The sequence below is a fragment of the Danio aesculapii genome, chromosome 21 (assembly GCF_903798145.1).
Source record: "Danio aesculapii chromosome 21, fDanAes4.1, whole genome shotgun sequence".
In the NCBI taxonomy this organism is placed as follows: Eukaryota; Metazoa; Chordata; class Actinopteri; order Cypriniformes; family Danionidae; genus Danio; species Danio aesculapii.
This window is the reverse complement of record NC_079455.1, coordinates 12,251,265-12,386,400: the sequence shown is the minus strand read 5'-3', so window position 1 is coordinate 12,386,400 and position 135,136 is coordinate 12,251,265. Positions and strand designations below refer to the sequence as shown.

At 37.3% G+C, this 135,136-nt stretch overlaps 3 protein-coding genes and 1 long non-coding RNA gene across 4 annotated transcripts; 3 read left to right on the top strand and 1 right to left on the bottom strand.

The window, feature by feature from the left end:
* Positions 1 to 11,370: 11,370 nt before the first annotated feature.
* vtnb (vitronectin b) lies at positions 11,371 to 24,564 on the top strand. The gene is made up of 9 exons (XM_056447139.1): positions 11,371 to 11,488; positions 11,587 to 11,706; positions 16,023 to 16,244; positions 16,328 to 16,467; positions 19,748 to 19,904; positions 20,404 to 20,550; positions 21,871 to 22,099; positions 23,148 to 23,305; positions 24,148 to 24,564. The coding sequence occupies exons 1-9, from the start codon at positions 11,434 to 11,436 to the stop codon at positions 24,267 to 24,269; spliced, it is 1,350 nt and encodes a 449-aa protein (XP_056303114.1). The 5' UTR covers positions 11,371 to 11,433; the 3' UTR covers positions 24,270 to 24,564.
* Positions 24,565 to 56,708: 32,144 nt separating this feature from the next.
* Positions 56,709 to 77,478, top strand: aldh3a2b (aldehyde dehydrogenase 3 family, member A2b). The gene is made up of 11 exons (XM_056446063.1): positions 56,709 to 56,818; positions 58,234 to 58,396; positions 60,314 to 60,545; positions 63,030 to 63,115; positions 65,682 to 65,890; positions 65,972 to 66,089; positions 69,104 to 69,245; positions 69,597 to 69,763; positions 71,751 to 71,850; positions 73,613 to 73,851; positions 74,293 to 77,478. Exons 2-11 carry the CDS (start codon positions 58,235 to 58,237, stop codon positions 74,308 to 74,310), a joined length of 1,473 nt encoding a protein of 490 aa, XP_056302038.1. The 5' UTR covers positions 56,709 to 56,818; position 58,234; the 3' UTR covers positions 74,311 to 77,478.
* A 1,918-nt stretch (positions 77,479 to 79,396) lies between these two features.
* On the top strand, positions 79,397 to 95,296 carry traf4b (tnf receptor-associated factor 4b). The gene is made up of 7 exons (XM_056447017.1): positions 79,397 to 79,713; positions 84,336 to 84,387; positions 85,566 to 85,670; positions 87,902 to 88,063; positions 91,949 to 92,110; positions 92,927 to 93,082; positions 94,451 to 95,296. The coding sequence occupies exons 1-7, from the start codon at positions 79,571 to 79,573 to the stop codon at positions 95,105 to 95,107; spliced, it is 1,437 nt and encodes a 478-aa protein (XP_056302992.1). The 5' UTR covers positions 79,397 to 79,570; the 3' UTR covers positions 95,108 to 95,296.
* Positions 95,297 to 112,118: 16,822 nt separating this feature from the next.
* LOC130215194 (uncharacterized) lies at positions 112,119 to 119,475 on the bottom strand. Its single transcript, XR_008835677.1, has 4 exons — positions 119,329 to 119,475; positions 114,924 to 114,995; positions 112,513 to 112,578; positions 112,119 to 112,426 (listed from the first exon to the last, which is right to left on the bottom strand). It is a non-coding gene; the product is annotated as an uncharacterized LOC130215194 (long non-coding RNA).
* Positions 119,476 to 135,136: the final 15,661 nt, after the last annotated feature.

Sequence of the window (135,136 nt, the reverse complement as noted above, 5' to 3'; positions counted from 1 at the left end):
ACTGGTGGGGTGAAAGACTGCACTTAGAACAAAGGTCCTCAGTACACTGGAGAATGTCTTGGATCAGGAAAGTGATTTCCAAAAAAACTTTTTTTCCAGTTGATATATAAAATTAAAACATTTTAATAATTAAACATAAAATATATTTAAAATAATGTGCGCTACCAAAATAAACATTTTACATTTTGATTTCACATAGCCTTTAAAAAACCCTAGCAATAGCTGGGGTGTGGGAGACAGTGGAATGGGACTCTAGTCTGGTAGATTCTTACCAGTTCCTAAGTTCCTAGCTGAGCTGGAAGCCAGAGGAAGATTGGGCAGTGACTGGCCATCACTGTTGACCCATCAACTGGAGGATGTTAAGGTTTAGGGTTGAAACATCTGAGGAAAATTGGACACCACCTTCCCCTGGCATAAAGCTACAAGACAGTCACAAGACAATGACTGTTGATTTAAGCATTCAGATGTATTTAATTAATAAGGAGAACTTTTTAGATTAGATTAGATTTAACTTTATTGTCATTACACATGTACAAGTACAAGGCAACGAAATGCAGTACTTGAATATAAGCTAAAACTTGAACTTAAGCTATAAATATACTTAAGCTATAAATATATATATAAAAGCTATAAGCTATAAACTTGAACTTAAATATAAGCTAAAGACCTAAAAATGAATGATTGCTTGCCTTCAATTATGAAAATCCAACTTATTCCCTCTAGCAGCACCAACTGTCTAAAGTTATGTTAATCCTAATAAACCTTTAAAGGGATTAATGACAATTAACTCATTATTTACTCTCCCTTGTGTGTAATCATTATGTCAAACTCACTGTGTTTTTGACACATTCCCTGAATCTTCTTGAGTTTTAGTGCAAAAGTGTATAAAAAATTATGATGTCAACAACATTCATACCAGTGATACAATATTTGACCATAGTTCCTTGATGCCTTTTTAACATATTTTGATGATGCCAAAATGCATTCAAGTTGACCACACCACATCATTTTGGCAGCAATGCCACCTATTGGTCAAAAGTGATAATTCATTCACTTAAATTACTAGTGATTGTATTTGTGATTTTCATATATTTAAAAATCTAAATCATAAGACTAAAATCATCCTGATATTTCTTCATCCTGAAGTATCTGTAGTGCTTGGCCCAAAAAAATTGCTGCTGTAGCTTAATCGTTATTATAATTTTTTTAGTAAACTCAAGAAGAATTAAGTTTCATAAACTAACCTGATAACATGAGGTTACGTCACAAAGTCTATTTTGGGTGTTGTTTTTTAAAAGGTTCCAGTTTCAAATGACACCTTTATAAAGTGTACTCTGATAAACTGTCATTTGTGTGATCAACTGTTATATATCATGTATGATCTGAACATGAACGCAGCAAAAATAATTACACATTTTACAACTAGAGAACTTTCAATCTCCATTTAAATGTTTGGAACTTTTACAAAATCTAATCAACATAAAAATATAATTAAATCCGTAACTAAGTCAATCACAACCAAGAGACCTATAACATTTTTATCTTCAGAAAGTATGTTTCTTTCTGTATTGATATTGCAATGCAAACATACTGAAAGTCCAAAGCATTTACCAATCTAAAGAGTTAATCTTCAGCTAATTCACTCATATATTCAGCTAATTCACTCATATTTCATCTTTTAGAAATATTTTTATACCCTTTCAAAGAAAATTTTATTTTGTATTTTCAGGTCTTGTATGTATTCGGGAAATAATCATATCAAAAAGTCTGTTCTTACAGCTCTCCCAGGGTTTTCTGATTAAAGGTACATGACTAATCAACTGGACTGTAATTTGACACTGGCTTATAGATTAAGACGAGACAATACTTTAATAACAAACTTCCTTGTTCCTGAATTTGGACTTTTACCTCTTTTTCTATGTCCCACTTTTGGATATTGACCTCAATAAAAAACAAAGTCCATTCATTTTACATTATCATCTAATTTCCATAATTATTATCCAGAATTATAATAAAGTCTGGCAGGACATCAAGTTACAGGAAATATCATGGAACAAAAGTGATACGACTTATCTAAGATACTTCAGCAAAAATTGTTAATAATTGATAATTACGTACTAAAATGTATAGCAACCTAATCAAAATTATGAAAGAAAATCGAAATTGATTGCTCAGCGCATATATAAATTAGGGTTGTGAAGCAATAAAAAAAAAATCTAATAATTAGATTTAATCACACATTAATATTGGCTGAGAAATTGTACCCCCAAAATGCTCACACTAAACAGTACAGAAAGAAATACTGAGCATTATATCCAGCACTTTATTTGGCTAACATTATATTTGATTTTACAATGTTAAAGCAGCTGTGCACGCTTAAATAAAGAAGGTACGCAGAGAAATAAAAAGGAATAAAAGCACAATAGGGGTGGTCTGCCACTGAATATGTCAATAAAAGAACTTTTTACATTTTAACAATGTTTGTTCTGCATGTAAAAAGTATTTCTGTATCTTGCTTTCTGACTGGCTGCAGGTCATTGCTGATTTGTTTTTCAGTCAGAACACTTTAACACAGATGATTTTGAATTGCCAACAGCCTGCTGATACTCCCACTGCTGAGAGTAAGCTGTCCCTGTGTCCCCCACCTGGCCACAAGCCTTTTGAGAACCTACCCAAGCTCCTTTTTAACACCTTTCTTCATCCCATCTAGTGCATCTGCACTTTCACACCGGTTCCATCTGTACCACTGGTCTCCCTCAGCTAGCTCCACCTGCTGGTGCAGTTTCATCACTGCTTTTGGGTCATACAGTATGTATCACTCATCACTCCACCTTTATCCTTCGACCCATTGGCTCCACCATGGTGTCATGCTCCCGTATTTCTGCTGTGGCCTAATTTCCCACCAGTTCCTCTGAGCTCCCTCTGTCCTGGTCAGTCATCAACCCGCCTCCCTCTGGCTTCTTGTTAAACTCCTCCATCCTCTCAGCTCCACCTTGGTCCTTTGTTGCTCCAGATCAATGGTAGTCTTCTAGATCTCTGTCTCAGTCACCTGAGGCTTCAGCTTTACACCTCTGCTTTAGGGACTATTCACATATTGTGCCTAAAACAGCATGGAAAAGACAAGGCACCTTGCTTCCTTCATCAGATTCAACACACTTGATGACTTGCATTCCCGTGGCATCTGGTCATTGCTGGGCAACTATCAACCCCACTCTCTGAGGATCCACACTTGACAAACCAGTGATAGCTCTGAAACAAGTTTTATTTATGAAGAAAAGTGAAAAGCACTGCAGTGTTGGGTTGCTCTGTGTTTGTCTGAGGTAATTACAGAGATGTTTATATTCCATACAAAGTGTGAAGCTGATTTGTTGGTTCTTGTCACCTGACTCATGGTGCGCTAATGACATTAAAATAAGTAAGATGTTTTTTTAACGTGCTGCAGTCTAGACATGCCTGTAAAACATAAGAGCATCACATCACATGTGAACTGAAAGAGCGTCACTCCGTATTTACAAGTGCAAGCCACACGTTGCCATTTGAAATAGTGAATGCCCCTTAATCTCCACAGCCATCGCATCCATCTCCATTGACCAGTCTTCCGATGTCTACACTCCCATCTCCACCATGGCTCTTCCTGTCATCGAGTTCATTGCCACCCATCTAACTGGATTCTGAGTGCATGCCCACGTGCTCGAACTCCTCCCTGGCCTCTCCCAACACTTTCACTTCCCGTAAAGTGAGTTCGCATCTGCATTGAGGGGAAAGTAATGTCACACTTCCTTTGTGTCCTTGTTTCCCTTGCATTTAGTTTATCCTAGTTTTCCTTTGATCTGTTTACTGGTGATACCCACATAGCAAAATATCTCTGGCCCAGCTCTGGCCCACACAATCAGCTTTTGCTTGACCCACATGCCGCAGTGAATTACGGTACATGACTGGACCAAGTCTGGCTTCCAGAAAAGGGCCAAACATGGACCATATATGGGCCAAGTCTCAGCCAAGTTAATAACCCATTACTGGGCCTGAACTGGGCCAGAAATGTTGATGTGTCACAACTGCAATGAAATTGATAAATCCATGAAGCACTGCTCTTTAGGCGTGCTATAGGCATGCTTTTTCTCAAAGTGATCTGATTGGTAGACTTTTTTTCTTTATTTAAAAATATTACAATTTTATTTTAAATGTGGGTCAAGATAGGACAAACATACATGGCCCACATATCAATTATTAACATCTGGGCCAAATACTACATTTGACATCTGGCCCAAGTATCGTGTACCACCTTAAAGACGGTGCCTCCTCTGCCAAAACAGGGCTATGTTTGGCCCACATGGTGTATGCCAGTGCCAACTGAATGCCTGCTGTGCCAGATTTATGCCAAATCTGGGCCATAATTCTTTGCTACCTGGATAGTTTCATCATATTTACCTGTTGACATTTAGATAAATTTTAACCTGTGTATTTTAGTTATTCTAGTAAACCTCCAGCAGGTGTTTTCAGATAGAGCAAAATTAGACAAAATAAAAAAATCGATTTTAAGATTGAATGCATATTAATCGGTCAATAATGACATTGTGATAATAGTTTTCTGATAATGACAGCTGATTAGGTAGCTTTTCAGAATCAGAAAGAATCAATGAATTATCACATGATTAAACAAAAGCACATGGAACACAGGACAGGGGGAAACACAGTTGAATGGTTGTATTTATGTCATAAGTGTTAAAGACGAGGGAGGCAGGGAGGCATAGAGCAGTAGTCGATGACTCCAGTGGACCAAATGAGGGAGACGCTGGAACCAAGGTTCCAGAGGGTCAAGGGGGAGCAGGTGGTTGACCTGACCTGAGTGGAGGCATGGATCCGAAAGACCTACAGTAGGTGAGGCCAAAGCGACAGAGAACTAAGGTGGAGCTGGAGGGGAGGATAACAAATTGCAATTGCAATTATTAATTGTTATTAATTATGTGTATTGCATTATGGGACATTGATCTCTGCTTTATTGACTTTTGATGTTGAAAATTCAACTCTACAGTTTAACAGTGACTTTAATTGACATTTTAGTAGTTTAGTAGTATATAATGTATTATAAATAATATGTAGTAAGTCTTAAAATATCATAAAATGTACTGGCAGTTTATTACATGATTTTTGTCTCGTAATTTGTAACACCAATCCAAACAATATATCACGTTAAACTATTACATTTTTAAATAAAGTCAACTTTTCAAGGTTAAAAGTTGTTGGAAGAAAGACCAAGGTCCAATAATGCAATTCAAAAGCATAAATAGGCTTCAGGCTCCCCCGGACAAAAACCAGCAGACTGAGGAACCGCCTCTTCCCCAGAGCTGTCTCCCTTTTGAACTCTGCCCCTTACTGACTCTTTTGCCCCATCAATTACACCCACCACACTCCTCTAACTTTTACTCCTCACAATCACTGCACTATTTAACATTTGCACATTTAAAGTTTGCATATATTCATTGCACTGATTCATTTATTTGAACTGTACATACCCACTGCACATGGACATGTGTAATTATGTTTATCTGTCTGCACACTTCTGATTATTAATAGCATCCTGTACATATATTAATTTATTGTAAATCTGTTCATAGCTTATACATGTCACGGATTGGCCAGGCTCTTCCACCAGTATCACGCAACGAGCATCCTCATAGCGAGTACCTCCTGGTAGTCACTATTATCTTATCTCGTATCTTGAACTTACATGATCTCTGTTTCCTTTTAGTCTGTTCAGTGTTCCCGGTGTCCTGTCAGAGTTGTGTGTGTTGTCAGTCTGTCTTCCCCGCAAGCCCTCTGGTGTGTGCATTCGGTCTTCCTCAGTGTCTGTCATCCATCCTGCCCCGAAGAAGGATTATTAGCTCAACCAAACTTCATTCACATCCCCATTGTTATCCTTTTGTGCTCCACTGCTGTAATAAACATCTTTCATCATATACTCTCCTTGTCCGTCTGCTTCCATAACAGAAGACCGGACCACAACATTCAACTCCAGCATGAGCACTCCCGATCCCATTCAGGAGTTGGTGGACTCGCTGAAGAGAGTTCTATTACCATCTGCTCCACTTCCCGATGCACCACCAGCACCGAGCGCTTCTTCACCGTCCACCCACTCATCCAGTCCCATGGCTCGACCAGCGCCCTACTCTGGCGGGGCGGAGGAGTGCAATGGCTTCCTATTACAATGTTCTCTGGTATTCACAATGCAACCGGATTTATATCCCACAGATCGGTCCAAAATTGCATTCATCATCTCCCTTCTCTCTGGGTCGGCTCTCCGGTGGGCTGAGACCATCTGGCAGCAAGCTGGCCCGTAACAAATTCCATTTATACATTTACCAAGTATTTCAAGGAGGTCTTTGGTCGTGCAGATGGAAAAGTAGCAGCCGGAGAACAACTATACCACCTCAAACAGGGAGCCATCTCCACACAGAATTATGCTCTGCGGTTTCGCACTCTGGCTGCTGCTAGTGGATGGAATGAGCGATCTCTCCTAACAACTTACCGGCTCGGATTGGAGCCCAATCTGAGGTTACAGCTGGCAGCCCTCGACGATACCATGGGGTTGGAAAAATTAATCCAACAATCTCTTCGATGTTCTGATCGTATGAAGGTCTACCAGCATGACCTACCACCAGTATCTCAAGCACTCCTTCGTCCGCCAGAGCCAGTCGTCCCTCCAGAACCAAAACCAATGATCGTCGAATCTGGTAGACTCACGATCACTGAGCGACAGAGGAGGCTGACCCGGGGTCTGTGTATGTACTGTGGTGCCGAAGGACATGTCAGGCTGGACTGTCCCATTCGTCCAATATGTTCCTTGGTGAGTGTGTTTAGTTCTACCGTTGAAAAAATGCACCCTCTCACCACCAATGTTCAGTTAACTGCCCATTCTGTCTCTATTTCAGTCACTGCCCTTATCGACTCCGGGTCAGCTGGAAATTTCATCTCGCACGCCCTCTGTCGCCACCTCCAGCTCCACACCGAAGCCTCGACGCACGTCTACTAGATTCAACCTATAACCAATGATATCCATTCCCAGGCACGTATCCATCGTAAATGTGAACCCGTCAATCTCCAAGTGGGTCTACTTCACAAAGAAGAGATTCAATTTCTGGTTCTGGAGGGAGCATCAATGGACATCATCCTAGGGCGCCTGTGGCTGGTGAAGCACGATCCCATCCTCTCTTGGGGCACAGGAGAAATCAAAAGATGGGGTGAAGAATGCATATCCAGCTGTTTTCCTGACCTACCCTTGCAGATTCAAAGACCCCTATCAGTCTATGTCACGTCTGTCGAAAGTCCAATCGAGAAACGATCCATCCAGATCCTGAAGATCTACTGCTCATACGAGGACGTATTTTGCACCAAGAGAGCTTCCCAGCTACCTCCACATCGGCCATGAGACTGCGCCATAGACCTGCTTCCAGATGCTCCTATGCCCAGAGGTAGGATCTACCTGTTGTCCCTTCCAGAAACTATGACCATGGAGGAGTACATTCAGGAGGCTCTGAGTCAGGGGTATATTCGCCAGTCCACGTCACCCGCTGCCTCAAGCTTCTTCTTCGTGGCCATGAAGGATGGAGGGCTGCGGCCATGTATAGATTATCGAGTGTTGAACAAAGGAACAGTCAAATTCAGGTATCCCCTTCCTCTCGTCCCTACAGCCCTGGAACAACTTCGAGCCGCCAAGATATTCACCAAGTTGGACCTCCGCAGCGCATACAACCTGGTAAGAATACTTGAGGGGGACGAATGGAAGACGGCGTTTGTGACCCCTACTGGGCACTACGAATACCTGGTCATGCCCTATGGTCTGGTCAACGCCCCCTCCGTATTCCAAAACTTCATCCACGAAGTCCTCCGGGAGTTCCTCCATATCTCCATCATAGTCTACATTGATGATATCCTGATTTACTTCCGGAGTGAAGCCGAACATCGCCACCACGTTGCGGCGGTCCTACAAACCGTAAGGAAACACAAATTGTACCTAAAGGCTGAGAAGTGCTCATTTCACTTACCATCCGTTCAGTGCCTCGGGTACATCATTGATCAAAAAGGGGTTCGCATGGACGAGGGGAAGGTCACTTCCGTCATCTCCTGGCCAGAACCCAAAACCATTAAAGAACTCCAACGATTCCTAGGATTTGCCAACTTCTATCAACGTTTCATCCACAACTACAGTCTCATCACAGCTCCGCTTACCAACCTCCTAAAGAATCACCCCAAGATGCTATCCTGGCCTCCCGAAGCTGCCGCAGCCTTCCAAACACTCAAGGAATCCTTTACTCAAGCTCCACTCCTGACTCACCCCAATCCCGACTTACTTTTCGTGGTCGAGGTGGATGCATCGACCACCGGAGTGGGAGCCATCTTGTCCCAGTTCCATGGTACTCCTTCACTACTCCATCCATGTGCCTATTTCTCCCGGAAGCTCAGCCCGGCGGAAAAGAACTATGACATCAGGAACCGAGAACTTCTAGCTATCAAGCTCGCCTTGGAGGAGTGGCGACACTGGTTGGAGGGAGCTAAACATCCATTCCAGGTGATTACAGATCACAAAAACTTACAGTATCTCAAAGATGCTAAAAGACCCTGTCCTCGGCAGGCCCGGTGGTCCTTATTCTTCTCCAGATTTCAGTTTTCCATATCATATCGACCAGGATCCAAAAACATCCGAGCAGACGCACTTTCCAGAATCCATGATCAGCAGGAAATCATTGAGACCCCGGCCAAGATCCTTCCAGATCAGATCACTGTCTGTCCCATCACATGGTCCGCTCCTACAGTCGTCGCCACTCCAGAATCCAGAACTCCGCCGGGCTGTCCCCCCAATCGACGCTTCATCCCTGAAAATCAACGGGTAGATCTCATTCATTCCAGCCATACATCTCTGGGCACAGGGCATCCCGGGGCCAACAACACCCTCTCGCTGCTATCCCAACGCTTTTGGTGGCCGAATATGGCAAGGGATGTGAGGAGATACATCCAAGGCTGTAGAGAATGCGCTATGTCAAAGAGTCCTCGCCATCTACCTGCAGGTAAACTCCATCCCTTGCCCATCCCGAACCGCCCCTGGTCACACCTAGGAGTTGACTTCATGACAGATCTCCCATCATCTGAAGGTAATACCTGCATTCTAGTCATTGTAGATCGATTCTCAAAATTCTGTCGTCTGATTCCTTTGAAGGGTCTGCTCACAGCCCTAGAGACCGCCTAAACCTATTCAACCATGTCTTTCGATGTTTTGGGTTACCTGAAGATATAGTCTCGGACCGAGGACCCCAATTCATCTCCAGACTATGGAAAGCCTTCTTCAGACTCCTAGGTGTGACCGTCAGCCTCTCGTCTGGCTATCACCCACAGACCAACGGCCAGACAGAGAGGAAAATTCAAGAAGTGGGGCGGTTCCTCAGGACCTTCTGTCACGGTCATCAAAACTCCTGGAGCCAGTTTCTGGGCTGGGCGGAATACGCCCAGAATTCCCTGCGGCAACCTACCACAAAACTTATGCCATTCCAGTGCATGCTGGGATTCCAACCTCCACTCTTTCCCTGGGATGGCGAACCTTCTAATGTCCCCGCAGTGGATTACTGGTTCCGGGAGAGCGAGAAGATCTGGGACGATGCTCATCACCATCTCCAGAGGGCAGTTCGCCGAGCCAAGGAGGTGTCCGACAAGAGGAGGATTCCAGGTCCTATCTATAATCCGGGGCAGAAAGTCTGGCTCTCCACCAGAGACATCCGCTTGCGACTGCCCTCCCGAAAACTTAGTCCCAGATTTGTTGGTCCCTTCACCATCCTGGAACAGGTGAACCCAGTTACTTATAAGTCACAGTTACCACCACAATACAGAATCCACCCCACATTCCACGTGTCACTCCTAAAACCCTTTCACGACCCTCTGATTCCCTCCACAGAGCCTGGCCACGAAGAGGAACCCCCTCACCCACTGATGTCGGAAGAAGGGTCCATCTATAAGGTCAAGGACATTCTACGGTCCCGACGTCGTGGTGGTCATCTGGAATACCTTGTTGACTGGGAGGGATATGGTCCGGAGGAGAGGTCTTGGGTCCCCAGATCAGATATATTAGATCCAGCTCTTATGGAGAAGTTCCACTCCAATCACCCCGAGTTCCCAGCACCTCGTGGACGTGGTAGACCACCACGGCGTCGGAGGTTTAGGCCCTCAGGAGCAGGCCCTGGGGAGGGGGGTAATGTCACGGATTGGCCAGGCTCTTCCACCAGTATCACGCAACGAGCATCCTCACCTGAGTACTAATCATGCACAGCTGCACCCAATCACTTCAACACACTATATAAGCCTCACCTCACTCATTGTCCGGTCTCGTTCCGACGAAGCGGACTCATAGCGAGTACCTCCTGGTAGTCACTATTATCTTATCTCGTATCTTGAACTTACATGATCTCTGTTTCCTTTTAGTCTGTCCAGTGTTCCCGGTGTCCTGTCAGAGTTGTGTGTGTCGTCAGTCTGTCTTCCCCGCAAGCCCACTGGTGTGTGCATTCGGTCTTCCTCAGTGTCTGTCATCCATCCTGCCCCGAAGAAGGATTATTAGCTCAACCAAACCTCATTCACATCCCCATTGTTATCCTTTTGTGCTCCACTGCTGTAATAAACATCTTTCATCATATACTCTCCTTGTTTGTCCGTCTGCTTCCATAACAATACACCTGTATATAATGTTCATCGTACATCCATCTGTAAATATTTCCATAGTTTTTCTATAACTGCACTTTATAGCTTATACCTGTAACCTGCACTTGCTGCTATTGCACTGCTGGTTAGACCGAAACTGCATTTCGTTGCCTTGTACTTGTACATGTGTAATGACAATAAAGTTTAATCTAATCTAAATAAATGGGGGGGAAACATTAATCACAAAAATACTTATAATTTACAGATATTTTTTTACGTGTGGAAAGTGGACAGGCACTAATGAAGATATGATAAAGGACAAAATTAGGAACCTTGTTAACAGCAGGATACATTAAAATGTTCATATTATTAAAAGACTCTTTGGAAGGACTAAACATCAGCCATTTTATATGAGCTGAGCTGCTCAGTCAAATCAATATTAAACAGTTCAATAGTAGTTCAGTACTTTATTTATACATTTCAAGCTGTACACAGTGTCACTTATGTTAGCCATACTGATTATTCAGGCCTTTTTGGTTACATCTTTGTTAAATTCTCTTAACTAAAGATCAACATGCTGGCCTAACAGGACAACTTCTCTAGTGACCATTGATGTTTTTCAGGCTAAACAAACAGAGAGACGGGTGACTTTTGGAACCATCGATCGGCACAGATGTCTGACCTGTTCTCTGTCGCTCCATCACACTGCTATTTCTAGAACAAATCAGGCACTCGCTGCTCACTGCGCTGTTAAACATGAAACTGACGATTTTATTGTCACTATTTTTGGCAACTTGTTTTGCTGCAGAGGGTAAGCTCATCACTAATTGCTTCATTATTAAGCAAACGATACTTGGTTATTGAGCTGCACATTAATATTTTATACATTATATTGCATTTTTCTAACAGAAACATGCGAGGGACGCTGCCGTAGTGGTTTTGATCCTACAAAGAAATGCCAGTGTGATCGAATGTGCAAATATTATGGAAGCTGCTGTGAGGATTTTGACACCACTTGTCGGACAAAAAGTAAGAGCCGAATGAATATTTAATCATTGACTATATTTAAGTATCTGATACTATTTGTTAATAATGCAAACAGATTTATAAGACATTTTTGGAAGAAGACCATTCAAGTTGCAATTAACATTTTATTTATTTTAAATGTATATTGTCAAATTTTGTGATTTTTGTTTTCTTAAAAGACATTACTAAAGTCTTCGGTGGCACATGATACTTCAGAAGTTATTATAATATGTTGATTAGGTGCTCAAAAAATATTTCTTATTGTTATCAATGCTAAAAACAGTTGCTTCTATTAAAAATCATCATAACTCTTTTCCTGAATTAATATTTGATGGATAAAAATGTTTTAAAACTAAAACTGTTATTCACAAAGGACACATTAAATATTTCTGTTCTGTAAAAACAAATTAACACTTGACTGTAGCTTGTAAATTACATTACAAACACATGCTAGTAGTTCTTTCTGTTATTTTTCCAAATGTATCACTATGTATTATTTCTCACACAATATTTAGCAAAAAATAACTAAAACCTTTGCTGAAAGTAAAAGTTTCAATGCCAAAAGCTGTTGAATCATAGATCAAGGTCTCTTTATGCGTCTTAAATATGTAAATAAACAAAATACTTGTGAATCATGAGCTGCAAATTCTTTTACAGTGTGAAGTCGCAACAATTATCAAAATATTTAATTAAAACTTTTAATTAAAAATTAACATTTTTCTTAAAGTACAAAAACATGCCAGCACTAAACCTTTAAATATTAGCATTCTATTATTATAATGTGGTATAAATATTAAATTAAGCTTGATAAAATATTCTATAAATAGACGTTTTAGCTTGCTACACATATAAGTTTGCCACTGATGGACAGATTTGACTGGAAAGTGTTAAACAGTACTGGTGCTCTGAAAGCTTTGCTCTGTTTGTGTAAACAGCTTGAACTGTCTGGCACAAAAACACTGTTTCATCATCCAGTGTTGTGATTTTAGGGCGGGGCTTTCTATTTTGTCTGACCAATGGCAGAAGTGGGCAGTTCATATCAAGAGGTTCATATCAACTATGGAAAATATTAGCTTTGTGGACCTTTAAAAACCTTAAAAACAGTACAGTATGTATCCATTATAATCCAATAGTGTACTGTAAAATATACAAAATGTAACCTTCTTGCAGAATGTATTTTTAGTTAATGATATTCATTAATGAAAATGACATCTTTTTGTTTTGTTAAAGCTAATTCCAATGTATATGTCTGAAAATATTATATTTTCTCACTTTATGTCAAGTTTTTTATTAGAATCTTATTATAATGCTCATAATAGGACATATTAACATTTAATATTCACATACACAATGCATTCAAAAGAGAAAAAAAGAAATAGAAACACTCCAAACAATTAGGAAATTATGACAGTATTCATTACCAATTTGCCATTCATGAAAAGCAGACATTTATATCTTGATTGTAAACAATGCAGAATAAAAAGATTGCGCTGTTTTCTGCACAAACCACATGTCTCTTATCTCTGTGTCTCGCTGATATAAATTTATTTCTAACCTTTGATAAATGTTTACAACTTGTAAAATAGATTGTTGTGGAGAAGAAAAATATAGAGAGTGGGTCAAAGATGAGTCTTATGTACAGTACATGAACAACATAATAAATCCAATATACAATAACTAAAAATGTCTACTTTAATGTTAAAAAAAACTTTTGTGGAAATAAAATGTACAACTATGCATTCAATTTTGTTTCATCATTATTCAGTATAACAGATATATTTATGTAAAATTAAATAATTAATCTGACATGCACTTATTAAAATATATAAACGATAAATTATGTCTCAGCTGGGATCTAATCTGCTCTTCATCAGTCTTTTTCATGGTTCACTGACTAGTTTCTTAGCCAACCCTTTTAGGGGACTTGAATGAGTTGGGATGAGCAATTTCAGTGCCCTTCATCTGGATAACCTGCAGTTGGAGGATTTCAGTGACTTTAAAACAGCTAGTAGTTAAATAGATTTTTTTAGATAGTTAAGGAAATACCATTTCTCATGCCTCGTCCAGGGGTATGGGGGAAACATAATATGAATGACCACACACGTTTCACAATAATAACAACAAATGATTTCAGTTGAATAATGATCTTGTTTTATAATTATCAGTTGGAGTGCTCACAGAACTCATTACAAGGCACTCCAGAACTCCAATGCAACACCCGCTACAGCTATTCACAATCTAATATGGTGAAACAGTCTAGAAGCACACTAAACAGTTAAACAAGATTTGCAATGTGAGAGAGTGACTGGAGGTTTTATAAAGTATATAGTGAGTGCAATAAGTGTGAATGATCTTCAGCTGTGTGTGTGTGTGTGTGTGTGTGTGTGTGTGTGTGTGTGTGTGTGTGTGTGTGCGTGTGTGTGTGTGTGTGTGTGTGTGTGTGCGTGCGTGTGCGTGTGTGTGCGTGTGTGTGCGTGTGTGTGTGTGTGTGTGTGTGTGTGTGTGTGTGTGTGTGTGTGTGTGTGTTTGAGTGTGTGCGCGTCAGTCCAGATTGTTAACAGCTGTAGGTCTTGATTGGGGCAAAACATCATGGTAGTTGTAGTCCAGGTGAATAGCAGCTACTGTATATTGTACAGATGGCTGGAGTAGTAGTATGTAATGAGTTTTGTGGGCACTCCAACTGATAATCATAACAGATCTCTTAAAGGAAAATAGGCTCTTTTTACAGCTACATTAGAGTTAAATAATTGAGTTTTGCTATTTTTTTTATTTATTCAGCTTATCCAAGATCTGGCATGAATACTTGTATAATATACTGTATAACATGGGAAGATTTGAAAGTGTTCTCTAATTTTGTTTAGTGCTCTTTATTAAATATCTTATTCAAGTTTTTTTTCAGAAGGTGCTTCAGAATATTTCAGAAGGTGCTTCAGTACAACGAACATTGAAATGGGATATGTGTGTGACTCATTTGTCTTACTGTGATAATTGTGACCTACTTTGAGTGTGTGGGGAGAACCTTTGCATTTTCATTTAAAGGCACAGGTCCAAAACCGCTGCAATTCCCTCTGACCCGAAAACTGACATTTTCAATAACAAATGATTTGATGGGTATTTTGACCTGAAACTTCACAGACACATTCTGGAGACACAAAAGACTTGTTTTACATCTTGTAAAATGGCCAACATTGAAACCCTTTAAATGGAACAAAGCAGCGACCACACAATTTTGGAAATTGTAGGTTGTTGATCTTCATTTGCAAGCATTTAATTTACAAGACCATTACAAATATGGTCAGTAAGGACCCTTTGATTCTAGGGGTATTTTATGGGGTAATAAATGAGCATATACAACCAATTCTGGTGATTTTTTTTTTGAGCTTACCTGTCCAAGGGCACGTACTTACTTAATTATTTAATTAATTGAACCAGTGCCGTGTATGGCACATTTAACTGCATTTAAATGCAGCTTCTGTAATGTAGTTTGTTGACCAAATGCAGGTGGCGTGGTGGCGCAGTGGGTAGCACGATCACCTCACAGCAAGAAGGTCACTGGTTCGAGCCTCGCTTGGTCAGTTGGCATTTCTGTGTGGAGTTTGCATGTTCTCCTCGTGTTTGCATGGGTTTCCTCTGGGTTTCCCCCACAAGTCCAAACACATGTGGTATATGTGAATTGGGCAGTCCTTAATTTGTGAATCGTGAGGTCCTGGAACAGATCGGGGTAACAGATCTGGCATGCTACGCGAGGATGTAGAGGTGTCACGCACGAAAGTGGAGAGCGAGGAGGGAGGAGGGGGGAGATAGCGGGGCGCTGGATAACGGAGGGGTGTCGCGGACGTAAGTAAAGAGCCGGGGCGGAGGTTGGTTGTCGCGGATGAAATTGTAGAGGGTTGGGGAGTCGCGGAAACAAAGTGAAAGTGAACAGCGGATGGGGGAGGAGGGCGTTGGAGGAGGGGGATCGGTAAAATGAGGTGCCGGATCAGATTTCAGAGGTGCCGGATCCGGAGTGTTCCGGCACAAATTAAGCCTTGAAATTGGGTAAGCTAAAATTGTTGTGTATGTGTGTGAATGGATGTTTCCTAGTGTTGGGTTGCAGCTGGAAGGGCATCCGTTGCATAAAACATATGCTGGATAAGTTGGTGGTTCATTCCGCTGTGGCGACCCCAGATTAATAAAAGGACTAAGCCGAAAAGAAAATGAATGAACGAATAAATGACCAAATGCAAATGTTTATTCACTTTCTAATACTTTACTAAATAACAGAGAGTACATCATTGTGAAAAAAATTAACTCACTGAATGTTTTTATTCGTGCCCCAGTTGCTCGCGGTGACATGTTTGACTTGCCTGAAGTGAATGTGACCACTTCAGTGATGCCGACAGAAGAAACCAATGTGACGGTCACCACAGCTCTCCCTCCCACCACAACAGCCCCTCATGTGTCTCCTACAGCTCCCCCAGACCCGGACGCCGTCACCTGCAGCAGACGCACCTTCGACGCCTTCATGCAGCTAAAGAACGGCTCAATCTATGCCTTCAGAGGTTAGTTTTGAGGAGGAATGTAATCTTTATGGCCTTTTTAGCTGCAGTCTAACCACACCAGCCACTCTTGATTTGTGTTTCAGGCGATTATTTTTTTGAGTTAGATGACAGGTCGGTCATGCCAGGGTATCCAAAACTCATCAAGGATGTCTGGGGCATCAATGGTCCCATTGATGCTGCTTTCACACGCATCAACTGCCAGGGAAAAACATACATATTCAAGGTCTGTTTAAAATGATGTGCCCCATAATTCTCACTGAGAAGAAAATATTGGGTTCCACAGAAATTGATTTCTGTTGGGACAATATAAAGGAATCAAGTTAGCTTATTCATTTTTGCAAATTTAAATGGAAGATAAAACAATTAATTTGGCCCCAAAAAACTCTCAAATACTGTTATATCAGCTCATTTTAAATAAGTAGTTTGAACAAAGAGCAAGCGTCAATTTTTTATGTGTTTGACAAGGAAATAAGCTATTTTATTTTTGTTGGTGGTCAACCAATCACAACAGACTGGGCCATGATCTGACCAAACAGAGCAGAGTGGACTCCCAGGATATATTTACATGATAACAATCAAGCAAATAACAGAAACGTTTTTTTTTTTTTTTTTGTCGACGGCACAGCACTTATGTGAATGTGTAGTTTGCAGAGTATGTAAGATGTGGAAGTAAATCCACACATTGCTTATGAAGGCTTAGTAAACACTACCAGGTACTCTGCCATTGTCGTGTATGCTTTAGAGCTGCACAATTAATCGAAAAAAGATCGCAATCTTGATTCGACCCACTAGACAATCTTGATCTAACATTTCTACGATTCTGCCAATCATATTTTCAAGTTCAGGAGAGAAGCAAAGGCGGCTGCACGAGTCTTTTCATTGTTTCACACACATTGCTCAGCGACATGGACACCTCCAAATGATGTTAAAAGAGTTACATACTGTATTTATAAGGTGTAATTCACCTAAAAACATCAATTTTGTCTTCATATAATGCTTTATTCGCAGCCGGGAAATCACACATGATGTGAGCTGCTGACCGTGAGCTCTTACCACAGAGAGGGCCCCAATAATTTCCAGCTGCAGGCCCGCAGAACCACACACATTTTAAGCTGCGGTCACACTTGACTTTTCTTCCCATAGACTACCATTCATACGCTTGCAAATGTGTCAGACCGGAAACGCGGGGTCATGCGTCAAGTTTCGCAGGTTGCTGCGGTGCAAAGTTCAAGCTTGGTGAACTCTAACCTGCGAAATCGCATCACTTGACTGCATGAGACCAACCGAGGATCAAAACACGACCTCTCTGGACAGAAACTTAAAACATGGAGCAATCGCTTGCTTTTTTTATTGTCTAATCATCTTGTTTAATCTCGCCCCTTTTTGCAGCGCTGCATGACAGAATTTCGCACGCACAAAGCCCAGTGTGACCGTAGCTTTAGGCACACACAATCTAGCACACACAATCTAGGCAAACCATATATGGTTACGGCGGATGTTAATGTTATTAACATCTTCTTGGACATCGTCATCGATATATTTTGATATGTGGTTAATAAATATTGAACACAATAAACAATAGTGTTTACTTTATTTCACAAATATTACGATCGAGATGGGCGAATGGGGGAACGTTGTTTCTGATCGCCATTCAATTATAATAGACTGAACAGTTTTCTATCAGTCATCATAGATGATCAGTCATTATTGTCTGACAGAGTCAATATAGCACATACTCGTATGCTAGCCTTGCTGAAAGATCTAAATTAGACAGGTTTCATTAAAGCAATATATTGTTTTTAAACCAAAATTTAGCAATAGAAACAAATTAACTATTAATAATTAATTAAAAAATAATAATAATAATACATGATAATAATAATAATAATATATATATGTATATATAAAAACAGCTGTGACAGTTTAGTAAAATATAGTAGCTTATAATCAGATAATCAGTTAAGATTATCAGTTTAGAACTATATTATATATTGTTTAAATGATTAACTATAGTAATTCATTTCAATGTGACACATTATTGTTTCTTTTTTGTATTTTACAACAAAGTTATTTTAACCAAGTATGATAATATTAAGATCCAGAATTAGTTTATTACACTTGATCCAACAATTAGACAGTCTGTTATGTTTTCTTTGTGTATATTGACACATGAATAAAGTCATAGGTGTCTTAAAACCAATTATTTTTATTTACTTAATTTGAGTTCAGAAACTGCAGAGATGTTAAAATGATCGTTACGATACAATCATAATGCCTGAAATGGGAAATCATATTTGTGAAATTCAATAGGTGGGAGTTAGTTACCATATATGGTTTGCCTAAATCATGTGTGCTAGATTGTGTGTGCCTGAAACGTGTGTGGTTCTGTGGTTCTGCAGCTGGATATATCTTTGGAGGGCTGGCGCGCGTGAACATAACCTGCATAGGCTGAGTAACAGGTAATAAAGTTGTAAATAATATTCAATTTGTGGCACAGAGTGATCGTTTGAGAGCCACCAGCGAAGTATGAAGCAGTGAAAATGAAACCGAAAGCGTGCCCATCATTTAAATGATCATATCGCATTTTAGAGTTATGATTGCGACAAGCATTTGATATTTTTTCTTTCATAGCGAATACAGAGTTGTGCATGAAAATAAATGTTTACAGTGTCAGTATAACTACTCTAGCCTATATAATGTTTATGTTACCAGTAATTAAAATGGTCTAATAGTGTTGTTAATGACAGATTGCAAGCATAGGCCTATATCTCAAACATAATTCAACATCAGAATTATTATAAGTAGAATAGAATTATTTATAGAAACCAGTAGACCTAAACATAATATCATTATGGTTGTTTTACCATATGTTTGAGGAAAAAACAATAATAACTGCCGACTCATTTTAATCTTTATGTTACATCTACAGAATCGTGAGAAAATCGTGATCTTTATTTTAAGCAAAAAAATCGCGATTATCATTTTAGCCAGAATCGTGCAGCTCTAGTATGTTTGTTCGCATTTGACTTTGAAAGTGAAAGTGAGCCTTGTCAAGTACGGTTTTATCCATGCTCAGTATTGGTTCTCACCATCCAACTGCATACACACATTTCAATTACAATTTCAATCACATTACAATTCATGAGACTGAGCACCTCAGTGTTATGTGTTGATGCACCCCTAGGCTATTGACGTCAACCTTTGATGCTCTGTTTACCACCAAAATAAGACACTAAAATATTATAATATAAGAAAATTTTATTCATCTGAAAGCTTCAATTCCAAATGACAAACTTACACTGAATCTTGTATCCCTGCAATGTATTTAAACTGCCTTGATTTCAAATGACATCAAATAGACATCAAACGCACAGTCCTGTTATCGATTGTTGATTTCTTTTTTTTTGCCACCAATGTTAAATGTAATTTCGACATCAAGATGCATGCTGAGATGCTGTACAGTAAAACAAAGTTCGAGTATTTCACTGCATGCTGTATCACAGGGCAACAAGTACTGGCGTTTTGATGGTGATGTCTTGGATGAAGATTATCCAAGAGACATAGCTGTGGGCTTCGAGAAGATTCCCGATGATGTTGATGCTGCATTTGCAATCCCAGCTCCAAGCCATCATGGGAGAGAAAAGGTGTATTTCTTTAAAGGTACATGACAGAAAATGAAAAGGGAAGATATTTTAAGGTCAAAGCTTGGAAATGAGTCAGCATTTTAATTAAAGGCTGACTCATCTAGTTTTTATTGAAATGTTTGAAATAAGATCAGTTAAAATTGTTCACTTTGTTTTGTCATAATCTGTATAGTGCGGGTAATTTTTCATCAAATTATTTAAATGTTACATCTATCCGCAGATTCACTCACTTCAGTTAGTGCTGTATGCACTGTATATATCAATGTTTGAGAGGTCTAGCATGAACAGTCACTAAAGTTATTGATTTTAAGTTTGAAAAGATTATCATCATAAAACAAAATATTTAAGAATCAAAAACATTTGTTGGACACAGAACTTATTATTTTTTTTTATATTCCAGGCATATTGGGTTATGGCATCTAATGGGTTAATCTACAAATCATCACAACAGGTCCAAATGATGGCTTTCCATCGAACTGATGTATTGTCAACATTTATTATTTTTTTATCCACAGGTGACCAGTACTACCAATATGAGTTCAAACATCAGCCATCCCATGAAGAATGTGACCGCATGACCAAGTCCTCACCATCTGTGGCCTTCACACGTTACACAGATCTGTACTGTGACTTTGACATATTTGATCTGCTCTTTCAAGGTGGTAAGTTATTAGTTATTAATTTCCAAGACCAAGGAATAAAAAAAAACTAAAACTAAATAAAATAAAATAAAATAAAATAAATGGTAAAATGTTGTCGGTTCACCAGTGTTTGGTGTGATTAATTACACTAGCTGGTTACTGTATTTAAATTACTTTGCTCCTGAAAAAAGTGAAGGATTACTTTTCATTTTTAGGTCACTTAATTACAGTTACTTACGATATAATAGCTTCAAATACTGTACTTAAATTCAACAGTTCTATATAAATCATCAATTAATAAATCATATCAATTCAGAGAATCAGAGTAATTTAGTAATTTATCAGAGTAATTATTTTGCAGAACAATTATTTTTGTCAACTGAAGAAGAATATTTTACATTTATCAAGGCAATTGCATATGCTTATCAAAATTAATTGAGAAATAAGTTCATGACCGTATAAGCTATAGATTCAGAGCAAATGTATTGTGTGTTTGTGTATACAGTATATCTGACAATTGCACATGCTTAAAAAAATAATAGAATAGAACATTTATGTCAATATGTGGTATACATAAAATATGTTGTTAATTTGAAATGTTTTGATATGTTGTTGAGAATTTAAGTCTTAACATTAAAAGGTCCTGTTTAATCCTGACTGAAAGAATATAAAAAATATTTCTATTATCTACAGTGTTTAGCATATATGAGTACACCCCTCACAAATCTATCTTTTAAATTCATATTTTTTATAGGAAGCTGTACAATATTATATTTGTGCATATACATTAGATTAGTCAGTAAGCCAATTCTGGAGCTTATCTAACAAAATAACTTACGATAATGGTCCAAAAACTAGTACAGCCAAATGTTTATGTTAAAGAAAAATCTTAAATACAAATAAAAAAAAAAAGAGGAAAAATCAAGAGAATCAAAAAATACTGAAAAATTTAGCTGAAATGTTTTAGGTTGTGATTTTTTTTGCAATATTTTGCTTGAATTTTGTTGTATTATCTTTCAATTTCTAAATATGTTTGGTGACTAAAATATAATTTTAATAAATATATCTGTTTGAAAAATCTGTTTTGTTTAAATGCACCAAAATACATAGTCTATATTCACTGAGAAATGGATAAAAATATTCATTTTCAAAATGGGGTGCACTCAATTGTGCCGAGCACTGTATGCTTTATCATTTAACGCATTTTTGTATTAAGAATGAAATGAAATAACTTATTGTGTAAGTAACTTTTCAGACAAGAAATTTAAATACAAATTTAATTATGTAATTTGGTATTAATTACTTTTGTAAGTTACCCAACACTGCTGATCACTCATGCAGCTCAAGGGCATCACAAAGGGCCACGCTTCATTTCCAAAGACTGGATTGGCATCAAACCCCCTGTGGATGCTGCAATGGTGGGTCGACTGTATGTAAACTCTGGCCCGTCATCATCTCCATCCACCAGCCTGAGCAGAGGGCAAAGCACACGGAGGAGGCTTAGAGGTAGCAAAGCCAGGGTGAGTCGATCGCTCTTCTGGGAAGACTTCGGACTGGACTATGAGGAAAGGTTTGTTAAAGAGGGCATTTATTTGATTTTATAATATTTTCTGAGATCCACTTATAATGTAGGAAAAACAATTGCATCAAAAACATCACAATTTTGTAAAGTACAGTGTCCATCTGTCCATCCAATAAATTTTTCTTCAACTTAGTCACTTTATTCATCAGGGGTCACCACAGCAAAATGAACCGCCAACTTATCCAACATATGCTTTATACAGCGGATGCCTTTCTAGCTGCAACCCAGTACTGGGAAACACCCATACACTATCATTCACACAAACTCATACACTACGGCCAATTTAGTTTATTCAATTTACCTAACACGTCTTTGGACTGTGGGGGAAACCGGAGCACCTGGAGGAAACCCACGCCAACACAGGGAGAACATGCAAACTCCACACAGGAATGCCAACTGGCCGAGCTGGGACTCGAACCAGTAACCTTCGTGCTGTGAGGCAACAGTGTTAAACACTGAGCCACCTGCATTATATTATTCATTCATTCATTTTCTTTTCGGCTTAGTCCCTTTATTAAATACTATTTCATGTCGCCACAGTGGAATGAACCGCCAACTTATCCAGCACATGTTTTACGCAGCGGATGCCCTTCCAGCTGCCACTCATCTCTGGGAAACTTACACACTCATACACTACGGACAATTTAGCCTACCCAATTCTCCTGTACCACATATCTTTGGACTGTGGGGGAACCGGAGCACCCGGAGGAAACCCACGCGAACACAGGGAGAACATGCAAACTCCACACAGAAACGCCAACTGACCCAGCCGAGGCTCGAACCAGCAAACTTCTTGCTGTGAGGCTTCTTGCTACTGCGCCACTGCGTCGTCCTATATTATATTATATTATATTATATTATATTATATTATATTATATTATATTATATTATATTATATTATATTATATTATATTATATTATATTATATAACCTCCTACTGTATGTGTCTAAAAATCTAGAAATAATTCTCAATTCATGGACCCTTTGTGTATTAAATTCATGGACCTTTAAGTGTATTGCAATAATTGTATTATAGGTATTTTGGAACAGAGAAACAGGGTAAAAAACAGAAAAAAGGCCGTGGAAGACGTCCATCTTTATTTGACATGAGCTATGACCCGATGGATTACGTCGATGTGGAAGTTGTTCAAGAGAAGGCCACACCTGTGCAGAATGTCTACTTCTTCAAGAAAGGTACCAGAGATAATCATCAATTCATTCTGTTAGAGTCAATCTTTATAATATAAACATATTTCTACTAGTTTCCCTTTAAAGTGGACTGTAATAGTGGTTTAAACTGCAGATTTGGTGAAAGTATTAGCTTTGCATCTTAAATTTGCATCAAACTATTACCTCACTAATACATCAGCTGAGGTGCTGAAAAAAAAAAACTTAAAATAACGGCTGTTAAATGACTAAAATTTACTGTAAAATAATGGACATTAAATTACAGAAATTTCCTTAAATGAAAATTTCTGGTAAATTTCTGCAATTTAATGTCTGTTTTTTTATGGTAAATTTCTGTAATGTAACATCTGTTATTTTCACTAAATTACTGTCATTTAATGTCTCTTATTTTATGATAAATTTCTGTAATTTAACATTTGTTATTTTATGGTAAATTTCTGTCATTTAACATCTGCAATATTACGGTAAATTTCTGTAATTTAACGTTTGTATTTTTATGGTAAATTACTGTAATTTAAAGGTTGTTGTTTTGCGGTAAATATTTGTAATTTAACGTTTGTTATTTTACGCAAAATTTCTGTCATTTAACGTCTGTTTACAGTAAATTTCTGTAATTTATTGTCTGTGATTTTACTGTAAATTTCTGTCATTTAACATCTGTTATTTTACAGTAAATTTCTGTAATTTATCGTCTGTTATTTTACGGTAAATTTCTGTAATTTAACATTTGTTATTTTACTCTTTTTTTCTGGCACCCCAGTGAAATTACAGATTTTTTTACAGTGCATATCAACCCCTAAATATTCTATATTTTTCTGTATTTGAATTCTGTAGTATTTCTCTTCTAGATAAATACTACAGAGTGGACCTTCAGACCAAACGGATTGACCGAGTAACTCCTCCTTACCCAAGATCCATTGGCAAATACTGGTTGGGATGTAAAGAAAAGGACTTGTCAGAAAAAAGATGAAAAAAAAAACAGAATTTCTATATTTCAGCTGAAAATATAGGTTTGAACAGCATTGTCGGATTAGAAGTTATTCATGAGCCATTAATCATGTCTGTCAGCATTGTAGTTACTAGAAAATATTATACTGAAGAATTTCTGATCTTTACAGTAGTAGCAGACAGTTTTTTTGGCATGCATTAGGATAAAGATTCTCATAACCAATATATATTTTTCAATATACAGTATTTTGATCTTGAACAAATTTTTGATCTGTTGTATTAAAATGCTAAATAATAGTAAACTATGTCTTGTGCAAGCAATGTTGTCTTATTTATTTGTAGCCTGTATTTGTAGAAGTGTTTTTAGTAAACACTTCTAAGATCATATAGCTGACAGTTACACAAGTTGGAGGATATTTATTTATTGATTCATTAGATTATAATCATTTGTAATCCAACTACATCATTTAGCAGTTGTCGGTAAGAAATATCATGTGATAATAATTCAATAATGCAAAATGATAATTATTAGGGTGATATATTTATTTCGCAGGACCAACTTTATAATTTTCCTGATATATATATCTCTTGTTGAACATTTTTACTATATAATGGCAAATGTTAATACACTACCTGACAAAAGTCGTCGATCCCAGCTGTAAGAGCAACAAAAAATAACTTGACTTCTAGTTGATCATTTGGAAAAGTGGCAGAAGGTTGATTTTAATGACCATCTGTTGAACTGCATCCCAATCATCACAAATACTACAGAAGACCTATTGGAACCCACATGGACCCAAGATCCTCACAGAAGTCAGTCAAGTTTGGTGAAGGAAAAATTATGGATTAGGGTTACACTTAATATGGGGGCATGCGAGAGATCTGCAGAGTCGATGGCAACATCAACAGCCTGAGGTATCAAGACATTTGTGCTGCCCATTACATTACAAACCACAGGAGAGGGTAAATGCTTCAGCCGGATATCGCTCCTTCTCATACTTCAGCCTCCACATCAAAGTTCCTGAAAGCAAAGAAAGTTGAGGTGCTCCAGGATTGGCCAGCCCAGTCACCAGACATGAACATTATTGGATGGAGATGGAGGAGGCACTGAAGATGAATCCAAAGAATCTTGATGAACTCTTTGCCATTCCAGATGACTATTAATAAGTTATTTGAGTCGTTGCAGAGATGTATGGATGCATATGGATGCAGTCGTCCAAGCTCATGGGAGTCATAATATTAATTCTTTTTCTATTGCACCATGACATTATATTCTATACTGTACATTATTTCTGTTAAGTGACAAGATGTTTGTCTAAGCAAAGTCAGACCTTACTATCCTAAAACTTCATTCATTTTCTTTTCCTTTTAGTCCCATCAGGGGTCGCCACAGCAGAATGAGCCGCCTTATTAAAAATTTAGGCATGATCATATTTTATTTTGGTAAACTAAGCGTAATCTAGAGAACTTTGCCTTTCATATAAGCCAATTCTGATGCCAAATGATCAACTAGAAGTCAAGTTAATATTTGTTGTTTCTAAAACTTAGACGTCAAGACTTTTGTCAGGTAGTGTATATAATCTAATCGCTGCGAATTACAGGGGAGAGTAATTGTAATTGATGCTCACACTAATGAGAAGAAATTATTGAAAAAAGACATTATTTTTGTTCTATGTTGCCACAAAAGTATTCTCATAGCTTAATAATATTCTCCACCACTGAAGACACATTTGGACTATGTTTTTTGGTACTTTGCTGGACTTTGAACCTTGCTGTCTATGGAGGATGAGGGAGCTCTCAGATTTCATCCATAATATATGAAGTTGTGTTTCAAAGATAAACAAAGCTCTTGAGGAGTTTGGAACAGCATGAGGGAGAATAGTAATTATTGACAGAAATGTCATTTTGGATAAATTTAAATACGCTACCTGTGTAGGGGAACGTGTACCAGATATCTATCATCACTATTATCATCACCATTTTATTGGCCCTTTCTTGTTAAGCAGGTAAGAATGATTGTTCTCTATGTAGAATCTCCATTCTTGTCAAGGGAACAAGGGTTATGTAATAGTGGTTTCCAGCTCAAAAACTGTCAAATAGCCACCTAAACACACACAAAACCACTTAACATATGTATGCTTTAATATGATCAGTATTTTGCTTATTTATTTGAACTGCTACAATTTATGTATCACATATAGCTATAGCTACAATCCCCAAGCAGCAACAAACACACACTAGCACAGCATAACAAATCACATCTATGATAGCTGAAACTTGACCATCAAACTTTACATTTTAGCTACAGATAAACCTTATTCATTATGAAATCAAATGAGAGATACATTTTGTACAGTTTGTACTTTGTGCTTTATTATTTAATAGGATTACCTTGTTGTTTGCTGTTTTGTTCAGTAGGCTACAGTAATATTTAACAAATGCGGCTTTGGGGACAGTGGCGACCTCTAGTGCCATTGAGGAGTGAATCTCCATGAGCAAAAGAAAATACTACTTGCACAACAAGCAAACGTCTAAAGTGTTGGAATTGGACTGAGTTGAAAACTCTCAGCATCAGTCAGTTCGAGGAAAATGTACAGTTTTTTGAGCATGCAAACTAATGCAGGTTGGAAAAACAAAATTGAAAGTGAGCAGCATTAGTGCTGCGTTCCTTTTTAATTTTTGTTGTATAAATAGACTTTCTTGCAATGTTAATTTTAAAAATGTCTATTGGACATTTAAAAAAAAGGCATTATGGAGAAGTATTTCTCCAATTTTCTCAATTAACATAAAGATGTGTTTTCTTAAATATTTACAAATAGTGAGAAATCGCTTGGAGACATTACTTCATAATAGAGACCCAAGACACAACATTACCTTAGGCTACAATCATAAAAATCCACCGTTTAAGGAAGATGCTTATGGTTGGTGTATATTAATTTCACAACTGAGGACACACAAATTCTTATTTAAAATGTTATTTTTTCCACTGCATATGTTGTTTTGGTTGTGTCATATTCAACTTCCGATTCTTACATATTAACTTGAACCAGATATGTCTAAATACTCTGAAAGGTTTTACAATAAAAAGTCTTAAATGCTCTTTATCAGGTCTTTATTTTAGGATTGTGAACAAGAGCAGCGTTCTTAGTTCCTCTTTTGCTCTAGATGGCGCTGCTCATCCACTTCATAAAAAAACGCTCAAAAACAAACAAATCTATAAGCTTATCAAATCTTTTCAAAGCTGCTATTGACTATTTTCTACATTCATTATAACTAATTATTTTTAATTTGTATATTTTATAAAAAGCGAGGGTCTTGAAAAAGCTAAGACATATTGATAGCCCCATCTCAAATATTGAATATTGACAATAGTTTTTTTGTCATTTTCATAACAATTATTCTCATGATGTGATTAAAATAAAAAATTATACTGTAGATATTCCTAAGTAGCTTAATGACATTTGTCAAAAATGAGAGTGCTTGCAATTAGCTTAATTTTTTTTAACCTGTTTTCCATCGCTGATGAAGCTGTATCTGGTATGTCCAGCATCTGCCGCCAATAGCACATTCAGAGCCAGACTGGCGCAGTAGGTAGTGCTGTCGCCTCACAGCAAGAAGGTCGCTGGTTCGAGCCTCTGAGTCAGCTGGGTCAGTTGGCGTTTCTGTGTGGAGTTTGCATGTTCTCCTTGCGTTCGCGTGGGTTTCCTCCAGGTGCTCCGGTTTCCCCCACAGGCCAAAGACATGTGGTACAGGTTAATTGGGTAGGCTAAATTGTCTGTAGTGTATGTGTGTGTGAATAATTGTGTATGTTTTTCCCAGTGGTGGGTTGCAGCTGGAAGGGTATCCGCTGCATAAAACAAATGCTGGATGAGTTGGCGGTTCATTCCGCTGTGGCGACCTCAGATTAATAAAGGGACTAAGCCAAAAAGAAAATGAATGAATGAATGAACAATGGTGGACATTTCTTCACTCACCAAGAAATCTTGGTGCACTGCAGGAGCACAAATCCACATACAGTACTGACACTGCATATCTGCTGGTTTTAGAAGCTGTGGCCAAAAGAACCTGCTTCACTTCAACTGAAAAAAGTCCACTGCTTTTGCGAGTCATCTCGCAATTTTATCACTTTAAGTCATGAAAGAAGTCAAGACTGACATCCATAGTCTCCACAAAACACTCACAATTTAGGTTTTGCATTTAACCAATACAACTGATCACACAGTAGTGAACACACACAAACACACACTTAGACAACAAGTCTGATTTTATAACCACTAGGCCATGAAAGCATGAACGCTCTCAGAATACTTTTAGTTAACTAGTGTTTTTCTAGTGAATATACTACAAATGTACTGCAAGTGTCCTCTTATAGTGTACATTTAGTTAACTAGCTGCTAATGTTTTAATGCATGTGTACTTAGCACATTTCTGTCAATAGGGATAGTTTTGTTATTGAAGAGAAAGTGCGCAATTTGTAGCAGCCATTTTGAAAAAGCTAAAGTTACTATTGAGCATATTTTCTTTCACAGAAATAGTATATTTATAGTATATCTGATAATTTATTTGTAATGTGCTTGTAACAGAACACAGTAAACTTTAATGACTAATTAAGCATGTAATGATCTCTCACTATACCTAAAGTATAGTAAGTATACTTTAATTTGTTCCAATTTAGCACATAAACGCATTTTATAGAAACAAAATTATTTCACCAAATATGACATCCGTTTGAAGCCATTTTGGAAATCCTGCTGCTTATTGTAGGTCTATGTTCAACTACATTAAAGTTGTAAACAGAGTAAATGTAGGTAGGAAACTTGAATACTCACATAAATCTTTACTTAAAGAAACAACACTAGGGAATGTAAATGTTATACCAAGCTATTTTGGTGACAGCAAACAATCGGCTGCATCATGAGTTGATGTGGACAGAAGCATGTGGATAGATCAGCCAGCACACTCAAAAGATCTTCGTGACATATCTTTGTATTCAATCTTCAAGATTTTAAATATACTGTAAGTGCACATTCAATACATTTAAGTGCACTTTTTTCCACAAGGGCACAATCCCAAGTTTCAAGTATGCTCAAGCAAATGACATAGTCTAATAAAAGCTAACTCATTTTTATTAGAGGGTGGTTCTAAAATGGGTAAAGTCTCAGATATAATGAGAGATGCTGATAGCAGCATGACATATCATGCTTAACAAAGTTCCTTAGTAATATAACTGATGTTAACTATATCAGACCTGCCTGCTAGTTATCATGTTACTTACATTATGATTTGACAGGACAGTTCTCTTGCAAGGACAAAGAGATAATGTTACTTTTTCCAGCTAAAGTTGACACAATTTGTGTTCACAAAGTATACATTAAAATAGTTTTTCCACAGTCAGGTTTATTATAGCCATAATTTTGTCACCAATATTTTTTAAAAATCAATCAGGTTTATATCAGGACTCTAGGCTGCCATTTCATTATTTTAATATTTTCATCTTCAAGGAAGTGCTTTATCCGTTTTGCAGTGTAAACAAGTCAAATTTTCTGTTACTATTGCTGCCATCTTGTAAAGTCAGTGAAAACTGGAAAGTTTGGCTGCCAGTTAAACATGGTTTCTCATATTAAGAAAAATACCACAAAGTGTAGATTAACACTTTTATTTACCAAATTAACATCTGGGAGGATCTCAAAGTGTTCTCTAATTCAAATCAGTTCCAGACCTTTTTGCACCATCTTTAAATATTAATATATCCTCAAATATGACTTTAAATATGACTTTACAGCGCAGCCCCTAAAATACTTATTAATATTTCAGATTCATACAAGTAGAGATTTGCATTCTCATTCATTCATTTTTTTCTTTTTGGCTTTGTCCCTTTCTTAATCTGGGGTTGCCACAGCGGAATGAACCGCCAACTTATGCAGCATACGTTTTACGCAGCGGATGTCCTTCCAGCTGCAACCCATCACTGGGAAACGCCCATACACTCATTCACACACATATGGCCAATTTAGCTTACCCAATTCACCTATAGGCTATAGCGCATGTCTTTGGACTTGTGGGGGAAACCGGAGCACCTGGAGGAAACCCATGCGAACACAAAGAGAACATGCAAACTCCACACAGAAATAACAACTGACCCAGTCGAGGGTCTAACCAGCGACCTTGTTGCTATGAGGTAATCGTGCTACCCACTGCATCACCATGACATTCTAACTTGTATTCTATGAATGTCAAATTACTTTTGTAAATCTAAATAGATGTGGAACTGTTAAAAAATTCCTATTAGTTATTTGTGTCAATGTCTACAGTCAACATAGTGAAAGACAAGAATGGTGGTGGTTCAATAATTTTAGGACAACTTTTGATTAAGGTTTTTGATCCAGTTCAAATGTTTACTACTCTACTCAGTGTTTGAGTGCATAAATGCCTGGTATGTGGGAATGTGTACGTTTGCATTCATACAGCTTCTCTCCAATGGCTCTTCTGTGTTTTTCTGCTTCAGGTCACAGTTTTGTCACAACAGTGCTAATGACGTGTCCTCGCAGCTGCACTTCTCTTCTGCTCCGCTCCACAAACACCTGAGACCGCTGCTCTGTTTGATCGGGAAACATCTACCATTTATTCTGTCAGTTTAAGCGGAAATATTTCAAGGCGTTCGGCCAGTTTTCATCCTTTAGAGGTATACTGCTACTGGGGAGAATTTCTGATATTCAGCCAAAATTGTGCAACAGAGACCCACCTGAAAGAGAAGGAGAGATGAAAGATTATACACACACACACACACATCCTGAAGAACAGCTGCTGAAGAGCGACTATGGCAAGCCTTTTAACATTTCATCTATACAATAGACTTGTATCTATTATATTATCCATTTTTGAGATGTATCCTTTACTAGTACTTACAGATAATCTGCAGGTGTTTATTCCTTGTTTGCTAGTATATATATTTTAAAAGATACTACTATTTTATTATCAAGTGCATATTCTGTAGGCATTAGAGCTTAATTACGACAAATAAGATCTTTATTAGTGTAACCCGGGGAGCAACACTGACAACAGGGTGAGGATCTGTATGCAGGTGTTTATTGATAGGATGGTCAAACAAGCAGTGGTCAAGACAGAAACAAACAGATGTATATGGGCAATCCAGAGTCGTAGTCGTAATAACAGGCAAATGGTCACAAGGCAGGTGGCATACAGGGATAATCAAACTAAACAAAGCAAAGGCTTAAAACACAGAAGGCAAGGAAAAGGTATTGCAGTGTCACTAAGACAGTAGACAAGACTCAGCAACATTTTTGTTTGTGTTAGTGCTGCTTATGGAGTGCAGTAATCAGTCCAAAAACAGCATCAGCTGTGAGAGTGTAATCAGCCAGAATCAGGAACCGGTTGTGTGTGTTTGGTGCATTACTGGGAATTGTAGTCCATAACATGGCGGATTTGTAGTTCATGTGAAAGTAAGTGTGTTTACCAGCGTTCTCAGGTAGTAGATCGCTGGTGATCGTGACAGAGCCCCTCCTCTAAAAAGCGGATTCCAGACACTCCTAACACAGTTCAGGCGGGAGGTGGATCAGAGGCGGAACAGTAGGAGGGATGGAGGGCCAGGACCATGCAGCTGAGGTGTACCTGGAGTGTGAAGTTGTTCTTTCAACCTCAGAGGGTCAGGAGGCTTAGGTTCAAAGAGCACTGGTAGTTCATATTTCATATAACCCCAGTGTTTCAGGAGGCTTTGGTTCAAGGAGCACTGGCAGTTCATCAAACCCCAGTGGATGAGGAGGCCTAGCATCAGGAGACACTGGCAGTATTTTAAACCCCAGTGGATGAGGAGGCCTGGGATCAGGAGACACTGGCAGTATTTTAAACCCCAGTGGGTCAGGAGGCTAGGGTTCAGGGAGCATTGAGAAGTCACATGGCTCTAGCAGCTCAGGGAAGTCACACGGCTCTGGCAGCCATTCGTGGAACTGAGGTGGCGACTCTGGCCATTCGTGGAACTCAGGTGGCGGCTCTAGCCATTCATGGGACTCAGGTGGCAGCTCTGGCCATTCGTAGGACTCAAGGGGATCTGGCGCCCCCCATTTGAGGAGTTCAAGGGGATCTGATGTCTGCCATTCAAGGACTTCAAAGGACTCTGGTGCCTGCCATTCGAGGGATTCAAGAGGATCTGGTGCCCGCCATTCAGGAAGCTCAGGCGGTGGCCATTCGGGAAGCTTAGGCGGCAGCGACCACTCAGGAAGCTCAGGCAGTGGCGGCAGTGGCTCTGGCAGCAGAGGCGGTTCTGGCAGTTCTGGTGGCGGCAGCTCTGACAGCACTGGCTCTGGCAGCGGCAGCTCTGACAGTACTGGCAGTAGTGTCTCTGGCAGCGGCGGCGGCTCTGGCAGCTCTGATAGCACTGGCGGTGGTGGTAGCCATAGAGCTAAAAGATCTGTCTCCCATTGTGCTCAATCGAGTACGAGGTGGTACAAGGGAGGAGTTGGCTGATCTAAGAGTATGAGAAGGGGTGTAAATATGGAGAAGTTCGGTGAGATATTGAGCTACAAGATTATGAAGTGCCTTGAAAGTGAGAAGTAATATTTTGAAATTTATATGAAACTTTACTGGAAGCCAGTGAAGCTGATAAAAGGAGTGGTGTGACATGTTCGTGAGATGGAGTCCTAGAGATGACACGAGCTGCATGGTTCTGAACCAGTTAGAGTTTACGGAGAAGTTTGGAAGAAAGCCCAAAAGAAGTGCATTACAGTCAAGATGTGAAGTAACTAATGCATGGATAAGAATTGCTGTGTTATTGGTTGTGAGAAAAGGGTGGAGACGAGTGATATTACGCAGGTGGAAATACAGTATGCAGTACGCGTAATATTATTTATGTGACCTTCAAATAAGAGTGTACTATCCAAGATGACACTCAAACTCTTTACCTGCACAGAGAGAAGTATTGTGATATTATATCAATATCTATTGTAAAAATATCAGCTTTATCCAAAACACTTTGTGCCGATGAGAAGGGCTTCAGTTTTGTCAAGTATTTTTTTCAAGTATTTTTGAAACAAATGTCAAATTGGTCTGTAGTTGGCCAAAGTGGAAGAATCAGCTCCAGGTTTTTTTCAATACTGTGGTGTCAATAAGCATACAGTCTGGCAACTGTGTGTTGTTAGCAATGTCCATTTCGAGGGAGCTTTTACCTTGCTGTAGACATATCAATAACACCTCTGGAACCATTGTGGCGGAATCTGTAACCCGGGGAGTGACACTGACAACAGGGTGAGGATCCTTATGCAGGTGTTTATTGATAGGATGGTCAAACAAGCAGTGGTCAAGAGAGGAACAAACAGATGTATATGGGCAATCCAGAGTCGTAGTCGTAATAACAGATGGTCACAAGGCAGGCGGCATACAGGGATAATCAAACTAAACAAAGCAAAGCAAAGCAAAGCAAAGCAAAGCAAAGGCTCAAAACACAGAAGGCAAGGAAAAGGCGGTGTAGTGTCACTAAAACAGTAGACAAGACTCAGCAACATTGTTTGTGTTAGTGCTGCTTATAGGCCCGTTTCCACTGAGTGGTACGGTACGGTTCGGTTTGGTTTGGTAAGCTTTTATGGCCGTTTCCACTGTCAAAAAGCGTACCGAACCGAACCGTACCGTACCACTTTTTCGGTTTCTTGCTAGCCCTCGCGCGCGTCTAACATTATATCTGAAATAACAAACTTCATGAGCTGATGATAATAACCTGCGCTTGATTATCGACGTGCTTTTGAAACCTGATCCTGTCAGACACTGACAAACGCGAGAGTGAAGCGCGGAAAAAACAAAGGAGAAGCCGGAAAAAAAGGAGCACATTATTTTTTTTAGCAAACGCGAACAAAATGCCATGTATAACTAACTTATTATCTTCACATTTCGGACTAATATGAACGGGAATGACGGAATTACTCTCTAACAGAGGCTACATGTGCTGCTGAAGATTACAGACACATATAAGAGGTTTTCACAGACTGTAGGCTATAATTTGTGTTGATTTTAAACCTAAATACGGGCAAAATGTCTGCTATATATAGTTCTTCTGTAGTTGGTAAAATATCGGAGACTGTAATGGGCTGTTTGTGTTTATATATGTTCATTTATTAAGTTATTTAATATAATTACAGACGTTACAGTAGGCTGTTTCGATCATTGATCTGCAGTTATAATCAACTCATGTTCATTGAAAAGTAAGTAATAAACATTTCTACACAAGTATTTATGTGTGTAAAGCATCTGTGTTGTGAGAAGAGCTTTTCATATGATATGTAAGTGACCCGTACAGCTTAATTTACATTTACATTTAGTCATTTAGCAGACGCTTTTATCCAAAGCGACTTACAAATGAGGACAAGGAAGCAATTCACACAACTATAAGAGCAGCAGTGAACAAGTGCTATAGACAAGTTTCAGGTGTGTAAAGTCTAAGAAGCAAAGCATTAGTAAAAATTTTTATTTATTTTTTTTTTTTTTGGAGAGTGAGAGAGAGAGAGAGAGAGAGAGAGAGAGAGAGAGAGAGAGAGAGAGAGAGGGCACAGTTAGTGGTATAGCCAGAGAGGCGGTTGCAGATTAGGAAGGAAAGTGGAGACTAAACAGTTGCGTTTTTAGTCGTTTCTTGAAGACAGCAAGTGACTCTGCTGTTCTGATGTAGTTAGGGAGTTCATTCCACCAACTGGGCAGATTGAATGTGAGAGTTTGGGAAAGTGATTTCTTCCCTCTCTGGGATGGAACAACGAGGCGACGTTCATTCACAGAACGCAAGTTTCTGGAGGGCACATATATCTGCAGAAGTGAGAGCAGATATGAAGGAGCCAAGCTATAGGTCACTTTGTAAGCAAACATCAGAGCTTTGAATTTGATGCGGGCAGCAACTGGCAGCCAGTGCAAACGGGTGAGTAGCGGAGTGACATGTGCTCTTTTGGGTTCATCAAAGACCACTCGTGCTGCTGCGTTCTGAAGCAGCTGAAGAGGTTTGATAGAACTAGCTGGTAGCCCGGCTAGCAGAGAGTAACAATAGTCCAGTTTGGAGAGAACAAGAGCTTGAACAATGAGTTGAGCTGTATGTTCAGATAGGAAGGGTCGGACCTTTCTGATGTTGTAGAGTGCGAATCTGCAAGATCGAGCAGTTCTAGAAATGTGGTCAGAGAAGTTCAGTTGGTCATCAATTGTTACTCCAAGGCTTTTTACCATTTTGGATGCAGTGATGGTTGCTCCGTCCATCTGGATTGAAAAGTTATGGTGAAGAGTCGGGTTGGCAGAAACGTCAAGCATTTCCGTTTTCGTGAGGTTGAGCTGGAGATGATGATCTTTCATCCAGTGTGAAATGTCTGACAGGCAGGCTGAAATGCGAGCTGGAACCGAGGGATCGTCAGGGTGAAAAGAGAGGTATAGCTGGGTGTCATCAGCATAGCAGTGGTAGGAAAAACCATGTTTCTGGATGACTGTTCCTAAAGATGCCGTGTAGATCGAGAAGAGAAGTGGCCCAAGAACAGAGCCCTGAGGTACCCCAGTGTTTAGATGCTGTAGGTTGGACACTTCTCCCCTCCACGACACCCTGAATGACCTGTCCGAGAGGTAGGAACTGAACCATTGAATAACAGTGCCTGCGACGCCCAGTGACTCAAGCGTAGATAGCAGGATCTGGTGGTTTACAGTGTCAAAAGCAGCTGATAAATCCAGCAAGATGAGGACAGATGATTTAGAGTCTGCTTTAGCCAGTCTGAGATCCTCCACGACCGAGAGCAGGGCAGTCTCAGTTGAGTGGCCTTTCTTAAAGCCAGATTGCTTGTTGTCCATGAGGTTGTTTTGAGTAAGAAAGTCTAGGACTTGATTGAACACTACTTTCTCCAAAATCTTGGCCATGAATGGAAGCAGGGATACCGGTCGGTAGTTTTCAAGTAGCGTTTGATCCAGGTTGGGTTTCTTTAGCAGTGGGGTTACCCTAGCCTGCTTAAATGAAGTAGGGAATAGACCAGAGTCAAGAGATGTGTTAATTATGTGAGTCAGTGTTGGTATGACTGCAGGAGAAATAGCTTGCAAGATATGAGAGGGAATGGGATCAAGCGGACAGGTGGTTGCATGGCTTGATAGCACGAGATTGGACACCTCAGACTCAGAGAGCTGGGAAAAAGAGGTGAGTGTGTGTGGTGTTGGTGGTGTATCTTGCGTGTTTGTTGTAGGTGCAGCAAATTGAGCACTGATTTTTGCAGTTTTGGTGCTCAAGAATGTAGCAAAGTCATCAGTAGTGAGTGTGGAGGATGCTGGTAAAGGAGGAGGATAGAGGAGGGAGGAAAATGTTTTAAAAAGTAAGCGAGGATTGGTGGCACTGTTGACTTTCTGACGGAAGTATGTCTGCTTTGCAGAAGTAACCTCAGTCGAGAAAGAAGAGAGAAGAGTTTGGTATGTTATGAGCTGTTCAGGATTTTTAGTTTTTCGCCAAATTCTCTCAGCAGCCCGAAGTTTTGAGCGATGCTCACGGAGAACATCAGAGAGCCAGGGTGCAGGAGGACTGGCCCGGGTTGGTCTGGATGTAATAGGGCATAGTCTGTCTAGGCATGATGTTAGCGTGGAGCAGAGTGTATCAGTGGCACTGTTCGTATCAAGTGCAGAGAGTTTGCAAGATGGAGGAAGAGAGTTAGAAACAATGGTGGATAGTCTAGTGGGTGAGAGAGAGCGTAGGTTTCTGCGAAAGGCAACTAGAGTTGGAGTGTGTGGCGGCTCAGGAGTAATGTGGATGTTGAGAGAGAGAAGGAAATGATCCGATGTTTGTAGTGGAGTTACTAGTGTTTGATCAGCGAGGCAATGTTGAGTGTAAATAAGGTCTAGTTGATTACCTGATTTGTGAGTAGCAGAAGTAGGTGCTCTTTTGAGGTTGAAAGATGCAAGCAGAGTCTGGAAGTCAGCAGCTTGAGGTCTTTCAATGTGGATGTTGAAGTCACCTAGCACCAACAAGGGAGTGTCATAATCAGAAAAAGATGAGAGAAGAACATCCAGTTCATCTAAGAAGTGACCTAATGTACCCGGTGGGCGGTAGATGACAACCACATTTATGCGGAAGCGGTGGATAATGGTGACTGCATGGAATTCAAAAGAGCTGATTTTTGGCAGGGACTGTCTCTGAGTGAATTTCCATTCTTTGGAAATCAGTAGTCCAGTCCCACCCCCTCTCCCTGTCTGACGAGGAGTGTGGGAAAGAGAGAAATTAGTAGAAAGAGCTGCATGTGTAGCAGTGTCCTCCGGTCTCAACCAGGTTTCAGTTAGAGCCATGAGGCTAAAGTCAGAATGAGTGGCTATGGAGGTAATAAAATCTGCTTTGTTACCAGCAGATTGACAATTCCAGAGGCCCACAGAGAGAGAGAGTTGTGAAATAGAGGATACATGAATTGATCGAAGGTTGTGAGGGTTGCGCCTGCAGCGTACCTCCCGTGCTCTGCGAGTATTAGTAACAACAGGAATTAGTAAACACATAATAAAGTGCAAGGAAAACAATAATGAGTGCAGAGATAAAGTAAAATAATAAAGTAAGAAGTACTCAAGTGCTTTGTCGGTGTCTTTGCTCGGTGGAGTCGCGCAGGTAGAGTCGATGGTCTTTACTCTCGTTGGTCTTCACACGAGGCGGGCTTCACACGAGGCTGCCGCGACCGCTGCCGTGGTGAGACTAGTCGCTTACATACACCCCCGAGCGCTTTGCTGATTGAGTTCAGCTGGACACGCCTCCGAGAGTAAAAACACCCGAGATTGCAGCGGCGGGGGCGCGAAAAACCTCCGGTTCGGCACACAAGCTCTTACAGTAAACAAAGGAAGCAGTGGCTAAAGCTTGCTAGTACTAAACACAGATAGCTGAAAACAATTTTAAATGTCAACAACCAATACACAACCAGCTGAAACAAGTCTAAGTGTTCTCGAACCAAACACAGCAACTGAAAAACAGGTCTAAATGTACTTACTCGGTGTTGCTCTCGATGCTAAAGTGCTTCTCCTGCTAGCTAAACCTAATGTGTTCTAATATATAGTGTTTACCTGGCGTTTGGACACGCCTCCAAGTTAAAAAACACCCGAGATTGCAACGGCGGGGGCGCGAAAAACCTCCGGTTCGGCACACAAGCTCTTACAGTAAACAAAGGAAACAGTGGCTAAAGCTTGCTAGTACTAAACACAGATAGCTGAAAACAATTTTAAATGTCAACAACCAATACACAACCAGTTGAAACAAGTCTAAGTGTTCTCGAACCAAACACAGCAACTGAAAAACAGGTCTAAATGTACTTACTATGTGTTGCTCTCGATGCTAAAGTGCTTCTCCTGCTAGCTAAACCTAATGTGTTCAAATATATAGTGTTTACCTGGCGTTTGGACACGCCTCCAAGTTAAAAAACACCCGAGATTGCAGCGGCGGGGGCGCGAAAAACCTCCGGTTCGGCACACAAGCTCTTACAGTAAACAAAGGAAACAGTGGCTAAAGCTTGCTAGTACTAAACACAGATAGCTGAAAACAATTTTAAATGTCAACAACCAATACACAACCAGCTGAAACAAGTCTAAGTGTTCTCGAACCAAACACAGCAACTGAAAAACAGGTCTAAATGTACTTACTCGGTGTTGCTCTCGATGCTAAAGTGCTTCTCCTGTAGACATTTCCTTGAGCGAGAATGACGTCGACTGAAACTTTCTGTCATACACCACGCCCACCAAAAGGGTACCCTTGTTAGTGGAAACGCAAGCCTGATAAAGGTGACCCGTACCAAACCGAACCGTACCGTACCGTACCAGTCAGTGGAAACGAGCCATATGGTGTGCAGTAATCAGTCCAAAAACAGCATCAGCTGTGAGAGTGTAATCAGCCAGAATCAGGAACCGGTTGTGTTTGTGTGATGCATTACTGGGATCGTAGTCCAACATGGTGGATTTGTAGTTCATGTGAAAGTATGCGTGTTTACCAGCGATCTTAGGTAGTAGATCACTGGTGATCATTACAATTAGATACCAATACTCATTCATTGAAATAATTGGAACCTTTCCTTTTTATTAGATAAATTAGACAATTGAATATTAAATAGATTTAATATTAAATAGTACTTATTTCAGTAAAAGACTATTCTGTTGTTAATAACACATTTAAAATTGCTGCCTTCTTTGTAAATCTGTCTTTAAGATATATATATATATATATATATATATATATATATATATATATATATATATATATATATATGTGTGTGTGTGTGTGTGTGTGTGTGTGTGTGTGTGTGTGTCTGTTCTTGAATGGCCCAGCCAGAGCCCTCACTCTCAATTCAGCATCTCTGAAGAGACCTAAAAATGGCTGTCCACCAACATTTACCATCCAGCTGTCATGATTTACTCTACTATAGAAATGCCAAAACGCTTGAGTTATCAAAAACATACATGTATTTATTTACAAAATGTACTTTAAAACTGTTAGGGAAGCAGACGGACAAACAAGGTGAGTAAATGATGATTGAGGTTTATTATCACAGCGGAGCAGAAAGGTATAGTTATTGAAGTAAATGGAGTTCGGTAGAGCTGATAATCCTCCTTTGGAGTAGGGTGGATGACAGACACTGAGGATGACCGTATGCACACACCAGAGGGCTTGCGGGGAAGACAGATTGACGATACACACAACTCTGACAGGACACCGGACAGACTATAAGGAAACAAAGATCAGGTAAGTACAAGAGATGAGTCAAGTGGATAGTGACTACCAGAAGGTATTCACTATGAGTCCGCTTCGTTAGAACGAGACCGGACAATGTGAGAAGTGAGGTGTGTGCTTATATAGTGAGTTGGAGTGATTGGGTGCAGTTGTGTGTGATTAGTACTCAGATGATGATGCTTGTTGCGTGATACTGGTGGAAGAGCCTGGCCAATCCGTGACAAAAACACTCTGGAACATGGAATACAATCACAGGAACAATGGAGAACACTTAAAAACCACGACAATTCAATACCAGACCAGGAACGAACTTAACACAGGGAAATACACTCACACTGAATACAAACGGGGTATGACACAGGAGGAACTAATGAACATTAACACATGGCGGGATAACAGAGCAAATGCATCACATGATAAAAACATGGAGCACAGAAACATGGGGAAGATCACATAACATAAACATGGTAACTACATGAACACACCAAAACACTGGACACGGGACACCAACCAAACCAGGATCACCAAATGCAGATATGAAAATCTTGTTGCATCTTTCCCAAAAAGATCAAAAGGGTGCTGCTATTAAATACTGAGCAAAGGGTCTGGATACTTAGGACCATGTGATATTTCAGTTTTTCTTTTTTTAATAAATCTGCAAAAATGTCAACAATTCAGTGTTTTTTTTCTGTCAATATGTGGTGCTGTGTGTACATTAATAAAGAACTTAAATGATTTTAGCAAATGGCTCCAATGACTGCAATTATACATATAGAGATTAGTAACTTTAAAAGTACTAGTAAGCATTCATTAAATACTAGTATTTAGTAGAAACTGGAATTTATGATAACATTAACAATATTGTAATATTATTATAAAATACTTTAAATAAGCACTAGAATCTATTAAATATGTGCTAGTGTTCAACAGCTTGTAACGCCACGCCAGCAGAGGGAGCCCTCGCCCGACTACTGACTCAGCTCCGCTCCCTCTGCGGCTACTTCCTGTTTGTGCTGTATTTCAATGAGTGCTCAGGCCATGCTTCTTTGCGAAGCATTGCCAGTTTACCTGCCTTACCAAGCGTTATTCCAAGTGACTTTCATGACTGCTATCCTGTGTATGACCCTGCCTGCCTTGATCACGTACGTTCTCTGTCTTTGCCCTTTTGATCTGTTTTGGACTGATTGTTGTGTTACTGAACTGCCTGCTCTTATACTTCGTCGCCTGGATTTGCCCCTGTGTTTGTTGTTTGGATTGGATTGCTTATGTGTTGCCGACTCTCTGCTTGTTCACTCGTTGATGTCTCTGCCTAACCCCTTAAATAAACTTCTGCACATGGATTCTAACACCGCCTCAGCCTCCATGTTACAGAATACTTCGCCCACCATGAATCCAGCGGAAGTTTCAAGATTGCAATCTACAATTGCATACCAAGGTAAAGTGATAAAGGGCTATAGAGAACAGTGGATGCAAATGCAGTCGATCAATGAACATTTAACACATTATATCCGGGCACTTCCTCCTACCATGCCGAAGACGGTAAGATTAGCTCTTCCTGATAAATTTGATGGCACTGCTGAACAATGTAAAGGTTTTCTACGTCAAGTTAAGGTTTATATGGAACACCAGGATGAAATGTTTGATTCAGAGGAGATAAAATGTGCTTTTTTGATGACATTGTTGACTGGAAGAGCAATTGACTGGGCCGCAGCAGTGTGGAATTCTGATGCACAAATAAAAACTTCGTTGGAGTATTTCATTACACAGATCCGTGAAGTGTTTGAATATCCAGATGGAGGAAAATGACTGTCTACCCAATTGATTAACCTTAAGCAAGGAAACAGATCGGCTGCTGATTATGCGATCGAGTTCAGAACTATAGCTGCTCAAAGTGGATGGAATGATGTGGCATTGAAAGCTATGTTTCAACGCAGTCTGGATGTGGATCTTCAAACTGAGCTGGCCTGTAAAGGTGAGGAATTGTCTTTTCATGAATTTGTTAAGTTAACCATTAGATTAGACAACCTCATGAGACAGTCACCTCGACGTAAAAATGATACAACAGCCCAGAAAACTTGCATTCCAGCCCAAGCTAATATTGAACACTTTGCTGTGTTAAGTAACAACGTTCACGTTACCAGTCACCATTCAAGCTGATGATGTCTGTGTTGAGTCTACAGCAATGATTGATTCGGGAGCTGCACAGAATATTATCAGTAAGCAAATCATTGATAAATATAAGATTCCCGTTCAAGCTTGCACTCCACCCATAAGAATCAAGTCAATAGATGATGCACTTATAGGAAATGGCATTACCCATCAAACACAAACTCTCACTCTCAAGACTGGAACTCTGCACCAAGAATCTATTTCCTTCTACGTTGTTGATACTCCCAAGTATGAAATAGTTCTGGGATATCCATGGCTTCATATCCATAATCCAGAACTGTCATGGCATTCTGGAGAATTAACTCGCAGGTCTACATTCTGTTTAGAAAGATGTATCCAGGCAAAACCACAACCATGTATGACGACCAGCAAAGAGAGCCCTGAGAACCAAAAAACAGTAGTTATTCCAAGGTGTTACCAAGATCTATCAGAAGTGTTCAGTAAAACTAAGGCAACTCAACTTCCCCCACATCGCCCCTGGGACTGTGCTATCGATTTACTGCCTAATGCCATTCCACCAAAGAGTCGTGTATACCCTCTCTCTCTCACAGAAAGCCAAGCCATGGATGAATATATCGATGAAGCTCTGGATTCAGGTTTAATTCGTCCATCCACATCCCCAACTGCAGCAGGATTTTTCTTTGTTGAGAAGGATGGAGGGCTGCGACCATGCATTGATTATAGAGGTTTGAATAATGTTACAGTGAAATTTCGTTACCCACTCCCGTTAGTCCCCTCTGCACTAGAACAGTTACGTGAAGCCACCATTTACACCAAGCTTGATTTACGAAGTTCATACAATTTGATCAGAATTCGTGAGGGAGACGAATGGAAAACTGCATTTGTCACCACTAGGGGGCACTATGAATATCAGGCAATGGCCTATGGACTGGCAAATGCTCCCGCAGTGTTTCAATCATTCATCAATGAGATATTCAAGGACCTGATCAATAAGTATGTGCTTGCCTATATTGATGACATTCTCATATACTCCAAGAACGAAGCAGATCATGTGAACCATGTGAGGACTGTGCTTTCAAGATTACTAGAAAACCAACTTTGTCAAAGCAGAAAAATGTGAGTTTAATGTCAACCAAACCTAATTTCTAGGCTACCACATTAGTCATGATGGAGTGCGAATGGATGAACTCAAGGTCCAAGCAGTCACGGAATGGCCAGTACCCAGTACAGTCAAGGAACTTCAGCGATTCCTGGGGTTCGCGAACTTTTATAGGAGGTTCATTCATAACTACAGTTCAGTTGCATCACCCATGACATCTTTACTGAAAGGCAAACCCCAGAAGTTAAAGTGGACAGATGAAGCTAACCAGGCATTCATAGCATTAAAGGAGAGATTCACCACAGCGCCCATCTTGAAACATCCATACTCTAACTCCTTATTCATTGTGGAGGTTGATGCCTCAGATCTGGGCATAGGAGCAGTATTATCACAAAGGCATGGAACACCAGGCAAACTACACCCATGTGCGTTCTTTTCCAGAAAACTGACCTCTGCGGAACGCAACTATGATGTGGGTAATAAGGAATTACTCTCAATGAAGGAGGCTATTTCAGAATGGCGACACTGGCTAGAGGGAGCCAAGCATCCCTTCCAAGTCATTACAGATCATAAAAATCTTGATTTATATTAAGAGTGCAAAACGGTTAAACCCCAGACAAGCACGATGGGCCCTGTTCTTTACAAGATTCCAGTTCACGGTTACATATCGACCAGGAAGTAAAAATGGTAAAGCAGATGCTCTCTCCCGCCGTTATGACTCTCCCACAGACAACAACAATTCTAACGACTCCATACTCCCTCCTACTGTTGTCATTGCTCCAGTATCATGGGATATCATAGAAGAAATTCAACGTGAGCAGCAAAATGAAATCTCACCCCCACAGTGCCCACCCAACAAACACTATGTACCAACGAACTTACGACAGAGGGTCATGCAATGGGTCCATACGTCCATTTGTGCAGGTCATCCAGGCATTTCTCGAACAATTCGTCAAGTCATGCCAAGTCTGTGCCCAGTCGAAAATGCCCAAGGAATTGCCATCAAGCCACTACCCATCCCACAACGACCCTGGTCACATCTATCCATTGATTTCATCACAGACTTGCCTTCATCTAATAATTTTACCACTATCCTGGTCATCATCGATCGCTTCTCAAAGGCATGTCGTCTAGTCCCCTTACCAAGTTTACCCACAGCCATGAAAACCGCTCAAGCCTTGTTTCAACATGTATTTAGGGTCTATGGATTACCAGAAGACATTGTCAGTGATCGGGGCACACAATTTACCTCACAGGTCTGGAGAGCCTTCTGCCAGCAACTGGACATTAATGTGAGTCTCACGTCTGGATATCATCCCCAAGCTAATGGCCAAGTGGAACGGCTTAACCAAGAAATAGGCAGATACCTCAGGACATACTGTAGTAGAGAGCAACATCGCTGGTCTGAGTTTCTCCCATGGGCTGAGTACGCACAAAACTCATTAACACACTCATCGACAGGACTTACCCCCCTTCCAGTGCGTATTAGGATTTCAGCCGCCATTATTTCCGTGGTCTGGGGAGCCCTCTGCAGTTCCAGCAGTCGATGAATGGATTCGGCATAGTGAGAGGGTGTGGGACACTGCCCATGTCAGGCTCCAGCGGGCTGTACGAACACAGGAGTTCCAAGCCAATCGCTGACGTCGTCCACACCCTCCCTACCAACCAGGACAGCGGGTCTGGCTCTCTACAAGGGACATCAAGTTACGGCTACCCAGCAGAAAGCTCAGTCCCAGGTACGTGGGTCCTTTCAAAATCATAAGGCAAATCAATGAAGTGACCTACCAGTTGGAGCTTCCTGTTAATTATCGTATTTCTCCTTCATTCCATGTATCCCTGCTCAAACCGGTCCACCCGGAGGCTGACCCCAGCCAGGAGGCCCCAGAACCACCCCCGCCACTGGACATTGACGGAAATCCGGCGTACAGGGTAAACGTGTTACTGGACTCAAGGAGAAGAGGGGGTCAGCTCCAATATCTGGTGGACTGGGAAGGATACGGACCTGAGGAGAGATCTTGGGTTGCTGCCAAGGACATTCTCGACCCTTCCCTCATCGAGGAGTTTCATCGAGCCAGGCCCGACCGACCAGCTCCCAGACCGCGGGGGCGCCCACGTCGAGCTCCAGGAGTCGCTCCTGGAGGGGGGGGGGGGGTTCTGTAACGCCACGCCAGCAGAGGGAGCCCTCGCCCGACTACTGACTCAGCTCCGCTCCCTCTGCGGCTACTTCCTGTTTGTGCTGTATTTCAATGAGTGCTCAGGCCATGCTTCTTTGCGAAGTATTGCCAGTTTACCTGCCTTACCAAGCGTTATTCCAAGTGACTTTCATGACTGCTATCCTGTGTATGACCCTGCCTGCCTTGATCACGTACGTTCTCTGTCTTTGCCCTTTTGATCTGTTTTGGACTGATTGTTGTGTTACTGAACTGCCTGCTCTTATACTTCGTTGCCTGGATTTGCCCGTGTTTGTTGTTTGGATTGGATTGCTTATGTGTTGCCGACTCTCTGCTTGTTCACTCGTTGATGTCTCTGCCTAACCCCTTAAATAAACTTCTGCACATGGATTCTAACACCGCCTCAGCCTCCATGTTACACAGCTAAGAGTAAGTAATAAGTACTATCTAATAAACAGAGAAATAGCTATAGCGCATAAGTATGTAATAAATAAAAACTAGTGTATATTTAATAAATAGGATTATCTAATAAATATATATAAGTAGCTAATTGTAACGTGAAGTGGGATGCTGACAACAGGGGTGCGGATCCAAACACAGGTTTATTTAGCAGAAAATGGTCAGATGTATCCAGAGTCGAAGTCAAAAAAACAGGCAGATGGTCAAAAGGCAGGCAGTAGACAGGGTAAAACAAACAAAACAAAGCAAGGTTCAAACACAGCAGGCAAGGCAAGGAAACAGCGTTGTAACGTTCACAGTTCAGTATAACAAGACTCAGCAATGAGAGTGTCAAAGTGAGCTGTATATATGTGTGTGGAATCAGTCCATGAGCAGCATCAGCTGTGTGAGTGTAATCAATGGAGATTTGGAGCAGGTGTGTGTGTGATGCATGACTGGATCTTCTAGTCTATATACCAGCAGATTTGTTGTGATTTGTCATCTGCATGCACTCAAAAAATGATTTGTTGGACTTGCATAAAAAAAGAGTGTCAAGTGGTTCCACGTAACTGTGTTGAGTAGTTTCTACAAGTAACAATATAGTTGGATGAACTAAAGAAATCCAGGTAAAGCTTACAAAATATTTCTTAGTACATACAACCCATTTTGATGTGTCATTATTGCATTTTGTGCAACTGGCTTTAAGAATTTGAAACAGTCTTACTTTAAAAAAATAAATACATGGAATGTTAAAATACTGCTAAACTCCATTTCTGATCTTTACAATCAATAGGAAGAGTAACATTCAAACTGCCCTCTATTTCTGTAAACATCCACAAACAGTTCAAATAACAGTTTAAAAAAATTTCAAAACAACATTTTGGTCAATAGTGCACAATGTGCTACTTCCTTCAAATATTGTAAGAAAAATTTATAAAAGCAAATTTACAAAACAAAATTTGTAAGAACAAATTTTTAAGACACGAAATGCTACAATATTCAATTGCTGATATTTCAAAATATTTCAGCTATTGTTAAAGTATACAACTGGTCTCTATTTATGAAAACCATTGTTCTTTTACGATGTGCAGCTGCAAGTAATATATTTTACTTGGAAAAAGAAAAGGAAAGTTTAAGACAAGCAGCATGTCACAAACTGCTACATAGCTCAATTTTTGATATCTCAAATCGTTCGAGCCATTAGTAAAGAAAAGAATAAAACTGACAATCTAATTCTTTGTAAATAACCAAACAATTTTAACCATTTAATGTTTCAAAACTCTTTAAACATTTAAAATTGTGGCGCCATTGACAAAGAGAACATTAAAACTGGCCCCTAATTTTAAAACCAGAAATAATTTAAATGTCACAAAAAAAAGCTTCTTCCTCTCTTTCTTTCATTTGTCTAGAATGATGTACTCATTCAGCCAACAAGTTTGTTCTTGAGAACTTGTATTTTGTGTGACAGTTTATGCACATCAAATCCCTGCAACACTTTCTGGAAAAACTCAAAAGTGTATTTCAGGTCTGAAGGTTAACTGAGATTCAAGCTGTATATGACTCTCAAAAAAAGGGCACAAGCCTTTGTGACATCGCCAAAGTTCTGAAACACCTTTACTCCCTCAACAATCAGTCCAACATCAGAATCATGTGTCGAGCATGTGAACACTATGGTCAATCAGGTGCTTGAGAATCTGCTCAACTGTGCTCAAAATTTCCCCAGAAAAACGCTAGCTTCATCACAAAATTTAAATTTCAGTACTGACTGGTACCGAATTCTGTACTTTTGACAACCCCAAGTTAAATATATTTGTGAATTGATATTCCTTGACTATATTATGTGAATTTATGTGGTGGCATTTTAAATTTTCAGGCCCTGCCTGAGAACATTTACTGTATACTCCTTCATGAGGTTTTCATGGTCTTCATTAAGACACACAGAATATGCTCTGAGAATGCAAGCTCTCCAAGTTGAGATGGCATCATTCTGTAGAAGAGACATTAGGTATAGACAATGAAAAAAACACTATACTAAAGTGTAAAGCATCATAAATACAGATAACAAACCTCGTCGATGGTAGCCATCAGTTTCCAAATTTTACGTCCTGCAATTCCTCCTTTTCTATGGTAGATGCTGGCCAGGGCTTTGCCTGTAGCAAGGATGAACACAAAAATATTTTAACAGAGGGCTGTTCCAAGCCAAAAATATACACACATTGTTGAGAACCCTGCAAATCCAGACCTTATCTATTAATGATTAAGCAAGGACATTTAAAGGACTATAGTTATCCTGACATGCGTCCACGACTTTACACATTACACAAAGTGTGTGCAGTATACGTTACCTTATGGAGTCACTCTCTTGGCATTGCATATTGGGGACGCATAAAACCCTGTTATGCATGATTCTTTCCAACCCTATCATATTCACGAGTCCTGCCATTAATCCGCAGGTCAGGTAATCAAAATACTTGCTATACTTGATGTTTAACTATGGGTGGGTTGCAGGTAGATATGATTAATAGCCATAAATACGCAACGCATAGGCCTTCTCTTATTTAAAAAAAAATCACGCGACCACCATCTCACAATGTTCAATAATAAATAATCTTATTTTTTATTAAAACAAAAGTGATTTAGCACTGGCAAGCCAACTGCAGAGAAACAAGCAACCATCGTGGCAACTGCAGTCATCACTTTTTGCCAAGTTCAGCTCTTCTTTTTTGCACTTGATTATTATGTGTTTAATTAAAAAAAATCAATAATGATTAAGCCTACAAGAGTGTATTCTGTGTGTGTGCACGTCTTTTATCACTGAAGCCGCTCTTCCAAAACCGAAAGTTTCTTCGTCTGTCTGGCAATATTTCGGCTTTTAATCGAATGAACAGTTAATTTAGATGAGCCAATATTCGAAAACTGCAGTAAAATAACTGCGATGTGCGGCCACATATTGAATCTGAGGTCTGATCTCATCTTTCTCTCTCTCGCTGTCATCCAGACATCGATACGTAGACGCCACACAAGTCAAGTCACAAAACTGAGGCTGGTACCAGCTGACAAGTAGAATAGCTGAAGCCTTTGTGAAATCTATCAAAATACAGCACTGAAATTAACAGGCATAAATGTCTTTGAGCCAAAAAGTCTATCTGTAGGACATCTGTATAAACACAATCAGAGCCAATATAGAAGTTGTGTCGCCTAATAATTATATTCATTCTAATAAAATGAAAACCAAAATGAACAATTCATTGCATTTTTTATTTGATAAAAAATATACGGAAAAAAAATCAAAGGGTGGCTAGTTTGTATTAATGTGTTTTAATATGAATAAAAATATGCTTAGCCTATTTAGGCTTAATGTTTATATACGCCGTCAATAGGCAAGCCATTCAAAAAATATTATTTTACTGTGTACTGGGTTATAATGTATATTTTACAATAAAAACTTAATGTAACATGTCTCGCTGACATTTGAAACATGCAATTCATAACACACCAGAGGGCCTATAGTCTATGCAGTGTGTAAACTTACAGGGTTGGTCAGTCTTACTGCGCACCACGTTATTGAACTCCAATATCTTTGAGGGAGATTATGTTACCCGATAGCCTATATTAACTTGAAAGGTTTTAAAAATAAAAGGCATTTTAAAAAAGGAACAACCAAGCGGCAACCTCCTGCTCTCCTTCAGGAAGCCAATACGGAAGTAACTAAAACTGCAATTCATCAACTCGCCTTGGGGGGCTGGCTCCAGGAAGTCCAGGTCATTTTGATGCAATGGGAAATTGGCCATTTTTACAGCTGTTAAAAACATGCTTACAGCCTGGTACAAAAGATGGCTTTGGTGCATATAGCCTTGATTAACCTTCATGACAACTGTGAGTGGGGTGAATTGTTTTATAACTCTACCGTTTCATTTGTATTGAGTTATATTAAGTCTGCATAATTAAGGGCGTGGCCACTTGAGTGACAGCTAGGTCTCGCTGCTCGCTGTCTCGTCACCATGAACTCGGCATATACATCGCATTTTTGTGTTGGTTAATGTTTCTTTACACAGTCAATTGCCTTTTGGGATTATTTCCTACAATTATCAGGTGATATGGCTTGCTGTGTGCACTTAATTGTGCTCACAAACCATTCACATGGCCTCCGTTTCCCTGGTTAGTGGAATTATATACTTATATACCATCTCTATAAATGTATTTGTTTTATTTAGGATCGTTCATAATTTATAATGTTCTTTAGAGCTGCAATGCCCTTCAGAATCTGACAGATTGATTAGCTGTAGGCTATAAAACAGTTATATGAAGCGTTGTCACACAGTGTTATGCCTGGATTTCATCAATAGTCTTGCATTTACTAACACAGACTATAATTGAAGTGTTTGGACGTATTTCGCGTTTTGCTCCTGTTGAAAAACGTCATAAGAACAATGCTTAGTGGCTCAATGTATTACAACAGTGTTTTTAAAAGTCTAAACACTTTATTAATATAGAGCAGTGCTTCCCAACCCTTTTCCTGAAGGCACACCAACAGTACATATTTTGGATGTCTCCCTTACCTGACTAATTAACTTCAGGTTTTGGAGTCTCTTCTTATGTTCTAATTAGGTGTTTCAGGTGTGTTTGATTAGGGAGACATTGAAAATGTGTACTGTTGGGGTGCCTTCAGGAACAGGGTAGGGAAACACTGATATAGTGTACTGACATGTGGTCAGAACACAAACGAGTCGCAGGTAATAAAGTATTGAGCGTTTCTCCCAAAGTAAAGTCTGTCTGCCAGGTCCAAGTTAAATGCCAGCAGGTGTCTGTAGCTCCGCTCACTCTTAAGGTGCGGTCACACTTGACTTTTCCTCCCATAGACTTCCATTCATTCGCACGCGAATGCGTCAGACCGGAAACGCGGGGTCATACGTTAAATTTCGCAGGTTGCTGCGGTGCAAAGTTCAAGCTTGGTGAACTCTAACCTGCGAAATCGCATCACTTGACTGCATGAGACCAATCGAGGATCAAAACAGGACCTCTCTGGACAGAAATTTAAAGCATGGAGCAATCGCTCGCTTTTTTAAATGTCTAATCATCTTGTTTAATCCCGCCCCTTTTCGCAGCGCCGCACGACAGAATTTCGCACACACAAAGCCCGGTGTGACCGTAGCTTTAGCCTCTTTGCCCTTGATTGGTATCCCGCCGTGGGTGCGATGACGCGTGAACAAAATGGCGACGATTGGCCGCACCTACTTGTAGCGCCATTTGCACTCTTCAGAAACCTATGGGTGACGTCACGGATACTACGTCCATATATTTTACAGTCTATGGGAACAACACGCTAATCGCCAAAAAATAAAACTGGCCCCGTGGAGTTCAGCACCTGTCATGCCAGTATATGCTGTGTAGTGTGTATAGTGCCCTGTCAACTGCCGCTGGTGAGAGAAAGAGAGAGCGCGCGTAAGAGCTCAAAGCCGACACATAACCAAAAGCAAGATCATATTGCTATAAATATTCCATTAACAATACTTATCGAAATATTTATACATTTACATTAAATGTTCATTAAAATTGTGTGATCTGTATAGGCTGTCTGATCTTTACAGAAGCTGTAAACTGACACGCGCGCGGTGACCGCAGATGTTCAGCTCTGATGAGCTTTTATATGTAGTCTTTAGTTTTTTTTACATATTGTTCCATCACTTAAAATTTCTTTTATGTTTTATTTATAGTTTATAAATAAAATGAGTGCTAGATTATTTAGCTGTGATCATTATGCAAGGATCATATTTCATATTTGATTTATTTAGGCTATTAATACAGGCTATTAATACAGGCTAATTAATACATTAAGACATTGAAGTCAGGTAGGACAAAAAATCCCATCCATGTAGTGAATTACTGTTGAGTAGTATTGGTGCGTGGTATCAGCCTTTCATGTCTGATACGGGTACGAGTATTTTAACCAAGTATCGACCCGATACTGGTATCGGTATCGCCGTGCATCCCTAGAAAATGAATACCGCAACCATAATGTCTATGCACTAATCTATAGCGTTTCAATAACTGTGATCTAGTCGTGACTGTTATTTTGCAGTCTTTGCACTGCCACATGCTTTCCTTGAGAAACACGAGTCAGTATATACTCCGAAATACACTGATAACAAATTAACATAACTCTGTGACCAGTCACATCACTTTTCCTGTCGATATTTAACAGTAAAGAGTTATAAAATACTTATACCTGACAAAGCCACCATCTTCTCAATGTGCTTCGCACGTTCGTCTGCAGCTACGGTATCTGCAAATATCCAAACTTAAGAGGGTTTTGCATTTTACTCTACAATTTTAAGTTGGCCAGTCAAACCCTTATTAAGTTAAGCCTACAGTACTACATTTTTGTAGAAATAACATAGTTAACTTGTGTTAATTTAATTACTATTATGTTTTATGTAATGTGAACAAGGATGGGTAAAACGAACAATAAGGAAAGTTCTTTTTTTTTTAGTGTTGGCTAGATCGCTGGTGACTGTGACACTAATAATGATTAAGTAAAAGTATTTAATATTATGTACTAGTATTAAAAATAAGTACTATCTGGCTCCGGATGCAGCTAGTATACAGATAACATTGGAGATGAAAGTGACTTACTAGTTATACCAAGATAAAAGCATGAATTAACATTAGATGGTTTGCTGACAGAAACACGCTAAAGTGCACATTGTGTCATTTTAAACCTGATCTTGTATGTCTGTCTTTTGAATTTTCACCTTTTTCCCTTATGTTTCCATATGGTTTCTAACAACAGGCTTCTAAAACAATGTAAGGAGTGATTGACAATTAGCCAGTCACTGTAACATGCAGTTCACTTTCTGCTAAAAACCTTGAGTACTTAAGTTAATTTAAAGACACAAAAGAGATCCTAGCAAGAAAGATAATCAGTCATATTTTATCTCTCTATGAAAAACGAATTATTTGCAAACCAAATTATTTAAAATCACCCAAAACTGAAAATTCAGTCATTTACTCTCCCTTCACTTGCTCCAAACCTGTTTGAGTTTCTTTGTTCTTTTGAACACAAAAGATGAAGAAAGTTGAAAACTGGTAACCACTGACTTCCATAGTATTTGTTTTTTATTATTATGGAAGTCAGTGGTTACAGGTTTTCAGCTTTCTATTCAAATGCATATCTTCATTGGTGTTCAACAGAATTAAGAAACTCCTAAAAGTTTGAAATCACTTTATGGTGAGTAAATTTTCCATTTTTGGATGAAATGTCTCTTTAGTATGATCATCCCATTCTTCTGCAATGTAGGATTATGCCAGTATCATACAGAGCCCAAAATTAACACGCATCAAGAATCAAATGGCACTGGTGAATATATGAAACCGCTTTACTTACCATTTAGCTGGTAACCTTTTAATCAAATAACGGTGGTAAAAAAAAAAAAATAATAATTTCTGTGATTATCAAATTGCAGAGATTGCTTGGTATATGTAATCTGAAGCAGTTTTCATACTTCAAGCAGCTAAGGATAACAATGTTTTCTGTTTGCTAAAAGGGCTCAGTTTGCAGTAAATCATCCACATAAGCTCCATATCTTTGTGCTGTGAGTTTGAGTTGCTCATTACAGGTATGTACCTTTGAAAATGTAATGCGAGTCAGATTTCCAAAGTTTGTAATCAGAGTGATTTAAAAGCCTGACGTCAACAATAAAGAAAGAAAAGCATTTCAAATGGTAAATCTTCTTGCCTTTCTCTGGTCCTGGTATCAACTTTTATGACAATTTACTGATTAACCTCCTATATTTTATAATACAACAATAATAATATTTAAATGAATAAATTAATTTGAGTAATTTAATTATGGGCAGCATGGTGGCTCAGTGGTCAGCACTGTCGCCTCAAAGCAAGGTCGCTGGTTTGAGTCCCGGCTGGGCCCGTTGGCATTTCTGTGTGGAGTTTGCATGTTCTCCCCGTGTTGGCTTCCTCCGGGTGCTCTGGTTTCCCCCAGTTCAAAAGGCATGCCCTATAGGTGAATGGAATAAGCTCAATAGTGTAGGAGTTTGAATGTGTATCGGTTGCTGCTGGAAGGGCATTCGCAGTGTAAAATAGACGCCGGAAGAATTGGTGGTTCAGGTCGCTGTGGCGACCCCTAATAAATAAGGGACTAAGCTGAAGGAAAAATGAATGAATAACCTCATTGATTATTTCTGCCATTTTTCCTTTTCATTTGAGGGGTTACATGTTCTCATTTCAGTTTGCTACTCTGAATAATGTTTATAAAGCATTGCATTCTATGTGTACAGTTACTGTATAATATTTATTACTGTATGGCCTAATATTTAAAATGTCATGCTAAAGTTGTAAACATTAACATGACAGAAAACATGGAAAGTTACATGTATGAACAGTTCAGCACAGAATCACTTGTGGGAGAAAAAAAAAACACAGCATTCACCATATGTTGGTAACAATTGAGGTAATCATACATACAAAAACTACCAATTTAGAAAATGAATTGACAAAAAGGAAACACAGCATTGAACAAAGGGAGGCGTCAAAAGGCAGTGAGAGTCCAGACAGCAGCTGAAGTCTCAGTAGGCAGAAAGCAACACTGCCCATTGTCACAGCCACACAAAGACAGACAAAGGGGATAAGCTCCTTTCATCAATTTATTCAAAACAACGTGGAAAGTGCAGTAGGATAAGCAGGCAGGTGAAATTCTTAGTGGGAGAGCAGACATGTAACCAGTTCACAATGTAAACAAGGATCTTTATGCAATCACTAGAGTATAAAGTCACTTCCCTGGATCACAGCTTGTCCATTCACAGGTTTAGGAAAAAGGTCTTTTGGAGAAGAGAAACATCCACGGAAGAAGGAGAGCCAGGGAGAAGGTAAAGTGAACCATCTAACATCGATTCCAACCACTGACTGACTGGAATCGAGGAGGCTTTATAGGGGACTTGATTACGGGTGCAAGTGTGTCTGATCAGAACTCAGGTGTGAGTGCTCAGGCGTGATGAGAGGTGGCAGGAGAAAGGGAGCAATGATTGGAGCTGAGAGAACGTAATGGTGAGGAAGACTGGTGATTGGAGCAGCAGAAATGAGCCGGGGATGACACCCATCTTCAGTGTAAATAAATATTATAGCTGCTCAGTCACAACATATACATTACTAGGATGATGAAGATGAAACAAGTGTGGACATTTCAGCAAGACAATGATCTCAAACACAGCCAAGGAAACTCTCAGTTGGTTTCATTAAAGAAAATAAAGCTGCCAGAATGGCCCAGCCAATAGCCTGATCTGAATCCAATAGAAATACAGTAAAGATCAGAGTTTACACAGAATCATCAAGAAAAAAATAAACCTAAGCAACTGATATGTCTCCATTAAAAGAAGTGTCTTGAAGATTTAATTGCCAATAAAAATGTTTTCAAAGCATTACATTTTAGTAGTTCAGTACCTTGTGTCATTACATTATTATTACAACAACTTTTATGTTTTATTTGCATATCTGGATTGTGGGGATTGTACCATAATCTGGGTCACTTTCATGTCAACAGCCCCTTTAGAAATATTTTACCATGTAAAAATCATGAGGTGTTCAATAGGCCTACTTATTTTACCCACTGTATAGAGGGATTACCAACCTACGTCGCACATGACGCCACACGGGTCCCCGGTTGCAAAAAAAAGTCTGGTTGCAATAGCAAACATGTCGTGTTGTGCGGTAGGATGCTAAATTTGAAAGAAACTCAAACCACACAGCTTTTAATGCCAGCCGCAGACATCTTTGGCTAAAAGGGAGCTGAATGGAGTGAGGACCTAATTAAAAATGCTCGACTCTGCGGTTCTCATTTCAAATCAAGTAAGTTCACGATATGTTGAATCACACACATTACTCATTTTTTGATAGCAGCAATGATTTCAGCAAAAACAGTTAAATATGGTTAATTAAACTGCGGACACTGAATGCTAAGAATTAAATGTAAACATGTAAGTTCACATACTCTGCCGTACAGGTGCAGTTCACTGTCAGAATGCTGTTGTTTTGCTTGTTGCAGGCCTTGTACAGCTCCGTCTTCTTTCCTTTGGCTAAGCAGAACCTCGGTTTTTAGCACTACAAAGTTTTGAATCTGGTAATCATGGAACATTATTTCTTGCACATGACTACACAGAACAAAATTGTTGGCATCCAAAGACTTGTAGGCCTTTAAGTTCTCTCTTGTAAAATCACTTGGAGTTTCAATGAGATAGTTGTATATTTCGGGCTGGATGCTTGGCCATTTCTTCTTATCCAATATCCATTGGGAGGGTACTATCGCAATTGGACCTGCCAGACGAACGCCGCTCACTTTAACTATAATTTTGCAGAATAACTGTGCTTATCACTGAGTGACAAGCTGTTGTAATACGCTGAAAGCATTATGCAAATAATATGTATTAATAATATGTAAATAATATGACAACAACAAACTCTGTACCGCATCGGATGTCATTCCCTCACCGTAAATGCTAGCGCTCCCAGTTTTTTCTGCAACCTCGATGCGTGCATACATAAGTCTTTAAAATATGTTACATTTTCTGTTGGGTCTGATTGTGTAATATATTTCATGACAAATAATGTAGATAATAAGATGTGATATAAAAAGACAGCAATAGATAAATACACACACACACACACACACACACACACACACATATATATATATATATATATATATATATATATATATATATATATATATATATACACCTAGGGCCCCCAAATCAGTAACTCTGCCCCTGTGCTAGCCTATGCAGCGTGGCCTGTTGTAAAATCCACTGTCAGAGTGTGTCTGTTGTACTGAATCCACAGCCTGCGGGCTGGATTTGTGAGTACAGCCCCGCCCAGGAGACAAACCCCGCCTCCTCCGCTTGCGTAGCTACTGTTAACGGAACAGAGTTGTTTAATGTTTACCATCGTCAGCTTGACTGAAGTATCAGATCTGATAGCTTCGTCTGAGCGCCACACTATTAAAGAGAGACAGACGTAGAAGCACTGCGAAATAACATAAGGTAACGAACTGAAATGTCTTGCTTTTGTTGTTACTGTCGAAAGCGTATTGATGTATTTCGTATTATTAGGCTCCGATAGCATCTTCATCATGCAACGGCGTAGGGACGTTAGTCTTATTTTTCTCCTGCTATTACTTCTGTTATAAACTTGTAATTACAACTGCGAGAGGCAATGATACGCTAAGAATCCTAAGTATACGTATCTTTTTCTGGAGTGTTGAATGAAACACTATGAACCGCATATACACGGCTAATAAGGCTATGATTTGATTTTGTTTCTGCATGACTCTGAGTCTCAGAGTCCGCTGTGTGTTGCATAACTTCTGCCTTGCACTGCCAATCTGAAATTAAGGTTGTCACATGACTACACTTGTTCTTTACTTTTTAAAACAATTATATTATGTATTTCTATTATTCTGCCACAGTATTACTACAATATTAGCAGTACAAATAAATACGAACAATTCATTATTATTTATTTTTGTATTATAATAGACTATTGAATTTGCACAATCTTAGTGTAAACACTACTAAATAGTGAAATCATGTAATTAATTAGATAAACAATTGCATTTTGTACTATATGATTAACTAAAATATTTATAAATAATAACTATTGAATAACCATTATAACCAATTAACTTAATAATAGTTATTATAACGTAATAAATTTTATTATTATGATTTTTACAATTAAATTTAGAAAAAAAATATAATTTATTGTTGTATAATTTATAAATTAATTCACTGTAAAAAATTACACCCTTATAACAGGAAATAAACTGGGAACTAAGGGAAGATTGTTTCCACTACGGGATAACAATTATAAAGATAAAAGCATGTTTTTATCCAAAATGTTTACTTTCGTTCTTGCAATTATGAGTCTATGTTTTGCGGTTCTTTATTCTCAGAATTATTATTTTGTATGTCATAATTTTGATGCACAGTCATTGTAAAAACACAGAACGGTGTAATATAAACACAGAATTGTGTAATATAAACTCAGAATAGTGAAGGAAAAATGTCAGAACTGTGAAATAAAAAGTCAGTTACTTAAAAAAAAATACATTTTATTGCATAAACAGCTTCTATAAATATGACTAGAAGTTACATAAATTAATAAAATTAATTCAGGGATCATTTAATTTAGAAACGTTTTAAAAACTTTAGACAGCAATATGCTTATGAGGTTTTAGGTAATGACTCATGTCATGAGCTGTCATCTGATTTTTAATATTATGCAACAGTTTGGAAAAATAAGTTTGTTCCATCTTTCATTTTCAAGGAGCTCAAATGTCAATTCACAACAGATCTTATGCTAGGCTCTCACTCATAATATATGAGTGTGAAGTTTACCTACAGTAAATATGACAGAAGTATCCTCAGAGTGAATCAATGACTTCCTCTTTTCACAGGATGTCTCGAGAGCAGAAAGCAGTGGAACGTGCCAGAAAGGCCTTCTTCACTGGCCGGAGCAAATCTCTGGAGTACCGCATTACACAGCTGAAAAACCTGCAGCGTTTTATGCAAGAACGACAGAAGGAAATTGCAGAGGCCCTCAAAAAAGATCTCAAACGGGTTGGTGATTCATCCACTTTACTTTCCATTTACTTTTTTGTGACATAGACAAATTATATTTTTATAACACAACAATAAAAACAACATTTACAAGAATCAATTAATTGAATAAAATAAATTATTATTTAGACTATTATTATAGCAGTAGTCTATTAAATTGAAGTGTTCTTTTAATTTATGACTACCTTTTTGAGTGCTTTGGAGTTACTTTCTTTTTTTGAGGAATTCTTATTTTACAACTCTCTTAGAGTTAAACAGTTGATTTTTACCATTTTTGAATCCATTCAGCCAAAGGTCTGGCAGAACACGTTTAGCTTATCTTAGCATAAATCATTGAATCAGATTAGACCATTAGCATCTCACTCAAAAATTTAAAAATGTAAAAAAAAAGAGTTTTTATAAATTTCCTACTTAAAGTTTGACTCTTTGTAGTTTCATCATATACTAAGACTGTCAGGAGAAAAAAGGATGCTATCTTATATGGCTACGAACTATACTTCCCTTCTGGTGTAATAAATATTTTATTAACTAATTTCAGGATGAACATATATACAGATCATTGACAAGGCTAATTCATCATTGACAATCATATAATTATTCAATCATCTGTAGAACAAACTTCTATAAATAAGCACTTCCTACCCCATTATCTATTTTGATCTTCAATATCCCTCTTCCAGCCCATCTCAGCACTTTCAAATTAATTTATTTAATCTCCTGATAATGGGAATAACACTAGATAGAGTGTCCTTCCATACTCGGAGCATATTACACAAAAAGCTCGCCAAATGTACCTAAACATATGTCAATTATCTGTGCGAACTCATGCTTTAAATAGTAACATTATGAAAACTCTTTTTTGAAATGCTAATGGTCTAATCCAATTCAATTGTGTAAGCTAAGCTAAGCTAAAAGTGCTCCCACCAGACTCTGAGATCAACTGAATTGGAATCAAAATGTTCAAATTGACCATTTTAACTAGAGAGGGTTGAAAAATTTGCCTATTTTCAAAGAAAGTGCCCCTCGTAGGAGTTATAGCTGCAGGTAATGGAGATCTAAAGTAGATAGAAGAGTGCAGGAGCACAGCTGATCTCTTTATTTGGGCTTTCCTGTCAGCCGTGGATGAAGTACACAAATCAAGCTCTTGAGTAAAAGTATTGATACCCTAATGAAATATTACGACAGTAAAAATATTATGATTTTTTTTTTTCGTTTTTGATTGAGTCAACATACAAAGTTCTTAATTTTTGATGTACTTAAAGAGTGGAAAGTGGAGTGTTCCTTTAAAGGGATAGTTCACCCAGAAATGAAAACTTCCTCTTTGTTTACTCATACTCAAGTGGTTGTACATTTTTATGATTTTCTTTCTCTCTGTTGAACACAAAACAAGACATTCTGAAGAATGATGGAAAATAGCAGCCATTGTAGGAACAAAAGTACTATGGGAGCCATTGGCTGTTTTTTCCAACATTCTTTAGCATGTCTTCCTTTATGCTCAACAGAAGAAAGAAACTCAAACGGGTTTGGAGCAAGTGGAGGATTCAGTTAAATTCAAGTTTATAATGTATAGCACTTTTAACAATAATTATTGTTCCAAAGCAGCTTCATAAAAGATGTGCGTTATTACATCAGTCAGTCAGAAAAGGTGTGAGTAGGGTGGACAGTATAATGAATATTTTCAATATGGTGAATTTGACTCTATTTCTATTTTTCCTTAATTTTGATGTGTGAATAGTAATGGTAATGTCTTTAATACTAAAAATAAAATTACTAATTAAAATGTTTAGATTTCACCTCATTGTAAGTGGGTCCTCTGAACATACAAGCATAGACTTGTGCTTGCCTATATGCATAAATCCTGTTTTTCTCTCTATTTGCTGACATGTATTGATCTGTGCTTTGTATATTTGGTGACAGAGTGAGTTTGGGACTTCTTTATATGAGACCCTGGGTGTGGAGAGTGAGATTAATCTGGCTTTGAAAAAGCTGAAAGAATGGGCTGCTCCTCGACCTGTGAACAAGAGCATAATGACCATCTCAGACCAGGTCTACATCCAGCCTGAGCCTCTGGGAGTGGTGCTGGTTATTGGGGCCTGGAATTACCCCTGGGCAGTCACCGTCGGGCCCCTCGTAGGAGCCATAGCTGCAGGTAACGTAGATCTAATGAAGATAGATGAGTGCAAGAGCACAGCTAAAGAAACTAAACTAAAGAACACCCAAAAAAAATATATATTTTTTTGATTGTTCAAACTACTTATTTAAAATAAGCTGAATCAACACAATTCTTGAGATTTCATTGGGACAACTTAATTTTTTTATGCTCGATCAACATAAATTTGTTAAAAGTGTCAATTTGTGTTGGGACAACATGAATGAATTGTGTGGAACCCTGCATTTTTTACAGTGAATGTTGGAAAAAACAGCCATTGACTTCCATAGTAGTTTACTTTGTGCTATATTGTATATGCCAGTGGCTGCTTTTTTCCAACATTCTTCAGAATATCTTAATTTGTGTTCAACAGAAGAAGAAAAAATCATAAAAGTTTGGAACCACTTGAGGATATGGTGATGAAAATTGTCCTTTTTGGGTGAACTATCCCTTTAAGCGCCTACAACTGAATGCTACTAATGCAGAATTTAAAGATTAATTATTGTAAATTAAATTCATATTTAAATCATGACCATCAAATTATTGTGAACTAAATCTGCAGTGAAATGTTGATCTTTTTACACCAATTAATGAAATGCTTATATCGGGACGTGTTCATACTGGTGTAGTACTATCTGTAAAAATTAAATGGTCTTCCTTTGTGTAGAGAAGAAAAAAAAAACTCAAACAAGTTTAGAACAAGTGGAGGGAGAGTAAATGATGTAAGAAGAAAACAGTTTGGGTGAACAACACAAAAAAATTGCAAAAAATGTTTGTTCAAACTACTTATTTAAAATGAGCTGAAACAACATAATTCTTGAGATAATTGTTTTATGTTCAATCCACTTAAATTTCTAAAGTTAGCTTAATTTCTTCATGTTCAAATCCATAGTGTGGAACTCATTTTTTTACAATGTATCACTTTAAAGCAAGCTGCTTAACAGTATTAATATAAAAATCTGTCAGTGTTTCTTTCAATTAGAAATACAGTTAAATTTCTATTGTAAAGCAGCTCTTTTGTGTTTATGTTATTATTGGTGGATGCTTGACCTTAACAGAAATGAACCACAATACCATGTTGACATAGGGGGAGCCTCAGAGCCACACCCACCCATTATATAAATGCCATAGACCAGTGGCAGTTTGAAGTGTTTACCAGCTGGAGTGAACATCTCTGCAATGTTTGCTTTGGCAAACTGTTTAAACTCTCAAAGTGACCTCTAAATAAACTTCAGTTTGGCCTAATTTTTTTTACAAAATGACATTACAACAGTCTTGTTTTTATTCTCCTTAATTGGCTTAAAGTCTTAAAGGGACAGTTCATCCAAAAAAATGAAAATTCTGGCATTATTCACCCTTCAACTCTTCCATACCTGTTTGACTTTCTTTCATCTGTTGAACACAAAGGAAGATGTTTTGAAGAAAGCTGGAAACCTATAACCATTCACTGCCGTAGTATTTGTTTTCCCTACTAAAATTGATGTCAATGGTTACAGGTTTTCAGCTTTCTTCAAAATACCTTCTTTTGTATTCACAGAAGATAGAAATTCTTAAAGGTTTATAATCACTCGAGGAGTAAATAGTGATTAGATGTTCATTTTTGAGTGAACAATCACATTAATATTGGATTGATATATCAACCATTTTAACTGAATAAAAACAGTACTTGAGCTGGATAAATTATGTCAAAATCTGATTGTCTTTTTATTTAGTGCAAATAAATTAGCGTAGCTTAAGTGATCTTAACATATTTTAAATATTTACATAATTTTTTATTGTTACATTTTTATTGTATTTTATATGTAAAAATTGTGATTTGATAAAAAAGTCATGTAATGATTGCGGTGCTACACTGCACTTTGTTTTATTGATGCCACACAACCCTGTGCTAACAGAGCAAAGTACAACAATGCTCCTTTCCCTTAGTCACTATCAACAGCGTTACCACCTGGATAAAATACAAAAAACACAAATGCTTTACATTTTAAATGTCAGTTTAATTATCCATTCATTCATTTGGTCAATTATGCATTTAAATGTAATCTTATATATTCTACATGCAATATATTACATTATTTACAAATTAGTGGCAAATTACGCAATTAGTTGTCTGAATTACGGTAATCCATTTGAACTTAATATCACTATAAACAGATAGCTTGAGCTTTTACCCTTATCTGCTGTCTAAGTCTTTCACTAAGTAAAAGGTCAGGTCTGAGGTTTAGCATATTTCATATGCACAGATTTGCAAGCATAGATTTGCAAGTTTACCAAAGACATAAAAGCAACATAATTATTGCTTTGAGAAGTTATTTGTAAATTTTCTTTTTCTTTTTAAGATACGTTTCTTTTCTTAATTTAAAAAATATGCAGTTTTTGGGATGGTTTTGTTTTTCTCTTCGTAGTCAAAACAGACCCAAAAGCATTATAAATAAAAAATTAAAATAAATATATTGTAACAATGAATGCTGTTTTATTTGGCAGGTAATGCAGCAGTGATCAAACCATCTGAAGTCAGTTCTCACACTTCCAAAGTAATGGAGGAGTTCTTACCGCTCTACCTTGACAAAGTAAGAATCCTTTGTGAATGTGGTTTATGAATAAAACAAACCAAGCTGTTAGCATTAACAGTTGAAATAACTATGCAGTTGAAGTCAAACTTAATAGCCCTCCTGTGAAATTTGAATACTTTTTAACACAATGCTGATGACGTTAAAGGGATAGTTCACAGTCACAAAAAATGAATTACCCTCATTTCATAACAAATCTGCAAGACTGTAAGAACACAAATTAAGATATTTTAGATGAAATCGGAGAGTTCTCTGAACTTCCATAGACAGCAAGAGTCCTGAAAAGTTCAATGCTCAGAAAGGTACCAAAAACGTTCTCAGTGTGTCATCGGTGGTTCAATCGTAATTTTTTATTAAGCACTGATAAAAATAATTTGTACAAAAACAGAGAACAACGTGTCACAACACATACTGCTCTTGTGAACACACATATCGAACTGACACTGAAAAGAAACTACAATAAATAACTGGAAACTGGAATAAAGTCATTATTTATTTCCTTAAAAGTACTTATTTTGATCAAACTGTCAAGATTTAAAAACTAAAAGTACAGTTTCAAAACCAGTGCGGGGATTGACATCCACACACAGAAAAACATTAGATTCATTCGTGCTGAGAAGCACATAAAGAATATAGTTCTACAGAGAACTGCAAATGTACATTTCAAACAGAGATAGCGACAAAGAGGCAAAACTGATGGACTTTAAAGGTTTCAGTTCAAATCTAACTCAGAATTTTTTTTAAAAATGCTCCGAGATGGGTGTGGAGTGCCGTGAGTAAAGGGAGGAGTGGGCAGGGCCAGCAAAGCGGGAAAAAGAAAGGCTTTTTTTAAATAAAATGCAAAGAAATAAACAGTAAGTAAGTTAATTCCCTGTTACATATGCAATAGGCTACTTGTAATTTTATATAATATTTAAAGATAATTTGTTATGTCGGCAACGCGGTGGCACAGTAGGTAGTGCTAGTATTGTATGAGTGTGAATGAGTGTGGATGGATGTTTCCCAAAGATGGGTTGCCGCTGGAGTGGCATCTGCTCCGTAAAACATGTACTGGATAAGTTATCGGTTCATTCCGCTGTGGCGACCCCGGATTAATAAAGCGTCTAAGGCAAAAAGAAAATGAATGAATGAATGAATTTGTTATATCATCCTCACTAGCAGATGAGCGCTACATCATCTATTTTTTGATCCCACCCAAATAATGATTTTAAACCCGGAAGATGACAAAAGCTCAAAATGATCCGTTTTTTCCCACAATTAAAGTTAACAGGTACTAACATTGTCTTAAATGATACTTAACACACACAAATCTGTTAAAAAAAGTACTCCAGGGTTTTTTTGAGCCTTTAAAGGGGACCTATTATGCCCCTTTTTACAAGATGTTAAATAAGTGCCTGAAGTATGCAGGTGAAGTTTCAGCTAAAAATAACCTACAAATAATATCTATAACTCTGAAACTGCCTCTTTGATTTTACTTGTGCCATTTTGGTGACTGTGGCTTTAAATTCAAATGAGATTTTGCGCTCAGCTCACTTTTCAAAAGTAGGCGGAGCTGGAAACGTTTATGCATCAACACAGCTGAGGTCTCTAAACAGGACTAATGTTATGTCTGTAAAAATCTGTAAACATCAAAAGAAGTGTCTCAGAAGATGGCAGTCTACGGAGACTATAATGTTCAAATGTGCACTCGAGATTTATAATGGCTCTTAGTCCCTGACATTATCTTCAGCAGCTGAAAACTCTAACTGTACGTTCACACCAAAAGCGGCGAGAGCGTCAAAGTAGCCGAAAATCATACATATTCAATAAGCGCCGAGGAGCAGCGCGGTGCGTCTTTGCTGGTGTGGGCGTCGATGAGAGTTGAAATCAAGTTAACTTTATGGTAATGAGCTATGACGCGGTTCGGCGGCAAGCAATCAGAATGAAGAAGTCCACCGCTTGAGAGGAGTCCAGAGAGCACAGTCACTGTGAACTTTGGTTCCGACCACAGTTGTTCTCAAGGGTTTGATTATTGCGATCGCCGGATTTCCAATTATTTGCAATGTTTTCTTACAGGAACATGCATTAAATAAGTTACTGGCGAGTTACTGATGTGCATTAATGTTGTATATATTTTTCTTTAAAAAAGTGGAAATCTCATGCGACAGTACAAAACAGTAAGGCTGCTTCAGAATATTTCAGACATATAAACATATTGAATAATCGAGTGGAGCAAAGCCACCCCACAGCCAACTTGATCTTCCATTGTTAAATGAATTTGATAAAAAAGTGTGCAACATTTTCACGCTAGAAAGCATGTTTTATGCAGGACTGTAACTGACTGTTACCCTTTAAATACGAGATCAATGTAGCGAATTTTGACGCTCTCGCTGCTGGAGTTGAAGGCAACGGGGAGAACAGCGTTGTCGCCAGGGCAACGCCAAATATTTTTGCATAATAATATTTATTATTTAAATAATAAATATTCTCAAAATTACAAAATTAAGTGCCATCAATAACAAAATCATTGATGTTCATTATCACAATATTTTTTGAATTATTTAATATTGGCACATGTCTTTATCAGGAGTTGTACCCTGTAGTGACGGGTGGTGTAAAAGAGACGCAGGAACTCCTCAAGCAGCGTTTTGATCACATCTTCTACACTGGAAATGGCATGGTGGGTAAAATCATCATGGAGGCGGCAGCGAAACACTTAACACCTACCACTCTGGAGCTGGGCGGAAAGAGCCCGTGCTATATCGACAAAAACTGTGACCTCACTATCGCCTGCAGGTCAGTTTAATCACAGTCTTTTTTATACAGTTCTCTGAAATCTGAAATGATTTCAGACATGTGTGATCTGTCCTCTTTCAGGCGGATTGCGTGGGGAAAATACTCAAACTGTGGTCAGACCTGCATCGCTCCAGACTACATCCTGTGTGATCCTAGCATGCAGGACAGAGTGATCGAAGAGATCAAGAAGAATATCAAAGTAGGTTGTTTGATATTGAGAGTTTGGGCCTGGTTACAACCTATGAATATGAAATATCACATGAGATAGCAAGATTTTAACATCATACATCATATACTTTTAATTTGGATGAATTTTACTTGTAGCTTTGTTTGTTTGATGTATTTATTTGTACAAAATACAAACAAAATATTTCAGTATATAAATACGTATTATGCAAATTGTAAAAGTTATGTATTAAGTATTTTTAGTTAAGCTATGCAAATACACAACACAGCTTAAATATGTAAACATGTTTGTGTATGTGTGTGTGTAGATGTTTTGTGACATATCAGGACAGAAAATATGCCAAATGACATGAGTATGACACAGGTATTGTTTTGCTGATGTCCTCATTTCTAAAAAAAAATTACAAATCATACAGAATTTGTTTATTTTAGAAAGTAAAACTGTACACAAGTTTCCTGTGAGGGTTGGGTATGGGGACAGGGTTGGGGTAGGGTAAAAGAAAATACAGTTGGTACTAGGCTTGGGCGGTATCCAAATTTTGATACCATCAAACCTCCTCCCTATTTTACCTCGGTATACGGTATTACCGTGCATAATAAAAAAAATTATGACATAAGGCTCAGACAACGTCACCAAAATTATGCTTTATTCGGAAATTTATTCCCGCACTGAAAGAAATCTGGTCAGGTCCCGCAGCTCCCGTGGTACAGCAGCGGGAGTGAAGACCTCTAGTTTGTATATTCCACGTCTCCTTTCTCATTCAGTCGAAACCCGAAATACTGCCAGAGTTTGTGTTCTTTTTCGAGACCTGGTCACTTGGTCTTGCCGTCTTACCTCTCTCTCTCCACCACACTGTTCCGTGATGAGAATCACGCATACGCATTTTTAGGCATTAAATAAATAATATTTAATATTTAATACTTGTCTCCATATAAGTGCATTGTTTTTTATGACGGTATTGAAACTGACAACGTTGCTATTTTTAGATCCCGCGGTATGCCATATTACCTTATTACCGCCCGAGCCTAGTTGGTACAGTATAAAAACTATTTTAAAAAACGTAACTCGCAAAAACAAACCTGTGTGTGTCACAAAACCAGTCATAAGCATACATTTATGGAAATTGACATTGATATTTGACTTTTATACAAAGCTGAATTTTCCATTGATGTATGGTTTGACAGGAAAAGAAATTATTTGAATATTTGGCTGAGATATAACTATTTAAAAATCTGAAGTTTGAAAGTTTAAAAAATGTGATTTAAATTAATTCAACATAGGCTCATTCTGAAAATCTAGCCCTATATACTGTAAGAATGGGTTTTATACTGTAGTTTTGCCGACTGACTAAAAAGTTATCAGTATGTTGGTAAAAAACTGTACATTCTAGTCAAATCATTCTTCTGCAATCTAATACCAAAAACGGAAATAAGGGCAGTATTAATAGCTAAAATGTGGGAGAGTGTAGATATTATGTGATTGTATTGTATTGTATTATGGAGCAATTAAGTGTTGATGTTTGATCAAAATTCATTCACAAATACTTGAAAAAGATAATTTAATGACAGTAACTTGCTATGGTTACAACTGAATTAATTATAAATAACTGTCTAAAATCATAAAATATGAAATGATAAAAACATGTGATAATAATTGTACCCAGTTACCAGAGGTAAAAGGGGAGACAGGGGGAGGGAGAGACAAAGAAAGCAGGTAGGCCTCAAAGAAAGCCTAGGAGCAGTAGAGCCAGAGAAGATAGACTCCAGAACAGGAGAGAAGCTGAACAGGAAAGCGCAGAGCAGAAAAGAGACAGAGCAAAGTTTACCAACTATTTTGTATCTTTCTTGACCATGTAACCAAAGCCCAAATACTGAGACATTCAAACTGACCAATCAACATGTGACCACATCGTAAAACCCCCAAAGTCCAAGACATGTTTTGCCATATAAACAAATGCATAAGATAATTTAGACTCTTACAACACGTTTCTGGAGATCGCGAAGCATGTAGCCAGAGCTACGTATGGCTGTATTTCATCTTTAAAATGAACACCACAGGGTGGTATGGCGCCATTCCTTTTCGTGCTTTCCAGCTGACCGATTACCTCCGTATGGACAGCTGTTACCAGTTTGTCTGGTAGCTCAACACGTTTGTCGGCAGACTTGAGACTGAGTTGACCACAAAAACAGGGTTCCAGTCCTGTGAAGAACGGTTCCAGAAAGGAGGTAAGACAAAAACAGAAGCCAAAAAAAGAATAAACAAGTAAATAACAGGGTGAGAATGTGGTAAAATCTGAAATGTGGTAAAAATCAGGCGAGGGCTTTTCTTTTTCTGGATTGCTTTTTAAAACACTGCGCTTGGGTTTAGGGAAGGGGGTGGCCGGGTCAATCGGTGCTTTTTAAAACACTATCAGTTGGGTTTAGGGAAGGAGGAGGGTGGGTCAGTCATTTAGTCAGTCAGTCCACAGCAGCCTCTGGTGGATTTATGTGAAAACAGCAGGCGTGAATGGCACTTGCGAGAGAAATTTGAGAACTCAAAAAGCATACACAGCGGCCCCTGGTGGATTCGCGAAAACAAAAACTGCAAAAAACATAGCTCTTGGGATGTATTTTGTGCTCTCCAGAAATGTATATAGCAGTACGTAATCAGAATGAGCCTGGGTTAAAATTATTACTTAGCAATGCATATTACTAATCAAAAAATAAGTTTTGATATATTTACAAAAGGAAGGTTTCAACATGTCTTCATGGAGGATAGTCTATATTAATATTCTAACTAATGATTTTTGGCATATAATTAAAATGAATTATTTTGACTCATACATTGTATTTCTGGCTGTTTTCCTATGCAACATAACATTTTTTGGACTGAGGTTAAAATATACTGTTTATATGTATATACAGCAGTACTAGCATGAATACTAGTAGTGCTAATATCTTATTTGTGAGTTTGGATAACTAAAAAAATATAAAACTGAGCTAATTGAATCAATTGAGCAAATGCCTATTTTCATTGATGATCACCAGGAATTCTACACAGAAAACCCCCTGAAATGTCCAGATTATGGCCGCATCATCAATCAGCGCCACTTCAAGAGACTGATGTCACTGATGGAGGGCAGCAGCATCGCTGTGAGCGGTGAACACAATGAGGCTGAGTGCTACATCGGTATAGTTCAGCCACTCTGTTAAAGCTAATGCTAATAACTCACTACAAGGACTTTTAGAAGACTATGAGTGAGTTTGATTTAGTGTGTACTTTTAACGTAATGGCCATTTGAAACTTTAATGTACAAAAGCTGCACATTTTGTTGCCTTATATTGCTATCTGCTGTCATATTGTTACAAAAAAATGATCATATTCATAATAAACAAACTGGTTTGTAGCATAAATAGCTTTAGCGCTAATTGTAACTTTGTTATTCTCATAGTAATTTAAAATAGCAGCTAATATCAGAAGTCTTGGATGTTCATAGCAAACAGCATATTTTAAAACATATGTTTCTTCATGATGCAACAGCTCCAACAGTACTGAGAGACGTGAAGCCTGATGCCAAGGTGATGCAGGAGGAGATCTTCGGCCCTCTGCTGCCCATCGTGACCGTAAACAGTGTTGATGAAGCCATCAAATTCATCAACCAGAGGGAAAAACCCCTCGCATTGTACATCTTCTCTTCAGACAAGAAGGTTTATATTTACATTTCATTCATACTGTAGAGTAGGGCTTTGCAAACTATGACGCAAGTTCTTGAAGACTTTGTACATCAGCACTCAATTATTCCAGTGTTGAACATGTTATTTAAACATCTCACAAATAGTAACTGAGTTAGTAACTGAATTACATCATTATAAAAGTAACTAATTTGCAGGGAAAGTAACTGCAAAAAATGCACAAAATATATGTTGAATCGAATGGACACTAAATTAAATAAATTATTATTAGCAAATATTCTCAGTTCTATACTTATATTAATGTAGCTGTAGGACAATGTGAGAGACACTTATCAAATTTAATATTTCATTGTAAATATTATGATTTCTATAGTGGAACAAAAAAACTAAATAGATGGTTCAGAAATTTTTGTACTTACAAAAAAAATTCTAAAAATAAATGATGCTTTTTAGAAAATGTAACAAAATTAGCGTATAAATATTGCAGTGTTTGTGTGGGTTTCCTCCGGGTGCTCCGGTTTCCCCCACAGTCTAAAGACATGCGCTATAGGTGAATTGAATAAACTAAATTTATTTATGTGTGTGAATGAGTGTGTATGGATGTTTCCCAGAACTGGGTTGCAGCTGGAAGGGCATCCGCTGTGTAAAACATATGCTGGATAAGTTGATGTTCATGTGGCGACCCCTGATTAATAAAGGGACTAAGCCGAAAGGAAAATGAATGAATGAGTGAATAGTACAGTGTTATTTTTGGAGTATTGTTTAGAGTACTGTTATATTTATATGAAATATAAAAATAACATTGACAGCTTTCCACAGTTGAAACAAAGATTCTGTGAATACATAAGATGGACCTAGTGTATATTTCAGCCTGCTTATTTCAGCAAACCTTCTAAATGATCTAATGTTTTAATCCCGGTAAACTATATTAAATCACTTTCACATCCACTCACATCAGCTCAATTACAAATTCTATATCAATTATATGACACATTTTATTGTGTGTAATGGTTGTGGGAAACAGTAATTTATTTGATTACTCGTTACTGGAAAAAAGTACTTTTTTGTTACAGCGTTTTTTTTTTACGTCAATATTCCTATCACTGGGAATCTTCACAGGGCTCCAGGCTGCTAGTAAATGGTCACATTTTGCTAGCTTTGTTTCTGCTAGTGGGTTATTAGAGGCTGCTCTGGCGCCACTACTAATTATCAAAAGTGATAGATGATGACATTCTGTTGAGAATGAGATACATCACAGAACGCACCAGAAACAGAGTGAAGCAGCTCTGAACAATGTATTTTCCTGTCCACATTGAGATGCTGTTTTTAAGAAATGAAAATCTTTTTGAAGCCCCTTTCCATAGTGAAAAAAACAAAATTGTTCGCAAATGATGAAGCATTTAAGTCATGCGACCAATTCATCTATACTTATGTTACAAAGGTATTCAATATTTAAAATGTATAATGTAATTGAACTACTGCATTTGTGTCATTTTAATTGAATTGCAATTTTAATTTGAACTAAATGTCCTCAGATTTCTTCATAACAACAGACAACAATAGACTACTGTTTTGCTACAGTAGTGAGGCTGTTATACTTGTACATGATAATCTGCAAATGTGCAAAAGGCAAAGCTGTTACATTTTTATAGATAGCACTGTTTTTGTTCATGAAAATAAATTCTTATCCCAACTCACACCCATGCTATAAGTTTCTAGCAAACATGATATTATTTTTAAACTTGTAATAGAGCCATATTACATGTACTGTGCTAGCAAACCAATCAAACCAAATTGCAATAATTGATAAATTTCTTTAATTTGACAAACTAAAGAAAAAAGCTCTCTACCAAACCAGGATTCGTTTCCCATTTAAGTTTACAAATATTTTGATTGAATATCGTTGTGTAGGTGGCTCCTAGAATGAAAAGGTTTTTAAACTCCTTTGAGAAAGATGTTGTTTTGCTTCAGACTGCTGTACTAAACTGTAGTGTGATTGCAGTTGATCGACAGAATGATAGCAGAGACCTCTAGTGGTGGAGTGATGGCCAATGACTGTTTGATGCACTTCTCTGTCAGCTCTCTGCCTTTTGGGGGAGTTGGTAAGTGTTAATAATCTTTCTGTTTACCTTACTTTTGTAAAGCATAAACTCTTCTAAAGCATAGAAATACCATAATATGTTTACAGATATTTAAGAAACATAGTAAGTGAACATACTTGTTTATCTAAAAACAATGCTAAAGTCAGTTATTCTCCTTTGAAAATGTGTGCTCCTTGTCAGAATAACTGTATTTATTTTGAACTTTGCAACCAGCCTGTTGCCAGTTTATATTTATTATATTTCAGCACCCTGGGTTGCCTTCACAGAAAACACAGCATATTTTATTTCAGCCATAAAGGCTGCCTCAATGTATGTGACCAGTAGCAGCCTCCGAAATGAGATGCAGTTTATTTATAAAAAATACACATGTTATAAAAAATCCACATGAGGTGATTTTTAATTAACAAGTAATACAAAAAAAACAATTATTACAAACGTAAAAATATAATGAGGAAAAAGGAAAACGAGTAGTCACTTTAAGAGTATCGGTTTACAACCCTAAATCAGAAAAAGTTGGGACAGTATGGAAAACGCAAATAAATAAAGAAAGTGATGATTTCCAAATTTATTTTGACATGTATTTCATTGCAGACAATATAAACACAAAATTGCATATGTCATGCATATTTCAACAAGACAATGCAAAACCACATTTTCACATATTACAAAGTCCTGGCTGCAGAGTAAGAGGATACAGGTACTTGACTGGCCTGCCCGCAGTCCCGACCTGCCTCCTCTAGAGAATGTGTGGCCCATTTTGAAGTTCAAAATGCGACAACGAAGACCCCGTACTGTTGCCCACCTTAAGACTTGTTTGCAGGAGTAATAGGCCAAAATTAATTCAATTCAATTCACCTTTATTTGTATAGTGCTTATACAATGTAGATTGTGTCAAAGCAGCTTCACATAAAAGGTCATAGTAAATTGGAACAGTGTAGTTCAGTTTTCAGTGTTTAAGTTCAGTTCAGTTTAGCTCAGTTCAGTGTGGTTTAAAAATCACTACTGAGAGTCCAAACACTGAAGAGCAAATCCAACGATGCGCAGCTCTACAGATCCTGGACCATGCAAGCCAGTGGCGACAGCGGAGAGGGAAAAAATTACACCTGAAACACTTCATCACTTGGTGTCTTTTGTCCCTAAGCGTCTTTTAAGTGTTGTGAAAAGGAATGGGAACATTACAAAGTGGTAAATGCTTTACTGTTTCAATTTTTTTTAAATGTGTTGCAAGAACCAAAATTGGAATACGTGTATACTTTGAAAAAAAAACAATAAAATCATGAGGAACACATAAAATAGTGTTTGTTGTATTGTCTGCAATGAAATACAAGTCAAAGTAAATTTAGAAATCAACACTTTCTTTTTTATTTGCGTTTTCCATACTGTCACTTTTTCTATTTAGGGGTTGTAGATAACACAGTAACTGTAATTAGTGGTAACAAACAAATACACATACATATATACACAAACCCAAATAAATGAAATAAGTAGTGAACATTTTGAAAGAAAATGACCAAAAAATTATATTCTGTAATAAAAAATTGTATAATCTTTGTAAATGATAAATGTTCATTTTTGTGTGAACTGTCCCTTTATGTTTTGTTTCATTCCGATAAATCTGTGACTTTTAAAAATAAAAATGTAAACAATTGCCAACAGCCCTTTTCATGTCCTGAAGTAGAGGAGAAATTTAGCTCATTTTGTGTCTATGGTTTGTCAGCTGTGTAGTGTGTGCCGTATGTGACATCTTTGGCTCCCTCTGCAGGTGACAGTGGTATGGGCCGTTATCATGGCCAGCACGGCTTTGATAACCTGAGCCACATGCGTGGGGTTCTGCTCAAGCAGTTGAAGATGGAGGCAGTCAATAAGATGCGTTATCCTCCACACACCGCAGATAAACTGGGCTGGGCTCGATTCTTCATGGTCAGACATGTCGACTTTGGCAGCCTGGGCCGCATGGCGATGTTGGCTCTGCTGGTGGTGTTTGCTGCAGTCATCATACAGGTAACACACCATTAGAAATACTATTTTTAGAGTTATTAACCATCATAGCCTTGTATTCTATATTAATTACTCTATTATGCTTATGTGTGTGTACAATATTCAAAGTGTTATTATATTTTATGCTAAATATATTCATAATTATATATGTTATATATAATTGTTATATTGTTATTAAATATTAGATAATAATATATTAGTAATATTGTGATATTAGTAATATATGTGTTTATTATATTATATTATATTATATTATATTATATTATATTATATTATATTATATTAGTAAAAACGGTTTTAAATAATTTTGCTGAATGAGCAAAAATGAACAATAAACGGATCTCTGACCAGTCTCATCAGATTTTAAGGCTACTATACAAGTGTCAGTTTTAAATTGAGCCATACTTTTATTTTATTTATTAATTTGTTTTTTTGTTTTTTCAGAGATATTTTACTGACTAAGAATGTGAATAATATGAAGAATCCTTCCCTTCACCTCAAACTCTGGTCAGACAGTGTGTGGATGGACCTGAAGTGCTGCTTCTCTCCTTTGCCTTAGTTTTATTATAATGTCCGTCATTCATTTCAATCATTCAATATCTAGAGCACTTTAATCAGTGTTTATTTTAGGATACGCTCATTTTATGTAACACTCTCATCATCTTGTCCATGACTGGGATGTTTTTAATGAAGGATATGAAGGTCTTACAACAGATTTAATGATTTGTTTTTCTAAACTAAATAATAATATATAACCTATACTCTGAACAAGAAGACCAGGATTTTAAAGATATACACATTTCAAACAGAAATCTAAATGTGAGTTTTGTGAACCATTAACAGATCGTTTGAGCTGCAGTTGGGTGGTCCGCTCATGTTTATTTATGAAGGATTTTAAGAAAATATTGTCTAAAGTCTAGAATGTTTTACATTTTACTGGAGAGTTCGTGCAAAAATGAATCTTTTGTCATCATTTACTCCTAATGACATCTAAAATCTGTTTGTCTTTTCTTTTTGTGAAGAAATTTTTAAAAATAGTAATGGTGCGCTTTTTATTTTATTTTTTTACAAAGCAAGATGCCAGAAATTTGGTGTACATCGCTACATTTTAGGTAATGTTCAATTTTTGGCTTGTTCGTGCCATCATTTCCTTTTTGTGATATTAGATTGTGTGCCGTGATTTCCGTTGTTTACAAGACTTGCATCTATGCAATAACCAAAATATTTCTGCTAATAACTGCTAATGGGGCTTGTAACATGTATTACTGGATACATGTATACATGGATAATTATCCAAGTTAATGTCAGAACATATAATGTTGACTGCCAACCTGAATCTATAATAACCCTTTTTTGAGATTTCGAATTGGCCAACCTAACTTTACAAATATATCGCCACCTGTTGTTTGCTTTTGACTGTGCTTCTTAGTGGGTTTTTTTTTTTTTCGTGTTTTTATTTCAGATAACATTATCAGAAATTTCATGAACTTAAACTCAGATACAAAGCTGAAATAAACACAGGGGAAATTTGAGAAGGAACTAAACGAAATACTGTTATATCAATGAGAATCAATCATTTATTTTAATAATGTATTAGGTTATTGCCCAAACTGCTCAAGAAAGCCATTAAAAGTGCTTTATATATTGAAGCTAATTTAAATGTTAATATTTACATATAATAATAATTAACAATTATTAACAAATAATTAATAATAATAATAATAAATATTTAATATAATAATAATTAACAATTCTAAAGTATTTGGATATATAATCTAAATAATTATAATTCATATCATTTAAACAAATTATTAGCAGCAAAAATGTTTTTAGTTAAAAAGATTTTAATATGTGGCAAAGAAATCCACACAGAGACTGGGAGTGGCTTTATTGCATCAGTTATATGTCACTTTTCTCACAGCGGATTGGTCCAGTTTTGTTTTGCGATCTCTAAACCAGAATAGCTACAACCTGCTCCGGTGCAGGTTAACCATGTATCATAAGTTACTGTGGTGACAAAACCTGATCAAAACCGACCCGCCTTCTTGAGCCAGAACACTCAAACTAAACATGAACTTACCTGAGTAAAAACCAAAACCGGCTTTGTGCAACAGGCCTCTGAACTCAAAAGTATTATTTTTGTTTTGTGTATAATTTGACTCTCAAAAATGACGTTAACTCTTGGTTTGCATTTTATCCTTGACCAATAACCACCGTTCTAGACTGAATATGAGTAAATTAACACCAAATTTTCATTTTTGGGTGAACTGTCACTTTAGGAAAGCAGAACTTTCTACAAAATACCTGACATTTCACTGTGAATCATGCTCATCTTTTACAGAAAAAAAATATTTTTTTAAATAAGCTTCACATGTTAAAATCACACATGGATGAAATGTGGAACATGTGAAACTAATGAAATGTGTGATTTTGGAACATTTTTGGATTACACTTAATTTTAAGGTGTACTTGTTACAGTGTAACTATTCAATCGATTAATCAGTTAATTAATTACATGTTCTTAGGGCTAGAATGCCATTTAGGGTTAGTTACATGTAATTATGCATAATTAATTGTAATTACTGCAGTAAGCACAAGGAATGTGTAATAGTGATAACTTTTTAAATAAATTATCACTTTTTGCATTAGTTTTTTCACATGAAATTTTTTTTAACTTAGGCTCATTCTGAAAACGTAGCCCTATATGCATTTCTGGAGATCATGAATTATGTAGCCAGAAGTACATGTGGCTGCATTTCTTCTTTAAAGCGAACACTACGGGGCGGTATGACGCTGTTTCTTTTCTCACTTACCTGCTGACTGCTTACCTCCGTATAGATTGCTTTCCCACTGTTACCAGTTTGTCCAGTAGCTCGCCATGTACATCTGCAGACGCAGAGTGGAGTTGACCACGATAACGGGTTTTGAGTCCAGGGAAAAACGGTTCTAGAAAGAGGTTAAGACAATAATTAAGGCAAAAAATAAAACAAACAAGTAAATAACAATGTGAGAATATGGTAAAATCTGAAAACGTAGAAAAAATCAGGTTAGGGCTTTTCTTTTGCTGGATTGATTTTTAAAACTGTTGGTTGGGTTTAGGGAACTGGGTGGGTGGGTTAATCGGTGCTTTTTAAAACACTATTGGTTGGGTTTAGGGAAGGAGGAGGGTGGGTCAGTCAGTCAGTCGACAGCGGCCTCTGGTGGATTTACACAAGAAGAGCAGGCGCGAGAAATTTGAGAGCTCAAAAAGCGTACACAGCTGCCTCAGATGGATTCGTAAAAACTGCAAAAAACATACCTCCTGGGATGTATTTGGTGCTCTCCAAAAATGTATATAGCGGTACGTTTTCAGAATGAGCCTGGAAAATTTAGCTATTCTAAAAGTAAAAATTTCACGTCTGTTCCACATATGTTCCATGTGTTTTAAAGTGTGATTTTTAACGTTTGTTAAGCTCATATGATGCTAATCTAGTTTTCTGTAAAGTATGTTCTGTGTCTGAAGGATCAATTCATTTGTTTCTCCATTTCCTTTAGTCCTAACATGTGTCTGATACTGTAATAATACCATAGATTTAGAGAGACTTTTATGCAAAATCATTTTTAATGCAAGAATAAACTTGTTCTTACACAGCTGCATGTGGTTTTCTGGTGTAATTGTGCATCTACTGGCAACTCACTGACTGTGTATAGAAATGTTTGCTTGTCTTTTATTATTCTCTCTCCTTTATCCGTCTCTTTGTTGTCCTCCTACACAAACACACAGCAGCTCACGTGGACTGCTTTTCTCCGACACACTGACATATTAACTAGGATGAATCATATTTAAAAGAAAACAAAAGCCTTTTTCAGTCACTCATCGCAAAATGCAAGAGTTGTGTAACAGCTTTCACATATCAAACAGGAAAACAAGCTTTCAACAAGGAGTTTAACACAGATATTCTGATCTTGCTGTGCTCTTTTAAGTTTTTTGTTGTTTTAAGGAGTCCAAGGTCAACCTGAATATTCCCTGCTGGAACGAGGAAGTAAAACAGGTTCTGCAACATGAAACCTGTTTCGATGAAACTGTGTAAAGGCTACGTTTACAGACTTGTAAAAAAAATAGACTTCAGATGAGATGTACAGTAAATATAGCACTTTAAGCATGTTTGGAGAGTCTTGAAAAACACATATGTTTGGTAAATAAGAGAGCGTGTGGTAAATGAACACCTCTCACTGCTGAGACTCAGGTTTTTGGTGTTGTTTGAGTTGGGATGGCCTGTGGAGGTGTTGAGGTGTCAGATGTCAACATGACACTGGAGACAGGTGGACAATGAGGAGGACAGAGACACGATATGTCTTATTTATTGTTGTCTTGGTGGCACTGATTTTGTTAAGCGCAATGGCAGCACAGTTCGTAAACTCAGCATGTTATTGGTATTAAAACAATATTTTATTAATAAAATAAAATATATAAAAAACATTTATATATTTATCTTTATTAAAAAGTATAAATAAAAAGTGAGTCAAAATTTATCATTATAATAAATAAATAAACTATGTTACAATAGAGCACTAATTTAAAATTTGCATTTAGTTTCGACTGGATCCAAATAACTCCAATTAACATAATCTTTAATAAAGTAGGTCAATTCAGAAGTTGTGACAACACAACAAAATGGCTAAATGTTGTAACTATTAAAGTGATTAAATAAAGGAATAAGGAAGCTAAAATTGAAATAAAAATGTCTTCATACTTTATAAAACTTTAACAATCACAAATGGTCTAAATATATACTATTAAAATGGAAAAAATAAAAATTAATAAATAATAATAATATACTGAAATAAAGAATGAACAAACATTGTATATAGACAGCCTATTAAATTACAGATAGCTAATAATTGAAGAGTTTAGATGCACAAACCTCTAAAAGCCATCTGATATGTTCCTCTAAAATTTACATTTTTCTCCGACTCCTGTGTGTAGCCTAAATAATTTTACTTTTATAGTGACAAATAAGTTATTTTCATTGCCTTCAAAGTGAAATAACTGAACATAAATATAGAAGGCTTCCAAAAATGGTCATTTTAGGAGAACATTTCAGATGGCATTTAGAGGTTTTTGCATCTGAACTCTTCTGATCTGAATATTCAATCTGAATATTTACCATTAATAAAATGTTTAATAAAAATTGCAGCTAAAAGGGAATCTGCCACATAAAACACATGCCAAAGCAATTGGCGGTTCATTCCACTGTAGCAACCACTGACAAACCAAGGACTAAGCTGAAGTATACTGAATACGTTTTAATAAAAAGAATAGTCTCAGTGAGACTAATATAAAAAAAGTTGCCCAACAGTGTTTATTTTGTTTTGATGTACCTAAAATATACCTCAGCTCTTAAAATAATTTCTTATATTATAATAATGGACGTTTTAAAAGCAAAAAGCATATCAGATTATTTGAAGTAAAAGCAATATGAGCACGCTTACAGTGACAGGTGTGTAGTATGTAGCCCCGCCCCCTGAGACTGATGTGGGCGGGGCATTGAGCGGACGGACAGTTGAACAGTAAACATTGAGCTTCACCTGCTCTGCTCAACACGGAAATCACCGACAGCCTTGTCACTGTCACACCGGTGAATAAACCATTAACCTTCTCACAGAATTCCTCACCTCTGGACCTCACGTCATTGGTAAAGTTGTATCTCAGCAGTATTACACTGCGCAGCGGCTCTCTATAATGCCGGGTCTGGATCTGAAGTTTCTGGAGAGACCGCGCCGGAGGTTTTACTGCCCGCTGTGCGAGAAGCCGATGCGGGAGCCGGTGCAGGTCTCCACCTGCGGACACCGCTTCTGCGACACCTGCCTGCAGGAGTACCTCAGGTAAAACTACACTTGCTCTCTTTCTCTCTCACACGCACACACACACTACATGGCAAAGAATAATGGAAATATATGCAAAGTCAATGTTTAACGCACGCTGTGATGTCCACGTGACGTCCCTGACTCCCTGTAAAACACTGACTGGATAGTAAGTGTTCAGATCAGAATATCATCTGGGTCACTGATAAATAATGAAAGGGGGAGAAAACAATAAAGAAGAAGAAAAAAGAAGCAATACAAATGGTTAGAAATAATTTTAGTTGTATTGAAATGTTTTGTATGTAGTTTAAAACATGTAGTCTCTAAATCTATTTGTATGCAATAGACTATAATAACAAAAACATGACTTCAAAATGTAGCTTACTTTAAATATATTTTATACATTTAATGATGTTGAAAAATACAAAAACGTGAAATAAAAACTAATGCTATTTACTTGATAAGGTATTTAAACTCTAATAGCTAAAACGGAAATAAAAATTATTCAAATCTGTTAACCTATATGTAGATAATTATACAACAAATAATGCTAATACAATAACTAAAACATAACATATTAGACATTCCATAAATACGAAATTCCAAATATAAACCAAAGTATAATTAATATAAATATATTTTAATATTACACTTTTTAAATATACTGTATTTACTTTGAAACTTTAAAATATGTGATTACCTCAAAGATGTGAAACGCTCTAACAATGACAAGCAATGGCTATGATAAAAATAAGCTTATAAATATACTGTGTGTGTGAAAAGAAAAAATTGGTGGATAAAATGGGACTAATACACACCTGAAAAGGTGATGCTGCCACAATACAAAGCATTATATATATATATATATATATATATATATATATATATATATATATATATATATATATATATATATATATATATATATAAATTTTATGTGTACTAATATAAGGCATAATTTAAAAATAATAAGTATTTATTCATTTGTTTGTTTGTTTGTTTAGTGATGGACCATTGAATTAAAAAAAAGCTTAATACAGACCCAAAAAGGTGATGCGTCCACAATACAAGTAGTAATTAAAAAATAATAATATTTATTTATTTATTTGTTTTGTTTGTTTGTTTTGTTTTTTTGGTAATGGGTCTTTGAGCTATTTAAAATGTGACTAATACACAATGAAAAGGTAATACTGCTAAAACAAAGCATAATAATTAGATTTATTTATTTGTTTGTTTGTTTATTTATTTATTTATCTTGTAGTTTCAGTATCCAACAAAAAAACCTTTATTAAACAAATTTTTGATTAGAGTTCGTAAATTGAAAATGTCTTCAAGTTACCATCTGCATTTCTAATGTGTTTTTAAGATAATTGAATAGATGTGTTTAATTGTCTATGTAAAAAGCATCACTTAAAAATAATTGCCTGTATGACAAAGTACAATAAACAAACGCCAAACAGGCCGAGCAAGATGTCCGAGCTGCACTAAATCCCTCAGGCTACAGACTGTCTGTCGGTCTCTGAACTGACAGTTTTACTTTGCAACTTTGACATAAAATGACGTGCGTTCCTATGTTACATTTTAAAGTTTAAGAAGAGATGCGAGTATATTCAGACTGCCACAGAAACCTGCTCGTATTTTTTGGATGCGGTCTGAAGAGAGCCTGAAGGGTTTACTAGGAAAGAAAGTATGTAGTGAGTCAGTTTATTTGGTAGTATTGCTCAACTATAAGCATGCAGTTTTGGGTTATGACCCATTCTTTGCATTCCATCTCTTTTCTGACGAGTAGACATATAAATATCAGTCGCGCTGCTTGAAAAGGCTGAAACAATGACAATCATTGTCCTGTGGATGTTTTCACAGTGACTGAAAGTCTTGTCCATTCACATACAATCACGTACACGCTTACACTTAATTCACAGATTATATTCGATTGCTGTTTGTCAGACAATTCACGCAGTGATTTAAAACATGACCATCGAGAGGTATTTAGAGGATAAATTATTGTATGATTTGTCTGCTCTTTTAGTAATAGCTATACTGATAGGTGTATATAAAATATGGTTATATTTATGATATTAAATTGGCACATTGGTGAACATGATAAAGCATGCATCTGCCTTGAGGTGCCCCATCTGCAGTTCTGACTCACTGAGTGTCCTGAACAAAATAAGACATGACAAAACGTGTTTGTTTTGTTCACACTTTATGAATTGTAAAACTTTATATAGTTTAAATTACATTGAAATTAAATGTATTGTTTTTGCCAGTGTTTTTCCTTTAGTAGAAAAAGTCATGATTTGACAATGAAAGGTTTTTATATTAATTAAGCTACTATAAAAAAAAATTAGAGTTCCTTATTAAATGTTTATATATATATATATATATATATATATATATATATATATATATATATATATAGTTTTCTTAATTTCATTCATTCATTCTCTTTTCGGCTTTAGTCCCTTTATTAATCAGGGGTTGCCACAACGGAATGAACCGCCAACTTATCCAGCATATGTTATTACACAGCAGATGGCCTTCCTGTCGCAACCCAACACTGGGAAACACCTATACACACTCTTTCACACACACGTACACGATGGCCAAGTTAGCTTATTCAGTTCACTTATACCGCATTTCTTTGGACTTTGGGGGAAACCGAAGCACCCTGAGGAGACCCATGCCAACACGGGGAGAACATGCAAACTCCATACAGAAATGCCAACTGGCCCAGCTGAGGCTCGAACCAGCGACATTTTTGTTGTGAGGCGATGGTGCTACCCACTGTGCCACCGTGATGCCCTGGTTTGCTTAATTTACATTTTTTAAATGTCACAGTTTTATTTGAACAAACATGCAAACAAATAAATACATACGTAAATATAAATGGACATTTATGGCAGTAATATCTAATTTTTTATGTCATTAATTTCTTATTTTCATTAGTAGAAATTCATTCTTTGAATAGAAAGAGTTTAGAATTAAAATAATATAAATATAAAATTCATTTACATATTTTATTTTTAATAATGTTTCCAATAATAAACTCTATATATACAGCGTGTTACAGAGATAGACTGCTTAGTTTACATTTTACAAATTTAGATTTATCCTTTTTATTAAATAATTACAATAAACAAGTTTTTATGCAGTAATATGCTTTTTTACTTAATAGAAATTTACAATTCAATAATCAATATTTAAAATTTAAATGAAAGCCTTTGTTTTGGTTTTCCATTTGAAAATATCATGATTTTAATGAAGAGGATATCTTAAGCAAATATTTATCAATGAACTCAACAAATTTCACCAAAAATGACCATATTTCATTATCAAAAAATTTGTTGCATTAGAAACAACACATGTCACTTCTGACAAATCTTGTCATTTTAAAAAACGTGTATTAAATTGGGTTGCAAAAACTGCAACAGCATTCAAATAATGAAAGATCTTTATTAAAGTCACTATGTGTGCAGTTTTTATGTCATTTTAAATAAAGTTGCACAAGTATGGGCATGCCTCAAAAATGCAGCAGTTGGATTTTCCATCTTCTTATGATGAAGCTCCTCTGGACTTTTGTGAAAATTCCCAACAGGATTTTGAAATGACGCTGTGCTTCAGTGTCACACGTAATGGAAAGATCGCAGCTCTATTAATATATGTGGTGTTGGTCGTTCTGCTTCCCCATGTTATGTATGTGAGGGATGATTCAGTGTCGTCCTCCTGAAGGCCTCCGTCAGCCTGTGGTGTAGGAGGTGATTCTCCAGTTCCTGTCAAATCAATTCCACTGTGAATCATTCAGGCTTCATGATGTGGAGGCTTCAGTCGGAGGCAGTTTTTTAACCTAAAACATATCATGTAAAAGTTCAGCAAATGCAAATCACATTCTAACACATTCCCGTGTACAGTAAGTGTTGCTTTCTGTTATGTTGAAAAGCAAAAACACAAAACAAATTCAGCATCTGAAAAAAAATGTGATTGAAAGACTTGCTTTTATAGTGAGTTCCAGTTTTGTTTCTTTGTTGCCATTATACATTGTAAAACAGTATATGTTCATTAGCAATTTTCATATTTTGTGATTCAGAAGTGTTTTCCATTTATTTACGGTTGTGAATTGCATTATGGGACATTAATCTTGGCTCAGTCAACTTTTGATGTTAAAAATTCAACTCTACAGTTTCACAAAGTGACATTTATTGACATTTTTTTTGTAGTTTGAAACAATATAATGTATAAGAAATAATATTTGGAGAAATATGTCTGTAAAATGTAAAATGTACTTTCAATGTATTATAAGGTTTTTGTAGGGTAATATACAACACAAACACAGACAGTATATCACTTTAAACTATTGAAAATGTCAATAAAAGTCACTTTCTTGAAGTTTTTAAGGTTAAAAGTTGTTGGAAGAAAGATCAAGGTCCCATAATGCAATTCAAAAGCAAAATAAACAGGGAAATACTAATAAACAACAGAAAACTGATAATTTACAGAGTTTTTACACTGTAAATTTATAAACATATTTTCTATGGAGATTCTTCATTGACAGTCCCAAAATATGCAATGTAGCTTTTACAATATCATTGATATTACCATACAGATTCAATAATCTGACTCACTTTTTTAATGTATTTAAATAGTGAAGGAGTGTTCACGTGCCCAGAAGACCAGCTGCCACTGGATTATGCAAAAGTGAGTACTCATTAAAATTACTGCTGTGCAAAGATGAATCACATCCAAAATAAAGGTTTGTGTATACATAATATATGTGTGTGCTCTGCATAATTATTATGTATATATAAATACACATATGCATGCATATGTTTATTTATATTTAGATATAAAATATATACTTGTAAGATACAAATAATACATCAAAATTTAAATATCTATGTAAATATTTTTTGGGGGGGACAATGCGGTGGCTCAGTGGTTAGCACTGTCACCTCATAACAAGAAGGTCGCTGGTTTGAGTCCCGGCTGGGCCAGGAGGTGTTTCTCTGTGGAGTTTGCATGTTCTCCCCGTTTGGGCATTGGTTTACTCCCCGTGCTTCGGTTTCCCTCACAAGTCCAAAGACATGTGCTATAGGTGAATTGAATAAACTAAATTGGCCGTAGGGTAGACTCTGTGTGAATGAGAGTGTGTGGGCATTTCCCAGTACTGGGTTGCAGCTTGAAGGGTATCCGCTGCGTAAAACATGCTGGAATAGTTGGAGATTTATTCCGCCGTGGCGACCTCTGAAATAGAGACTTTGCCTAAATAAATGAATGAATGAATATAAATATTTTTGTTGTGTACAGGATATTGTCATTTCATTTTTATGTATGAATGTGTATTATATATACATAATAAATATACAGTTGAAGTCAGAATTATTAGCCCCCCTGAATTATTTACCCCCCCTCCCTGTATATTTTCCCCCCTTTTTCTGTTTAACAGAGAAAAGATCTTTTTAGCACCTTTCTAAACATAATAGTTTTAATATCTCATCTCTAATAACTGATTTATTTTATCTCTGCCATGATGAAAGTGAATAATATTTTACTAGATATTTTTCAAGACACTTCTATACAGCTTAAAGTGACATTTAAAGGCTTAACTAGGTTAACTAGGCAGGTTAGAGTAAGTAGGGAAGTTATTGTATAACGATGGTTTGTTTTGTAGACAAATCGAAAAATATATAGCTTAAAGGGGCTAATAATTTTATCCTTAAAATGTCAATGTCTTTGGTTCCTTTTCTGGACTTTGAATGTCTCAGGAAAAATGTTAATTTGGGTGTAAACTAACACTTTAAATAGACTGCTATGCTTTTCAAATGTTGCATGTTTTACTCCAGTACATATTCATGAATGTGTTATTGTCATTGCAGATTTTTCCAGACATGGAGCTGGAACAGCAGATTCTCTCCCTGCCCATTCGCTGTATCCACAGTGAGGAGGGCTGTCGCTGGACTGCACAGAACAAGCTCCTTCAGGTGAAAAACATGGCCTATTACAGTATGTACATACAAACACAGATCTCAGCCATACTTGTAGATGCTTGTGCACACAGCCTTCTGATTGTGGTTTCTGTATGGTTTCTGGAATCCCAGGGAAGTGCTAGCCTATTGCTCTGCATGGCATTCAACACACAAAAAAACAGCAGTTAGCCTATTCACAAAACTATTTTTACTAAAGAGTATGTGTTTTAAACCTTCATTGTCATTACAATGGAATTTTGGAGGCCTGAAATAAAAAAAAAAACATTTAAAGTGCTATCATACCCAAAGGTTTACATTCTTAATTACCTGTTTTTAAATGGTCTGTGTCTAAAAGTGAGGGGGACGTAAGACATTCTGAAAGATCATGTGACGCTGAAGAGTAAACTCATGACTATACTTTAAATTAAGTTTACCTATTAAAACTTTAAAATAACATTTTGCATACATTTCTCAATAGTACATTTTTTCTGCATTAGACTTGTTAAAAAACAATTTTTCAAAATTGTACCCAATCAAATCTTAGCATATACAGTTGAAGTCAGACTTATTAGCCCCCCTGATTTTTTCAACATATTTCTAAACATAATAGTTTTAATAACTCATCTCTAATAACTGATTTATTTTATCTTGCCATGATGACAGTAAATAATATTTGACTAGATATGTTTCAAGATACTTCTATACAGCTTAAAGTGACATTTAAAGGCTTAACTAGGTTAATTAGGTTAACTAGGCAGGTTAGGGTAATTAGGCAAGTTATTGTATAACGATGGTTTGTTCTGTAGACTATCGAAAAAAAAATGCTTAAATGCTTAATTTTGACCTTAAAATGAATTTTAAAAAATGTAAAACTTTTTATTCTAGCCGAAATAAAACAAATAAGACTTTTGTTATTGTGAAAATTTCCTTGCTCTGTTAAACATCATTTGGGAGATATTTAAAAAAGAAGAAAAAAAATCAAAGGGGGGCTAATAATTCTGACTTCAGCTGTATATAGATGATCTAGATCAATGTTTCTCAAACATGTTTCTGGAGGACCTCCAGCTCTATACATTTTTCATGTCTCCTAAATCAAACACACCTGATTCAGATCATCAGCTCATTAGCAGACTGAAGCACCTACGGTATAATGGGCCTGACAGACAAAAGAGACATCCAAAACATGTAGTGTTGGTGGTCCTCCGTGGTTGAGAAACACTGATCTAGATGAGGATAAAAAAAATGCAAACAGAACTTAATAATTTTGTTGTAAATGACAAAAATAATTAAGTATATTTCAGCATTTTTATTGTTAGTACAGATGGTTCACCCACTGCATCTAATTTTAACAGCCACTTTTTTTTCCCCAAAGATAGGCTCCCAATTTGGAAACTTAAAAAACCTTGGAACTTAAGGTGCTTTTCACTGCATGGTAGAGCACGGTTTGGTTTAGTACGGCTCACCTTGGGGCCTTTTCTACTGCTTTTACACCTTGTAACTGGTACGTTTTAGTGCCACCTCAGGTGAGGTTCCAAGCAAGCCATACTATTACCAAAATGTGACGTAGACACACTGCTCATTACAGATTGGTCATATTTTGGTAGAATCGTCTCTACCAGCATCACTGGGTTTACAACATAAATTGTTTGTTTGCACAAAAAAAAACATTTTTAATCCACCGCAAGTAAAAGATGTAAAAAAATAAATAAATAAAAAAGTAATTATCGTGCTTAGTTAAAAAAGTCCAGACATTCTCTCGTTGGTAGGCGAGGAGCAAATCAAGGCAGAGCTGGATGGAATGACCCAGAATTTAAGAGCAACTATAGCAAGGGTCCCAACCAAATTTAAGCAGTACTAAACTGCAGTGGAAATGCAAACCGAGTTAATCTACACCAAACTGAAATGAGCCAAAACATACCATACTATGTAGTGGAAAAGCAGCTTTAAAAACGTCCTGTTCATAATTAACACTTTGTAGTACCAATCGTTCTTGTATGACTGTAAGCTACAATTAGGTTATTTGCTAAGCTTTGCTAGTTATTCCTGCATAGATTGATGAATGTCTAAAGATTTTGAACTGAATGGATGCATGCGAAATGCTTTGTCCAAGTTATCTTTTAAAGTTAACCCACTCCTGTAAGCCTGATCAGTTAAATTGACTTAGCACAAATGTCTTCGAAAGCAAAACATGCAATAATCACTCAGATATCTTTAATTTTGAAATAATGTTCGGTGTTCTCCTGCAGGCCCATTTGTCGGTGTGTGAGTTTAACGTAGTGTCGTGTCCAAACCGCTGCTCTGTGAAACTGCTGCGTCGTGAATTGCCTGAGCACCTGCAGCACGACTGTGCTAAGAGGAAACTTCACTGCGATCACTGTGGAGAAGAGTTCACCGGAGAGGCGTACGAGGTCAGACATGAGCATTCCTCCATTACTGCTTTCTTACCATCACAGTTCTTTTTTATACTGTAGCACAATGTTTAATTGCACAACATTTTAACATTAATGTTGATATTTGAAAGCACAAAATCGAACAGCCATAACCCAACAAGACCTCGCCCCTTGATATAGTTACTAGACGCGCCCTTTTCTGCTGAGTGGCTGCAAGGGACTTATTTTTATTTTTTAAATTGCTTAGTGCAGCTATAAGTTTAGTATATTTTAGTGATGGTGATGATAATTTTGGGATTGCTATGTATTAATATCAACATGAACAATGTTTAAATCAGGCTTACATTTACTCTAAGGGTTTTGGCAGCTAGAAATGAAATGAAATAACTAATACAAACAAAAATACAACATTCGAGCTTTAATAATTTTATTGTAACAGCCTGGTAAATAGTTAAAGATGGGAGTCGGCATCTATTCAATTTACAAAAGGGATTTTATAAACATAGAAAGGAATTATATGCCAATAACATGTCTCCTTTTTTAATGTTTTAAATAACATGCAACAATTTTCATTTTATGGAAAAATACATAAACCTATGTGTTCAATAATGTTCAATTGTCATTTAGCACAACGGATATATTTTATGTAAAAATCAAACAACATTTTAAACTGCATAAAAAATTTAATATTATGTAAATAAAAGCAAATAAAATAAGTGATCAGACTAAATTTCATTATATTTTAAATGATTAAAACATTTATTGGTGACGAATGAGTAAAACTTTATTGAAAAGTTTAATGTAGGTTGGGGTGAGTGTGATCTGTCCCCTGCCTTCACGACAACACACCAAATTCAGTTAAAGAATTTATTAACAAAAATGAACAATGATGAAACAAAACTGGGAAGCAAAAGTACGCTTAAGGAGGGGGAAAGGTTAAAACAACAAACAAAAGTATACTCTAGCTCAGGGGTTCCCAAACATTTTTTAGCCCGCGACCAATACAATAACAACGGCGATGACTCGCAACCCCCAAATTTCTCTTAGGTGGTTATAAATATACAAACGTTGCTCATACAGCAATAGGCCTATATAAACATGAGCATATTGACAACACAAAAAAGTGCAACAGTCTAACAACCATATCATTTTTATAGTAATTTATTAATTTGGTTAATATTTACCTCAGCTAAATTGACTGGTGGGCACAATGTTTTCAGCACAAGTCTATTCTTGGTTTAATTTTGGAGACCGCCATTCAGAGATCATCCTCAATGTTCAGTTGTGGCCTGTATTTATTTTTAATGTATTTAATTGCCATAAAGGTGTCAGAAAGTTTAACCTGGTGCTATAAAATCAATCTGCTGCAGCTTAAGTTATTGCTGTGCTGTTAATCTAACATAAACACACAATCCTATGAAAAATAATTTAAAGGCTGATGGCTTTTCATTTGCATGTTGTTGTTTTTTACTATTAAAAACATTTTTTTTTTTTTCTGTGGGTTATGGTTAAAATTTGGTAATTCCAAAATTTATTTGACTTTTGGAAATCACCAAGCGACCCCCTGTCATTGTCCTGCGACCCTCCAGGGGGTCCCGACCCCCACTTTGAGAACCACTGCTCTAGCTCATAGGTCTCAAACTCAATTCCTGGAGGGCCACAGTTCTGCACAGTTTTCTTGTGAAGACTGCTCTTGCCATGCCACCTCGGAAGAACGAACTCGGGATACCGCAAGAACAGAGAACGCGTCCTGTGCGTTCTTCCTGATGGTCACATGACCTTCACGCGTTTTTAATGGAAAATTATATAAACATTACATTCATACAACGATTTATTGTTTTTTCCCCTTTTCAAAATATATACTCTGCATAAAAACTTTTCAGATATATGTTGCACAATATAAATAAAAACCAAATACAAATAAAAACCCTTAATGTGTTTATTCCTTTATTAAGATTTTTCATGGTAATGTTTATATTCTCCGTCTCATGTAGGGAAACTCCTGAGGTAAAAAAAAAATTCTGAACTTTAATAATAAATCTAAATAAAATGCTGCCCTTCCCATCTCCAGTCGCAATGACTTCTGGGACGAGCGAGTTCGGTGCTAAACTCTGCATCCATGCGTCCTTAATATTAAGAACACATCCGGGAAGTTTCACGCATCCTCCATTCTTGCGGTCCTGAGTATTGGAATTGAACTTTGGCAGTTGATGATGACGTAACAAGAACACAAGGATGCAAGATTGCTGAAGAACGCATATTGAGAAACACCTTGAACACCTTGATTATTTGGATCAGCTGTATTTGATTAGAGTTGGAGCAAAACTGTGCAGAGCTGCGGCCCTCCAGGAGTCGAGTTTGAGCCCTATACTCTAGCTAGTTAGGGAGTAAAACTGTCTAAACTGACAAAGTAAAATTAAATTAACGACTGAAATGTACACTAACTCCCTAACTAAACATAAACAAGAGAAAAAGGGTTTTAGAAATAAAATGCCACCCACCTCCCTAAGGCTTCCAAACACAAAGTTAAGTTTCAAAGGCAGAGTTTAAGCGGTTTCAAATGCTTTTACAACAGATTTTAACTTCAACAAGTTAATCACAAAAGCGACAATAATCTTTCACAACTCAACCAGGCAGGAGAGAGACCACACTTTGAAAGCAAGCTTGCAGGGCAACGAGCAGCAGGTGCAATTAATTAACCTCCTCTTCTCAACACCTAGCTGAGAAACAGGTAACAAAAAGAGAGGTAACAAAACAGGTAACAGGTAACAAAAACATCATGTAATGTAACAATAATAAATCAATATATATATATATATATATATATATATATATATATATATATATATATATATATATATATATATATATATATATATATATATATATATATATATATACATACATACATACAGTTGAAGTCAGAATTATTTGCCCCTCTGAATTATTTTTTTCCCTAATTTTTGTTTAATGGAGAGATTTTTTCAACACATTTCTAAATATAATAGTTTTAATAACTCATTTCTAATAATTTATTTTATCTTTGCCATGATGACAGTAAATAATATTTGACTATATATTTTTCAAGACACTTCTATACAGCTTAAAGTGACATTTAAAGACTTAACTAGGTTAATTAGGTTAACTAGGAGGGATATGGTAATTAGGCAAGTTACTGTACAATGATGGTTTGTTCTGTAGACTATCGAAAAATAATATAGCTTGAAGGGGCTAATAATTTTTTACCTTAAAATGGTGTTTAAAAAAATAAAAACTGCTCTTATTTTAGCCGAAATAAAACAAATAAGACTTTCTCCAGAAGAAAAGATATTATCAGACATACTGTGAAAATGTCCTTGCTCTGGAAATATAAAAAAATAATAATAAAAATTCAAAGGGGGGCTAATAATTGTGTGTGTATATATATATATATATATATATATATATATATATATATATATATATATATATATATATATATATATATATATATATATATATATATATATATATATATATTTCACATATAGCTGAACTTGAACACTGATCTTCGTATTAAACTGAACTGAATCCGTTGCAATTTAACTAGAACTGCACCAGTATTCAACCACTGCTTTCCTGCTTGCCTGATTTGCTGGAATGTATCTCAATCTGAAATAAATTTATGGCTTTTTTTTCTCTTTTCATCATCTATGTTAAGCTGCTTTAACACAAAGCACATGGTAAAAAGCGCAATAGAAATAAAAATGACTTGACATATTTTCTTGTTTCACATATATTATTTAAATATAATATCAGGCACATGATTTTGAGCTCGCTTGTTATATGACCCACATTTAATCAAGTTTTTCTGCACCTACTCTCAGTAATATTTATTTCATGTTCCTCTCTGTCCTCCTTCAGAATCATCAGGGTGTTTGTCCCGAGGAGAGCGTGTATTGTGAGAATAAATGTGGTGCTCGTATGGTGCGTAGACTCTTGCCCCAGCACTCGGTTTCAGAGTGTCTCAAACGCAAACTTCCCTGCAGATACTGCAAAAAAGAGTTCCTCTATGACACAATTCAGGTCAGTGCACTATATACTCTACCATCCTACATATGAAACATTTATTTACATTTATTATGCCATCAATTGTTTTAGCACAAAAACTGCAATAACTCCTATTTGTCTTTTAGTGACTTATTTCACTGTGTTATTCTTTGGTAAACTAACATGTATTCATTTATTTGAGGTTTCTGGTTGTAGGATAATTGTATTATTTATTTTTAATCAATAATAATAACGTTTGTGGAAAAAACTCACAAATAAATCCATTAGGGATGTGCCAATCAGGTTTTTTTTGCCCTCGAGCACGAGTCATTTGATTTTGAGTATTTACCGATAGCGAACCTGATCCGATACTTCTATAATACATAAAAAATTAAAAGAAGAGCGAAGAAACAGATCCAGGATGTTTCTTTATTTTTGATATAATTCACCTTATTTTAACATTCAACAACTCTGTTAAATATAAGAAAAATTTAATATAAAAACAAAAAGCACCTCAACTTAAAATACCCAGCAGGCAATCCCAAGTTTACATATCTCACAGTTTGCTATAGCAATGTTGTCGTCATCAACTTTATAATACCTCCAGACCGCAGACATACTCGCGCTTTCAGCTTCAAGCTGCTTCCGTTTTCTACATTTAACTAATAGCGTCAAATAACCTTGCCTACAACTGTATGCAGTAATATTATATGTTTAAAAAAGAAATGTAAGGAAAATGGGGGCTTGTCAGGGATTTGCAGCCCTACCCTAAATACCCTCTGAATTGTTACATAAGGCAATCCATCGCAAAGTCTTTGATTTATCTAATGATTTCTTGATCTTACATTACAGAATCATCAGCAGCAGTGTCCACGTTTCCCCATGCAGTGTCCTAACAGATGCGGCACACCAGGAATCACCCGAGAGACTTTAATGGCGCATATGAAGGAGGGATGCAGCACTGCTGTGGTGCTTTGTCCATTCAAAGAGGCTGGCTGCAAACACAGGGTATGACCTGCGGTTATGCATATTTAACATATGTCTTAGATGAGAAATAATGTGGCCATGAAATGTATCTGTCACACTTATGTGTGTCAGTGTATTAGTTGATAATATTAAAGTGCAATAGAAACAAACTGACATTCACTATAACTATTCTCAGTCATGCTTTCAGTTAGCGACACCTAGTGGCAAACTTGAGTATGAGCTGCCAATTGTTAATTGTTAATAAACTTTTTCTTTTGCTTTAATTTGTTGAATATTTTAAATTACAAGTTTAGGAAGCAGTAAAAAAACATTTATAAAATATTTATAAAGTGTAAATGCTAGTTTCTAATTAATAAGAATGTCCTATCTAATAAACACTGATGATGATGAAGAAGACTAACCAATAGTTTTTAACATCTAAACGTTTTTACTATAATTTAAGTACAAATTTTACAGTGACAAGTTTTATTCAGTTATATTCTTAGGCAATACATAAACTAGGTAATAACCTACCCCTGATTATAACCTTTACCCATGTAATAACCACTACTTTCTTAGCCATTTGCAGTGTAGGAGGCTGTTAGAGGCTGACATTTTTTCAGCAGTCCTGAAAAATTACTAGTGCCAACAACTAATAATATGAAAAAGAAGAAGGCTACATGAGAATCATAATCAAAATGGAGTCAGAGATGAAAACTATGCCCTTCTAGGAAAACTATGCTTCAGTTATGTTCACTGAAATTTCTGTGAGGTCTGAAGTTACCAAACATTTTTATGACTTAAAAAAGACAGCATGAAAACATTGTTTGTGTATTTTGTGTGTGTGTGTGTGTGTGTGTGTGTGTGTGTGTGTGTGTGTGTGTGTGTGTGTGTGTGTGTGTGTGTGTGTGTGTGTGTGCGTGTGTGCGTGTGCGTGTGTGTGCATGTGCATGTGCATGCGTGCGTGTGTGTGTGTGTGTGTTTTAGCATGGATGATTTAGATTAAATGTAATGCGTAAAATGCACACTGTTCATATAAGTTGGCTTTGAGTTCAATAAATTAACAAAATAATTACATTTTTGATTGTTTTTAAACCAAGGGTGTCAATGTGAATACTGTATTCAAAACTTTATTATTCAAAACCAGTTCCCCCAAATAAGAAATCACAAAACAGGAGTGGGAGGGGATGGGCGTCTTTCTTCCTGGATTGGGATAGTACATGATTTGTTTTGTGGGATATCTGAAATTTCCATTAACAAGCAGTTAAACCTAAAAAGCAGGGCTTTTTCAAATTGACAAAAACAGATTTGGGACTACTGTATGTCTAATGTTTTTCCATATCTCCAAAAACATCAAAATCTCCAGCACCGTATCATGTGCTTGTGTCTTTCTCCCTATTGCACTCATAGAGTCCTAAGACCGGGGTGGCACGACACCTTGAAGAGGCTGCACCGACGCACCTCTCTCTCCTGTGTGGCCTGGTGAACCGCCAGAGGCTGGAGCTGCGGGATCTCCGGCGCCGGGTGGAGGAGCTTTCTGGAAGTCGAGATGGCACACTGCTCTGGAAGCTCACAGACTTCAGCCAGCGGCTGCAGGAGGCCAAAACCAGGACGTCTGGGAGTCTGGAATTGTTCAGTCCTGCTTTCTACTCCCACAACTATGGCTACCGTCTGCAGGTGTCTGCTTTTCTCAATGGGAATGGCAGCGGCGAGGACACGCACATGTCCGTCTACCTTCGTGTTCTTCCAGGAGAGTATGATGGGCTTTTGGAGTGGCCTTTCCCTTACCGTGTTTCCTTCTCGCTGTTGGATCAGTGCGATCCGGCGCTCACCAAACCCCAACACATCACAGAGACCTTCAGCCCAGATCCCACCTGGAAGAACTTCCAGAGGCCACGGCCTGGAGCTCTGGGAAGTATTCGCGGCGGCTGTCTGGATGAGAGCATGCTGGGATTTGGCTACCCAAAGTTTGTCTCCCATGAAGAGATGAAGAAAAGGAATTATATCAGAGACAATGCTGTTTTCATTAAAGCATCCATAGATGTGGTCCAGAAGATACTAAACTGAGTTTTGAAATCATTGATAAATAATGTGAAAATACAACACTTGCACTCCTCTTTTCAAAATGAGGAGCTTCTTTTTAAAAAAATATATGTAAAATCAGGCTTTTAACACAAATGAAGGATTTTGAGATACTGTGAGCATATGAAATGTGAATACATTATTTTGCATGTCATTTTTTCTGTTGTATGTTTCAAATAAATCAAATTAACTCCTGAAAAAGGCTAATGGTCTTTATTTTCATGAAAATATTCATCACATGCTCTGTCTAGTTGGTCTATGTACAAAATACACTTCCTGTCCAAAAAAGTCACCACCTGGATTTAACTAAGCGAATAGTTGTGTCTTCCAATGCATAATAACTACATGATTATGTTTCGGCTTGTCACAGGATATTTAACATTAATCAGCATTAAAAATGCACCCTTCTTATTTTTATATGTATATAGTGCTTGTTATAAACTTGTATCTGTGGGGGGAAAGAACAAACTTAACTTCCATTACAAACCACTTTAAAAAACCATGCTGAAGGACACATCTTGTGTTCATGGAAAATATGTTAATCTGTTTTAGAAGGGTTAGATTATTTGACATGCGTAAAGCAAAGAAAACATTTAAGGAGATTGCTTAAACCACAAAATTGGGTTATGATCACTTGGAGTCAACTGCTTAAAGGGAAAGTAAATACATTTCCACATGCACAATGTACAGTAAAGGGAACCCAAGGGAGTGGGACTAAATGGCTCATGTTGGTCATGTTGTCTGATGAATCCAGGATTGCCCTGTTCCATAGTGATGGATGCATCAGGGTAAGAAGAAAGGTGGATGAAGTGTTTCCCCATCATATCTAGTGCCTACCATACAAGCCTGTGGGGTCAGTGCTGTGATCTGGGGATACTGCAGTTGGTCAGGTTTAGGTTTAGTATCAGTAAGTGCCCAAAGAATGAGGTCAGCTGATGGCCTGAATACTCTGAATGACCACCAGGTTTCTCCATCAATGGGATTTGTGTAATAAGCACAAGCATATTCCAAAGTGACAATGCCAAGATTCATCAGGCCCAAATTGTGAAACAGTGGTTTAGGGAGCATGAGGCATTATTTTTACATATGGAGCGGTGTCCAGTGTCTAGACCTTAACCATATTGAGAAACTTTGCTAAAGAAGACTTTGTGCAGTGATCCAACTCTCCCATCATCAATATTGGCAAAAAAAAGTGCAACTAAATGTTAATGACATTAAAATAAATGACATTGCAGATGCATATTGAAACCATGCCATGGCAAATGCATGCCATGATCAAAGCTAAAGACAATGGCATGATATTTCAGCCCAAAACCATCACTGATCCACTTTACTGGGCATTCTTCATACTGTAACTCTCCTGGATGTGGGAAGACAGTGAAGGTGGAATTCATCAGAGAACAATAAATATTTTTCATTGTTCACAGCCCAAGATTTTCACTGCTGGCAGCATTGAAACTGATGTTTGACATTCGCACAAGTGACCAAAATGTTTGGCTATAGCCATGTATATTGATCCTGTGGAGATCCCGACAAACAGTTTTGGTGGAAACAGGAGCATTGAGGTGCACATTTAATTCTGCAGTAAGTTGGGCAGGTGGTACCTTTTCAAGAGGTACAAATTTGTACCCATAAGGTCCATATTAATACCTCAATGGTACATATTAGTACCTAAAAATTACAAAAGTGTTCCTCTTAAAATTTGTAGGTACCAATTTATACTTTTGAGGTACCAATATAGACCCTTCAAGTACAAATTTGTACCTTTTCAAAAGGTGCCACTCCAGTGACAACTCGTGTACCTTTATTTCTGAGAGTGCAGTTACTTCTGTTTAATGTGGGACATTTCCCTGAATACCATGGCTCTTGATCACAAAGACCAGCAAGATGTGCACCAACAATTTATTCTCTTTTGAACTATAATATGTCATCCATAATGTTGTGTGCAAATCCGTGCAAATTACGTTTTTTTTAAGTACACTTATTGCACATTCATAATGTACTTAATATGCTATATTTTCTGCGACAAGTTTTGTACTTAATGTGCTAAAAGTTAATCTTTAGTAGTACTAAAAATGAAAACTGAAGATCAATTGTGTAAAAAAGTTTTTAAAAAAGTATTTGTATGTGAAATGTACAAATGTATATATATATATATATATATATATATATATATATATATATATATATATATATATATATATATATATATATAATGGTTTACATATTCAATTTATCATCCCCAGTTTTAAACCTTCATTTGTTTTGTTTCAAGACATACACAGTATTTTTTTCTAAAGCATTAAAAAAAAGCTAATTTAGCTGTTTAAATGGGACCATTAATCATCTTCACAGCATCATCAGTGTTTGACACCTACCAATGTCTCCATGTGAAACTCACAATTAAGCAGTGGTGGAAAGACTACTGAAAAATCATACTCAGTAAAAGTACCATTACTTGCCTAAAAATGTGGTGCAAGTAGAGTAAACGTATCTGTTGTAAATATTACTTAAAGTATGAGTAAAAAGTAGCCCTTTTAAAAGTACTCAAGAGTAGTGAGTAATGAGTAGTGAGTATTACGCTGTGAAAAGCTGATGCATTTACATGCAATTTGTGTATGTGTGTAATCGTAACACTAGTGCATTTAGTTTTTGCCCAACAGGCACGCAACGTCATAAGATGTTAATATTAGGTTAGATTTAGGTTGTGATGTCAGGTGACCAAAATTCAATGTCTAGCCAGTGTCTAAGGAATTTTACATTGGGTTAGAAAGTGACCAAAATTCAACGTCGAGCCAACATCTTAAACCAAAGTCTTATTGACGTCAAATACAGACATTTATTCGTTAGGTACAATTGAAGTCAGAATTATCAGCCCCTCTGAATTTTTACCCCCATGATTATTTTTTCCCCAATTTCTGTTTAACGGAGAGAAGATTTTTTCAACACATTTCTAAACATAATAGTTTTAATAACTTATCTCTAATAACTGATTTATTTTATCTCTATCATGATGACAGTAAATAATATTTGACTAGATATTTTTCAAGACACTTCTGTACAGCTTAAAGAGAGATTTAAAAGCCTAACTAGTTTAATTAGGTTAACTAGGCAGGTTAGGGTAATTAGGCAAGTTATTGTACATCGATGGTTTGTTCTGTTGACTATCGAAAAAAATATAGCTTAAAGGGGCTAATAATTTTGTCCTTAAAATTATGTTTAAAAAATAAAAACTGCTATTATTCTAGCCAAAATAAAACAAACAAACTTTCTCCAGAAGAACAAAATATTATCAGACATACTGTGAAAATTCCTTGCTCTGTTAAACATAATTTGGGAAATATTTAAAAAAATAAATAAATCAAAGGGGGGGCTAATAATTCTGACTTCAACTGTATGTCAATCAAAATCCAACATCTGATAGACATTGTGGTAATGTCAACACAACATCAAGTGTTGATATCAAGCAACATCATTAGACATTGATATTTGGTTGGTTTTAGGTTGGACGTTGGCCTGACATTGAGTTTTGATGTCAACGTGACTTTAATATTTAAACAAAATGCAAGGTCCCCATGATGTTGGGGTACAACGTCAATTTGACGTCATGTTGAGGTCTTGTGCTTGCTGGCAGTTTAAGGCCATTTTGGTCATCATACAGTAAACATCCATCATCTTCTCATCAGTCACATGCATCTAAACATGTTTCTGGGTCAATGCATTTAAAGACTTTGGACATCTTCTTGGACACTTTTAATGCTTCCAAATAGTTTTCTGCAATTATAAATCGCCCATGTCTTGAGGTTGTTCAGTATGATGTGATTTACCTTCTGTGTGCGATTTGATTGGACAGAAAACACAGGACTGATTTTTCTAATCTCCATAGACAGGAAAAAATAAAGTAGTGACTGCAGGTTGAAGAAAAGTAGTAGAGTAAAAGTCCCGATACATCACTAAAATGTACTCAAGGGAAAGTAAAAATACACAATTTTAAAACTACTTAGTAAATTACAATTCCTGAGCAAAACTACTCAATTACAGTCATTTGAGTATTTGTAATTATTACTTTACTCCACCGAAATTAAGGTAGATGTTATTTATAAGCAACTCACATTGGAAGTTTATTTGCAAACACAGGTTCATTGTGAATACATAGCCCTGTCTTCATTTCTAGAGCGCACAAATTATGTGGACAGATTGTTCTTTTTATTGCTACCAGCTGACCACTTACTTCCATACGGACAACTTTTTTGATGTTACCGGTTTGCCCAGTCGCTTGCCGCATACCCTGATGGACTTGGGACATGGAGCTGAGTTGACCATGACAACAGGGTTAGAGTCTGGTGAAGAATGATTCCAGAAACCAGGTAAACCAAAAGCAAATTAAATAAATAAATAAACAAGAGGCTAAAAACATCGTAAAATTTTGCTCAAAGTATGGGCTAGAGATAAGTGACTCCAAAATAGAGTGGATGCTGCTAAGCAGAAAATCTGAGCAAACAGTGAAAAATAGTCAGTAATGCAAATTAACTGAACCAGATAAATTCACAAGCGTTCCACACAAATTGCACACAGCAACAAATTATGATTCATGTAAACACAACATGTGTATTTACAAAGACAACTGTTTTTACAAAAGGCTGCACATTTGTTTCAATCTGAATTTTTCCAGACACAAGTTCTGTCTCTCAATTTGGTAGGTAGATGCACATTAATTGAAAACGGCATGACTTTTTCATTTAAAGTTGAAAACCACGAAAAGCAAGTTTCATAATTTAAATAAAGCCAGCAGTATAGACTCAAACAAAAATCCAGTTCACACGTGTTACCCTATTCACAAATGGACACCTTCTTTTATGCATTTGCAAATTAAGAAGAGTGATTTATCTGTTTCTCATACTAACCTTAAGTGTGGTGCAATAAAAATCTCAATATTAATACTAATATTAATGTTATTATTCAAGACAAACCAAAATAATTATGTCTACATATTTGGTGCTAAATTTAGAATAACACTATTTTATCTGGTGCCCCATGTAAGTTTAAAATATCAATATTAAAATCAATACCAATATTAATAATTGTGATAAATTAAAAAAACACTATGCCCTCATGTTAATCTGGCCGTCGGTAAGAGGGATGTGCTTAAGGATTTTCTTTCTTTGAGTGGATTAACTTGCACTGATTAATTACTTTCAAAAGAAACATTTAAATGTTTTGATTTCACATGGTCTTTAAAGTAACCACACAGGAACACTGAAAAATGAACTTGTATTTTTTATATTCATTTGCAATGCGGATATCATTGCCATAGTGTGTTTTTTCTTATAGCCTTTTGGACTTTTTTAGTTGTGCTTTTAATGTTCCATATCGTATTGTTTCTGCTAGTTAGTTGCTTTAAAAACAGCCTGTCATGTTATTGCTAAGTCAATATTCAGCAGAGTACCTAAAGATTATCTTAAAGGTTAGATAATTTAGGGGATCTCCAGTGAATACAGGAATTTCCCTTTAAGTTAAGGTTGCTGTTTTCTGTTTTAGGACGTTTCCTTTTTTTTTTTTTGACATTGTATAACATTAATAAGACTCTTCTCAATGCATACAATGAAGTAGTTTTGTATGACATGGTATTGCCTTTTTAATAGTTCATACCTAAATGCAAGTTGCAATTTTCCTTTAACAGAAACTTAGTTTGAATGTTTAAAATGTCTGTTTTTCGGCATCAGATTTAATTTCTTTATTTTTCAACAAGAATGCTTATCCCCTTTATCGTCATCCTCTTTTTTCCTTACATCATTTCCATCATCAAACTTCATCTTTATTTCTGTATAAACAATATAAACAATAACAATATAGATTGATTCAAAGTAGTTTTACATAGACAAAGAAAAAAATAAAAATATTTCAGTTTATGGGACACATTCAGCATATCAGGCAGAGTAGATAGTCGTGTGGTTCTAGTTAGATTGAAACTGACTCCGTTCAGTTTAATACAAATATCACAGGATGATCCACTGACGAGCAGCTCCAATAGGCCTGATCAAGCAAGCCAGGTCCAAAAAACAAAGCTCCCTAAGGTAAAAGCTGCAGTATAAAAGACCTTGGAGGGCTTGTTGATGATGCCTCCCTAGTTTGTTCTCATTGTTTAAACCACCTCCATTGAATAATCATCTAGCTCATTTAAACATACAGTGCATCCAAAAAGAATTCATAGCGCTTTACTTTTTCCACATTTTTTTTATGTTACAGCTTTATCCCAAAATGGATTAAATTAATTTATTTCCTCAAAATTCTACACACAATACTCCATAATGACAATGTGAATTTTTTTTAATGAACAATGTGACATAAGAACCCACAACTAAATTGGGTGAAATTGTTGCAAATTTAATAAAAATAAAGAACCTGAAAAATCACATGTACATCAGTATTCACAGCCTTTGCTCAATACTTTGTTGATGCACATTTGGTAGCAATTACAGCATCAAGTCTTTTTGAATATGATTCCACAAGCTTGGCACACCTGCCTTTGGGAATTTTTGCCCATTCCTCTTTGCAGTACCTCTCAAGCTCTATCAGCTTGGATGGGAAGCGACGGTGTACAGCCATTTTCAGATCTCTCTAGAGATGTTCAATAGGATTTAGGTCTGGGCTCTGGCTGGGCCACTCAAGGACATTCACCGAGTTGTTGTGAAGCCACTCCATTGATATTTTGGCGGTGTGCTTTGGGTTATTGTCCTGCTTGAAGATGAAGCGTTGCCCCAGGTCAAGAGTACTCTGAAGCAGGTTTTCATTCAGGATGTCTCTGTACATTGCTGCATTCATCTTTCCCTCTATCCTGTCTTCCAGTTCCTGCTGCTGAAAAACATCCCCACAGCATGATTTTGCCACCACTATGCTTCACTGCTTCACTGTAGGGATGGTACTTTATTAGCCTGGCGATGAGCAGTGCCTAGCATTCACTCCGGAGTTCAATTTTAGTCTCATCAGACCAGAGAATTTAGTTTCTTATGGTCTGAGAGTCCTTCAAATGCCTTTTGGTACAGGCCTGATTAGTAGATTGCTGCACAAATGGTTGTCCTTCTGTAAGGTTCTCCTCTCTCCACAGAAGAACGCTGGAACTCAGACAGAGTGACCATTGGGTTATTGATCACCTCCATGACTTAGGCCCTTCTCCCACAATCACTCAGCTTAGATGGCCGACCAGCTTTAGAAAGAGTCCTGGTGGTTCTAAACATCTTTCCCTTCCGGATGATGGAGGCCATTGTGGTCATTGGAACTTTCAGAGCAGCAGAAATTTTTCTGTTACGTTTCCTAGCCTTGTGCCTCAAGATGATTCTGTCTCAGAGGTCTGCAGACAATTCCTTTGTCTACATGCTTAGTTTGTGCTTTGACATGCACTGTCAACCCTGGGACCTTATATAGACAGGTGTATGCCTTTTCAAATGATGTCCAATCAACTAAATTTACCACAGGTGAACTCCAATTAACCTGCTGAAACATCTCAAGAATGATCAGTGGAAACAGAATGTACCTGAGCCCAATTTAGAGCTTCACTGTAAAGGCTGTGAATACTTATGTACATGTGATTTTTCAGGTTTTTTATTTTTAATAAATTTGCAACAATTTAAAAAAATCTTTTTTTCACATTGTCATTATGGGGTATTGTGTGTAGAATTTGGAGGAAATAAATGAATTGAATCCATTTTGGAATAAGGCTGTAACATAAAAAAGTGGAAAAAGTTAAGTGCTATGAATACTTTCCGGATGCACTGTATGTTATTTGAAATAGCTCAAGCAGAACAGTACTAAATCAAATATAACATACAATACTTATGCTTCTGTCATTATTTCAATTTTCTATATTCTGTAAGGGGTTTTATTTTTTTTTAATTTCTTTACTAGAACCTTTGGATGCTTTTGCAGAGTGTCAAATTCAGAGAATCACTAATTGCCGTTTAAATACATTGGCAGCTTTTCATTAAACTAATGTTACAATTAAACAAAATGAGATTCAAATGAAAAAGAAAGCTAAAATCTAAAATAATTTGATTTATTTTATTAACTATAATTTGATTACTACCCATTAAAAATGTTCCTATAAGATATTGAGATATAGTTACTCATATTTAGTTTACACTAACATGGGAGTTTGATGGGAGCTCTCAGGGTCAATATACATGGCCGAGCTGCTATAGCCAAACATTTTGTCACTTGTGCCAATACCAACCGTTAGCTTCAATATTGCCAGCAGCAAAAATCTTGGGCTGAGGACAATGTGAAGCATATATGTTTCACATATATGTTTGGGCTGCAATATCATGCCATTCCCTAGACCCAGTGCTTGTGCTAGATGGGCACGTCACTGCCAAGGACTACCGATCCATTCTTGAGGACCATGTGCACTCAAAAATTGTATCCTGAAGGCAGTGCCATGTCACAGGATGATAATGCACCAATACACACAGCAAGACTGGTAACATTGTGGTTTGATGAACATAAAAGTGCAGTTGAACATTTCCCATGGCCTGCACAGACACCAGAGCTAAATGTTATTGATCCACTTTGGGGTGTTTTGGAGGAGCGGGTCAGTAAATCTTTTCCTCAACCAGTATCACGTAGTGACCTGGCTACTGTTTTGCAAGAAGAATGTCTCAAAATCCATCTGGCCACTGTGCGGGATTTCTGTTTGTCAATCCCAAGATAAACTGATACTGTATTGTTCACAAAAGGAGGCCCTACACTATACTAATGAATTGTTCATTCAAACCAAGATTTCCTGGGGCACCGCAGCTCTGCACAGTTTAGTTCCAACCCTAATTTAACACACCTGATCAAACTAAGTCCTTCAGGTTTGTTGGAAACTTACAGGTAAGTGTATTGGAGCAGGGTTGAAGCTAAAGTGTGCAGGACTGCGGTCCTCCAGGAACATGACCAGGTGTTTGACACCTCTGCTCTAACCCCATGTGCATCATTAGTTAAAAATGCTATTAGAGAATGTAACACAGTAGATAATGTATCACAAATTATTTAATTAATACCAGTTACATTGTACAATTACTTAATGTATGAATCATATTGAATATTAATTAATGCATATTGTAGTGTTATCAAAATATGCATAGTGTAGCAGATGTGGAATGTAGTATTTCACATGGTAGATATGAATTACATATGTTTTTCATTTATAGAATTACACAAAAAGTTTATTAAATATACCTGATGTGTTTATCAGTGTGCCTGTATTCTCCTTTAAAGTTCTAAGAAAGCCCATGTTTCAATTTCTTGTTTAAGACCCCCTGTTCCATTTTTGCACTGATTGCACATGAGATGGGAGAGAGGTGGGTTTCTGCTAAGCTCTTATCAATCTTATGTCATCTCTACTTAAAAAAATCTTTAAATAAAAATTAGAAGTTCATTTTGCAAATCAATTTCATCGTTTTTATGTTTTCACTTTAATTGAGGTTTTGATGTATTTATGTCTCATGGATGCATGTGAGTGCTGAAATCATTTCACTTTTCCTTTAACAAAAAAGGCTAAAATGGTACACACTTTAAAATCTGTGCTTTGTGTTATCAGGTTTTGTCAGTCATTGTTAGATTGATTTTGTTGTTTGAGTTTTATCCTTTGCTTTCTTCTTTCTCCTAATTTTTGCAGTGATTGCAGTAAAATCTTTGTTTTTTGTTTTCAGATTAAAAAGTTAAAACAGCACAACTGATATCCTTTTGGTTATTAAGAGGATTTAAAGGACTGGAATTGAGAACCACTGCCCTAAATGAACCTGCGGCGTACGCTTTAGACCATGAGTTATTGCACTTCATTCATTCATTTTCTTTTCGGCTTAGTCCCTTTAGTAATCTGGGGGTGCCACAGCAGAAAGAACCGCCAACTTATCCAGCATATGTTTTTACGCAACACATGCCCTTCCAGCTGCAACCCATTTCTGGGAAACATCCATACACACTCATACACTACGGAAAATTTAGCCTACCCAATTCACCTCTACCGCATGTCTTTGGACTGTGGGGGAAACCGGATCACCGAGAGGAAACCCATGCGAACGCAGGGAGAACATGCAAACTGTACACAGAAACGTCAACTGACCCAGCCGAGGCTCGAACCAGCGATCTTCTTGCTGTGAGGCGACAGCACTACCTACTGCGCCACCGCGTTGCCCTATTGCACTTGGAATATAATTAAATCCTTCAATTACATTAGAAATAAAATAGAGCCCAGATAGATTTTCATTCAGTTCTGCAGTGTTTTGTATACTCCAGATTGTTTAGTATCTATGTTTTATTTCCTTATGCACGAGCTGTATAGAGCTGAAATGATAATTAAGCCTTGACTCTGATTCTAAAGGCCAGGACACACTGAGTCGACGGTCACTCATTGGGCAGCATCATGCCTTTGGTGAGCATCTGCCATTGTAGTTTCTCTGGTGTGTTGCATACATTGCCTCTCATCTGGCTCATGTCAGAGGTTGTTTGTCCAATTCAGCATTTAGAGCGATCTGATTGGCTGTTCAACTATGAATTAGAGTACAAAAAAACCTGAAGTGACGAATCTAAGCAAACAACATAAATCAAGGGGAAACACAAAGAAGCAGACTGTCATTTTGTTGCATATCTTAAATATTTGCAATCAATATGGATTATCAGATTATCAGAAATATTTGCAGAGTGAATCTCTCTGTGATGTGTGTGGGAACTACTGTGAAAATAGTATAACACTGCTTCGTTTAGGCTTGGTACAGTATGTGTGTAGCACTAGTACTGGCAGCCTTTGACTTTTTTTTTTATGAATAGCAAGGACCAGATCTTTTCAGCTTAAGTCCTCTTTAATGTTTTACTTTAGAGGTCACCTACATCCTGTATTGCCTAAAGATGAGTAATTTAATGAGAGGGGTCTGGATGCAGACCTGGTGCAGTGCAATCTGAGCAGCATCCAATGCTTTTTAATGTGCTCACCTAACCCTACCCGTCACAGTGACGTCACAAGCTCCATTGAGTGCATTGTGTCTGACAATGCATCGCCGAGTGATGCAATCTCAGCTTGCATCATAAAGGCTGCATCCATATACTAATAAATTTAACAGCAAATTTTTAGTGTAGGCTGAACAAACGAGAGGGGTCTGGATGCAGACTGGGTGAAGTTGCAAGCTGAGCTGCATGCACGCACACCTACCACTACCCTACCCTACACTAGCTACATCAAGTACATTGTATCTGACATTGCATGTCTGAGATATGCACTCTCAGCTTAGAAATCCAAGTCTGCATCCAGATATTATTGAAACAAACAGTACAGCATACCTAAAAAAAACTGTTTAAATAACTCTCCCTCCACTCTTCATAATCATACATGTTTCTTTTTATTAAAAGTTGTTTATTTGACAATCTCACAATCAACAGAGATTAAGGCATCTTCTGAAGCAGATGCCCAAATTTCTATATCTGCATAGAGATGATTTTCTGCTGTTTTCTTTACTGTTTTTCAGTAAGCTCTTCTGCTCTGGCTGGACAGAGGATTCTCTCCATGGGAAAAGCTTCCATGTCGAACACCATCAATCCATCTTGACCCTCTGGATTTTCCTGGCACTGGATGGAAATCTGAAAGACCCATACAGGCATTTGTGGTGCTGTGTTGTCTATAATAATCTTCAAATTGTTCAAAATAAATAACTTAAATGTCTGTTTGAATTATTTACTCGAGCTTGACTTGAATTTTCATCAGCGATGTCTTCTTTCAACCCGGAAGTGCATTTGCAACAAGCGTTACCCTTTTTTAAATGAAAACATTATTACTATCTTATTACAATATTCATTAAAATATTACTATCTTAACGAGAAGCACAATTGAAAGTATATGAAAGTACAATTTTGCATACTAGTGTACATGTAGTATACGATAGCCAGAAATTTCTAAAACACTAGCGCTAGCATTAGATTATCTAGATAAGCCTCACCATTGTGTTGATGCTGTTCCAAAATTTGCCAAGTTGTCTAATAAAAGTTGTTGAATACAAAGATTTTATGAAGTATTATGGAAAATGGCTTTTGTAAAATGGATCTGTGTTTTCTTTTATTTTGTTGATCATTGATTGTATCACTTCCAGGTTATACGCACTACCCGTGACTAAATGTGGACGTATAGATCCGGTTCACGTTTCTACATCTTATTGCACTACACTTTATCTTTGCTAAAATAATAAAAGGAAAAACTTTACATTTACTTAAGAAAAAGAGTAAAAAAAATTGTGAGACTGATAATGGCAGCCTGAAGAGAGAACAATGTTAAATTTGCTGTCTCACCAATCGGTGCTGCGTTACAAACACTATAAGGGGTAATTACATTTTTTTATAATTTGATGTTTGATTGAAATAATACAAAGTATAGCTTTGTAAATGTACATACGTTTTAAAATAAGATCTAGATTTTAAAAAACAGTTTAAGAATTAATGATGACCGTATCATTACCAATGTGTAAAAAAGGTCAATAGGACTTGAATGTAAAAAAAAAAACTAAATCACAAATTAAGTTTAAACCTCCACATATTTAGTAAAAGAACTTGTTGATTTAATATTTTCATCAACTACTGTACCAAGCATCTGAAAGCAGCAACTGTGCACTGCATAAATGCAATGAAAAGTAATGATAAAAAAAGAAACAACTATAAAAAATATAATAATAAAATAATACAAATAAATAACAGAAAACAAATAGAAAATGAACAAGCATTTTTGGGCTTACTGTATATTAGAGTTAGAGTGTGACTGTATTACACTACCTTTACCATACTACAAGTTTGGTAAAATATCATCTCAATTAAATGAAGCAGTCAAGAGCAACAATTAAAGTAATTATTGTGTTGAATGCTCATGCAGTTTTAATATTTTGCTGTATTTTAAGAAGATCATCAAATATTTTCCCTTTATGTACTTTATCAAGGGAAAACAAAATTTACTATGAAATGGGCATTTTTATTATTATATGGAACTATTATATTCTTGTCCTGGTTTAAGGTTTACTGTGTTTTTTAAAAAGTACCTTTTGTATCTGAACAAATGCATGAACTACAATCAACTATTTAATACTAATATCTGAAGCTTTTAGATGCAAAAACCTCTAAAAGCCATTTGATATTTTCTCCTAAAATTATAACTTTCTTTAGACTCCTGTATGTAGGCTCAGCAATTGTACTTTTATAGTAATGAATAAGTTCTTTTCATAGTCTTTCAAGTGAAATAACTGAGCACAAACATAGGAAGCTGAGAAAAATACTCATTTTAGGAGAACATTTCAGACAGCATTTAGAGGTTTTTGCATCTGCACTCTTCACTTCTGTATGTTTATCATTGATATCGTCTAATTCTAAATCTCAGTTTAAATGTTTGTTTGATTTAAATTTCAGGTAAAACACATTAAAGAACTTAAAATAACTTGCCTTTAAAAAGTTGTTTATTCCTGTTGTCTCTTCTGGATTTGAAAGTAATAGTCCATGTGGTTTATTTTATTTTCAGTCCATAAATTCCATTTGTAAAAAAAAAGAAAAAAAAAATGAAATAAAACCATGTCCATCAAATGATCAAATAAGACATTCTTAAAGAAACCTCTGACTGTTACTGACTGAGTTGAATGTCACTAAATCTAATCAACAGTTTGCAGAGAGGCATGTTTTTGCTCATTTATGATGAGAAAGCAGGAAACCGTTTCTTCTCAGAACTAATTTATCTCCGGTTGATCAGATGATTCAAGATCATTATCTCCAAAACACAAAACAGAAACTGAGCAGTCATCTAGTCTTAATTTCCGATCCACAACCAAAAAAGTCAAACTACTCACAATAACTTAAATGTTTAATATTTGCATTAACCTTATTAAAAATCATGAAACTGAAAATTAATTGTTTTCCACTGCTTTATTTTTTATGGCCTTCTTTAGACATCTACATCTAAAAATTGTTTTATTGAATCATGATGCAAAACTTACTTATTTTCTTATCTTATTTTCCTTATTTTACTTTTCATAATTCAATCAGGGTTTAGGGAGTTTCATAGAACTGACATACAAAGGTTGAACAATGATCATGGATTTAATAGTGAAACTATTTAGAGCCGCTACCCTCTGCCACCCATGTGTAACACATAGTGTGCAGGTGAAATTCCATTTGTCATTCTATTCCTCTGTGCCTAGAAATTTGGAGACAAAGACTCCTATGTTATCTACTAAGACATTCCACAGAACATCCCTGCTTGATCTCCAAGGAACATTGCATATAAAAAAAGGAGGAAGAACCCCTCTTTTCCCTCGCACACCATCATGTATGACACATTCCAAAATGCCCTCCAGATTAAATAGACTATTAAAACCCACAACTCGACGCAGTGTAGTGTGGGTAGCGCGTTCGCCTCACAGCAAGAAGGTCACTGGTTTAAGCCTCGGCTGGGTCAGTTGGCATTTCTCTGGGTGCTCCAAACAAGTTCAAACACATGCACTAAATGTGAATTGGGTAAGCTAAATTGTCTAATGTGTATGTGTGTGAATGAGAGTGTATGGGTGTTTCCCAGTGATGGGTTACAGCTGGAAGGGCATCCGCAGCATAAAACATATGTTGGATAAGTTGGCAGTTCATTCTGCCGTGGTGACCCCAGATTAATAAAGGGACTAAGCCAAAAAGAAAATGAATGAATGAATGAATGAATGAACCCACAACTCACTCCAAAATGTATATAATGTGTTTGTTTGCAGTTTTTATGTTCTGTTCTATAGCGAAAGTAGTTAAAGTATTATATGTTTGCACCAATGACTGTAAAAAATATGGACGACATAACAGGCCTTTTCCCATTTAATCCCTCGAGGGCAAAACGCCTCATGACGGGCACAAACTGTTGCAAAAAAACTGATGAAATAAGAGAGTGGGCATGCGCAGAAGGCCTACCTGATGGAGCCAGAGGCGAAGCTGCGCAATCAAGCTTCCAACCAAATGTCAAATTTGACTTAAAATCAACCACATCCCCTGAACTTTTCATTTGACCACCTGTATCTGCACTGTAAGGCTCGCTAATATAAATATGAGCCTTAAATATAAGCCCTTGCATTTAAAAACACGTAATAATATACAATTTATTAAAACTGTGTTATGAAAGATGTTATAATTTAATAAAAACAATATATGTTGGGCTGCAAAATCTTTCATACGCTCTAGCCTGAGTTAGACTCAGCTATGAGCCCAAAAAATATTTGTTGTTGGTATTTGTTATCTTCATAGGGGTAGAAATATCACTTGTAAAATATGAACAATTACATAAGTCCAGGAAAAATTGTGCGTTTAAAAGATAAATATAGCAAGATTTCTAAATATAAACAGGATATTTAAATATCCCATCCCTGCACTATATAATATAATCCTTATCAATTTGTACAATAAACTTAGCAGTATTAATACATCAACTGATGTCTATCAGCTGCTGCAACATCGCTTGTATATTGTTTTTTGCCTTCATTTTCATTTGGTTTATTTGATGCCTTATCTGGCAAAGGGTTCATTCATTACATTCATTTTAATGGTTATTAGGTGTTTTTAAATAAAAAGCCAACGGTAAATGATGTATATAAAACATTTACAGCTCTATTTGTTATATAAGATTTGGTTTCTAGAACATTAAGGTTTTATAACAGCAAATTCAGTAGATTAACTCAATAACATGCTGAAACTCAAAATGTCAGAGACGTCCTTTAAAGAGCCCCTGTTTTGCATTATAAAAGGTCATATTGTGGTTTTAGGGTTCTCCCACAACATGCTGATAAGCTTGCAAGGTCAAAAAACACTTTCATTGTCTTATAATATGCGTTTATTTTTATCTAATTATCCTAGTGACTCCCATATGAATCATTTAGCGATTAATTTGTTCCCAAACCCCTCTTTAGCGCGTAGCTAATCTGCGGTGATTGGTCTGATAACACAGTCTGTTACAATTGGTTGACTGCGTTCAGCACGAGACAGAGATAAATGCCCACCACGGCTATGAAATAGCAGCCAGAGAGTATGTGAGAGCTCAATGCAGGAATGCAATAAAGCAATGCAATTAAAAACCAGCATATTGCAGTTTTATTCCAACCCTAATCAAACACAGCAGATCCAACTAATCAAGGTGTTCAAGACTCTTTTGATAAAAGGAACCAAATCCCAAATGATTTTGAGGCCCACCACAACGTGATATAGTAGTACAATTTTCCCCACCGACCGAATTGATTGACAGGCGGCAATTAACATGCCTTCGTAGTAATGCATATACACATGTCCACAAAACAGGATTTGCGAACAAACTGGGAAAAAAAGATCTGTTCCAACTCTCTGTGATCAGCTGCACCTCAAAAAAGAGTTTTATATGTTTATAACGTTTTTAAAACGATGCATGTTTGTAATAAAGAAAAGACTGTAAAGTTGCACAGTAATTCATAACTGTTGGAATTAGCACAGCCGCATAGTGTCAGTACAACTATACGAAGAAAAAACACCAAAAAAAAGGAGTCCCGGTTTGTGAACGCTAAATCTGTTTTATTTTTGCAAACTTTGGCATAGAATTTGTGTGTGACATATAGTTGCAGAAAGCCTTAAATAAACTTCACCACAAATACATCAAACATGTATGTGGGAATGGTGGACGGGGAGAACCAGCTCATTTGTATTTAAAGTCCCCAAGAAATCAAAACTAACCATATGATTTTGTTAGCTTACATTGCTAGTGCTGTGATGAACAATTCACCTGTGCATGTCATTAAAAAAAGCTGTTTTAATTGTTAATTGAAATCTTAATAAATAAATAGCATCTTAAAAAAGGCTTTTTCAATGTTATGCAAAATGATAACCTAAGCACAAAGTAATATATATATATATATATATATATAATTAACTATATATCTATATAATGTGTGTGCGTGTGTGTGTGTGTGTGTGCGTGTGCGTGTGCGTGTGCGTGTGCGTGTGCGTGTGCGTGTGTGTGTGTGTGTGTGTGTGTGTGTGTGTGTTTGAAAACTTGCAAAATGAAAGTAAGTTACTCTAAACTTAAAAGGAACTTTTTATACAATTTTATTAAAAGTTTTACTGGTTAAAAATTAGTATTTAGTTTTTAAAATTATTTTACAATTACAACTCAGCTGAAGTTTTTTACATGTTGATAATAATGCCTTCATCTTCAGTATCTGGCTCAGCCTGAGGATGGAGATTGATGGGATAAAAAGTTTCATCATATGCAATTTGCCCATGAAGTCCCCTCTGGTTCTCCACACACTGCACTGAAAGCTGAAAATGAGCAAACATTAGAAATGCATTGCAATTCATTTTCAGTAATGAACACACATGTATGATCCAAGACTTCCTCTCTTTACCTGTACAGTAGATTCAGAAGTGTTTTCTGAAAACTCTTCTTGGTTGTTCACGTATTGGTCAGAATCCTTAAAAGAGTAAACAACAAACAGATAAGTACTAAGCTGTCACTGATGCTGCACCCTTCCAAAAGATACAAATATGGTAGAAAAGTATATATACTTTAAAAACTAATCTGTACTATTTAAAGAAAAAAAGCTTCTGTCTTACTCTGCCTTTTTTTCACTGAATATACAAAATATATCTGATTTTGCTAACTTGAGCAAAAACATTAGAGCTGAATATAGTAGACTGCTTAGGTAACTCTTTGCAATAACAGTACATAAATAATAATGTACTAAAATGTAAACTGCGACACGGTGAGTCAGTGGTTAGCACTGTCACCTCACAGCAAGAAGGTCGCTGGTTCAAGTCCCGGCTGGGTCAGTTGGCATTTCTGTGTGGAGTTTTCATGTTCTCCCCGTGTTCGCGTGGATTTTCTCCAGGTGCTCCGGTTTCCCCCACAGTCTAAATACATGCGCTATAGGTGAATTGAATAAGCTAAAATTGGCCCACGTATGTATGTGCATGAGAGAGTGTATGGGTGTTCCCCAGTACTGGTATGCAGCTGGAAGGGCATCCACTGCGTAAAACATATGCTGGACAAGTTGGCAATTTATTCCACTGTGGCGACCCCTGATAAATAAAGGGACTAAATCAAAGGAAAATTAATGAATAAATAATATGTAAACCCATTGTTACTTAACTATGAATCAATAATGAGATAAAGCATGTACTAAAAACATAAACTAATCTTAACTAAAACATGAATCACATGAATAATAATAATAATTATTATTTTAATAATTCTTATTATATAAATATATTAAATATATAGCACATTTCAGCAGACTCAAGGTCGATTTACAATGTACAAAAATCAACAGAGAGAGGAGAAACAAGGTAAAGTACAGGTAATCAACAGACAGGAGAACAAGATATATGTCAACATGAAATCAATTCAAATACAGTGGCAGATCATACAGTCAGTAAACAGGAAAACAAAATTGGAACAGGTATTTTTACAGAGGGTTATAATGGTCTTGCAGTTGTAGGTAGATCATGAATATTTTTGGGAATGGAATTCCAGAGTGTGGGGGCAGAAAAAGAGAATGCTTGTCCACCAAATGATACCAATTTGTGGCATGGAACTGCAAGTAGACCATTGTCAGAAGATCGCAGCATAGTTTACATGCAGGCGAGTAAGTATGAATGAGATCAGCAATGTAATTAGGTGCAAGACCATGACAGGCTTTGAAGGTGATAGGAACGATCAGGTATCGAAAACCATAAAGGACAGGTAACCAGTTTAGCAGTGACTTCAAAATGGAAGTAATGTGAGTAGATTATGGTGAGAGAGAAAAAACCTTAGCTGCAGAGTTTTGGATATTTTATAACTTATATATTGTTAAGTTTGGTAGACCATTGAAAGACAATCACAGCAAGTCATGAGAAGAAAACTTGAGATGAGAAAGAGAGGAGTCAAAGATTACTCTTATTCCTAATATGGTGATTAAGGTTGAACCAGAGTACCAGCAATCTCAACACTGTCAACACAGACCTGAGGAATATATTTTGATGAACCCACAAGAAGAAAATCTGTTTTGTCTGTATAAGTTCGAGAAAATTATGATTTATCCAGGTATTAAAAAGTAGTAGATAATTTAATTAGGAGTTAATTTGTGAATAATTACTACCTTAATTACTAGTAAGTACATATTTGTTAATTTACTAATTAACACTTTAGATTATGTCTCAATGTAACTCTATGAGAAAGAACGATAATAAAAGTGCACATTTTAAAATACGCTTGACTGATACATTATCCTCCCAAAGAAACCCATAAAGGTTCAATAATAAACACCTGTTTTGCATCATTATTTATATATTTATATTCAAATCTACCCATTGTTACGCAAAAGAAGATATTTTGAGGAAAGCTAAAATCTTGCAACCATTGTCCCATAGTATTTGGAAAACATGTGTTACAGGTTTACAGCTTTCTTGAAAATATCTTCTTTTGTGTTCAACAGAAGAAAGAAACTCATAAAACCAGGGTGAATAAACAGTGAGTACATTTTCATTTTTGGGTTAATTCTGCATTATTCTGAATTCTGCACTAGTAATGAAAGTAACCATTGTTCACACATGACCTGTGTAGTTTTATAACTGTGTAGTAGATTAGTTTTTGATTAGTAGAAGCCTTTACTCACCATCAGTTTACAATAAAGTAACATTTAATTTAAATTTTAGTTCTTGATTATTTATGTACTCTTTTTGTAAAGTGTTACCAAACAGAACATAATAACTAGTACATAAGTGAACTAATTATACATTACATTTGTATAACAGACCAAAGTTATTATTTACTTACTCCATCTGGGATTGAGTTATCAAAACTTGCTTCAGTATGAATCTCTCCAATGTTTTCTTTTTCTGTTTTACTCTGTAAAACAACCAAGAGTTATTTAAATGCAACCAAGTAGTGACAGGCTAACTGCATTTAGCCAATAATGGCATAGACTCACTCAGGTTATTCAATTCAATTAATTTAAAGACACTGGTAAAGTACATGATCTCTTTACTTCTTGTCCTTTCTTTTCTTCAAGAAAACACAAAACAGTTAGCATAATCAAACATCACACCATTACAAAATCAACAAAAGACAAAAGTAACAAACATAAGAAAATCAAAATGGTCCCCTGGAGTACAAATACTTCTCAACTATTTCTAATACAACCATAAAACACCTCACATGCTACACCACATATAATTATCAAATAACTCTCACTGCACCACACCAACACGCTTATTTCACACAGCCGCCATTTTAAAGAACCAAAGCGAGGCTGCGGTGGGAAGAAACCCGGAAGTATAGGACCAGCACTGTGAACATTGCAGTAACATGCTATGGACTATAAACCTCCAGCTGTTGCCGAGATTTCAAAATGAATTAATGGTGTAAACATCCCTTTAATATCATTCAGTAAGCAATTCAAAAGCAATTTAGCATCAAACAACATCACAATCTCTTTAAGAGTAATATGCTCAAGTGTCCTCCTAGGCTTCAGTTCATGGCACCAGTTAAACACCGTAGGGACGCTTTCCTGCTTCAGCCTATGTAACCCGGTGAGCAATAAAACGCTGCAGTCCTCTGTAGCACACCCTTGTGTTGTCTGTAATAGTGTTGTCCCAGTACTGAAGTTTTAAAAACGTCCATTTCCCACTAACATTCGAACTCCGCTGAGCGCGTTCATAAACAGCGCTGATTTACCATAGTATTCACCAGTGCTGTTCAGTTCACCGCTCTTCACCCAGTGCAAACACAGATACACGGACACAGGAGCGCGAAGCAGCCGTGAAGATCAGTCGAGTTATGAAGCATATCGCTCATCTATGTTTGTGCTCGGTAAACAGCGGAGGGTGAACTGATGACCTTCCTCGGCCAATCACAATCATTTCTGTTGAGCACGTGAACACAATGGCAAATCAGCGCTGTTTTAAGAAAGCCATCTACAGTGCCTTAAATGCTAGCGGGAAATTTATGTTTTTTTCTTTTAATTCAGTATCGTGACAAGTCTAATATAGTGAAAGAATCAGTTCATTAACTCAAGTTTGATAAATAGCATCTAAAACGTGTGTTTTGGAAAGAAAATTTTAGCTAACTAGTGCCATTTCCCTTAACTTCGCTGAAAATGAGCTCTGATATGCCTTTTTATTTTCACTATTCATTCAGAACTGACCTTCGGGTCACTCTAAAGGCGGTGAAATTATAAATTTGTGTGACTTTCTCTTCGCTGATAAGATATACAGCCAGGTACACAACGTTCCTATGTAACTCCCAACGATACTTCCGGGTTTCTTCCCATCGCTGCCTCGATTTCGCTTTTAAAAATGGTGGCCACGTGAAATCAGTCTATAGTGGTGTTTCTGTCACACATAGTATGAACCCCTCAGTACCAAGAATAAAAAAAGAATAAAACAAACAAGCCATACAATTTTCACCTAACAAAATTAATAGACATTAAAGTCACACTTTATTTTGATGGTCCGTTTGTTGAATTGAGGTTACATTGCATCTACATGCCAACTAATTCTCATTAGATTATAAGTAGACTGTTGGGGTTAGGGTCGGGGTTAGTGTAAGTTGACATGTACTTGCAAAGTTTCTTATAGTCAGTTAAATGTCTGTTTTGCAGCAGTATCAACAGATATTAAGCAGACAGTCTACCGACATAAAAAAACTTCTCTTGACAATATGTATATATATATTATATATATACCCCTCATGGGTTTGTATTCTGTTGTATACTGCTGTTCTGCCATGTGTGTTTCTATACATTAAACACAATGTTCAACATTTCATCTGTGGAGTTTTTTTTTTTTTTTTTTGTAAAATAGAGTACACAGAAAAGCCTATGAGTGGAACAAGATTAAGGTACAAAAAATAATATTTTAAATATCACATCAAATTTCTGTAGCTTGAACTTGTTCCATCATTTGCTGTTCTAAAAAATTTCACTGGTATTAGTAGATGGTTAACAAACTATGAACAACTGATCTGTAAAGTGTAAGTTAATATATTAGTTAAGTGTTAGTTATTAGCTTATGTGTGTTATTGGGACGTTATTCTAAAGTTGCAACTATTCCTCATTTACTAACAGTTAATAAATGATGAACAGTTGCAACTTTAGAATAACGTCCCAATAACATATATAAACTTTTAACTGATACTTAACAAGTCTTTAGTAAGTAATTTACTAACAGCTTGTTCATGATCTATTACTAATGTATTATGTATAGTTATAAATCATTAAATTACTGTTAACAAGTCATTTATAACTTGTTAACTAACAGCTTGTAAGTTATCTATTGGCCATCTACAAGGCACAGTTATAAACAATTAACAAACTAGTAACTTTTATTTAATAAGTAATTTATAACTCATTAACTAACAGTTTATTATTAGTCTATTAACTAGTTATAACGATAGTTGTAAACAATTAATAAACTATTAACTATTATTTAACAAGTCATTTATAACTCATTAACTAACAGTTTATTAATAGTCAATTAAGTAGTTATAACGGATAGTTATAAACAATTAACAAACTATTAACTATTATTTAACAAGTCACTTATAACCCATTAACTAACAGTTTGTTAATGATTTATAAACTAGCTATAACGGATAGTTATTCTAAAGTGTTACCGACAAAATAAATCAGTTATTAGAGCTAAGTTATTAAACTCTTAAGTTTAGAAATGTGTTGAAAAAATCTTCTCTTTGTTAAACAGAAATCGAGGAAAAAAATAAACAGGGGGGCTAATTCAGAAGGGTTAATAATTCTGACTTCTGACATCATAAAATCAACTCCCTCAGAATTCTCCACAATGTGTATAAATGTTTTTATACTGAACCCATTGCATCACATTAGGCTTCCATCCTTCTTTATTAGTTGCAGAATATTATCGGCCACTTAGCAACAGGCCAATCACAGTAGAAAATGCACAGCTGTCAATCAATAGATGTCAAGTTTGTTACCGGACATTATCCTCCTTAATAAACAACATACACCTCAACATTGATGACTACAATGCAATATGTATCAGCCACACACCCTTACATCCAAGGATGATACTCGCTGTGTATTCTGTGTGCGACAATGTCTATGTGGGACATGCAGCAATGTCCCGCAATCATGCTATTTAATTCATTTAAACGGAAGTTACCTAACCCAAAGCCTTTCATATCATCGGTGCAAAATAAACCAATAATAAAGGCAACCCCACTACATGAAGATGTTTTGTTACTAACAGTAATTGTTTTGTTGTAAGTTATGTGGGATATGGTTAAGGTTAGGGACATGTTTAGGTGCTACCACGAGCCGCGCGGTTACACACCACAGCAGCTGCCTGAAATGCTGATTTAAGGCATGACTAATCCATGCTTACATGATGTTCACTCCAAAAGTTGCCTTTTAGGTCCAAATGTTGCCATAGAAATCGAGATACATCAAACCTTTTAGACTTACCATTGTGTTATCGTGTTGTCTCAAGCTGTTTGATAAAAGTTGCCTCTTCCGTGTCTGACCACACACGTGGCAAAATTGCACCAATAAGATTTGTGTGCATCCGTTTTTACGAATAATTTAATGCTCTCAATTATATTTATTTTTATTAGCAAAGTGCAGCTAAAGCAAAAATTTGAAGCATATGAACGTGAAGACAAAACGTAGAGCTCAGTTTCATTTTATTTGATTTATTTTGGAATATCACAATGAAGGAAGAAAAAGCCATTTTCCCTTAAGTAGTGGGAGATGGGCAGCATTAACTCATTTGGAAATGTTTGATTCTGTCCCTGGTTTACTGTACCTCTTTCAACAGATTGTAATTTGATCTAAATAAAACACATAAGCTACGTAAAACTAGTCACAAAATTGTTCAAAAATTTCTGTTATTTTCCAAAATACACAATTTAATATACTAAAGATTCTTCTGCATTCTTATTTTTTATTTATTTTTATTTTACTATTAAGTAAAATAAAATTAGGTTTGCCCCTGGGATTACCGTCCTACACATGTGATTTAAAATGTAACTGCCAGATTTTCAAACCACATTTAAATCTGCCCATCTTCTTGATTAAAGCTTCATGTATCTCCATTAAAAAAGGAATCAGAATACAGTATAAAGTTCTAAAGTATTTTTGGAAAAACTCACTCCAGGGAGACAAATGAGAAATTCTAAACATACCGATAAAAGTTAAAAATAAACCTACCTTCAAAAATCAAACAGCTGTTGTCCTGTTCCTTCTGGATTTAAAATGCGTAGTTTATTATATATCAAATTCACATTCACCAGTAATGAAATACAGATATATAGCCTTGCCCTATGAACTGATTAAGTTAAGTCTACCAGTCATTCATCCAGCAGTCCTCTGACTGTTACTGATTTGAATCTAGGTCTCCAAACCTATGCTTTGATTCAGCACATGCCTGCTTTCTTCCTTGTCAAGCAGGAAATACAGTTGGTTAGAACACCGAAATGGGGCCATGCATGAATCATTACCAAAGCAGATCTGAACCCAAATTGGTGCAACCACTGGCACCAAAAATGCTGACAAATAACATTTGCTCTTGCACTTTTAAATACCATGCAGTCTCCATCACTTTTTCAGCTAAATTTCACATTTATCCCTCAGTTGGGTGCATTTACTGAAGAATGGATGGACTGCTGTTCTCTTTCCCTTAGGATGACACCCTGCTTGTAGTTTCAGGTGACATCAACATTCACTTGAACAAACCTTATGCTACAGACTTTCATTCTCTCATGACGTCATTCAACCTCAACCGACTTACTACCATGAGCACACAGAAATCAAGCAATTAACTTGACTTTATCTTCACAAGAAATTGCAGTTCTGATAAGGTCACAGTTAAACCATTACACACTTTAGATCACTTCAGCTTTACCTTTGACTTAATGCTTCCCACAAACACACCGCCACCCTCCCAACCAGTGTCTTTTAGGGTGCACTCACACTATGCTATCCGAACCGTGCCCAGGCACGTTTCCCACTTCATTAGAGAAGTGCGAGGTGCTCTGCATCGGGTTCAGGCGTGGTTCAGTTCGAAGCGGTTCAGTTGGAAGAGGTGTGCCAGAGCGCAGTTCACTTGGGCTTTGGCGTGGTACGCTTGTATTGTGAGTGCAAAGCGCACCTGAGCACAAAACTGAAGATGCGACGTCACTTTTAGGGGACTGTTTCATATGGATTTATTAATTATTCTTAATTTTCAATGAATGCAAACTCGTAGTTTATTAAAGTTGCAAACCCCTCGCTGCACGTCAGCTGCATCTTCAGGAAACCTCGTAATACCTGCAGCACGAGGACTCATAATAATTTATGAGCGTCAAAAGTGGTGGATCTGTTTGACAAAGTGTTTGACTGCATGTCACTGCATCCCAGACGACCAAAAAATCTATATAACTAAAGCATTCTCCTCTATGCTGAGTGAGATCACTTCTCTTCCAGTTAAATTGAACAGTCGCATCATCAATGATGTAAGACTTCTCAGGTCGGATAGGTAAAAATACAATGTAAATGTAGGCCAAGGGGGAGAGGGGTTGGGGACAATCGCGCTTTGGTTCAAGGCAAGTGTACCTAATGTGAGTGCGCCCTTAGACTCAATCTGCACTTTCTGTCCTCCACACATTTCCTCTCTACAGTCTCATCCTCGCTTCCCTCACACACCCAGTTCTGACTTCTTGACGTTAATAGTGCAACAGAAACACCCTGTTTAGATTAGATTAGATTCAACTTTATTGTCATTACACATGTACATGTACAAGGCAACGAAATGCAGTTTAGGTCTAACCAGCAGTGCAATAGCAGCAAGTGCAGGATACAGGTATAAGTTATGAAGTGCAGTTATAGAAAAACTATGGTAATATTTACAGATGGATGTACTATGAACATTATATACAGGTTGTATTAGCTATGAACAGATTTACAATAAATGAATATATGTACAGGATGGTACTAGTAATCAGAAGTGTGCAGACAGATAAACATAATTACAAATGTCCATGTGCAGTGGGTATGTACAGTTCAAATAAGTGAATCAGTGTAATGTAGTGCAATGAATATGTGCAAATTGAAAAATGTGCAAAATAGTCAGTGAGGGGCAGAGTTCAAAAGGGAGACCGTTCTGGAGAAAAAGCTGTTCCTCAGTCTGCTGGTTTTTGTCTGGGGGAGCCTGAAGCGCCTGCCGGAAGGCAGGAGAGAAAACAGTCTGTGAGCAGAGTGAGAGGTGTCCTTAAGAATCCTGCGTGCTCGGCGCAGACAGCGTTTCTTCTGGATGTCCTCAATTGCTGGCAGTGTGGTCCCTGTGATGTGTTGGGCAGTTTTCACCACCCGCTGCAGTGCCTAACGCTCAGCAACAGAGCAGCTTCCATACCAGAATGTGACACAGTTGGTCAGGATGCTTTCTATTGTGCAGCGGTAGAAGTTCACCAAGACGGCTGATGAAAGCTGGTTCTTCTTAAGTTGCCTCAAGAAGAATAGGCGCTGGTGAGCCTTCTTGACCAGGCTGGAGGTGTTGGTGGTCCAGGAAAGGTCCTTTGAGATGTGGGTCCCCAGGAACTTGAAGGATGAGACCGGCTCAACGGGCATCCCATTAATGTGGATGGGATCATGTGAGCCTGTTCGTCCCTTCCTGAAGTCCACAATGAGCTCCTTGGTCTTGTTGGTGTTAAGGAGCAGATTATTGTCGGTGCACCAAGTGGCCAGATGCTGTATCTCCTCCCTGTAGGCAGTCTCATCATTATTGCTGATTAGGCCAATCACTGTGGTGTCATCTGCAAATTTGATGATGGTGTTGGATCTGTTCACAGGCCTACAGTAATGGTAAAAAGGGAGTAGAGGAAGGGGCTCAGCACGTAGCCCTGTGGTACACCAGTATTGAGTGTGACGGTGGTGGAGCAGATGTGGCCTGATCTAATATTCTGAGGTCTGTTAGTCAGAAAGTCCATAACCCAGTTGTAGAGAGACGTGTCGATATCCAAGTCTCTGAGTTTGATCAGTAACTTAGAGGGTATGACAGTCTTGAATGCTGAGCTGAAGTCAACAAACAGCATTAGTGCATAAGTGTTTTTATTGTCAGGTGTGTGAGAACAGAGTGCAGTGCTATGGAGACGGCATCTTCTATGCTCCTGTTGCCACAGTAGGCAAACTGATGTGGGTCCAGTGTGGATGGCAGAGAGCCTTTCAGGTGTGCCAGGACCAACCGCTCGAAGCACTTCATGATGATGGGTGTGAGTGCTACAGGGCGGTTCCACTTTAACATCCTGCATTGATGACATCTGACTTCTCTCCAGACCAATGCACCCTACTCCCTCTAACTCTTGGCTATCTGATGTTCTGAGAGAACATCGAACAGGACTCAAGTCAACAAAGAGAGCATGGCACAAATCAAAATTCCCTGCTGACCTTAGCATGTACCAAGCCCAGCTGGCATCATTTGCCTCCTAACTCAATTCAGCCTAAACCCTATACTACACTAACAAAATTAACAACAATTCAGACACCTACAAATTATTCAGGATGTTCAATACTCTGCTCTGTCCTACTCCTTATCAGCTGATGATTTGGTCTATTTTTTACACACAAAAAACACTCAAATCAGCAATCTGTTTTTCAACACGTCCATCCCAATTCTCCCCTCTGAATTAACTCTCCTCCTTCTCACTCTTTACAGAGGAAGAAGTGGTAACACTTTATAATAACTACACACTATAAATCATTTATTAAAGGGGTGGTCCACTACGATATCATATTTTAAACTTTAGTTGATGTGTAATGTAGCTGTGTGGACATAAACAGCATCTCTGAATGTAAGATGCTCAAAGTTCAATGCAAAGGGAGACCTTGGTTTTTACAGTTAGCTTAGCAAAGCCTACAATGAACGAATTTTGGAGACTACAAAAAAATACTTCCGGGCCTGTGAGATCACAAACATACTTTTACAGCGCACACACACTGCGCAGCTAAGGGGCGTGGCCAGAGGCAATGTTACAGCAGAGAGAGCTAAATGCTGCTATTTCCACAGAGCTTCTTCTGTTTCTGGGCTTCCAAATGACACGACACAAAGACAGAAGTGCTTACAGTTTTATTTTAATTATGTTCCAGAGAATTATAAAATACATAGCAACATGATTTGACAAAACACAGTTCCCAGTCAGTTAAAATCTCCTCAAAGAAGGAACAGCTCCAACAAGCAGAAGCTGTGAACTCTGAGCCACGACCTGTAAGTGTTTTTATTTGTTAAAATTGATCATGACATGTAAAGTGCCTAGCGTTAACGGTATGATGTAGCAAGGATGTAAACAACAGGAAATGCTGTGCTTTCTCGTGTTACACGGTTCTACAGACAGTACACACATATACACACACACACACACAATGGTGATCTCTCTTAAAGGAGCCGCACCCCACTTTCACACGTTACAGACACTTGTCAGATGTTATTTCACATAGGGGGCATGAGGTTGACTGACTGTTTACACAAGCACACACGCACGCACGTGCAGAGGAACTAGGAAATATGACAGTCGTTTTTATGTTAGCTGAGTAGCTATATATAATCAAAATTACGTGATTTCCTTTAAGTGAAACATAAGCACACATCGCTTTTTCATCTTATAAACACAACCAAGCCTTAAAATTACATTCTGGACCACCCCTTTAAGCATTAGCATCTAGTGAATTCATTATTTGTTAAGCATTAACTCTACCTTAATAAACGTTAGTGAGCAGTTAATAACTGAAGCTACAACTGCTCTATTCTTGACTTATAAGCACATTTAAATTGTGCTTAATAATTGTACTTTAATAATGTTAATGATTTATTTTTAAGATTATTCAGAATGAGTTAGTAAATGATTAATAAACTATTGAAATTAACATTTATATATTTTATTATTCAGGCATATAGTAATGGTTACTATGTATGTTAATAAATGCTTTAGTAACTCAACTTCATGCAGTTTTGTGACCTAATCTAAAGTTATGCTTTATAAAATCCCTTATAAATGACAATTAAAGGCTCAGCATCAAATGAACAGTTATGTTTGCAATCTTACCTTAAAAAGTAAAATTACTGTAAAGTTTAATCATTGCTGAATAACAGGAGTGTCAAAATACAACATAAAATTGGATAAACAACAATAATTTAACAATATAATACGATGCTATGTTTAAACTGTACAGTAATTTTATTTTAGATAAGGTTGCAAAGATTTATTTTTCAAATGATACAGTTTCATTTGTGTACTTTCAAATGAATACAAATGATTAAAGTCTTTTATGTTTTTTTCCCTGTTTAGAATATAACTAAGCCTTTACTTGTCATTTATAAGGGTTTTATAAAGCATAACTAGTCCTCACTTTAGATTAGGTCACAAAACTGGATCAAGTTGAGTTAATAAAGCATTTATTAACATACAAATTAACTATTGGTATATGCCTGAATAATAAGAATTATAAATGTTGATTTGAATAGTTTATTAATCATTTACTAACTCATTCCGAATTATCTTAAAAACCACCAACTATGCCTAAATAACTGGTTTGTAAATAATGCAACACTTAATATTAGTAATGAAAAATAAATCATTAACATTATTAAACTACAATTATTAAGCACATTATGAAATGTGCTTATAAGTCAAGAATAGAGCAGTTGTAGCTTCAGTTATTAACTGCTTACTAACATGTATTAATGTAGAGTTAATGCTTAACAAATAATGAATTCACTATTTGCTCATGCTTAATAAATGATTCATAGTGTGTAGTTATTATAAAGTGTTACCCAGGACATTCCCCCGGTCATTGTGCCAGCCCTAACACACATCGATTCTGCTTTTACTAAACCTGTCTGCTGCTTTAGATACAGTGAATCACCAGATTCGACTGTCCACCCTCTCCTCAATGGGCATCACTGAAAGCTCTGCTGGTTGGAGACTTACCTCACCGGTAGCACATTCAGTTAGCTTGGAACAAGTTCAAATCATCGATGCTTGCTGACAGAACAGCTACTGGCACTGCTCCTTCTTACCTCCACCTGCTTCTGAGGGTCTACATCCCCTCGAGGAGCCTCCAGTCGGGGAGTGAGCACCGCCTTAAGTCACGTTGCAAAACCTTTTCATTCAATGTTCCTTACTAGTGGAATGATCTGCCCATTCCCACACAGACTGCGGATTTACAGGCATTCTTCAAACAACAACTAAAAACCCATCGTTGTTGCTACCCAGGCTCATTCTGAGAACGTAGTCCCGTGGACGTTTCTGAAGACCGCGAAATACGTCTCGGGAGGTACGTATTTTTGCAGTTTTTGTTTTAGCGAATCCGCGAGAGGCCGCTGTGCGCTTTTTCCGCGTCTCGAACGTCTCGTTCTTGCGTAAACCGGCCAGAGGCTGCTGTCGAACGACCTTCCGCCTGTCTGCCTGGATGACAGAATGATTGACCGTGCGACCGGCCAATCGGCTGACCCACCTTCCTCGTTCCCTGAACCCAACCAACGACGATTCACAAAAGCCGTCCAGAAAAAGAAAACCCCTTGTCTGATTTTTACCACGGTTTTCAGATTTTGACCACATTCTCATCCTGTAATGAACTTGTTTGCTTTATTTTTAGTTTTTGTTTTCTTATCTGATTTCTGGAACCGCTCTTCCCCGGACTCGAACCCGGTCGTCGTCGTGGTCAGCCCCTCTCTGCGCCTCGAGTCTGCCAACGTACACAAAGAGCTAACCGGACAAACTGGTTGCGGCGCGAAAGCCGCCCCGCAGCGTTCGCTTAAAAAATGTAATGCAGCCGTACGTACCCCCGGCTACGTATTTTGCGGTCTCCAGAAACGTCCACAGGACTACGTTTTCAGAATGAGCCTGGCATCATTTGCAAGTTCACATGAACCCCTGTGAATAATTTGAGCACTTAAGGCTTCAGGTAGTACCCAGAATAGTAGTTCACAAAAAGAGGTCAAGCATTTTCATATCTTCTCCTTAACTCTTAAATAACTTTCCTGATAATGCCCGAGGCTTAGTTTCTTCTCAGTTTAAAACTAAATTAAATACTTATACCCTTCACCCCTCCAAAAAAAAAAAGAGAGATAAATTACAAATGAATAATGATCTCAAGTTTTGCTGTTGTTGTTGTTGTTAATAATGACATTACTGTTATTATTGGTGTTACTATTATTTTTGTTGTTGTTGTAAGGGTTAGAAATACTACAACCTTTATTTTTTCAACTGAGTCTGAGAATAACTCAACTTAAAACTTGCAAAATTTTGCTAAAAAAACTGAACTTTTTAACTTAATGAAGAAAACTTTGATTTAGGTTAAGTAAACATGCAAATGTACTTGTACAAACATTTTTACAGATTTTTGCCAAAACAACAAAAAACAATCAAACATATAAATTCTACTTTTTTTAAGTTGGGTTTTTTACAGAAATATTGTAAAGAAATATTGTATAAATGCAAAAGGGACCTATGCTTTACACAGCCTATGTAAAGATGGCTGCTAATGGAAGTAGTGCTGGCTGACCAATTGGAAATGGCCACAAGAGGTCACTATAGATGGTTCATTTTCACTCACCTAATTCAGGTTAATGGCTTTAAGGCAAACCCCGGGACCTGTATAATCATACTACACCACACTCATCAAAACACTCTCATCTCAGAAGCTTGGTGATTAAATTCCTGTGACAAATGTAAGTTAATGCAATTTCTCTAAGCACGATGATGTGCATTATAATGTAGTTTGTTTTTGTTGCATTGTCTCATGTTTACCATTCGTGTGTACTGTTTAGCCAGATGACCATCACTAAACTAAGAAGCTACGTGTTTAAGCTAGCACCCCTTGGTGAGCGGAGTGAGGTGTGTAATTTATGTTTGTGTTTCAAATTATGACGTAAATGTCTAAATTGGAAACTGTTGTGTTTTGAAATTGTCAACTGAGTGAATTATTGTTTATAGGTTGCTTTACATAGCTCTTTTGATGTGCACTGTGTGCAGATGCATGATAATGCACTCTAAATGTGTAGTAATTCATTGTAAATTTGCTTCGTGCAATTTGTGTTTACTTCTAGTTTTCACAGTGTTTATGCTGGTTCCAGAATAAAACTCATTACACCCGTCAGAGACTCTCTGCTTCGTTTAAAGGAAATCAAGGGCTGCTACACCAATGCCTGTCCGAAATTTCAGATCTACACATAGGCTACACTTTTTATATAACAATCCAGCATTTGCTGTTGCAGTTTGTAAGAATGGTTTTTAACCACAGCGGTTCGAACTGTAGTTCTGCCGGATGACTAAAAGTTATCAGTATGATGGTGAAAAACTGTACATTCTAGTCAAAATTCTCTATGGTTACAACTGAATTAGTTACAAATAACTGTATAAAATGATAAAAAATGAAATGATAAAAAACATATGATAATAATTGTACCCAGCTTAAATGTAAAATAAAGTTACCTCGGAGAGAGAGAGACAGGGGGAGGGAGAGAGAAACAAAAAAGCCCTGAAGATAGTCTGATTCAGAGAAGCAGTAGAGGAGCAGAGCAGGAGAGAAACAGAGCAGGAAAAGACACAGAGCAATCTTTACCAACTATTTTGTCTCTTTCTTGTGACCAAAGCCCAAATACTGAGACATTCAAACTGACCAATCAACATGTGACCACATCGTAAATCCCCCAAAGTCCACACACCAGGCCCCGATCTCATCAGTATCTGCCTTTGGAGTCAGTATGGACCTTCTTTGATGAAAAAGACATGTTTTGCCATATAAACAAATGCATATGATCATTTTCAGCTGCAGAATGGATAAAAGAAAGAAAACATGCATGTGTATTTGAAGCAGTTTATTAATCAATCAAAACTCCCATCTTTTACAATTACTCAACAACCATGTGTGCATGAGATGTTGGGGCATTATGACAATGTTTTGCTGAGAGCAGCACTTGAGTTTGCAGCAGCCTTCCAGGGAACAGCCCCCTGCATAAGACAAAACAAGCTGTTTACTCATTTAAGTCACTGATAGCCATTTATATTAGGAGGTTAAACCAGGGTGTTAACCTACGAGGTTTTGTTGGTTCATGACGAACATCTCCCCATCACATATTATGACTCCACCTGTTCCTTCAGGATTTTCAGAACATTGGACAGGGGTCTAAACATACAAACAAATTAGTTATTGTGTGTGTGTGTGTGTGTGTATGTGTGTATATATATATATATATATATATATATATATATATATATATATATATATATATATATATATATATATATATATATATATATATATATATATATATATATATATAAAACTAATGTAACATGAAAATTTTTTCAAATCAGAGACACATTTGCTTCAAAAAGACTGTTATATGATGGATAGACTTAAGTTACGTTTTCCATCACACAAAAATAACAATTCTGTTATCAATTATTCACTCTTGTGTCATTTCAATCCGCTGAGATCTGTCGCCACAGCAGAATGAACCGCCAAGCGGATGCCCTTCCATCTGCAACCCAGTACTGGGAAACACCCATACACTGTCACAATCTCACACACACACACACACACACACTCATGCACTACTGCCAATTTAGCTCATCTATTTAAACTAATGCATTGTTTGTGTTAATAAATACAGTAACTAACATTATTTTATTGTAAAGTGTTACTGATTTTAAACCTGTGTAGGGAGTCAACGGATCTTTCCAGAACTGATGAAGTCACACACCATATTATCCTTAAAAGATTGATTGGTGCCTACATGTCTGAGCTTTGATTTCATTTTCAAAGCAATCTACAGGCACCCAGCAAATGTTTATCCACAGGATGACTTGCCAGTCGCGAATGCTCGCTAATTAACTTTACATCTTAAAACAATAAAAAGAGACTCTACACTCACAGACCCCCCAAACAGGTTTTTGAGATTGCTTAGCAATTCCTTTTTAGTTTGCACCTGCGAACCATGTCTGCAAGTGTAATACACATTCCTCAGGCAGACAAATAAGCGATCGAAAAACTTCCCAAATGTAAGCAGACATTCAGTTTAACTGTGTTTTTATTTAAGTTAATGTATGCTTGTTTTACATTTCTGTAGGTTTTGAGTGTAAATGTTCCATGTGTTTAACATAACAGTTATGGATAGTTAATGAATTATATCCACTGGTGGTGAATGAAATCTACAGAATCTTTGTGAAATATTTCATGCTTGGTATTGATTGAAAGCTAGGAAAGTTTTAAATGCAGTGATTTATATGAAGAAACCATACAATGAAAAATGTCTATGTTACAATACTTTACTATTAAGATTGTAAAACTCTCAATCAAAGAAAGTTAACACATGATCCTCACACGATGTGCTAACCCGGTGTGATCCTACCCCACAGCCTCACTGATTGGATAGTTACTGTGTAGGCCCGACTGATACGCAAAGCCTATAAAACTTTGAACAAGGAAATTTCTTGGTCGTCTTTGCCAGTCATCTCTGTGGTTGCTACCTGGACGCCGCTCTTCTCGTGCTGTGGCCCTTACATCGCCTCAACTGAAGCCACTTTACATCACGAAGGAAACCGAGACCTTCACTTGCTGCCAGCTCGACCCCCGATCTGCTTGTGCAACTGCTTCAACAACATTGTGTCAACTCATCAGAACTCTTTCATAAGAAACATGCAGAAACCCCAGGAAGGACATTACCTACAATGCCGCCTCGTCCAACATCCATATCCCTAGCAATCGATTCCAAGCTTCCCTGAAAGTAAGGAAACCCCTCTTCACCATCTAAGGGAATTCCAGCATGTCATTGGAGTTGCTACGCTGACCAATCAGATTCGCCGGGATTTCTCTTTGGACCAGTCGAGGTAACCAAAATTCCATCAGAACTAGAGCTGTAATCGGGCCATTAAAGTTAGGCCCAATAGGGCCAGAGGCCGACAGAATTCGGCCCGAGCTTGACAAGTACATTTTGATTGACATCTTTTAAAAGCCCATACCCATTTACAGCCCGAAATTATTCAAATGTGCACAGGCACACAGCTCTTTTGCCTTTTATCAGAAATGAGTCGTTTATATGTGTTTTAACATAATTTATTCATAACAAATGTAGGCTATAGGCCATTTGTAGGTTGGAACAAAGAAATAAAATAAGTCCTCTGTAACATCTTAACATCTTAGAATCCTAAATAGGCTAGGACTAGGTACACAAAACAACAAATTAAATTAAAATAAATTCAAAATTATGACAGGTATTTGGCAATAATGAAATTAAGATAAAGTCTCTGTGGGATTTGTTTCACGACTTCTCTTCACAATCCGGCTTTAAGGCGCTGGTGAAACTGAATAATAAAAGAATAATACCAATATTAGCCTATATACTCTGACTACATAGTGCATTTATGGTTCAATATTTAGTTGTTATTAAAAACCCTTTACTCACCAAGATTAGGCTACGTGTTTTGTGGAGTTTTTATTGAATCCACTGTAAATGGCTTTAGCACGGTCCTGTGCTTACTGATGGTGCGTCCAGCAGCAGTGAACACCCTTTCACTGCTGCTGCTACAGGTCGAGATGCATAGTACTCATCTGGCTAATTTAGCAAGTTTTAGGTAGGATTGTTTGCTCATCACCCATCAGCCAAGAACATTCATTTCATTTTCCATGATAACGGTTTCAGTGTAGCGAGTGACCTCGTCATCTTCCCTGTCAGCTTGCTGTACATGCATTGCTGTGTAGCGTTCTACCGTAATACGCAGTGTATGAGCGACCGCCGAAATACCTTGGTGACTAGAATGACCGTTCTTTTTGGACTGCCGGCTGGCCTGACCACAGTCAAAATTTGCTCTTTTTGACTTTTCCGTCATCTTTTGTTTCACCTTTGCAGGGATGTATTTTAATGCTGTAACAAACGATTTGATTACTTTCTCGCGCTAATGGAAGTGCATCACATGACTGTTCATTTACCATGCAAGCCAAGCCCGGCCCAGTCCGACCCCGTCTAAAATTATAGAAATTAAGCCCGAACCCACCCGAACCAGTTGGGTTCGGATAAAGACCTACAGCTCTAATCAGAAAGCAAATAACACAAATAAGATTTCTATCCACGCTGAAACTGGTGTGAATTATATTTATTTATGCCAATGAATGCCAAGAATGCCAAGATGGCGCCGATGATGATGGCCGCCTCCGTGTCGTGCTCTGCAGTAGTGTTTGTATTTTTGTTAGTTTGTACTGTCTTGAGTCATATTCCTACAATTAGTTTCACCAGAGACGAATTGTTGGACATTCGGGCACATACACCACCAAATATTTTTCCATACCTGGATTTATCTGATGTTCTGTTGGACATTGTAGTCGGAGGAGCCGCAGTGCTACTCAAACGCTTTCAAGTGCGCAGACAAGGAAAGCCTGCAGGCGCGCTTGTGAAACTCAGACAGCGCGGATTTCGGACCGCGTTGCCTAGCATTCATCTGGCAAATCTTCGCTCTCTAGCCAACAAAATAGACGAACTCATTCTGCTCTCTCAGACAAACAGGGATTTTCTGCATTCAGCTGCTCTGTGTTTCACGGAAACCTGGCTGAACAACACCATACCGGACAACACGCTTCACCTACCGGGCTATCAGCTGTTCAGAGCGGATCGCGACGAAGAATCAATGCGGAAATCGCGCAGTGGCGGGGCGTGCTTTTACATCAATGAAAGGTGGTGTACAGATGTAACAGTTTTAAAGAAGATGTGCTGTCCAGATCTCGAAGCACTGTTTATTAACTGTAAGCCTTTTTACTCCCCGCGCGAGTTCTGCTCGTTCATCCTCGTCAGTGTTTACATTCCTCCACACGCACACGCGAGCCTGGCGATACAGAAACTAGCTGATCAGATCACGGTGATAGAGCAACAACACCCGGACTCTGTTTTAATCATTCTCGGGGATTTTTACAAAGCAAAACTATCCCGTGAACTGCCAAAATATAGACAGCATGTTACATGTCCCACAAGAGACAGTAATATATTGGATCACTGCTATACCACAATAAAGGATGCATACCGCTCCGTCCAACGAGCAGCTTTGGGACACTCTGACCATTGTTTGATTCATCTCATTCCAACCTACAGGCAGAAACTGAAAACAGCCAAACCTGTATTAAGATCTGTGAAAAGATGGACTAATGAAACAGAGCGGGATCTACAAGCCTGTTTCGACCTCACTGACTGGAGTGTTTTTGAAGCTGCTGCAAACGATCTGGATGAGCTCACAGAGACTGTAACATCTTATATCAGTTTCTGTGAAGATGTGTGCATTCCTACCAGGACTCAACTCACATACAACAATGACAAACCATGGTTCACTGTAAAACTCAGACAGCTACGTCAGGCCAAGGAGGTTGCTTACAGGAATGGGGATAGGGCCTTGTATAAGCAGGCCAAATACACACTGGAAAATGAGATCAGTCGCAAAAAGGAACTATTCTGAGAAACTAAGGAGTCAGTTCTCTTCCAGCGACTCAGCATCTGTGTGGAAAAGTCTGAAAAACATCACAAACTACAAGACACCATCCCCCAGCACTGTAGACAATGAACGACTTGCAAACGACCTGAATGAGTTTTACTGCCGGTTTGAGAAAACCCCCCACACCCACTCTGAACTGCTCTTCACGCCACCATTAACACCTCCACCACCCCCCACCTCCCCCATACCTGCACTTCAGTTCAGCGAAGAGGAGGTGCGCCAGGTCTTCCGGAAACAGAAGAGGAAAAAAGCACCAGGCCCAGATTTTATAACACCAGCCTGTTTAAAATCCTGTGCTGACCAACTGGCCCCCATCTTCACCCTGATCTTCAACAGATCACTGGAGCTGTGTGAAGTGCCCTCCTGCCTCAAACGCTCCACCATCATCCCCATCTCAAAGAAACCCAAACTCTCAGGACTAAATGACTACAGACCGGTGGCACTAACATCTGAGGTCATGAAGTCTTTTAAAAAACTGGTGCTGGCCCACCTGAAGGACATCACTGAACCCTCACTGGACTCTCTTCAGTTTGCCTACAGAGCAAACAGGTCTGTGGATGATGCAGTAAATATGGGACTGCATTATGCTCTGCAACACCTAGACAGACCAGGGACCTATGTGAGGAACTTGTTTGTTGACTTCAGCTCAGCGTTTAACACTATCATCCCAAAACTTCTCCTGCCCAAATTAACTCAGCTCTCTGTGCCCGCCTCTGTCTGTCAGGGGATCAACAGCTTCCTAACGGACAGGCAGCAGCTGGTGAAGCTGGGAAAATTCTCATCTAGTATCCACACAATCAGCACTGGCGCCCCCCAGGGGTGTGTCCTCTCCCCACTGCTCTTCTCCCTGTACACGAATGACTGCACATCAAAAGACTCCTTTGTGAAGCTCTTGAAGTTTGCAGACGACACCACACTTATCGGCCTCATTCAGGATGGTGACGAGTCTGCTTACAGACAGGAGGTTAAGGAGTTGGCTGTCTGGTGCAGTCACAACAACCTGGAGCTCAACACGCTCAAAACAGTGGAGATGATAGTGGACTTCAGGAGAAACCCCCCTGCTCTCCCCCCACTGAGCATCATGGACAGCAATGTGGCAGCATTGGAGTCATTCAGGTTCCTGGGCACCACCATCTCTCAGGACCTGAAGTGGGACACTCACATTGACTCCATTGTCAAAAAAGCTCAACAGAGGCTGTACTTTCTTCGTCAGCTGAGGAAGTTAAACCTCCCAAAGGAGCTGCTGAAACAGTTCTACACCTCCATCATTGAATCAGTCATCTGCACATCAATAACTGTCTGGTTTAGCTCAGCTACTAAATACGACCTCCAAAGACTACGTTGAATAGTTCGGACTGCTAAGCGAACCACTGGTTTAACCCTTCCTACTCCCCAAGAACTGTACTTATCCAGAGCGAGCAGGAGGGCAGCCAAAATCACTCTGGACCCCTCACACCCAGCACACTACCTCTTTGAACTTTTACCTTCTGGTCGACGCTACAGAGGACTGCGCACCAGAACAGCCCGACACAGAAACAGTTTCTTCCCTCAGGCAATCCATCTCATGAACACTTGATGATAATAATTGTGGAACCAACATCACTACTTGCTATACACTTTTATACACATAAACTTATTTAACCACACACTTACATGCCAATTTAATAAACAGTAATAATAAATAGTAATAAACACGTACATACACTTGTCAATCTGTATATTTGCACTCACTACTTACTTCTATTTTTAAAAAAATATATTTATTATCTTTTTTTGTCCTGTCTCTGTTATCCTGTTGCACTGTAGAAGCTCTGTCACGAAAACAAATTCCTCATATGTGTGAACATACCTGGCAATAAAGCGCTTTCTGATTCTGATTCTGATTAGCAAAGGCTGGAAGTTGAATCCTTACTTGTACTCTGTCTCTTCTCAAACTGCTTGTGTGCACGTGGATGTGCTTCAGCTTCAGATACTGCTACCTTGCTTATCAAATAATTCAATACTGTTTTTATATTGTTATTGTTGGCCACATAATAATATAATACAGGACTTTAAAGGGCACCTAGGTTAGCCCTTTTTTCAGATTTAATATAAGTGTTTTGCGTCTCCAGAATGTGTCTGTAAAGTTTCAGCTCAAAACACCCATCAGATTTTTTATTATACCTTTTATTAAATTCCTATTTATACATTTTTGTACTGGGTGGCGGTTTTGGTGTACTGCTCCTTTAAGGCTAGTCCTCCCTGCCCACCGTTTCTACGTGCCTTTCAGCGTGCCTTAATCTCCTCCCTCGGCTGCGTCAGACAACAGACAGACATAAAGGAAGCTGATCTCATGTAGCGTTTGTGAAAAATACTACAGTAAGAACTTTACCAATAAGTATTTGTTGTGCAGTTGCATCAATGAGTCACACAAAGTTCACGCGCGCACATACACACACACAGACAGACAGACAGAGCGCCCATTTAGCTTCGCACTCTGTTTGCACGCATATGTGACAGGATACAGGTTAATC

Excerpts from the sequence above, each read along its gene's own strand:
- vtnb (XM_056447139.1), top strand. The coding sequence starts at position 11,434 with ATGAAACTGACGATTTTATTGTCACTATTTTTGGCAACTTGTTTTGCT. Across the intron at positions 11,707-16,022 it reads CACCACTTGTCGGACAAAAA|TTGCTCGCGGTGACATGTTT; the intron begins GTAAGAGCCGAA and ends TTCGTGCCCCAG. Across the intron at positions 16,245-16,327 it reads CTCAATCTATGCCTTCAGAG|GCGATTATTTTTTTGAGTTA; the intron begins GTTAGTTTTGAG and ends TTTGTGTTTCAG.
- aldh3a2b (XM_056446063.1), top strand. The coding sequence starts at position 58,235 with ATGTCTCGAGAGCAGAAAGCAGTGGAACGTGCCAGAAAGGCCTTCTTC. Across the intron at positions 58,397-60,313 it reads TCAAAAAAGATCTCAAACGG|AGTGAGTTTGGGACTTCTTT; the intron begins GTTGGTGATTCA and ends ATTTGGTGACAG. Across the intron at positions 63,116-65,681 it reads TACCGCTCTACCTTGACAAA|GAGTTGTACCCTGTAGTGAC; the intron begins GTAAGAATCCTT and ends TGTCTTTATCAG.
- traf4b (XM_056447017.1), top strand. The coding sequence starts at position 79,571 with ATGCCGGGTCTGGATCTGAAGTTTCTGGAGAGACCGCGCCGGAGGTTT. Across the intron at positions 85,671-87,901 it reads CACAGAACAAGCTCCTTCAG|GCCCATTTGTCGGTGTGTGA; the intron begins GTGAAAAACATG and ends GTTCTCCTGCAG. Across the intron at positions 88,064-91,948 it reads TCACCGGAGAGGCGTACGAG|AATCATCAGGGTGTTTGTCC; the intron begins GTCAGACATGAG and ends GTCCTCCTTCAG.